This window comes from Astyanax mexicanus, chromosome 15 (genome assembly GCF_023375975.1).
Source record: "Astyanax mexicanus isolate ESR-SI-001 chromosome 15, AstMex3_surface, whole genome shotgun sequence".
Classification (NCBI taxonomy): domain Eukaryota; kingdom Metazoa; phylum Chordata; class Actinopteri; order Characiformes; family Acestrorhamphidae; genus Astyanax; species Astyanax mexicanus.
This window is the reverse complement of record NC_064422.1, coordinates 11,030,046-11,169,922: the sequence shown is the minus strand read 5'-3', so window position 1 is coordinate 11,169,922 and position 139,877 is coordinate 11,030,046. Positions and strand designations below refer to the sequence as shown.

Genomic DNA, 139,877 nt, shown 5'->3' with positions numbered 1-139,877 from the left:
GACAACATTTCTCCCAAATTCCAAATAAAAATATTATAGTCATTTAGAGCATTTATTTGCAGAAAATGACAAACAACTGAAATAACAAAATAGATGCAGAGCTTTCAGACCTCAAATAATGCAAAAAAAAAACAAGTTCATAACATTGCTGTCCTATGAAAAACACTTAACTCCATTTTTGATTTTTAGTTAACTACATAGAGTACATAGTTTGAACAGATTGTAACAAATGATGAACGAACCAATAGAAACTCTTCAAAATTACCTGAAATAAACTCTTTTTACATTGACTTCCATTGAAAGTTTACAAGGTTTTTTCTCTCTTCTGTAAAATTGCTGTTTTGGAGATAAGTGTTTTTCATTGGACAGGGACGATATTCATAAAGTTTTAAGAATTCAAAAATCAATATTTGGTATTTGGAATGACCATGGTTATTAATCACAGCTGCAGCTACAGCTCAGCCAATCAGCACTCCCTCCTGGCCAGCCTCTAAACCCATACATCACCCAGTACCCCTCCAGTCAGCAAAAATCAGGGGGGTTAGTTACAATTTAAACGAGTATACAATATCTGTAAAATCTCTTAAAAAGTTTTTCTAGAGTTTATATGGTCCACTTGTTACTGCTTTTTTTTCAACAAAGGGTTTCTTACAAGACAAAGAAACAAAGAAGTCTTTTTTACTACTAAAAAAAAAACAACATTTTTTGTTAGGAGAGTTACTAACCAAGCATGACGATAAGCGTTTCTGTCTCATTGTGTCAGAATTGAGTATTTCCTCATAAAGAAACATGTTCAGACCCTGTTTTATTTGGACATACCCAACAGCTCCAGAATGAGTCAGACCTAAACTACTTTCCTTCCTTCTTTCTTTAACGTCTCTTTAGTTTGGACCTCAAATTTAGGAAGCGTGTACCCTCAGAAACCGGTGCTGAGAACTGTTAAGAAATATTTGACGCTTATTATTAAAGCCTAAACGATCCAACAGGCCCGCTTTTTTTTTTCTACTGTCCATTTCCTATATGTTCCATTGGTGGCGATGCTGTAACACACAGCCAATCAAGTCTCTGGAAAAAAACCTTTACATCACCGGCCTGTTTCCCCACATCAAACAGCAGTGCTGTGTTAGTAGCTCTGGGCTTTGCCTCACAGCACCCCTTCATAAAACTACAGAAAACATGGCAGAAATATCATGCCTCATAAGTACAAGCCTGAGGAACATGCAGAACCCAGCCCCCGTCCTTCTCCAGGGAGCAGCAGTAGTTCAACTTCACTTCCCATAAAGCCCAGAACGAGGAAGACCACCCACTTGTGACTCATCACCATGACACTGATTCCTAATGACCCTCACCACTGGGCAGGTAAAAGCCCACATCTGCTGATCACTTCAGGATATAGCAGGAGACCACGATGGTAGAAAGCACATGTATCCAATAAGAGAATCTGCATCTGCATTCTCACTATGGTAGGGGTAGTTAGGGACAGGCAGGGTCGGTAACAGGAAGGTAGCAAAGGCAATCAACATACCAGAGTGATACACGACAAAACAAGTCGTACACGGCAAATCCAGCAGGAAAAAGGACAAGGCAGAATAGAGTTGTTAAAATACACAAAAATATGGAAAACAAACAATACAAAGGGAAAGGAAAGAGAGTAGTCAAAAATACAAAAACAAAGGAAACATGTAGAAGAGCAAACTTGCAAACTAGATTCAATACTGAGCAAAAACCAAGGAAACTGAGGGGTGTATATAATATGCAGAACAGGTACAAGCAATCAGAAGCTGGGGGAGTGGGAACACCGCAACCTCACGTGATTATTAGAGTAAGAGAAAAACTCTGGTGTGGGTGCATGATGGGAATTGGAGTTTTTGTTGTGTGAATCAGAGGTTCTAACAGGGTTAGGTTTAGTTAGTGTTCAGAGTGCAGGCAAACCATATTTTTTAAACATACTCATAAACAATTATAATATAATGGGTTATACATTATGAATATTTATAGCCATGTATATAATGCCTTATGAATGCATTGTAATATGTATGGAATACTGTCGAGTATATGTAATTGAGATGACATTCATAGAAATTGTTACCAAATAATTTCCGATAAGATCCGATTGTAGATATTGGGTGGATTGGATTAGATGTTATTTAGATGTATCTGCACTATAAAAATGAAAAAAGAAAACTCAAGATTTTTAGGAAACTTGCACTAGACTGCACTAGATTTTAGAGTTTTGGTGCCAACTTAAGTTTGAATTCCTCCACCAATAGTTGAGCCAAAAAAAAAAAAAAAAAAAAAAAAAAAAAAAAAATATATATATATATATATATATATATATATATATATATATATATATATATATATATATATATATATATATATTTAGTTCTGAGACTTCATTGTTCTGTTTCTTATGTATAAAAAAAATAAAAATAAAAATACACCTTATTTTTTTAAGCTGTTCTGTCAATGAGGAGTTTTGAGGCATCTGGAATGGACCATCCAAAAGTGAAAACTGATTAGATTGGATAAGTATTCCATATCTTTATTTTAGAAGAAATCAAAATTCTGCACTTTGCACGAAAGGCAAAAATGACCATCCTGACTGTTATCAGCAACATGTCCAAAAGCCAGAGTCTCTCATGAGTCTCCTATGGTACTGGGTTGTTTCAGTAAACCTAATTATAAATCTGATGCAGTATTACTTCAGAATAGTCAATTAAATATTTCTAAATAACTCTTATTTGTTAAATATATTTAAATATTCAAAAACAAGTGAATTGAGAAATATCTTTAATACTGAATGATTGAATCCATTTATTGCAAAGATATACTGTATAAATCACACCTAAAAAGTTCATTTAGGTCACAATTGACCCATGTTCTTAACCAAAGGTTTAATTTTTATTGTAAATACAGTACATTTTCTGATTTTGGATTTTAGAGCAGTGCTTACCAAACCTCAAGAGTACAGTCTAAAATATACTTTTATATATTTATATACTTTTTTTTTATAAAAATAATAAACTTCAGAGAACATTTAGTTGAATTAAGCCTTAACTGGATTATTCTGGGACTCCTTTTTAGAGTGTGGTCCTGGCAATGGCTGATTAAATCCTGCAGGATGTTGGCTTGTAGATACCATGTGCAACTTTAAACTTTCTGTCTTTTCAATTCTCAATTCTCTTCTTATTTCTTTTTTTCCTTTATTAACTCAGAGGTCAGAGCTACAGTATATTGGACATGTAGTGACCGCTCCAAGTCCAGGGAAAAGGGTAGAGTTTCTGATAGGTTCTTGGGTAAACATACTCAACTTAATGATTTAGTGGTTTTGGAGCTATACTCTTTCTTCCTGCTTCAAGGTCTAGTTTAGCACCAAACCAGAAGAATAGCTGACTTGCCAGTCCAGCAGTTTACTCACTGATTTGGTTCTGGTTCTGGGTCTTGTTTTTTTTAAGCCGTTTTTTTTTTAAGATCGTTCTGCGACTGTTTTCCGTCTCGCTCAGGTTCAAGCTGGTTTCACACTGGTTTCCATCTTTCAAGGCCAAATTGAATATCGGACCCTCGATGCCACAGGTGTGACTTCGCTGTGAAACCCCTACCATCCAGAACATTCCAGCGAGACCGCAGCTGCACAAACATGTCACGGCCAGCCTTCAGCTGAAATCCTGAAGATTTCGGGCTGTGGTAACACCTCAATGACACCACTTTGAGAAATCAACAAGCAAAGGTGTAGGTGTGGCTGTGTTTTCAGACCAGCAGGTCAAGCTTGGTTCCAAGACAGCATGGCTCAAAAACGCCTGCGAACCAGATCTTGGTCTTGCGTGCCAACCGGAAACGGTCTACTGATTGAGACGCAAGAAAGTCAAGGTACGCAAGAAAGCATGCTGTTATTCCTCCTGTTCCCAAGGGACTCTAATCAATGGGTGTCTACTCAAGAAGAAATATGAGGATTCAAATGTGCTGAATTCAGGGTTTCTGCAATTAGCCCAGCGTGAACAGCAGAACGGTCAGCAGAAGGAACACAAGGCTGAGCCTGCCACTCAGAAGGAAATGACCCTTCGAGTTTTGAGAGCCAGACAGTGATTCATGAGAAAGGTAATTACTTCAAGGCAACATCCAACTCAATAAAACAACAGGCCTTTGCCAGTAGTGGTTCCAGTAGTTTCCCCATAGAGTGAGAAACAGTTGAGACATACAGCAGAGGCATATGTACACAGTCTACAGGCAGGCGCTGTACCGTTCCCTCGTTCTCTCGTTCTCTCATTTGCTAATTGCCGTGATTGGCCAATACCAATATTTGCAAAGAACTAAACAAAGCAAGAGAGTGGAAACAGCACAATCTCAGTGCGAAGCCTCGAAGCGTTGAAGTCAAAGCATCCTCCGCCAAGCCTTGCAGCAGTTCCACGGCGCTGCAGTTTTGGGCCAAAGCGTCAATTTGTCTCCTTCCTGCATCCGTTAGCTCTCTGACAACATGACGGGAAATCAGCGCAAGGCAGGGGAAGAACCGTGAGCCGCCAACTGGAGGCAACTGCGCAAGGATGACAAGAACACAGCGCTGCATGTTCTCAGCTGTGCACCGCCACCAAATTGACTTTGTCACCCAGTCTTTTTCAGGTGCTCGCCACATTTGTCACTTTCCACGAGTGTTTTTTTTTTTTCTTTTTTTTTGTACCTGCGTTTGTGTGTTTGTGAATGCGTCTGCGCAAGTGTTCTCATACGGCAGCAGAGGAAGATTAATGGCCGCCACTAAATAACAGAGTTAGGGAGGAATGTGCCGCCTCATTGTCTTGCTTTTAAATGTTTTAATTGGGTTCCCCTTGTGGTTTGAGAGACAAGCGCGCCCAAACAGCACTTAAGCAATTTAAATTCCACCCGCCATTAATGTGACTTTCATATAAACTCTGCAATTAAGTGCATGCCAGGCCCTGGATTTCTCCTCACATCTTCCTCCTGACTCCTGACAGAGAGAAAGAGAGAAAAAGAGAGAGAGCAGTTTAAAAGCAGCAGAACCGATAAGGAAAAATAAGCAGAGAGTCCAGGTTTAAAAAGAGGCGTCTGCTCTGTAACTGTGTTTATGGCACGCCGTGGAGTTATTGATATGTCATTAGTGGACATATTTCTCTCTGATGGCTGACAGGCTGCAGTAACCTGTTGTCGCACTAATGAAAAATGACAATCGTTGGTGTCACCTCTGATTAATTGCAGCGTGCAATTACTGTCTGTAGAGTGGGAGAAAAAGAGCCTGGTGAAAAAGAGTCGCAGTCATGTTAGCAGATGGCACACGCTGCCCTCAGATGAATGTGCGGATTGAAGTACATTATGGAGTACATCACTGTCTGCAGAAGTTTGCAGAAATCTTTTTATTTTGTCAGGGTAGAGTTGCATTTCTGTATTAGATTTCAATTAAAATCAAGTCAAATATAGATTGATTTGAGCTTTTTGCTCAATTTTCACACTTCTGCCTTCAGGCCCAAGGTATAGAAGTGTAAAATACAAGACCACCAGGTGAAAGAACAGGTTCTTCCCCACTGCCATCAACCTCCTCAAGTATTAATCTACAAAGCAGAAAAAACCCTGAAAAACACTTAATTTATGGTGTTTTCAAACTTTGAACACTTAAAAATTGACAAATTTATTTTTCTTTTAATTGTGTATTTTCTTCAGAACAGATTTGGGATATATCTGGATTTTTGACATTGACAGAATTGTCAGGTTTTACATATAAAATACAGGCTTCACACTGTACTTGTTGCGCTTAGATAAACATACAATGTCACTGAAATAAACTATGCATAAAACTACTAAACTATGTATAAAACATTGTGAATACTCAGTATTTAGTTTTAAGTATTTAGCAGTGAACCCATAAGATAAGATGTAAAATGTATAACTTGTATAACTTGAGATATGGAATGTCCTATTCATCAGCACCCACTATCAGGTGTCACTCTAACTGCAGTGTCTTGTTTTCTGCACATCTGATCAGAAACCTGGAACAGCAGCACTATAATGAGTCCTGTAAACACCCTCATCAGACCCAGACCCTCTCTATGCCCGGGTGCCTTTAACAGGAGCCCTTCAGAGATTACTTCACAGCCTTCAGGGATACTACAGTCTAACGGAGGTGTGTGTGTGTGTGTGTTTTGGGATGGGGGGGTCTGATTTACAGCTGGACTTTAATTGGGTTGTAAAATCAAATCCAGAGTTGTTTCAGGAATGCCAAGTCGTGATTCCTGCTGCACTGTTTACAGGAGGAACCCGACAGTCAAGGACACAGAGAAAGAGAGTGTGTATGTGTGCATCTGTATGTGTGCACGTTTGTGTGTGTGTGTGTGTGTGTTAAGTAGAGAGAGGGAGAGTGAAGGCAGATATGGGTTTTAGTGTGATTAAAGAAGTGTGTGATGTGACTTGTAAGGCATAAGCTGCTGTGAGTAGCCCTGTCTGGATCAGAAGGCGAAAAAAGTAATGTGTGTGTGTGTGTGTGTGTGTGTGTGTGTGTTTGTGTGTATCTGTCTGTCTCTCTCTCTCTCTGTCTGTCCATCTATCTATAAATCATACGGTATGTAAGACCAACAGCATGAATGATAAAAACACACTTAATGCCCTATTTTAGTGATCTATAGTGTACTGGTCAAATACGTGCAAAGGGCACGTACTAATTATCTTAATTAATCATGGGTGTGGTTAATTTTGGGCGTAACTTGAAATAAACCAATCAGTGTGGCAGTTGTCATTCCCTTTAAGAAGCAGGTGAGCTCTGACTTTGGCACGTTCGTATCTTAACGGCACTACGCTTTTGCATGTCTCAGCAGAGGATACTGAGCTGCTCGTTCACACTGTGAAGATACACCAGCAGCTCATTTAAGGGAACAGCAATGATATTTTATCCTTTATTCTGTTTATAGTTGAGTTAAAAGCTGGATTTGCATTCATAATTGTGTGTTACACAAGGCGATCCTGCATGGCTAAGATAGGATGGGACGGCTGACTGTTGACTGTTGTCAGGGTTTTAATCAGTCAGTGGCACACCTGTATTTCCCACCATCAAGATAGAAACACGCCAGAAATTTACCTGAATCCACCTCACTTCCAGACCACCATGCCTATCAGTTTAGATTTATTCCTAAACTCTGACGCTAGTTTAATGGCTCAGGTGCAACGCATAAAAATAGATTGTTGGAGGGGAGTAAGATAGCAACGAGGATCACAATGTGACTTATGTGTGGTGAATGACAGGGGTCGGCAATAGGTGGCCCACAGGCAAGATGTGGTCCACAAGCATGAAACATCTGGCCCATGAGGTTGTTTGAACTATAATGAAGAATTAAAAAAAGTAAGACTTCTCTGGAGAGCTTTTGTTTACAAACCTTCCCTGTCTCTCTCTCTCTGTCGCGCTTGGCGTGACTTTAGTTTTCGATCGTTCTCGTTTTTCTGCCCATTCTTGGGCTCCCTATCTCCTTATAAGGGCACGTTTCCCGGCTGTGTCCCAATTCACTAGCCAAGGCAGCGCCACCCTGATGACATGGGTTCGATCCCGCATGGGGAACAGTGTGTTAATTTTTTTTATTTTTTCTTGGGTTTACCTGCTTTGAATTCAATTGTTCTGCAATTGGGTTCAACAACCCTCTGGGCTGGAGAGCTAATAGCACTCCATCCCATTACACTACATTTTATAAACCAGAATTTTTTTTAATGGTCCGCCATGTAATGACTTGGAAAATTTCTTGACCGCTGCCAAACTTAATTGCCGACCCCTGTGTATGACATGGCCAGGGGATGTTCACATCATTTTGGACTCCTAAATGTGAGTAAATTAGGTGAGAAAACATGTTTATTGTGTTTTGATAAATTGGCATCATAACGTGTCTATTTTATTGACAGCTGAATTGCATATGTCATCTCGAAAATGCAAAAATTAACCCAAAAATCTCTTTTTTGAGCATGGCTACAGAACACAGTATAGTTTCTGCTCTGAAGGCAGATCTTAAAGTGGTATACACTGTGACCCAGCCGATCTGTGGAACAAACCAAACAGTACAACTCAACAAGATCAACTGGAACAATTACCTTTAGATAAAAACCCATTTAAAAAAGAAACAATCTTATCGAAAAAAAAAAAAAAACTCACAGAGTGGAGTCGCAGGCCTAAGTACCTCTGAAGGCATTTGAGTGTGTAATATTCCCGCTGAACTCCTGAACTCTCATTATCCACCTCTATAAAGCCCTGTTCCCTCTCTCTGATAGTTTAAATCTGTGCAGGAGATATTACAGCATTATCTCACTCATTATTCTGCACTGTTAAGCTAAGCTTGATTATTGGAGAGGGTTTATCTAATTGGATGCAGGGGTCTGAAGAGGAGCTCCATCAGTAGAGTCATATACATTTACTGTAAATCTGTTAAAAACTGCACTGACCTAAAATGAACTGAACTGCACAGTAATTCTCAGCTCAGGTCTCTCTCTCTCTGTCTTTTAGTCTCTCTATCTCTCATACTCTCTCTCTCTCATGATTGGCAAGAATATCACTGTATCTTAATTTCTTCATTTAAAAAGAGGAGAAGAAGATTAAGGCCCATCAAATAAAGATGAAGGTGAGTCATAAAGTTATGAATACTACATTTTAAAGAGGTAATTTTACTAAAGATCTGATTTATTCCAGTATATTTATATACTTCCCTCAAACCCTCTTATACATTGTCACTATACAAAAGTATAGCAAGGAATGAGTCTAATCTTACAAATGGAGCAAATGGAGACAACATTATACTCAAACACAAATGTAGCCCAGGACTAGGTCTTTCTAAGAAACCTCTTATGTATATGTTAAATACACATAAATACAATTCATATGTATATATCTCTGTTAATAAGCAGGTTGGAGGAACACAACTAGTGCATTTCAAAAAAATTGAATATCACTGAAAAGTTACTTTATTTCAGTAATTAAGTTCAAAATGTGAAAAATATTATATGTGTATTACACAGAGTGATCTATTTTAAGCCTTTATTTCTTTTATTGTTGATAATTATGGCTTACAGCCAATGAAAACCCAAAAATCAGTGTCTCAGGAAATTTGAATATTATATAACACCAGTCTAGGCAGTGTGCCAAGTCCTGCTGGAAAATGAAATCTGCATCTCCATAAAAGTTGTCAGTAGCAGAGGAAGCATGAAGTGCTCCTCCACCAGTCTTACACACTGCTTTTGGATAACTTGAACATTCATAAATCACTAGTAGTAAGATTTTTAAACCTGACAAATGTTTATCAATTGTAGTTAATGTTGCCAATGCATTTATTATTATTTACAAATAGGTTAGCAACTTTTTTTGTTCCTTAAAATGTGAACAATTATTGGTATTAATCATTAGTTAATGCTATATTATTTAAAGTTATTATAAAGTGTTACCAAACTTCAGTTTAATTTAATTAAGTCACTAGAAATGTTTTTGTTGGTGAGGTTTTTTTTTTTTACAGTATATAATTGTTTGCATATTAAGTATAATTAAGTATAATATCTGCTGTAAATGATTAAGTAACTGCCAGGAAACTATAATAACTAAGAATTAGCTAATATGTATGGGTCTACCACAGGCATTTAGAGTTTTACAGGGTTAAGCATCCAGAAAACACTGAGAAATGTTCCTGTTCGGCAGGATTGGAGGTGCAGTGGTAAAATGCAGACTTTAACAGTAATTAAAGTGTGGAGCGTTTAGTTGGAGAAGCTGTAACATCAGCTTCATTCCCCATTAGCCGGAATGTTAAGCGAGCTGAATGATCCTAAGCCCATCAGTGCGCCCATATTACACCATTAGAGCAAAGCGCCATAACCACCGTGACCATTCCCATTACCAAACGCCCTCAGACTCCTACACCTACAGCAAGGGGGCGGGGCAAGCGGGATGTTGAACAAGGTCATTAGCATATGTAGTACAGGTAAACTTCCCCCTGCAGTTCCAGGCTTCAGCGGTCCGAGCCGCTCCGTTATCTCAGACACTACAAAGAGAGGCTTCTTTTAAGAATGAATGATGGAAAAGAGGATAGAAGTAGAGGAGAAGAGCGCAGAGAGAGGAGAGATAGAGAGAAAAAAAAAAGACGAGTGCCACTGTTTCTAATTAGCCATGCAAATCCTGGAGCTGACGGATTGAGTTTTGAAATGAAATTGCTGCTTTGGATCTTCAGCGTGTGTGTTAATCTCCGGGAACGTCGCTGCTTGAAGGCGGTTTGTCGTTTTCAACAGAGGGTTCAAGAGCTTTTCTCATTGCTGTCTCTGCCCCTCTGACAGAGCCCCGGCTCAGCACTTATCCCCTTCCAGACGGACCCCGCCCTCCCCCCCGCTAAACCCCCGACACACTCAAACTGTTTAAATGTTATTTTTTTTTATCTTCTCCAATAGCAGCTACACATTCTACACATGCTCATTTTCTCCTTAAGTTATGGTGCTTTTAAACGGCTAGAATAGATGAATTAATCTGGTTTCACTTTATTTAGATGGTCCACTATAGATGCCTCATAGGCTACGTTCCCATTATTACATTATCTCAAATCTGATTTTTTTTTGCTCAATGCGGTTCAGATCTGATTTTTTCATGGCTGTGTAAACGTGCCAAATCTGTTTTTTTTTTTTTTTTTTTTAATTAGGTTTGAGTCACTTTTCACTTTAGAGGAAAGAGAACATATAACACAAATTTTTGCCTCACTTCATTGGCTACCAGTCCAATACAGAGTACAGTATGTATCATCAGATCTTAAAGAAAACATACTTTGCATGAGTTTAAGCTCTAGCAGCTCTCGTCAGCAGAGCTTCAGCCAGTATTTTCTTATTTGAACCATGTGGTATGTCATAAAAATCTGTGTAGGTTTGTAGCCTCCAAGGAAGACTGCGCTATGGACGAGGAATCATCATTAAGGAGAAACAAAGAGGGTGAAATTCTGATATCAACACCTAGAACATCCCATAAAACACAGGACACTCTAGACCAGATCAGTCCCAGTCCCAGTCAAGGTAGAATTCAGCTGCAACTCCCTTTACAATACTGTAAATGCATGAGTTCTCAGAGAAACCTGAGAAATCAAGTACTACTACATACATTAAGCGACTCTACTGACTGATAAATAATTAGCTAGAGGTATATGTACATGAAGTGACTCCTCAACTGACTAATAAGTACTTGGCTAAAAATTGAGCAGGTATGGGAGCATTCAGGACAATTGTACAAGCAAGACATTTTAAACTTTACTAATGATTAAAAATAGTACATCCGTTCTCGAAAAGAAAAAGCTATTTTATTTTCACATATCATTATCATCAAAACTAAACTGAAATGGGAAACAGGCTTCCATGACTGATGTAAAGACATACAAAAACCAACAATGGACACTGAATCAAAGGAGCTTCAATACAAACAGAGGGAACAGGAAACAGGAAACACCTGGGGACAGGTAACGAGGGGGCTGAGTTACACTGAAGATGGAGACATGGGAGGAGACACTGGACCATGGGAAGTAAACACTGGACCATGTGCTGGGGAGCAGGGACAGAAGAGACACAGAACAGGACCAGAATGTGACAAAAAGATCACAATATTACACTGTACACTTTTATAATTAAGTTTATTTAAGTACTATCTACAAGTTAGTCTAGTTACTTAAGGGTTTTACATACAATTATATGCTCTACCTGGTGTTTCTTTGTAATTGTAATTGTAATTGTCGTTAAATACATTTGTACATTTTAGTCTAAATGCAAAAGTTAAATTGACAAAGTTTTTTAAATTTTTCTTTTTGTGAGAAGCAAAACTGAAAACTGCAAGTAAAGAGTCTCTTACAGGAACTTTTTTCTCACGGAATGCAGCAGGCAGCAGAGATTTTACCGCATGTCCAGGGGTTAAAATTATTTTAAATCTATTTTTTTTTGCTCAATTTGGCATGATTTTCAACATGTTCTTAAGTCCTGTACAAAATTGCAAAGCATTTGTTATTTTATTTCTATCGTCATATACAAGCAAACTTTGTCCAACGATCTTCATTTTATAGAATATCATGTGGTGATAATACTTTGGGACTTTTTATATATATATATAAAAATCTTTTTTTGGGTGCAGTAAGTAAGACTTAGTAACAAGCTTGAATATTTGGTTAAAAGATAGAGCTCTTGTTTTTTTGTTTACTTTATTGGGGCAAAACAATAAAGCATTTTCAAGTTCAGTGTCAGTGTCAGATTCAGGGTGACTTTATTTATTTATTCATCCCCACCCCTCATCCCAGCAGCCAGTATCCATATCAGTATACCAAGGAATCAGCTCTGCTACTCACCATCACCATCATCTCCTCAACTGTGTCGCATTCAGCTTTCACATTATAGTAAGAAAAATCTGCTGGCCCTGAACACGAGCATGCTGTTACACTCTTGTAAAAGAGCCCCAGCTGTAACAGGAGCCGCCTGCATCCAAAAAGCGGCCCAGATCAAAAGCTTACCAGAGCAGGTACTAATTTCCAGTGTCAGGGATTAGCTGTTTTGGAGCCGGGGGCTCAGTGTAATATGCAATATGTGCACTGATCAAAGTTAGTGCTCTAATATCTGACTGGTGCTCTCAGAGCAGATGGACGCTGGGCACGCTCAGCCGTTCTCTCGTTCTCTGGAACGGCTCTACCGCTGCCAACTGGGTTATGAAGCTGCGGCTTGATAAGTACACAGACGCAGGACATCATGTTGGCTGGTTCTCTGTACTCTGACTTTTACTTCAAAAGCAGCAGAGCAGGGTTGGTTCTCTAATCAGTGAGGCTAAAGGAGCGAGAACTGCGAGATCTGAGCTCTGCTTAAACCTCACAAGCCATCAATAAAATCAATAAAGTTAGAAGAGCATTAATTCAGGTTCCAGAGCAGGTTTTGATGAGCAGGTGAGATTTCCAAAAGTTGTTTTATAAAGATTTTACACATAAATGGAAGATAAAAGTTACCAGAAACAATTAATAATTCAATATTTAGACTGATTTATACTGAACAAAATAAATAGAAATGTACAAATTTACAGGCAATAATTAAAAAAGGAGAGAAATACTAAAAAAAGAAAAATTAAATAAAAGAAAACCTATAGTTAACAAGTTTGCATTGATGAGTGATTTTTACTGTCAAACCTCAGGTCTTACTGAGTGCTTATCTTACTTTGTCTGTTACTTTGATTAATAATTAATCCAATAATATTATAATGTGGTGTAAATGAACATAAAATAACATTGGATAATTAAACTGACTTTCTTTATTATATTTAATTAGATGTATTAATGCTGACAGATGGAAAAAAAACATGTAGGGTAAGTTTTATGTCGTATCTCTATTTTAATGGTTTAAATCAAGTATTTACTAATAATACTAATTATTAACCATTAATAAACTCCCTTATAATAATAAACTCCTGCAGCTACCTGACAATCATGCATGTTAAAAGGGTGAGTGGAAGGCTTGGATGAAAAGCGGTGAGAAATAATTGACCAAAACCAAAAAACTGCATGTGAAGAGAAACTTTTGCTCAATTCTGACACTGGATCCTGACAGCGTGGGCTCGACAGGATTCGAAAGGCTGGACTGCTGTGTGATGAAGAGAATAACACAACCTCCATGAAGCCAAAGCGCAATATAGGCTAGGCTACCAGTAGCGACACCTCCATGGCTAAATTTGGACACTGTATCATTTAACTAACACTAGAGCTTTAATAAGCAGCAGGTTAGAAATGTAGATAACTGATGGTAATCACAGCAGCTCTGTAACAGATCATGAACAGAAAATGCTTCTTTCCCTCTAAGCTTATTAAACTGGCAGCCCATGTAATTAGTCTACTTTTTCCTTTTAACATTACGACTTTGCTCTCGTAATATTACGACTTTACTTTTGTGACTTTTCAATGTAGAGTGTGCTGAAGTTCATGTGTGACTCCACTGTGTCTCAGAGATACTCGCTGACAGTGACGGGAGCCGGCTGGAGCCGAGGCGAGGAGAAAAGCTTTTTAAAGAGAAGAGTATGTTTAGAGAGAGCTGACATCTCTAGAGTTTCCCCGTATCACAGCGCTCAGAGACGAGCCGGCTGGACAATCCAGGTTTTCTGCTTATAGGAGCATTGAGGAAGATGGACCTGACAGCTTTGTAATGGAGCTTTTGGATGAGGAATAATGTACCTTTCTACACAACTGCAGAACTGTACCCTATTCTTACAAACAGAACACAATCCTCCACAGAGCGCCTCCAGTGTTGTGTTCAGAAAAATTGGGGCTCATCCAAAACTTATGGGTCATTCCACCGAATGGATGCCATTTCTGTCCCCAGAAAAAAAAAACATAATAATAATAATAATAATAATAATAATAATAATAATAATAATAATAAACTTTATTTATATAGCATCTTTCATACATAAACATGCATAAAATTACAATAAAATGAGATAAATCAGCAAAATGTCAGAGTGATATAAAATAAAAAAAAACAATTAAAAAGTAACAATTTCATAAAATAGTAGGAAACAAGACATTTATATTAAAATAAAATATAGAACAAAAAAATGTATAAATGGCACACAAAATAACTTATAATAATTAAAATAATAACTTAAAATAAATTTTATTATTAATCATATTTTAATTTTAAAATAAATACAAACTACTTAGAATACTGAAAAAATAGCATTTGCTACCTGTCCCCACTCTCTAACTATAAACTTTACCTTCAAATACAATTATTAAAATCATTCAGAGATTTATTTTACTTTTTATTGATTATATATTTTTTGCAATAAGTTAAAAATACACGTTTTAGTTGTGTTCCTGGGTTTCACTCAGTCCTGTTACCGTAACACATTACTAAATCTAAAAACAACTTGAACATTCTACAACAGGAAGTCACATCTACAAAAGGAAGTGACATCAGCTGGTTCATGAGGTAGAAGATCATGGGCAGAACAAAATTCCCAAAGTTCCCTCATTAGTTTTTCTGAATATTTGATCTTATTGTAATGATGACTAAGACACCTAAATTAATTCTTACATCTTATTTGTTATTTTTAAAATACACATTTTTGGGAAAATCAGTAGAATTTGCTCAGTGTCCTCATGCTATTACAGTAGCACAGCCGCCATTTAGCTATTTTTCACTTTTTTTTTGCTCATTCTATGCTAAAAACTCATTCCTGCTATTTTAATTCCTGTTACCCAAAACATAAAAAGTAAACAGGAATGAGTGCCAGTAACAGGAGTGAGTTCCAGTAACAGGAATAAGTGCCAGTAACAGGAGTGAGTTCTAGTAACAGGAGTGAGTTCCAGTAACAGGAATAAGTGCCAGTAACAGGAGTGAGTTCTAGTAACAGGAATGAGTTACAGTAACAGGAGTGATTTTTTATTTTTATGTCCTAAATATCATTTGTTTGAACATGCAGTCAACCATTTCTTCAAAATAAAGACTTTTTTGAGAGAAAATCTAATTAATTTGTGCACACGCTTTTAAACATGTTTTTTAAATGTCACATAAGTTGTGTAACTATCTTTGGATAGTTTGGAAACCTTGTAAAAAATAGTGAAGTAAAGCTGCCTGAGTTTGACCTGAATAGTTTTGAATAGTTAAAAATATGTGTTATTAGATTTGAAAGATAGAAATATATATTAAAAAATATATGTTTAATTTCTAAGAGTTACACAAAGCCAATGGCACCTATTCATTTGCTGGAATGGTACTTATACAGCATGTCAGTCTTCTTCAGAAACACCTTAAAAATGACAGAACAAACCTACAACGGTTGAGGCCGCACAATATATGTCCATCTGCAGAAGACATTGGTACAGTATCTGTAGCCATTATATAAAAAAATACCAAATAAACACCCAATAGAAATAAAACAGCAAACACGCAATTTTTCTCATGCATTTGTTCAATCATGTTAAAATCTTTATGTAGTGTAGGTTGAAACATTCACAGATGTCAAGAACTCAGTCTGATGGACCATCGATCAGCATCCCAGTCTACACATCTGCTGAAAATCAGCTCCTATACCGCTTTCTGTAACCTATTCCACTCTGTGTGTACACAGAATTCTTATATAAATAATAGTAAGAGGTCACTGAGAGCACATCTGATAACAGATAGACCCTCCTCTTCAGTCTCCAGCCTCCCCACACAGCTTAATGACTGCGGTAAAGCCTTTAAACCACATGTGTCTTTAATGTGAGTTTGGGTCATAATGCATTTCCAACAGGGGAAAAGTGCATTCCCAGCACCGGTTGTGGTTGAGCTGCTATTGTTTTTGCCCTGGGTTTATTTGCCCTTTCTCATTACTCTCTACGTGCTGTAAAACTCAGGCTCCAAAATGATTCCTGTACTTTTATTACAGTAAACAGTTTATATGTAACTCATCAGCTAAAATATTTACTGATTTATGTGGCCTTTTATCTAATTTACAAAGTTTTTTTCTGTATATTGAATACTGAAACAGCTACAAAAAGCTTTATTAAATTCTTAAATTAAATAGAACACCAAAATCAAAAAAGACAAACCAAAAAACAAAGACAAAATTCTGCTCAAACTTTTGGACACATCCCAATCAATGTTTATTTATTTATTTATTTATTCCTACATATAAGGAATCATCTAATAAAATGATCACTGAATCACCATTAACACCACCAGAAATCCTATGACTGTTTTAAAGGAGTTTTTTTTATTAGTTTATCTTTTTTCTTATTATTTTAATTTTTAATTTTTATTTTATTTGGTTTAATTTATTTATTATTACTTTTTTTTAATCAAATGTTTTATATTTTAATTCCTATGTTCTTCCTAAGTTCATTATTATTAATTTGATAATTTATTATCATTCTTATTATTTTCCATTACTTTTACTATTACTAAGAAAATCCAGCCAAGGTGTGGAAAGCTGATCATCTAAGCAAAAGGTGCTACTTTGAAGAATCTAAAATATAAAACATTTTGTTTACTTAATAATTTCATATGTTTTCTTTATAGTTTGGATGAATTTAGTATTAATCTACAATGTGGAACACTTTTTTTTAAATAAGGAAAAAACACTGAATTTAAGGTGTGCAAACCTTTGACCTTTATTGTAGTATTTCTTACATTTACTTTGCCTTATTATTTAATTGCAAACAGTGTGAAACTAAGATGTTTTATGTCATTTCATTTATTAATATACTTAATATAATCCATTTCATGTCTGCAACTCATTCCAAAATTTCCAAATTGTAGCAGGGACCATTTAGGGCTAGTAATGAAAAAAAAATACAAAATAATGATTTCAAACTAGTGATTGTAATTATGAATTGGTACAGCTTCTGAGAGGGATCATCACACAGTGTAAATGTGTAGTGTGGTCAGACAAATCAGACAAATATTACATATATAAATCATTTTTGGAAGAAAGGGACCATCAAGACTGTTATCAGGGTTCTATCAGGTTCAGGGTCTATCATAGAAACATTATGACATTATAAAGGCGTGACCATGTTGTTGCGCCATTTGAGACATGTTTGCAAAAATAATAAAACACGTCTTTGCTATGTTTCCAAACATGTGGTGCCAAAACATTTTTAAGTGTTGTGAGAACAAATAGAAACATTATAAACTGATAAAACTTTTTTTTGGAAAGTGTTTGAAGATTTTAAATCCAGGAATAGCTGACGACAATTCAAGAAAATGAAGTATGAAATGATTTATCTTCATACTGTCTGCAGTTAAATACATTTAATTGAAAATGGATCGATTTCATATTAATAGAATAAATCTCAGTTTGACTCTGAGATACTATTTTGAATCCTGAATACAAAAAAGCATTATTAAATGCTTCAACCATATACCTTCCCATCAGACCTTCACTCCAGGCCTTTGTCTTCGTGGCGTAGATACGACTAGCAATTCAAAAGATTTACTAACAGCATCCAAATGATTATTACCACTGTGCAGGCGAGCACACCAAGCCATTGATATCTCAGTTTACAATGCAATCATTCAGCCCACATGACCTCCAGTGCTCTCTGATACTTGTAATATCTGGCGCCAACAATTCCGGCTTGTGTTAATTGTCGTAACTCTTTCCACCGCTGTTTATCCAGGCTTGGGTGTCCGTCTGCAACGTGAGCGCCGCCCAAATAAAGCATGAATGAGCCGTTCCCACCTTGCGTCCACCTAAATCCCGTAAAAGCCCAACACTTAATAGAACCAGGCCTTAAACCTGCACCAGTCCCTTCGGCCAGGCGGCTTTGTTATCATCACCTTCTTTATGGGCAAGTCAGGCGTGTTCCTCACCCAGTCGGAGCTCCAGTATAACACCTCCTCTGTTCCAGTTCCAGTTCGCCCTCCCAGTTCGGCCAGGCATTATGACCGGCTGTATCCTTCCAGACTAGACCCTAAAATAACCAACAAGCCAGTGACAGCTGGGGACGGCCAGGGCTGGGTAATATGGTGGAATAGAATATGGATGAAGAAAAACCACACATATGGATATATGGTGTACATTATATTCATTATTCAGTAAAAAAAAGTTTATCTGTAATAACTGTGTAATTACATGTCAATAACCATGTAATAACAGTGTAACTACTGGTAAAGTACACATTTTACAGTTGAATTAAAGAAGTACAGGTTATTTAATTAGACATCTGACATATCATTTAGAATAGGATGTCCATCTTCTCATAAACACAGATATTCTGCCCTATTAAATACAAGTCTGTAGTAAATCTGCAAGAATGTGTCCTTCAACAGTAGTTACAATGTGATTAAATGCATTGATAATGTGTAACTACTCCATTATGACAGACACCTATTATAAAATGAGACCAAACCATACATTGATGTATCATAAAAGCTGAAAAAACATACTTTATGGTTGGTATATACACAGAATTAAATATCCTAAAGCAAAACAAAATTATGCCCCTATCTGAGGATAATCAATTCAATAAAAAAAAGATGAGAAAACAAATTCATTGATCATCTATCAGGGACTCCAGCGAATTACTGGTGATCTATCTATCTATCTATCTATCTATCTATCTATCTATCCATCCATCCATCCATCCATCCATCCATCCATCCATCCATCCATCCATGCAGACACTCCACAGCACTCTTCTATCATCCTCTAACCACCACAGCCCACCACCAGAACAACAGGAACCACTTTAAACCCAGAAGATCCAACTCATCATGTTCACGTCTAACAACCCGAGCCCAGGAGTCTCGCCGACCTGTAAATCCATTTAAACCTCCATTTAAACTGCAGGCTTACTGCACACCATCTGAGTACATCTCCTCCTGTAATGGTACTTTACTGAGTAGACGTACAGTAAATCTCAGTAATTCTACTTGGTCTTTTACTTGGGTTTATTTCTAATACACTATTCTAATCCATTTATCTTAGTTAAATATCTGCTTTGCTGTTGTACTATTTCCTTGTTATTTAGTCATTGTAGAATAACAGGCACAATGGGTCATTATTAGATATATTGATTGTGAATTCTGTGAGTGGCTGTTGCTAATGTAAGGTAATGGGTTGGGTTTGGAAGCCAATAAGGACTGCAGACCATTAGCTTAGCTAAGAAGAAGCAGATGCTAAGGTGGATGCTAACCAATTGGTAAGAGACTACATTGTTATATCTGTAGCTCACATTGTCCATATCCATCCATCCATCCATCCATCCATCCATGCATCCATCCATCCAAACAAAAATCCTCACAGACAGTAAATGCACTTACATGCACTTCATAAACAGATTATAAACAGATTATTACTGATTCGTGTATTCATATAAACAGCATCCATAGATATATAAGATCAGAATAAGTCAATAAATCTGATAATCAGAGCTGTATTTGAGCTCAGCAACAATATTATTCAGTGCATGTAAACTGAATTATAGCCATAACCAAAAAATGTAAAATTGAAAACGAGAGGATTATTACTAATATCAAGAGTTTTACAATCATGTTTGTAAGTCGCTAGCTTTTGCTGACATGAGCGAGTGGAATGACCTTAATGGGCGGGGTTTATTTCCTGCAGCCAATGACTGATTTATTCCCGATTAAAGTTTTAAGAGTTCACAAATCAATATTAGGTGAAATAAGGTTTTCATGCAACTTGACATGTTTTCCTTCACCAGTCTTACGCACTCCTTTTGGATAACTTTATTGCTTTACTCCTGGTGCAAAAATTCAAGCAGTTCAGTTTGGTTTGATGGCTTGTGATCATCCATCTTCTTCTTGATTATATTGCAGAGGTTTTTAATTTGGTAAAATCAAAGAAACTAATTTTAAGTGATCTCTTATTTTTTCCAAATTAAACAAGCATCAGGACAAAAAAATGATTATGATCTGATAAATGTAATACATTTATTGAATATATCCACACTTAATGACTAAACCTCAGACCTCACTTCCCCAACTCATGTCCACAAAATACTATGATAACCTATTTTGTAACAATAAATCAAACTAAAATAGAGGAACTAAACTGAGGAACTGAGGTGTGGACCCACATACAGGCTGATGCAGTTTAGCACTATGAGGTTGAACACTAATCACATCTTCTTAAATGCCAGACTGTCTCCAAATTTGCAGCATTAGGACTGTAGACTAGCAGCTTAGCATCTGGCTAAACAACGCTGCCTCACATTTGTGGCGTATGTAAAAAATGCAGAGGAAACACAGCCGGTTAATACTGCTGAAACCTGGCTGATAGCTGGGCTGTTAGCCGTGATGTTAGCTGGGCTGTTAGCGGATTCAGGTAGAGCTCTGGTTCTAGACACACTAAAGAAGCTACAGAGCTGTTGGACACTGTGTTAAGTTCTCTGGAATGGAAGTCAATGTTTTTGCAGCCCAACTGGAGCCCTCATGGACTCGCCAGGCGGCCTCCACCGGGCAGGGGGTCCGTGACCCCGTCACAGCAACAATTACACTGACTGACACAGCGGCTCAAGCTCAGTCTGAAGAGCAATCCCCTCAAATCTGCTCGGCACCACCGTTTGACTGAGTTGTCAAAACAGCGAGGCGAGAGGATGGCCGTATTTGGCGATTCTGTGGGTAAAACACAGAAAAAGATACTGACGGAGGATAAGAATGCCCAGTGTGGCGTCCACTTATTTTAAACAGCCTTTATTTTAAATGTCCTTGAGTCTCGTCTGGTGTAAGATTTACCATGTGTTAGCATTTGTTTTAATGGCCGACTGTTAATGCTTTGTAAATGCATACTTTAACTGACATTCGTGGAAATATTTATTATTTAGGTTTTATTATAATTCAGTTAACCCCTTAACAGGCCAGGATTTTTGTCAATTGTCTGCCTGATATTACACCACTAAATCTTAAGGATTTCTATTCAAGCATTACTTTAAAAGCTTTCATATTTGATAAGGAACATTACTGAAAAAGTAATTGTTATTGTTATAGAAAATCTGCTAATATCGAAATATAATGAATGAAATAATATTTATCTCTTTCCTGAACTTGATTTTAAAATCAATATTTTCCTGAATACAAATCAAACAGTTCATGTCATTGAAATATTGAAAAATACCTAAAACCTTTGCAGGCCATGCGGTTTTAGGTATTGTTTCAATATTTCTATTGGTCCATTCATTAAGAAATTTTGGCACAGTGCAAGGGACAATTTGTCTGTTCAAATTATGTAGGAAACTTAAAATCGACAAAAAGGGAGATAAACATGATATTGACTATATTGTCAACCAGCTTTCTGAGTCCACCTTTACCTTCAAACTTTTTATACTTATTTAAGAGATATTTTCAGAAATACTTAAAGCTATTTAAGGATGGTGAGAATGAACTGAGGAATGCCCTACTCTACTACTCCTAATCTTTCATAGTTACAGACAGTTTGTTTTAGCATTTTTCATGTGTTTTCATAATTTATACAAGGGTTGGAAAATGGAACTGAAACACCTGGTTTTAGACCACAACAATTTATTGTGGTGACGGACAGTTCTGGTGGAAACAGGTTTTCAGATACAATCCGGGTTAGCACCCGAACATCCCTTTCAGACAGCTTCCTCTTACAGCATCCACAGTTAATCCTTTTGGATGTGGTTGGTCCTTCTTGGTGGTATGCTGACATTACCCTGGATACCGTGGCTCTTGATGCATCACAAAGACTTGCTGTCTTGTTCACAGATGCTCCTGCAAGACGTGCACCAACAATTTGTCCTCTTTTGAACTCTGGTATGTCACACATAATGTTGTGTGCATTGCAATATTTAGAGCAGAACTGTGCTCTTACTCTGCTAATTGAACCTTCACACTCTGCTCTCACTGGTGCAATGTGCAATTAATGAAGATTGGCCACCAGGCTGCTCCAATTTAGCCATGAAATCTCCCACACTAAAATGACAGGTGTTTCAGTTTCATTGTCCAACCGCTGTAGATCACCATTTCTTTAAAATGAAAAAAATATAACTTATTTCTTTATTACTCCAACCTTACATCCATAAGCATCTCTCTCTGCACTAAATATCTCCTGCTTTTAAAAGAAAAGAGGCTGCTTCTGAAGTGGACGGGGTGGACTGGTGATAACCCGTGGCAGAGACAGACGCTTCTTCACTTTTATAAGCAGTCTCATGAGCCACTACAGATAATAGTGTTTACTCCAGCTAGTGGCCGGTATTAATCAGCCCCAGCTAACAGGTCACCTCCCGCTCCCTTGGGGCCCGGAGCCAAGAGGCCCTACGTAAACCTCGTCCAAACACCAGGCGACGTGCCGCCCAAAAAGCTCCCAGGTGTTCCAGCTACCCATGACCTCACCCCTCCCGGCACAATGAGAACTGTGGAAGGTGCTGGAGAGGAAAGGCAGCACGGGAAGAAAGAAACAGCTGTGGAAGAACTGCAACATGAGCAAAACGACACTGAGATTTTTCATAAAGTTTAACAGAAAAGAGAAAATTTTTATTTGTAGTCCATTTAAATTCAAGTTTATTTATCACAGTTTAAAGAAATGCACATGACTGGGATAGCAAGGTTTTCAATTAAGCAATAATGCACCCGAGGTTCGTGCTTTAACTTGTAATATTGGCACAGCAGTGTATTATTAAGCAATAGAACACGAGAGGGAGTGTGTTATCGCGAAATAACATCACGACTGTGATTTGGTCGCAGGCACGAGCCGAAGGCGAGTGCCGTAGATCATCACAGCCGTGATGTTATTCGCGATAACACACAACCTCGAGTGTTATATTGCTTTTATACAACAGTTTCTTTTTTTACTAAATGAATAAAGAAAATAAATCAAAGAACTTTAAGAAATTCAGTTTGAATATGCTTTAATATGGACTGAGCCTTCCGCCAAAAAGTAGTTCCACCCCAACTTGACTACATACAGTGTATGGTTCAGGCAGACTAACACCACGAAAGTTAGCTTGAAAGCAAAATTGGGAACAGTGAAGATGGTAACTCCTCTCCTGCTCCGTGGAGTCGTCTTCAGGTGAAAGACGCGAATTTTAGCATTTCTGCTTGTTTTCCTGGGTGGTGTTGGTTTTAGCTAGCTGGCTGGACTGTGGTTAGGTTAGCGTAGCTTGCTTTAGCTCAATTAACTTGGCTTAGCCTAGCCTGGCTGGTTAGCGTTCAGGCTCTAAGACGGCATTAACCGAGCGATTTTCGTTCCCTTTTTTCCACGAAAGACGAGCCTGCGCTGCGGGCGAGCGTGCCGCGGCTGAGCGCTAGTCTGTAGCTAACGCTGCTGTGGGTGTCCTGTGTATATACGCCATTACTCGGCAACGCGTCGGCGGAGAGATACAAGTTTAGTGTGAGAAGGCCGTGATGTTATCACAAAATATCATCACGGCTAGAACACTTCTCAACCAATCAGATTGTGAGGTCGGAACTAACTGTTGTATAATTCTGATTATATCACAGTTCCAGTATCACAGTTTATTGAAAGATTTTAAAGAGTTAAAAAGGAGGACAAAATAGGATCTGTTTGGTTATAAACACTCCACAAGTTAAAACAGTTCCATTGCTGCTCTGTTTGTAGCTGCGCTGTTTGGCTTGTAAGCGCTGCATCGCTGCTAGGTTACCTATATGTGGCGGAGTAATACAGTAATACACGGAGAGCTTCGGTTACAGTGCATTACCGGCTGATAATGGCACTCATACAAACACCTCTCAGCAGAGTCAGAACTAACTGTCATATAATTGATGATAGTATTTTTTAAGCTTAAACAGGATTATTTTGAGAAAATTTGAATAGAATATATTTGAGAAATATTTATTTTTTGCATTTGTTTCAACTGTAGGGACAGTGCTTTCTTGGGAATGAAGTGAAAGTTGTGTTAAACTTCAAGGGGTTTAAAACTTGGAACTTTGAGTTTTCTAAGATGCTTAGCAATGTCAATTCTCTGATTTTGGCACTGACTGGCCAGTTTACCTTAAATGTATCTGCTGCATAAGTCTATATTGCTGCTTTGTATTACTGATTGACAGTGATGGACATTAGAGGGTTAATAACTGTTATTTGAATCAGTAGATCCCGAGTAGGATGGGTTCCTCGGACTGAGTCTTGGTTCCTTCCAAGGTTTCTTCCTCTTAAAGGGAGTTTTTCCTTGCCACTGTGTCACCATAAAATTGGCATCTCTGTGGTGCTGCTCATAAGAGGCGTGGACCTGTTTTTTCCTGTAAAGCGGCTTTGTGACAACCTTTCTTGCAAAAAGCGCTATATAAATAAAATTGAATTGAAATTGAATTGAATTGAATTGAATAGATAGCTAGATTTAGCTTAATTAGACTTTTGTTTAAGCATATTATTTTTTGTTAATGTTTTTTTATATATATATAAAATTGGCTATTTTCTTGTGTTGTTTTTGTCTAAAGACATTAAATATTAATTTTGTTTCATTTTTTTCAATATCTGTGTTATTTTTTTTTTTAAGCTTGGTTTTATTAAGGAGGACAGTTGATGAAGAATATCCTCCCATCCGCAGCTTCACAGCAAATTCCTGGCCTATGTTTTGTTGCCAGTACAGTCCTGCTCTTAATTCCAGCATTTAGGAATCCAGAATGAACTCAGACTCTTTTTATACACATAGAATAATTTACCCCAAACACTTCCAGAGATATCAGTTTTCTGCATCACTCAGTTCACACTTTAGACAGACTGAAAAACATGAGTCGAATGTACAATTTGTATGTCACATTTGTATAAATTCAAAAATATATATTGTAACTTAAAAAAAAAGGTCACACACTCTAATATTTAGTTGAACCACCTTCATCTTTGATTGCTGCACACATTCACTGTGCCATTGTTTCAATAAGCTTCTGAACATCACAAAATTTATTTCAATCCAGTGTTGCTTTAATTCATTTTTCACCAAGATCTTGCGGCAGCATTGATGATGATAGAGTCTGACCACTGCACAAAGCCTTCTCCAGCAAAAAAAAGGTACAAAACTGATCATTTTGTTTTGATTATTAACTATACCACAGTTAGTTCCGACCCTGCAATGTGATTGGCTGAGAGGCGTTTTATGAGTTACATTATCAGTCGGTAATGCACTGTAACTGAAGCTCTCCACCACATACAGGTAACCTAGCAACGATGCAGCGCTTACAAACCAAACAGCACAGCAGCTGCAAACAGAGCAGCAATGGAACTATTTTAACTGGAGGAGTGTTTATAACCAAACAGATCCTACTTTCTCCTCCTCTTTAACTCTTTAAAATCTTTCAATAAACAGTGATAATGGAACTGTGGTAAAATCGCTATACCACAATAAAGGTTTGTGCTATAACATGCAATATTGGCACTTCGACCGCAGCACAGCATTGCCAATATTACACGCTATAGCACTCCCTCTTGTGTATTATTGGTTAATTAAAACAAGCACAATTAACAATGTATGTGCAACTGCGTCTTTTATAACATATACTATATCAATTATAAAAGTGTATTACATATTTTTGTTGCTTTTAATGTCACTGAATCTCTTTGCTTGTGTCTTTTGGAATTTTTGGAATAAAACTTTGGTGGACTTGACTTTTAGTTCCCATCATTCAAAGTCAAATTTAGAAAGTGCAGAAATGAAAAGCCTTTGGAAAAGAAAACCCAGCTTCAGCTTTTTTTTTCTTCATACCCAAAAGGCGACAGTTTGACGAGCACGAGGCCTTGAAGCCTTAAAGCTAAACACACAAGACTTTAGCAGCTTCCATATGTTGACATTTGCATGTGTTTTTGTTACATAATTGAAAGGTAACAGACCGTTAAAATGCCTGAATGTCCACAAACTTTTGGCAGCACTGGACGGAAAGAGGGGGGAAAAATGCAGCAGCTGCATCCAGTCTAGACCTGAAACAACATATGAGAACATGCGAGGGGACGGCGGGCCGAGTGTGTGACTGACACCAGGGAGTGTACCGAGCTTCACATGAGTTTTTTTTATTTAACTGGAAAAATCCCTAAAAAGATTTTAGACACAGATTTTAGTGCTAAAACTCTTCTCGCTGATGTTACTTTACCAGTTTAAACTTTCAATTTCTAACCAACTCAACTCTCTCCACTGATTTTATTTATTTTACTTTTAAGTTTTTTTACTTTAAATTTAAATTATTTTTTTAATATGTTAATTACGTTTATTTTATTTTTTTACTTTTGTTTTGCTAATGCAAGGGTTGATTAGGAACAGTACTTACTTACTGTAATTACGAGATAAAGTATCTAATAATTATTAATTAACACAAGACATTATTTATCATTACAACATTTTCAAACAAATTTCTCAATATAGTAATGTTTAATGGTTAATGTTTGGTGAGACATTAGTATTTGAAATGTTTATTACTTTTTTAATCCTCTATTGCATGATTTACACATCTGGCAACACTTTATAATAACTTTCATTAATATACCATTAATTAATCATTAATAACTTATTTTTCACATAAAAAAGTAAATACTAATAAACGCATTGGCAACATGAACTGCAATTGATAAATATATGCCATTTGCAAGTTTAAAATTCGTATTTACTAGCGATTTATTAAAGTTCAAATTCTGATGAGCTAATGATTTGCTAACATTTTTAATATGAATATCCATGCTGAAAAATAAGTATCATATGTGAGCATTTGTTCATATTCAAATTTGTGTTACCACATATTTGTTGAGAGAAATATATATATATATATTTTAGCCCACTTTCTCTATCAAGAAATAAGAACCACTGCTTGTCATGATTGTCTTGTTATGTAACTGCGTAATGTTATATTATAATGTTATTATATTGTTATTATATGTTATTAAATTATAAAACACTGCTTTAGTAAGACACGGAAAACAAAAGGGAACCCAGCTTCACATGAGTTTTTTTTATGTGTGTGTATTTGTGTGTATAAGTGTGTGTGTGTGTGTTGGATTATGTATGCAGTGGGGGGTGGGTGGGGGGGTCGTGGGTTTGCATGGCGAGAAAACACAATGTCTCTAAGTAATGTCTCTAATATAGTAATGTTTAATAATTTTAGTTGAGACATTAGTATTTAAAAATGTTTATTAATGCTTTAACCCTCTATAGCATGGTTTATACATTTGTTGAGAGAAAAATATATATATATATATATTTTAGCATACTTTCTCTATCAAGAAATAAGAACCACTGCTTGTCATGATTGCCTTGTTAGTTGAGACAGTAGTATGTAAAAATGTTTATTACTGTTTTAACCCTCTATAGCATGATTTACATACAGTATTTGTTGAGAGAAAAAATATATATATTTTATTCTACCTATTCAAGAAATAAGAACCACTGCTTGTCATGATTGCCTTGTTATGTAACTGCATAATGTTATTATAATGTTATTATATTGTTATTATACGTTATTCAATTATAAAATACTGCTTTAGTAAGAAACCCAGCTTCACATGAGTTTTTTTTATGTGTATGTATTTGTGTGTGTGTGCTAGATTACGTATGCAGTGGTGGGTGGGGGGGTTTGCATGCAGAGGAAAAAAACAATGTGATTTTGCCGAGACTCAGAGCTCAGTATCCGTACTTTCCGAGCTCGGCTCCGCCCGGCCCGAACAACCGGCTGTTTGTGTGGCAGCCTAAACTGTCGGCCCAAAGCTTATTAAAATGTCATTGACCCCTAAACTGCATATTTATGCCCCGCTCGCCGAAGCCCCGGCACATACAGGCTCATTGTCGGCGGGCCGGGCTGAGTCAGACAGACTGTGGCAGCCGGAGATAAGCACAGCGGCTCGGCGTGCGCTCGGACCCGGTTTGATTGATGCAGCACCATTATTATTACGCCCGTGCGCGGTAATACATTCAGAGGAGGTCGTCATAAAAAGACCCGGGTCTAAATTAGTTGTGTCAAACCGCGGCGGCCGCCGTGTCACCGGTATCACTCCATCAAAATGAGGTGGCAGTAACATGCCTGTATGTGTGTGTGTGGGGGGGGGTTGTGTGTGTATGCGTGTGGTATGTCGTTGGGTTGAGATACAGGGAGGGGGGAGGGGGCCAAAGCATTTTAGCATAGTGTATGTTTCTGTGTGTGTGTGTTTGTGTGTGTGTCTGTGTGTGTTTGCTTTTCAAGCTTTTAAAAAAAAAAAACTACACACAATATAAATTATTTTAAAAAATACGTCCACATACAGTATTTACATTCTACTCTTCTACTAAATGATAATTTAAGCAATAATAAATTCGAGGTTCATTCTATAACATGTAATATTGGCATAGTCCCAATATGACACATTATAGCACGAAACTCGAGTGTATTTTTGCAATTATACCACAGATCCATTATCACTTTTTATTAAAAGATTTTAAAGAGTTAAAGAGGAGAGACAACCGAAGATCTGTTTGGTTATAAAAACTCTGCCAGTTAAAATATTTCCATTGCTGCTCTGTTTGTAGCTGCGCTGTTTGTCTTGTAAGCGCTGCATCGTTGCTAGGTTACCTGCATGTGGGGCAGTAATACATGGAGAGATTAGGTTACAGTGCATTACCGGCTGATAACGGCACTCACAGAACACCTCCAGCCAATCACATTGCAGGGTCGGAACTAACTGTGGTTTAATGTATATCAAGCTGCAACAGATGTGCACATGCACACAGATTCACACCTTTTCCAATACTTGCAAAGAAATATTGCCAATAGAATCGGAATACTCTTGTCCTATAATGTTATATTTAACTAAAATTGTTCATCTGAACAACCAATTATATATAAAGGAAAATCTAAAAAAATGATCAGGTGCCCAACCTTTTTACACCACTGTAATATTGACTAAAATAGCTAACATTAAGTAGAGAAGCTAAAGTCCTAATCAGTGGAAAGACATGTTTGACTGTATCTGTCTAGCTACTGCAGGGAAAAAAGTAAGAGACTTCTTCAGTTTCTGAATCAGTTTCTTTGATTTTGCTATTTATAGGTTTATGTTTAAGTAAAATGTACATTGTTGTTTTATTTTATAAACTACGAACAACATTACTCCAAATTCCAAATAAAAATATTGTCATTTAGAGCCTTTATTTACAGAAAATGAGAAATGTCTGAAATATTTAAAAAGATGCAGAGCTTTCAGACCTCAAATAATGCAAAGAAAACAAGTTCATATTCATAAAATTCAGAAATCAATATTTGGTGGAATAACCCTGGTTTTTAATTACAGTTTTCATGCATTTCTTGGCATTATGTTCTCCTCCGCCAGTCTTACACACTGATTTTGGATAACTTTATGCTACTCACGGCTTGGTTTGATGGCTTGTGATCATCCATCTTCCTCTTGATTATATTCCAGAGGTGTTCAACTTGGTTAAATTAAAGAAACTCATCATTTTTTAAATGGGCTCTTATTTTTTCCGGAGTTGTATATCTGACTGGACATTTTTTGGATAAAATATTTAATCCTTCAGTTTTAAAACCAAACTTCAAAAATTCCATACTTGCAAAGCATGATGTTATTGTTAAATAAAAATGAAATATTTTGTATTTTTCCTCTGAGAAATGATTAAAGCTTCTCTAAGGAGAGGACAGAAAACCTCAGAAGGCTGGAAACAATCTGTTTTTGATAAAAAGCTCTGGAATTTTCCTTTAAAGTTTAACTTGGAACAGCCATTCCTTAGTCATTCCTTAAATGCAAAAGCAGCAATTTGTCACCGCACTATGATTATCCAGTGAAGCTAACAAGGTATCTTTCACGCTTCAGCTCATATTAACAAGTCATGGACGGCAGGAATTTAATTATACTGTTGGGGTCTCCCAAAACCCCAGTAACGGTGTAAATGAGCGCTCTGCTTATGTCCCAGTTAATGGCATTAGACTAGACGCTGACGTTAACTAATAGTGTTCATTACATATTTTCCGTGTGGCCAGGCCAGATCCTCTTCTGAGGTAGATATCAGCAGGGGGGAGGACTCATGCTTAAGGATGAAAAATGCTGGTGTGTCTGCTCACAAATGAAAGATAATAACTCTTTATCTCCTCGCTGATGTTAAAGACAAACCCTTCTGGCTTTTGCCAACACTTTATTGTCTAATCCTGAAGAATTGGATGTGATCTTATCAGATTTAGTTAAAAAAATCAGTTTAAAGGCAAAAATCATACACAAGCAAAAGCTGAACTGTGCACAGGTAACAACTGTTTCTTACTTTTAATTATATATTAGCTCTAGAAAAACAAAAATGAAGAGAGCACTTCAGTTTCTGAATCAGTTTCTCTGATTTTTCTATTTATAGGTTTATGTTCGAGTAAAATGAACATTGTTGTTTTATTCTATAAACTACAGACAACATTTCTCCCAAATTCCAAATAAAAATATTCTCATTTAGAGCATTTATTTATTTGCAGAAACATACGCAGAGGTTTCAGACCTCAAATTTTGCAGAAATCAATATTGGGTGGAATAGCCCTGGTTTTTAGTCACAGTTTTCATGCATCTTGGCATCATGTTCTCCTCCACCAGTCTTACACACTGCTTATGGATAACTTTATGCTGCTCACTCCTGGTGCAAAAATTCAAGCAGTTCAGCTTGGTTTGGTTTGATGGTTTGTGATCATCCATCTTGATTATATTACAGAGGTTTTCAATTTGGTAAAATCAAAGAAACTCATCATTTTAAGTGGTCTCTTATTTTTTCCAGAGCTGTATTTGATGGCAGAAAGGGTAAACACAAGCTTTTTATTTTTTTTGTCTTAACAAATTTAATTTCATTTATTAATATATATCCAATCATGCATTTCACATCTGCAGGACATTCCAAAATGCAATGTATGCCTTAAAAAAGAGACAAAATAATGATGTGAATTCAATGTTTTGTTAGTGCCATGATTTTTTTAAAGATTTATTTTTAATTTTCTCAGATTGTTTCTCCCCAATTTAACTAAGCCAATTGTCCCAGCCATTCAGCTGCTACTCAGCTCTATATCCCCCATCACATCACTAGTGATGCCACAAAGCCTGAAGGGTGAAGACTAGCACACGCCTTCTCTGAAGTCAGACTCCGCCTCTGTTTGAACTGCTGCTGATGCAGCATTACTGAGTATCATCACAGCGTTAACGCTCAGAGAAAAGCGCAGCGACTCGGTTCTGATACATCAGCTCACAGACGCAGCCTTGTGCTGATCCACATCACCCTAGGAGTGATGAAGGAGAAAGAAAGAGCACCATCTACTGTACCCGCCCAGAGAGAGCAAGGACAATTGTGCTCTCTCATGGCTCCGGCAGCTGATGACAAGCTGCATGAACAGGATTCAAAGAAAGAAAGAAAGAAAGATAGAAAAAAAAATAGAAAGAAGGGAAGGAAGGAAGAGATAAGCAAGTGAGAGAGAACAAGATCACACAGAGAAAGAATGTCAATCATGTTACTCTGGAATATGGTAGCAGTTTTTGGCTCGTGTGTCTCGGTTTCTGTGAGGAAAACACATCGGCTGTGGCTTCGATTCTGCAGCTGAGGAATGCTGTTAGTATGGAGGATGGTGGGATGATGGTTTGATGATGGTGGGATGACTATGGAGTTATATGGAGATGTTGTGCTTGTTTTGGTGTGTTTGTCACACAGTTCTGACCACAATGGACATCACACAGTTCCTAAAACTCATCCACATGACATTAGTTATATATTAAGCATGAGCAATTCTGAGAAATCTTGATAATTTTACAATAGAATTGAGCTGAAAGATGGGCTTAAACTGAAGAGTTTAATACTACAGCTTTGAGTTCGAAGAATTTTCTAGCAACAATTCAACAAATTAAAACAGTTTACTTTTCTAACTTCTGCTATCAGAGCCAGTCTTGATGGACAGTGACTCCAGAGAAGATCATAAGGTGGGTGGTGGAACTGTGGTATCGTTGTGGTATCGTCCTCCTCTAAATGCGAGATGAGGATCAGCAGGAAATTGCTGCCCACATCTCGGCATATTGTTTTATAATGAAGAGCCTCCGTCCATTCCACCACCGCCCTCCTCCTGTCTCCACCACCATCCTCCTCCTCTCCTCCACCACCATACCCCTGTCTCCACCACACACTAACAGAAAGGTCAGGGGGTGAAGACGACCCACATTTGTTTACACTGGAGAGCAATCCATCTAATGACAGTGTCATCCCTTCAACACAGAGAGAGAAAGAGAGAGAGAAAGAGAGAGAGGGAGAGAGAGAGATATATAGAGAGAGACAGAAGAAGGGAAACAGAGAGATAGAGAGAGAGAGAGAGAAGGATTGACATCAGTAAAGAGGATGGTAAAATGAATAAGGTGTGACTAGAAATGAGCAAATTAACGAAAGACAGTGAAGATTTTTCTGTTCAGTTTGCTGTACGAATGTTCAGATAAAAATATAGAAAAGAAAGTATGTCAAAGAAAGAACATTTTTAAATAGGAGGTTAAAAAAGAAAGAAAGAAAGAAAGAAAGAAAGAAAGAAAGAACCAATAAAGAGAGAGTACAAGATCACAAAGACAAGGCGGAGAAAAGAGCAAAAGAACAGATAAAGAGATGTTTAGTATTTAAGGTTAAATAATAATTCTAATCCCCAGAATTAAATGAACCAATAGAGCAGTAGAACAGCACCATCATTAATAAAACACTGAGGTCATTCCTCACTTCAAACATTACTCTCTTTCTTTCTCTCTCTCACTCTCTCTCTCTTTTTCCCCTCTCTTTCTTTCTCTTTCTCTCTCTCTCTCTCTCTTACTCTCTCTCTCTTATTCTCTCTCTCTCTCTCTCTCTCTCTCTCTCTCTCTCTCTCTCTCTCTCTCTCTCTCTCTCTCTCTCTCTCTCTCAGTTTGTTGTCCTGGTTTTAATAAGCTGGATTTGAATGGTCTTCTATGATGCTCTTCAGTCTCTGTTACATGCACTTTTCTACAGACTCCACCCATCTCATTTAAATACTGCTCCTAAACCTCCTCAGACTCCTCCCACCTTTCCACCTCACACTGGTTTGGTTGCGACTTGCTGCCTCTTAGAGGATGGAATGTGCTGCTCTCTCTCTCTCTCTCTCTCTCTCTCTCTCTCTCTCTCTCTCTCTCCCTCTCTCTTTCTCTCTCTCTCTCTCTCTCTGTCTGTCTCTCTTTTTCTCCATATTTGTGCCTCACAGACTCAAACACACACATAAATCCAAGTATCTGATGTTACATTCACACAGCAGGTAAATGTGACCCGAATCCAATCTTTTATGTAATATCAGACACAGATAAGTTGATACGTTGTTGTGTAAACAGCAAAAAAAAAAACACTGAATCTGAGATTTTTATTTCCAAATTTGGGCCACTTATGTATGTGGTGTTAAAATCTGAAATACATTTAATTTGCAGCAAAGTGACTCTTTGTGTTTCTAATGTAATGGCCAGACAAGGCCACAGGATGCATCTGCAGCATCAAAGGAAAATAAAAAAAGCTTAAAAACTAAGTTAATATTAAGTGTTTTGTTCAGCTAACTGCAGCCTGAACTTCTAGCAAGAATGAAACCGAAACTTCAAGTGAAGCATTGCTGTTTAGCACATTTTCATCAGTTACACTGTTTAAACTGTTCAGGTGAATGTCGGATATGGGTCACATAAAAAAATGGTGGGAACAGCCTGACATAAACGTTGCATTTGGGGAGAAAATCTGATTTGAGTCACTTTCTCCTGCTGTGTAAATGCAGCCTAGTTTTCATCTACGTTGCCACTGTTTCCTCCAGTCCGCAAGTTTCTGGATCAGTATATCAGCTGGTCTGGTTGCGCTAAATGTGGGTATTTGTAAAGTATGAGTAGAGTGTAAACAGGCCTCGGGCTATTCAGCACAACTAATCTCAATCTAAACATTTAAGCAGCAGCTCGGATCCCCGTCCTAATTTAATTAAGAGAGTGATTTATTTGCATTTCCGCAGAGACGAATAAAAGCTCTTCCTCTTCTGCACCGGATGATGATACTGAAAACACTGAAGTCATCATCTGAGCTACAGCTGTGTATATACTGCAACAGTAAATATACACACACACACACACACACACACACACATACTGAAGAAAACCCTGTCTGTGTGTGTGTGTGTGTATATATGAGTCATCTGGTCTTTTGCTGGCAGGACATAAAAGTTTGTATTCATGCATTTATGTCATATAATAAAAATAATATTACACCATACATTAAAAAAAAAAAAAAAAAATAATATATATATATATATATATATATATATATATATATATATATATATATATATATATATAAATGTATACAGTCCCAGTCAAACGTTTAAGGATTCTAAGGCTGGTAACTCTAATGAACTTATCCAGTGCAACAGAGGAAACTCTTGCTCTTCCTTTCCTGGGGCGCTCCTGATGAGAGCCAGTTTCATCATAATGTTTTTGATGCTCTTAGAAACCGCACAATATAGCTATTCACTGTATATCTGTAACTGTACATCTTTACTACTTTACAACTCAAAGACATTAAGAGGCAAGAAATTCAAGTGAATAATTATTTAAAATATATATTTTTATATATTTTAGATTCTTTAAAATAGCACCTCTTGCTTAGATGACAGTTTTATACATCTTGGCTGGATTTTCTCTGCCAGCTTTATGAGGTAGAGTCACCTGGAACTCAAGCTTTTAGTTAACAGCTGTGCTGAACTCGTCAATAAATAATTACTAAAGGTAGAGTTACAGGTATACAGTGTATAGCTCCATTTAAGTTATGTTTTAATCCATATTATGAGAAGCAAGAACTACTAAACTAAGCAAAGAAACATTTCAGGAACTTTGAAAATATCCTCAAGTGCAGTCGAAAAGACCATCAAAAACAATAGAATGATGAAACTGGTACTCATCAGTGGTGCCCCAGGAAAGGAAGAGCAAGAGTTTTCTCTGTTGTACAGAATAAGTTCATCAGAGTTACCAGCCTCTTGCCATGTAATAAAATTTCTACCAGTCAGCACCAAGGCTGGAGCAGCAATAGCATTAGCATTAGCCGCAAACCACGCTAAGTGCTAGCTCTTTCACCGTTCAGAGGTGTGAATTAGAAGGCGTGGCCAAACTTTTGACAGGTACTGTATATGTACAATTCTTGTCATGTTATGGATCTTTATAACAATAGCTTTAAAATGGCATATACATTTTTTTTTTACTTCAGGTTCAGTCTTCAATAAGCTACTCATGTAAATTCACAACATTTTCCTTCGTCTCATTGACACTATTGCATTATGTATGTACAAAAATCCATATACTAATCTATATACAGTAATATTGCTGTCAAGCAAAAACTATGGGAACACTTTAAAATAAGACTACCTTTATAAAGGTTTTATGAATGATCATAAATTAGTTAATTAATGGTTATTAATTAGCCTGCAAATACTTTAAAACCCATTAAAAACAGGTAAAAAAAAATATATATATATATATATATATATATATATATATATATATATATATATATATATATATATATATATATAACAACACATGAAAAGAAGTGGCCACGTTTATTTATACTGTCAAACTTCAGATCTTTCTTAAAATATTTAAATTAAATGAATAAGTTAATTTATATGACTTAGCAAACAATGAATCACTGTTGGCTTTTCAATTCATGTGTTGTAACTGCTTATCAATGGTTTTTAAAGCATTTACAACCTAATCAATAATAATTAATAAACTCATTTATAAACCGTGTATAAACCGTTTATAAGGGTAGTCTTATTTTAAAGTGGTACCAAAACTCATATCTCCAAAACTTCAGCTTTACAGGATTTTGGAAGAAAAAAAAACTCTACCTCATCTGCCCTCAGGCTCTCTGTTCTGTACGTGGACATGTCGGTATTGCCTGGCTTTGCTGTTTTGGGGACGCTCTGGCAGTAAAGATGTCTCCTCCATGCTGAGATGTCCCTGAGTCGTGCATAAACCTGTCTGAAGACATCGCGCAGGGACACGGCTACAACAGTTTACATCCCAAACGCTGTGTTTGTCCTTGTGGTCATGTACTGCACTGCTTGCAGAGGCTTTGTGGTGGTTTTTGGTTCAACCGTTGATAAAAAAATGATGTGCTGTGTTCGATATTTACTTTTCGCCAACTTCTCGGAACAAACTGAAATATGCACGAACTGGAACAAACGAAAATAAACTAAGCTGTGTTTAAATTACATGAATAATAAACTTTTCCATGTTTGTGACGCTTTTAAAATAAACCAAAATACCAGAATTCCAGGCCTGTGCCATCTACAGCCATAGTTAAGTCATTTGGATAATTGGAGAAGATGAAAGTGTGTCTACAGTGCGTCTGCATGCCATCGCCGTCTCCTCGTTCCTGCTCCAGCACCGTGGTCCATGCTGTGTAATTACCCTCTGCTGTTCTTCTTTCCTTCTCACACACAAGACAAGGAACAACAACCGTGTAAGGAACGAGGGCATATGCACAGATTAAAAGAAAAATAAAATCCCATCATTCAGCAGCAACACTGACCTTAGCTCTCCTTAGCAGCGCATAGTCTGACTATAGCCTGTTTTTGCAAGCTGGGACCTAATTTACAGTACCTTTAATTTTCCCAAAAATCAAGAGCACACGTTATAATCCGGTGCTCCTTATGTGCATCCTCATGAACTCTACCTGTCAGCTATTAAGGAGCAGTAAAGTCACTCCACTGAAGTACAGAGTTATAAGGGTGAGTTTTCAGTGAAGTTTCTCCAGCACCAAGGCTGGAGCAGCATTAGCATTACCCGCTAACTGCAGCGCTAGCCCTTTCACCATCCAGATGTGAGTATATTGAACTGTAGTCTGTGTGTTTTCTGTGTTAAAACAAGCACCATGGGTTACAGGAACACAATCTAGTGCAATAGAGTGGCATTTTCTAGTGCAAAGGCTAGCAATGCTCAGCTTTGAAGGAATGGTAAGAATAGAAGCATATCAAAGCCATTTATTTTAATATTTTGTCCTCTCAGCACTTTGCACTCAGAAACACTACTGCTTTCAATTTAACAGAAATGCTTAAAGGACTGGTTCTTTAAGACAGATGATGTGACCAGATGTTAACATGGCATACTGTATAAATGCAAAAATTTAGTAAAACTAGCTTTCTTGGCTGGTTGAAACCTTTTTTCATATGTCAATGCTTGCAAAATGTTGTTTAAATCCAATGAACCAGTACATTTTAGGTACAGTATGTCAATAAACCTGACAGCACTGGATAAAGGTTACAATTAGCCTGCGATACTTACATTGAAACCTCCCCAAGAGCAACTCAACCAAAGTAAAAAAAAAGAACAACTTAAGGATCCATGACTCAAAAGGAAAACTTATCTCAGTGCTTAAAGAAAAATCAGTGCATGGAACAATTGTAGGTGCAATGTGAACATGACATTACTTTATAAATGCATAAATAAAAAAAATGAACTAGCTTGGTGGTTGAAACCTTTTATTTTCTATCCTTCACAGTAAACAAAAAAAAAAAAAAAAGTATACAAACAGTACAGACAGTTGTGTTGGGACATTCATTTACTGTTTTTTTTTTTTTTTTAATCGAGTGTATTAAGGAAGAAGTCATCCTGCTTTTGTTGGATTAAATGTCTCTACTGTCCTTAGAAGACTTATCTTACACTTTGGAGGATTATTGTGACAACAAGAGCATTTGGTTGGGAGATCAGTTTGTTGGTTGTTGACCATCTCATCTCATCCCCAACGTCCCAAATCCCAAACTCCTCAACTAAGGTATTATTACATGGAGCGCCAACCATCATTCTAGAGAACAACGTTCCACCGCTCCATAGCTTAATGCTGGGAGCTTTGTAACCCCCTTTAGAGAATCTATAGAATCCTATTCTATTGGCAATGCTTTTCTACAATAGCTAATGCACTCTGTCTGCACTGATTACGCAAGCTTTAGAGCTATTTTCAGAATAATGCAGGCTCTGTAGACTAATTATAACCTTCATCCAGTGCCACTACACTTGTCTAGTACTCCAGAAAAGTATACTCCAAAAGCTTTCTAGGATTAGCGTGGAAGGACTGACTGCACTTTCCAAAAATTTCCCAAAATGCCACACTTCTCGCACCCCCACAGAACCACCGGCTGCATTCCTTCATCATGAAGTCAATGATCAGGATGACAATGTAAAATCATTTGACCCCCGGGGGCAGTGCAGGGGGCCGGACGGCCATGCCTCCTCCTTTCTCTCTAGGAGGCCGAGCGGACCCGAGCTGTGATTTGTTAAATGCCGACCGGCCCTCGCTTTGTGTCCCCAACATTGGAGACATCTGGCATAAGCAGTTAGCCCGCGATTGAAGTCTCTGCAGCCTTTCTGAAACGCTGCACTGAAGCACCGCAGAGCTTTTCTCATGCTAATGGCACGAACTACAGGAGCAGATGTGAAACATTTGGTTCTGTTCTTGTTCACTTGTAAAGAAATAATGTGGCTCTGTTACTTTATTTCACTCGGTGCTGTTCCTCTGCTTATTAAACAAGAGGAGAGAAAGAATACAGAAAGAAAGAACTCGTCTTTGGTGGCCTCGGAGAACTGGAGCGAAGGATTCTGCGACGGAAAAATGTCACTCAAATACAATGAAACAGTACTTTTTAGGTAAAGTACATCAGTAAACCTGATAGCACTGGCTAAAAGTTACAATTAGCCTACAAAATATACAACAAAACCTCCCCAAAAGCAACCAAACCAAAGTGAAATGCATGACTCAAAAGGAAACCTTACCTCAAAAAAAAAAAAAAAAAAAACTGTGTGGAATAATTGTAAGTGCAAAGTACTCTTTTGTATATTTAGCATTACACTGCAAAAAAATCAACTGGAAAAAAGTAGACAAATATATAAAAACTGAGTCATATATGTTTATACTAAGCAAAAACAATCTGTTATTTCTTGAACTGAATTGAGTACATATCACTGATTTTATATCTTATATTTGGACACAAGAATCAGAATAACTTGACCAGTGATTTTTGTTGCTTACTTGAGTTAAAAAGTTTTAAAATATGGTGAAATTCATAAATGAGTTCCTAAAATAAGCAAAAATATTTTTTCTCAGAGAAAAAAAAAAGGTTAACAGTCTTGAAATTAGATTATTTTACCTTTTTGCAGTGTTCTAAGTATATTTTATTCATGGTTCACACCAGCAATTACAGTGAAACTTCTCTCAAAACTGAAGCCACCACAGGTCTAGCTCCCCTGCTGGTTGGTTGCAGTATGATGTGTAGCTTCACCCATCTCTTGCCCACACAGATTATCCTCCTCTTAACTGTCTTTCCATCTTTTTTCCATTTCTAACAGTTAGTTTTACCTTTTAGTTTGTTTACAATTTCCTAGAAAAAGATAAGTGGTAAACCTAATAAAATCTTTTCATACTGACCTCCAGTGTCTTTTTCTGTAAATTTGGCATTTTTTTTTTTGTTGGCCTGCCATTGATAAATATAATGGCTGACCATGGATACTAGAACCAGCATAAACGCATAAAAAATTAGAATTTGTGTTTTAAGGTGATGTGATCGATCAGGATGTGTTTCATTTAATGTATTTTTTTATTTATTTAATTATTTGGTTGTTTTTACCTTACACTGGTAGAATGGGCAGTCTGAGTTTTACATTTAATGGTGTAAACTGCCACCTGCAGATTGCCTACAAGCATCCTCCACTCACAGCCTAATATTCCCCCAGTCAGAGGATTACATAAATCAGATGATTTCTTCTCCCTTCATGCTGTAATTCAGGTGTGGAATTAATCTCATTAGACCAATATCTTTATATCACCCAAACTCACAACATCATCAGATTTCATGCCACCAATCCGTTCAAGATTATACATTTAAACGTGTTACACAATCACTCAGAAATTATACATCCTTTCACATAAAATAGGCCAATCCCAACAGCTGATCTTCCAAAATAGATTCAGAGCATTTGCAAAATGAATGCATCTGCACTGCAAAAAGTTTGTATGAAAAAAGAAAACTAGAAATAATACGTAACATTGAGACATATGTGGTTATTTTAAGCAAACAATGCTGCCAATGGGGTATGCAAATTTGGAGTCACTTTATAGTACTTTCCAAGTGTCTCTATTATCTGTGTAGTTACACATTAACAATCCACGTAATAACAAAATAACTAAAGATAAAGTACACACTGTTACAGAAATATTACAGGTGTACAGGTTAAGTAATTTTACGTGTCATACTTTGTGTGTGTGTGTGTGTGTGTGTGTGTGTATATATATATATATGATTTCTGTCATAGAAAGTGTACAAATAATACACACTTGTCTTGGTGGAACATCTTCCCTCTCTTCACTTAGGTGATCTTTGATCTTTTTTGTTTCTGGATTTCTGCTGAATCTGCTTCTTCTTCCACTTTCACCAAACAGAGGTTTGCCTGTCAGTGATTGGCTCGCTTTCCGGGCCAATCACGCTGCTGATTGGAGCTCCAGAAGCGCACGGATGACTTCACGGGGGAGTTTAGGTGAGGGCTGTGCACGCGGGGCAGATAAAACTTTCCTGCGACTTGACAGATGAGCTCGTGCGGATGGATGGATTATGGATTTTTTATTTTGTTTGTTGCAGGTGTAATAAAAAAAAGTGATAACAACAACAGCACCACGTGCATCAGCTGATTAAGGACCTTGCTGATAATGCGCGTGCATCTCACTGTTTTTTGATCGTGAACTCGCGCGCTCTTGGTTGGAAACTATTTTTTTTGTGTGTGTGTGTGTGTGTGTGTGTATGTGTTTTAGCGCGCGCGCGGGTGCGTGCGCGCGTGTGTAGCATGGCCGCGGCTCGCGCTGCAGCGTCATGGTCCCGGAGCGCGCGCCCGGCCGGGTGGCGGTGAGGAAGCAGCTCGCGCTCATGCTGCTCTCGGCGCTCGCGACCCTGTGCGTGCTGCAGAGCCTCGCGGTGACCTCCGCGCGCGCGCCCGCTCCCGCCGAGGCACCGGCGGCACCTGCGGCAGCGGCGGCGGCAGCGTTGGCGGGTGGAGGCGCGCGGTGGAGCGCGCGCAGGACGCTGCTGAGGCCGGAGGATGACGGGACGAAACGACTGCCCCAGGCTCTCATCATCGGCGTGAAGAAGGGAGGCACGCGCGCGCTGCTCGAGTTCCTGCGCGTGCATCCCGACGTGCGCGCGGTGGGAGCGGAGCCGCACTTTTTCGACCGGAACTACCAGAACGGTCTGCAGTGGTACAGGTACATAATATTATTTATTAATTATAAATTTTCATATATATGAAGTTGAACAGTCGAATACATAGTCATACACACTGTCATCATTATATTACTAATATTAATTATTATAACAGTATAATAATAATTTCTAACAATATTAGACCGATCTGCAGTGGTACAGGTATATTACCTGTTCAACTTGTTACAAGGTAGGCTTATATACTTAATAAACATACTAATATTACATTTTGTTAATTTCAATTAATATTATATTTTATTTCTAATAGTATTGGACCAGTCTGTGGTGTATAGTATATATAATTTTAGAATATAGTATATTATGGGCATACTATTACCATAAGTTGATTATTAATATTAATTATGACTTATACCATTATTACAACAACTGAAGTTGAACAGGTAGCCCCTCACACTGATACTATTAATATAATATCAGTACTAATTATTATTTCTAACAATATTAGAACTGTATATCAGTTGCATAAGTGCATATTCATTAATAATAGCTGTTCTAATAGCATTTGAACACTATCATTAATTGTTGTAATTAATTAATATACCTAATGGCATTAATACTTATTACTTTACTAATTTATGTTAATATTAACTGATACTTTTAACCCAATTAGAACTGGGCTAAAGTTATACAGGGAGCATACACACTATTATTAATATTAATATTTTTGATTGCATTATAACTGGTTTTGCAGGGGTACACATTCTTCTTATTCTCCGTATTGCTTTTTCTTTTTCTTAATATTACTTCACATTCTTTATTTTGTAGTTTTACAGTGTTACTAATATTATTATTGTATTATTTATTTATTAACATGTGTATTTATAAGTGTAAATATTTAGCTATGTGTTTATTACAAATATTACTTCTTTCTGTTATGCATCTGTAACTAAATCTTCACAAAGAACAGAGTGAAGTGTTTAGACTGTAAGTAAAAGTGTGTGTGTGTGTGTGTGTGTGTGTGTGTGTGTGTGTGTGTGTGTGTGTGTCCTGTGAATTGAGACAGGTCTCCAGTGCCTCTTACTGGTGCAGTAGGTTCACTTGCAATCAGGGGTGTAGCAACAAATTCAGGGCCCGCTACACTCTCAAAGTCAGTGGGCCTCTATCCATGCCAGTACACAAGGAACGTGAGCGAAAAAATAAAAATCTGGATTTTCATGGGCCCCTCTCCCTACTCGGGCCCTGGGTAGTCAGGTCCACTTTTCCCCCCACTACCATGCCCATGCTTACAATGCAGTCGTATGAGTTTCACTTTAATACTTGTATTTTTGTTAATATTAAAAGTATAATAACCGCGCACACTGACTCTCCAGATCTGACTGACTGAGTAACTGTAGATGTACTATTTATTAAACAACAAATCACAGCAGCTAAGAAACATACAGGCCTGATATCTGTAATCAATTACATAACTGAATACATAATCCATTACTGCCTGATTTGTTTATATTTCTTTGATTCGTCTTGTTATGAAACTTTGAAAACTTTGAAAACTTCAAAAAAGTTTACCATAGAAGTGATTTTGAATGTTACCATGTTTAGAACTTGAATAAGTTGTCGTGTAGTTTGTTGTAAGGTCTAAAACAACATAATGCAACAGTAATAATAATCAGAATTAATGTGACATATATTGACAGCTTACAGCATATATAATAACCTATATAAACCCTTACACAAGCCAGTAATTGTATTAATGCAGTATTTAACAGTAATGTCTCCCAAAAAAAAGTGTGCATTGAGGTACAAGGTGGTGCATCATATTGAAATAAATATATACTGGTATATTGAACTTGATAAAACACAGTGGATCAACACCAGCAGATGACAGACATGTCTCTCCAAACCATCACTGATTGGTGGAAACTTCACACTAGACCTCAGCAGTTTGGACTGTGTGTCTCTCCACTCTTCCTTCAGACTCTGCTCCCTTGATTTCCTTTAAATGAAATGTAAAATTTACTGATGATCAGTGGTGGTTTAATGGAGAGACATGTCTGTCATCTGCTGGTGTTGATCCACTGTGTTTTATTATCAAGACTAAAGTCAGTGCAGTTTGGTTTTCCCACAAAATCTTACAGCACTTTTATGGAGATGCAGATTTTATTTTCCAGCAGGACTTGGCACACTGCCCACACTGCCAAAAGTACCAGCTGGTCTTATATAATATTTTAATTTTCTGAGACACTGATTTTTGGGTTTTCATTGGCTGTAAGCCATAATCATCAACAATTAAAGAAATAAACATGTATATGGAGGATCAGTTTAGTGCTTTCTTGCTGCCATATAAGTGTTGAATCAATGCACTCGTAGTCTTATAGGTTTGTGTGTGTGTGTGTGTGTGTGTGTGGTTTAAATGGCCTCCTTCATCGTGCTGCTGGCTTTAATGGGTCACAGCCCACATCACAGGCTTTTATTAAGAGGGATTAGGGCTGTAATGAAAGGTTACCTGTCAGCCAGTCGAGGTGTAATTTACCTTCAGATTAAGAACCATCTACACCTGCTCTCAAAAACCCTGGAAGAAACCCAAACGTATGAAGAAACTCTAAAATAGCTTAAAAAATGTTAAAAAATCTTCTAGAAACTGAAATACTCAGAAAAAGCTGTAAAAACTCTAAAATAGTCTGAAGAAACTCAAAATTGTCAGTAGAAATTCATGTCAGATATTTTAAAGAAACTCTAAATGTTTGATAAACCTTTAAAAAAAGCATAAAAAAACTCAAAAATAGCCTAGTTTAGAGTGAATATCCCTAAAAAGAACAGTAAAACAGTTTGAGGAAACTCTAAAATATGTAGAATGTTTTCTCAAGCCCGAATAAACTCTTAAACGATAATTTAAGATCTAAAATATTTTTTAAAAACTTTTAAAAACTTAAAATAGCTTCTAAAATTATTTTATACATTTTTAAATAGTCTGAATAAACTATAATGCTATTTATAACAGCCTGAAAATGTAATGAAACTCCAAAACAACTAAAACAAAGTTTCTAAAGTAGATAAAATAAAAATAAGACAGCTTAAAGAAACTATAAAACAATCTGATTAAACTGTAAAATAGTCGGAAGAAACTTTAAAGCAAACCAAAGAAACTGTAAAAATGTCTGATTAAAATGAAAGAAATGTGAAAAGTCTAAAGAAAAACAGCTTAAAAAATTTAAAACAGCTTGAGGAAATTCTAAATTAATCTGAAGAAACTTTAAAATAGTAAGAAGAAAGTTTAAAGCAACCTAAAAAAAAAGTTAAATTGTCTGATTTAATTGAGAAATTTAAATAGTCTAAAGAAAAAAAAATGAAACAGCTGAAAGTAACTCTAAAATAGTTTAAAAAACTAACCTAAAACAGGGAAAACACTAAAACAGCCTGAAGAAACTCCCAGAACAAACTCGAAAACAATAAGATAATCTCTATTATATAATCTGACAGACTCACAAAGCTTTAAAACAGCCTAAGGAAAAATTCAAACATATGCTGTAGAATCTAAAGGTTTTTCATTGTCAAAATAAATCAAAATATTCTTAAAGTTCCTTAGGAAACGATCTGTGTTTAAAACTCTTCACACTTCAAACACACCGACATCATCTGCTGGTCCTGAAGTCCCCCGGCTCTTCACTCCTCCCTCTGAATCTTCTCTGTCTCTTTTCTCCATCGCTCTCCCACACCCCTCTATTTACCTATTCATCCATTGTGCTGTTTACTAGCCTTCAGAGCTCCATCAATCCTCCTGCGCTGTTGCTATGATCGTATGGAGCGCGGCGTGGCTTTCTGAAGGCCTCTCAGACGCTTTACTCTTAATGAGGCGTCTTCTTAAGATGAGGGGACCCTCCAGCTGACAACAGCAGAAATAAATACCATCAACCCCCCGATACAATCAACCACCCTATACAATAAACCACTTTATACCATCAACCACTTTATACAATCAGACAAAGCTCAAAAAACTGACTTAAACGCAAATGCTAATACTTTCAATACTTTTATGTTGTGCTTTTAACAAGCTAACGTGTTTTGGTCCATGTTTATAAGATAAAAAAAAGAATACATCAAGGGCTGTAAATTGTTATTTATGAGATTTAATCAATTTATTCCATGTACAACAAAGAAAGGTTATGAAAGGCAGCAAGAGCAGCAGCCTGTATACTCTCTATTTCCTCATACTTTTATATGTAATTAACTATTAATTAATGATTATGTTCTATTGGAATGCAGATATTACTAATCCTCAGGCTCTGCAAATGAGTGAATTACGGCAGAAAGCTGGGGCCAAAGTTTGACAAAATTATAAATTTGAGTAAGAAAAAACATGTTTCCAAGTTTCCACTAGATATTACATTACAACTTTGTATGTTTTTTTTTTTATTATTATTATTTGTGGACGATATATTGTCCAAGAAATTATTGCGACAAACAATATAATTGTCATTTTAAGACCATTCAAATACCATAATGATATAAAGATAAAAAAAAAACATATATATATATATATATATATATATATATATATATATATATATATATATATATATATGTTTATTTTTGTTCACCTTCTGTTGTTGTCCACACTGTGTGTATGGAGTCACAGTTATTGGAGCACTGATTGGTCATTTAGCATGACAGGCTAAAATACTGTTCACTATTATATACGTGAAAAAACATACGAATAAACAAAATAGATGATATCACTATTATCAAATATTAATAATAATATTGAGGTTGTGTCCATTCATTGTACTATAAATTGTTAATGTGATTATATTTTAGAATTAGATGTTAGCCTGTATTTTTGTGTGCACTGCTAACTGCACAGATTGCTGCATATATAGACAGCTTTGAAAAAAAAAGAGAGCACTTAAAAATTATGGGGTTCTTTGATTTCACCAAATTGAAAACCTCTGGAATATAATCAAGAGGAAGATGGATGATCACAAGCCATCAAACCAAGCTGAACTGCTTGAATTTTTGCACCAGGAGTAAAGCAGCATAAAGTTATCCAAAAGCAGTGTGTAAGACTGGTGGAGGAGAACATGATGCCAAGATGCATGAAAACTGTGATTAAAAACCAGGGTTATTCCACCAAATATTGATTTCTGAACTCTTTATGGTTATATTAGAATTACTGCTAACTGTTTAAGCTAGCTGCATTACTACATACACTGTGAATAAAGGGTTTAGGGTTTAGCCGTTAGCTTCTAGCGTAGAGCGCTGCATATACATGTATATACAGGGAGGATGAATAAACGGACTAAACTCCAGCTCAGAGTGTGTGTCAGCTGTTCGAGAGAGAGCAAACAGCCCTGCCAGATCTTTCTCTTTTTTCCCCAGTGAAACAGATCCCGCGCCTCCGCGCCAGACATGACGATTTGATGGATACATACAAATGGCCGAAAAATAAAGAAAACAAACATAAGAATAGTTTCGCTTCATACATTCTCTGGCCCGGCCTCCTCCACCTTCCCCAACCCCCCCCCCCCCCCCCACAACCCCTCCGGCCGAAGCCTCTGAAAATAATAGTCTCTCTCTTTCTCTCCAGAGCTAATGTTATGAATGGGGCCCCTTTTTTTCTCGCACTAATCACTGTGTCCAATTTGCTGGAATTATGGGGCTCTTTTCAGGCCGAGCTGTGAAGGCTTGAACACAGAGACACCCATCTGCAGGGATGACGGCCCTTTGTCCTGGGTAATGGTCGGCGGAGAGTGTGTGAAGGAATTGCACGCTGGACTGGGAGCTGTGTGGGAATTGGAGGTGCTTACACCCAGTTGCTCTTGTTATTGTTGGGGATTACACAGAAAAAAAAAGTCTTAAATTCTCGACTTCACTGTGAAACTGTGGGTGAGGAATCTCAGTCATTCTTCATGGTGATGACCCTCTATTACTGATAGTCCTCTGCAGCTGATCTACAAATGTGCCAATTGGAAAACTATCTGCAGAACTTCAGAACATTATCAGCAGCATTAGAGTTAGGATTAGATTTTTTGCTGTTTCCATGTGGGTCAGCCAGACGTCTTCCTGTAGCAGTTTTTTTCTCCAGTTTCCAAGAGTCTGAGTTTGAAAAAGAAGGAAACAGTACTCACCGCTCTCTGACTTTATCTGTAGTTTCTCTAAAGAAGATCGGTGTTATCCATGTTTCTGTCCAACTTTTTCTAGTTATTATGATAAAAGTGGAGAAAGAGAGAGTGCAGTAACACCCTCTGTTCCAGTACTGCTTACTACAGACATTTGGTGTTTTGGAAAGGGACATTTTTTAAATCAGTTTCTAAAGATCAGTTTTTTTTTTCTATTGCTAATTAGCTGTAGCTGTAACCCATCTTTTTAAAAACAATATAAGATTTTTTAAGATTTTAGTTTATTTGTTTTTTTTTTTAAAGGTCCTGGCAGTTTACTGATAAATCATGTACATTGGATTTCGTAACATTTCTGGTTATTGACTGGACTTGATCAACTTAAATGGCAAAAATAAAGGGGAAAAAATTGAATTGCTGCAAAACGTTAGACTGGTAGTGTATTTCATTTCACAGATAAGAAATATTTAACTTTTTAAATAATCAGGCCCTCATAGCTTTCATGGGAAATAACTGGAGAATACCTCAGTGCAGAGCGGAAGCTGCTGTTTGTCTCTTTAGAACTGACACCAGATCAATGACTCCATCTTCAGTTACACCAAACACTCCTTCATTCTTTACCATTTTCACCCAGACACAGCCCAACTCCTTCCTCCGGCCTTTTGTTATGGTAAACCACTCTCTTTCTTTTTTCTCTCTCTCTCTCTCTCTCTCTCTCTCTCTTTCAATTCAATTCAATTCAATGTAGTATTGCTAAAGCATTATAAAAATGAACAATTATATAAACCTACACAACAGACACAATAAAAACAACATTAAGAAACTGTTAAAACCAAGACAAATCATTGATTGTTATAATAATATCACTTCTGAATAATTAAAAAATAAGTAATCACTTTCTGTGATAAGTAGGGTGGGGGTACCCAAGATAATGAATGGTAGTACTTACTGTATCTAAAAGGAAGATTACATACATGGATACAATTACAATAACCACTAGGGGTGTGACGAGACACTAATACCACGAGACGAGACGAGACACGATATTGGGTTCACGATAACGAGACAAGACGAGATTCAAAAATAAAATTTTAAAGAAAACTTTTTTTTTTTTTTTTCTTTGGACAAAATCATATACCGCAAACTTAACAGACTGGTTTCTCTCACACATTGATTCTATAAGGAATAGAAATAAGAATAAAAAAAAAAACTTTTCTAGGTCTTATATAGTGCAAACAATACGTGCAAACCACAACCAGTCATATTAAGACTAGGGTTTGTGTTTTTCTCCTAAATCTCTTGTAATTTAACTATGCATAACCATAACCAGTTATATTAAGACTATGCTTGAAGTGCAAACAGAGACAGAACATGTTTTTAAATACAGTACAGAGTTAAGGGATTAGTACAGCTGCCTATGAAACAGTCACGTGTAGGATTTACTTACAGTATTTATATATGGTTTGTGTCTTGTTGGTCACTCTGTTACCGTTTATTGTTTCCACTGGAGCCAAAATGCAGCCAGACATACAACTAAAAAGTAGCAGAAGCATCTTCTATATCAGGGGTATTTAATTATATTAAATAATTAAGTGCTATATCCTGTAAGGTTGTTTGAACTGAATGATGTAAAAATATAGAAGAAGAAGAAGAAATGCCTCTCTGGACAGATTTTGTTTACATTTATCCCCTGTCTCTCTGTCGCGCTCGGCGTGACTAGTTTCCGCCCGTTCTCGTTTTTCCACCCGTTCTCGGGCTCCCTCCTTATAAAGGCGTTTTTTCACGGCTGCGGTACCGCGACCCTGACAACACTGGTTCGATCCCGCGTGAGGAGCGGTGTGTTTGTTTATTTATTTTTTTCCTTACCGCGTCTGCACAGGTCTGATTGATTGAACAGAGCGTTTGGTGATCTTACCCCACACGTGATTGGTCTGTGAGTTTACTGCACCGCACAATTAAATCCTTCTCAGTAGTTTATCGGTTTGGGTCCGCATTGGACAACGTTTGGGTCCGGACCGCGGTCCGCCCATTTTCCTCTTCTGCTGAGAGCTGCTCTCACACTCGCTGCTACTGTGTTGCCAGATCCGTCTTAAAAAGTCCACATTAAACTGTTTTTTTTTTTTCTCGCGAGACAGGTTTAAGCTTGACGAGAAATATCGTCACATTTAATCTCGCGAGATCTCGTGGCACGATATCTCGTCACACCCCTAATAACCACCATGGATGGATACCATAGTAGCACCATACACTGTAAAACCCGATAAGCTGACTAAACTCAAAACTTTTATTGTAACCGATTACCTAATAAATTTTAAGTTCATGTAATATAATTTTTAAGTACAGTGAACTTAACAAATACATATACACATATATTTAAAATTTATATTTTCCTGAACTTGTATTTAGTTTTCTTTCTGGTTTCATTCAACTATTTTTTTAAATACTCATAGAAAAGTAGATGAAAGAAAACAGTAAAGAATTAAAAGTACTGAGAGCACAGAGAGAACACAGAGTTACTGCAGCTCAGTAAATGATGCTTGTTCTTACAGCCTACAACACAGAGAACAAGCATTTAATCATAATATGTGATCTACAAGTTTACCTAAGGTAGCCCCGGGGGGGAATCACTACACACTGATGGTGAGTGTTAGTCTGTCAGAAACTGTTGGACACGCCCAGTATGCAAATAGATTGTGACAGAAGCCAATGGAAAAGAAGCATGTTGTTAATGGCAAAACAGACTAAACTCAGTTATTATTATAAGTTTGTTCAACTCAAAGATCTCAGTTTGAATAGTACAGAATATGTGCCCACAAATTCAGTTCAACTAACTCAAAATAGTTGAGTATTGTTTAGAAATATCCAATTTTATGTAAAACAGACTTAATTTATTTGAGTTCAAACAACTTCTGGGTTTACAGTGTAGCAACCACTATGGACAACCTAGCAACACTGTAGCAACCACATAGCAACACTTTACCAACCACCTAGCAGCTACTTAGAAACTACATAGCAACCAACACAGATACCATAGCAACTGCTTAGCAACACCTGAGCAACTGTTTGGCAACACCCAAGCAACCACTTGTCAACACCGTGCACAGACACCATAGCAACCAACTTGCATCCAACATGGACACAATAGCAACACCATACCAACATCTTAGTTGTAGTGTAGCCAAAAGCTTTTGGACTTTAGCTTTTAGTCAAAAGCTTTTGGACTTTAGTTTTTAGTCAAAAGCTTTTGGACTTTAGCTTTTAGCCAAAGGCTTTTGAACTTTAGCTTTTAGCAAAAAGCTTATGGACTTTAGCTTTTAGCCAAACGTTTTTGAACTCTAACTTTTATCCAAAAGCTTTTGGACTTTAGATTTTAGCCAAAAGCTTTTGGACTTTAGCTTTTAGTCAAAAGCTTTTGGACTTTATCTTTTAGTTAAAAGCTTTTGGACTTTAGCTTTTAGTCAAAAGCTTTTGGACTTTAGCTTTTAGTCAAAACCTTTGGATTTTTGCTTTTAGTCAAACGTTTTTGGACTTCAAGCTTTTAGCCAAAGTTTTTAGACACTGGTGTGGGACAAAAGTATTGGCATTTCACCATTTTTAACCAAAACATTTTGAATTTTAGCATTTAGAGGAAAGAAAACAGCATAGCAACAACTCTTTACACTTTTCAGACAGAAAAAGTGTTTTAGCAACAATTTTAACTTTTTAATGTTATTATCGCACTTTTCCAAGCCAACTTGGTTTCACGAATTTTCCCTTTCTAGTTAATAATGATAATTGACAAGAAAAGGAAAATGAGTCTGTGGAGACTTTATAAATGTGTAATAATAAGTAATAAATCAGTAATATCAGTAAATTAGTTATAATTATTTATATTGTGTGGTTTTGTCCACATCGGTTTTCCCTTAGGTTCTGACAGTCTGTAACGTATCGTGTTGCATTAGTGATCAGCTCCTTCTTTTCTCCCAGTATGAACTGGAGCTTCTCAGAGTGTTTCTCAGAGTGTTTCTCAGAGTGTTTCTCAGAGTGTTTCTCTGGTACTGAAAGGTCAGAGAAACGCTGGGATATAATGTGAGGTCCAGGCTGAGACCAGAGTCCATCAGTAACCAGTCTACTCCAGTTTCCTTCAGTCCTTCACCTGCTGAGAGAATTTAAACACTGGACCTGCTGAGTAAAGGGTCAGCCGGGATCAGAGAGCAGGATCGTGACCCGGTCATTAAAACATACATGACCTGCACCTTTAAAAGGTCAGGCCAGATTTCAGTGTGTGTGTGTGTGTGTGTGTGTGTGTGTGTGTGTGACTGTGTGTGTGTGTGTGTGTGTGTGTGTGTGTGTGTGTGTGTGTGTGTGTTCAATAACACCTTGCATAGGTGTGAAAACGTCCTGAATCACCATGGTCAGATCTCTCAGAGAGCTATCTGAGACCTTTAGAAAGAAGGGTGTAGATGCATATGTCTGATTTTTTGTTTGTAATCTTAATTTTAAATCATTATTTGCTATTGATTAGGAATATAATTATATTATTTCTCATTTCTGAACCTGCTAGATCTGTATAACACTCAAAAAAAAAAAAAAAAAATCTAAACTGTTGTAACCAATTACCTAATAAATGTTAAGTTCATATAAGTGAATTAAGCAACAAGATTTTCCTGAATTTATATATTTTATTTACAAAATTATAGTACTCTACACTACTACTACTACTACTACTACTACTACTACTACTACTATTAATAATAATAATAATAATAATAATAATTGCTTTGCATAATAATTCTACTTTGAATGCGATGGTCAGAAGAATAAAAATTGTACATTTGTATTTAGTTTTCTCTTTGATTTCATTCAAGTATTTTTTTATAGAAAAGAACATGAAAAAAAATAAAATGTTATAGAGTAAACAGTTTTGAGAGCCTAGAGGACACGGAGGTACTGCAGCTCAGAAGCTCAGAGAATGATGCTTGTTCTTACAGCCGACAACACAGAGACCAGGAAGTTGAACATCATAATATATGATCTACTGTACAAGAACAACAACAAATTGGAGTTAATAAAGTCAATTATTATACGTTTATTCTACTCAAAGATCTCGGTTTGAATGCCTATAATGTGCTTACAAATGTTTGCCTAACTCAAAATACAGGGTTTGGACAATGAAACTGAAACACCTGTCATTTTAGTGTGGGATTTTAGGTTTCATGGCTAAATTGGAGCAGCCTGGCGGGCAATCTTCATTAATTGCACATTGCACCAGTAAGAGTGTGAATAGTGTGAAGGTTCAATTAGCAGGGTAAGAGCACAGTTCTGCTCTAAATATTGCAATGCACACAACATTATGGGAGACATACCAGAGTTCAAAAGAGGACAAATTGTTGGTGCACGTCTTGCTGGAGCATCTGTGACCAAGACAGCAAGTTTTTGTGATGTATCAAGAGCCACGGTATCCAGGGTAGCGTCAGCATACCACCAAGAAGGACCAACCACAGAACTACATCCAACAGGATTAACTGTGGACGCTGTAAGAGGAAGCTGTCTGAAAGGGATGTTCGGGTGCTAATCCGGATTGTATCCAAAAAACATAAAACCACGGCTGATCAAATCACGGCAGAATTCAATGTGCACCTCAACTCTCCTGTTTCCACCAGAACTGTCCGTCACCACGATCAGTTATTGTGCTCTAAAACCAGGTGTTTCAGTTTCATTGTTCAACCCCTGTAGTTGGTTAATGTTTAGAAACATCCAATTTAATATAAAACAGACTTAATAGGTTTATAATGTAGAAAGTGCTGATGAACTGGGGGAGGAGGGATGGTGTTTTTCTAAATCAGGGTTGGTGTGTTTGTAGAGGCAGCACTGTGTCAGAGAGGAAATTCAGTAATAGAGCTCAGAGTGGAGTTAATGGCACAGGCAAGACTGTTATAATACTCCTGAGAGAAAGAGAGAGAGAGAGAGAGAGACAGAGAGAGAGTGCTCATTTCCTCTCCTCTCAGTAGCTCTGTGGTGAGGATCTCTCTCTCATGTGGATTTGAGGAATGCTTTTCAAAGCTCTGCTCTTCTTCCAGCTCCATTAAAAGCTATTCAACAAAAATATATAATAATATAGAGCAGCCACACCTCTGTACAAATCCAATAAACACATTCTTCTGAGAATATCCTGATCAGGACTGAAGGAGGTCCTGAAATGAATCTGCTGGAGAAATAAATGAGTTGATGAGAAGTTTCATAGCTTTCTCTCTCTTGGCTGGTTATGGTTTGGTAGAGATATCTGTTTAATTTATTTTCTACATTGTAGATTAATATTAAAGACACCCAATCAGTTAAGGGACACGTATGAAACTATGTAGTAAATTATAAAAAAGTCTTCATCCTCCACTTTAATCCCCGGATCTAAACTTGATGAAGTGAGAAGGTGATTTGAGGTGATTTAATTGGGTTGAGCTGAAGCTTCACAGCAAAGTGAAGAAAAAAAAAGCAGCAACTATTGTTCAGCACCTCCAGAAACTCCTTACGTCAAGACGCTGAGAAAACAATTCCAGGTGACTCTCCCTCATGAAGAGACTAAGATTAAAATACCAAGAGTCTGCAGATCTGTCATAAAAAAAAAAAAATTGCTTTGAGTTTGCTGTTATTAAAGCGTTTTTTGATTTTTTTTTTTTGTTTTGTCTAGTTTTGGATTTAAAAATAAGGGAAATTTTCCGCCGCCTGTGAACCGCTTGGTTAGTTAGTTAATTGGATAATTAGTTGGTTGGTTGATTTTGAATACAACAGCTCATCAAGCCAACCCACTAATGCAGCTGATTATGTTGCATCTCCTGCTGGATTTATAATGCGTAGTACAGCTTTAACAATTTAGATTTTTGCTGCTGCAAGATCTCTTTGTAGAATTGTCATATTAGTGTGAAATCCTGTAATATTCAACAAATTTTAAGAGTTCAGAAATCAATATTTGGTGGAATAACCCTGTTTTTTAATCACAGTTTTTTTCATGCATCTTGGCATCATGTTCTCCTCCACCAGTCTTACACACTGCTTTTGGGTAACTTTATGCCGCTTTACTCCTGGTGCATAAGTTTGATGGCTTGTGATCATCCATCCTCCTCCCACTTACAAACTACGATTAAATGATAAGATTTCTTATAATACAGCCTACATGAAAACACTTTTCCCTTCTCTCTCTCTTCTTGCATCCATCTATCCATCCATCTATCTCTCTGATTTGTTGTTCCAGGGTTGTGACCTCTCGTGAGAAATGACACTTGCAGCCGCCTGGGTGGCAGTTCTCGCAAGTTAGGTAGTTTTCAGTTTTCAGTTTAGAGAGGCATATTATTATAATATGATATGGGAAATTCAGGGGAAAATACTTATATGGGAAGAGGACGGGAAAGAGGGGTAAAAAACGTGAGTGACTTTAAAGGTAAGCTCTGCAGAATTAACATATTAAATCACTGAATAATTTTTACTGCTTTTTGAATAATATGTCTTTTGTTTTAAGAGTTTAAATTGATATCATTATTTATCATTATCATCATTTATTCATTTTTTTAATACATTACCGATTTAGAGATTATTTAAAATACCCAATAAAAAAAGTGAATGGTTTTTGGAACCCAAGTGTCTACTTTCATATGAGCCATTAAAGTATTCTAATATGAACAGGGGGACCCTCAAAATAGTAAAAAAAATCCATAATATGGCCACTGTGAAAAAGGGGTTAATGTACTGACCTAAATCACACCCCTACAGCCTGGCCTGGCCTGGTACTGAATATATATGTGTGTGTGTGTTATATGTGGTGCTGTACAGGCTGCAGTAATGGGTTTGGTTTAGCTATGGAAACATGTGCTCACACATTCACACTCAGCTTCTTACTTTAAACACACTTTCCCACTCTTTCAGATATACACACACACACACACACACCTGCCTGTCTGCTGCTTATTACAGTCTGGGAGCTCTCTCTACCTGTGCCAGGATGATGCAGGTCATGCTGTAATGCTGTAATGGCAGCACGACAGCAACCAGCTGGGCTATGAGATCACACCGAACAAAGAGCGCACTATTTGTGGGTGTAGCTATCGGTGTGTGTGTGTGTGTTTATGTCTGCTCTTTATCCTGTTCTTTGATGTGAACAGGGGGCACTGCTGTACGTGCAGTTTTAAAGGCCTCATATCATGCATAACAGATCATTTTAACCTTTTAAAGTAGATACATGTTGCTGTTACTTACTGTTTTACTTTAATGATGTCACATTAATGATTTCTCAGTGCTGCATTTTCTTTCTTAACAATAAGGAATCAGTTTAACTAGTTTATCTCTTTCAATTATTTGACTGTAATGGCAATTTCCTGATGTGCAATGCCAACATAATGTAAATATACCCAACATTTTTGCACCTGGTACCTGTTGATTTTCCACTATCACATCTATTTAACTTTTATTTAACAACCCCCAATAACGTAGCTGATTATGTTGCATCTCCTGCTGGATTCGTAATGCGTAGTACTGCTTTTAACTTTTTGATTTTTGCTGCTTTTGCTTCACTATGTAACTTTGGTGGAGCTGCACAAGATCTCTCTGCAGAATTGTCCCGTTAGTGTAAAATCCTGTAATATTCATAAAGTTGTATTAGTTCAGAAATCAATAGTTGATGGAATAACCTTAGTTTTTGATCAAAGTTTTAATGCATCTTGGCATCATGTTCTCCTCCACCAGTCTTACACACTGCTTTTGGATAACTTTATGCTGCTTTACTCCTGGTGCAAAAACTCAAGCAGTTCATTTTGGTGGTTTGATGGCTTGTGATCATCCATCTTCCTCTTGATTAAAAAACTCATTTGTAAGTGTTTTTTATTGTATGTTGGATCAGTGTCCTGTTACATAACCCAACTGCACGTCAGACTCTGCTGTTCTATTGAAGATTTCTCTGAAATTCACAGCATTTTACGGCTCCAAAAGTGGTCCAAACAACGGATAACATGAGTAATGGCTGCAGTGTGCGTTTTGGCAAATTAGATTTCAGAGCTCACCACACTGTGAGCATGTGAGCATGTGTGTGAGAGCATGTCAGGTGTTTATGTACTGTGTGTGAGTGTGTGTGTGTGTGGCTAAGGGTCAGTGGCGAGGTCAGAGTGTGTGTGTAGTGAGTGTTTTTGGGTTAAGGGGGTCAGTAATGCGATCCAAGCAGATCAATGGACTAAGGCTGTTGTACCGGCAGGAGAATTAATGTCAGAGTGTAACGATGAAGCAGAACACTAAAGGTCACTCACCTCTTGTTGGAGGAATACTCATGCACACACACACACACACACACACATACACACACATACAACTTTTCATTCAATGTTTTTCTTTATTTCATTTTTGTTGTACATACAAATAGTGAAGTGATCCAGACTCTGAAGGAGAACATTAAGTGAATATACTCAACATTTTTGCACCTGGTATCTATTTTCCATTATCACAGCTCATAAAGCCAACCCAATAATGTAGCTGATTATTTTTATTATTTATCTCCTGCTGGATTCTTAATGCATAGTACTTCTTTAACATTTAAATTTTGATGTAACTTTGGTGGAGCTGCATGAGATCTCTCTGCAAAATTGTCATATTCGTGTAAAATCCTGTAATATTCATAAAGTTTTAAGAGTTCAGAAATCAATATTTGGTGGAATAAACTAAATAAACTAAAACATTTTTCATGCATCTTGGCATGATCTCCTCCACCAGTCTTGCACACTGCTTTTGGATAACTTTATGCTGCTTCACTCCTGGTGCAAAAATTCAAGCAGTTCAGTTTGGTGGTTTGATGGCTTGTGATCATTTAATCTTCCTCTTGATTATATTCCAGAGGTTTTCAATTTAGTAAAATCAAAGAAACTGGTCGTTTTAAGTGATCTCTTATTTTTCTCCAGAGCTGTATATGTACAGTATATATATAAAAAAAAAAACTCCTGAAAAACTATTTGTCATTGGAGAGCCGCTACACAGCTCTGTCTGTCAGCAGCTGCCTGAAAGGCATTCTGAAAATCTGCCCCCAGTGAGGCTCTGAGGAGAGAGAGCAGGTGCAGGCAACTCCCACGACACTTCACACACACACACACACACACACACACACACAGATTCCTTCACCTGCCGTGGCCCTGAGGGCGGCCCAGCAGGGCTCTAATTGATAACTTTTGCCCACATGGCAGAGACCCACCGAGATCAGAGAGAGAGTGGGGGTTCTGTGGGGTTGATGAAGAGAGTAATACATGTGTGTTGGACAGAAAGGCTAATTGATGGTTGTCGGGTCACTGAGAGCAGCCCTTTTAGGGACGCAGTGTGCGTGTGTGTGTGCATGGGGAAGCGAGTGGTACGGCCGATTGTGTACTGAGGTGTGTGTTACACTGGGCTCAGGTTACCCTGTTTGTTGACTCTGTGTTGTTTTGTGTGTGTGTGTGTGTGTGTCTCATCTTTACTTCAGAGAAAACTGTTGCTCCAGCATCTTACTACAGCCTGACATCACTGTGGACCATTAAAACCATCCTTAAACTGAAGTTTAATCACCTGTTCACACCTGTTCAACCCTTTCAGACACACACAGGAAACTTCCTTCAAATTGCCAGATTTTCAGATATGAACAAATTGCAACCCATTCAACTAATTCAGATTTGGTTGTGATTTCTTACGCTAATTTCTAAAGTGTTGTGCTATATCACTTGTGTTTTTTTAATTAGTAAATGGTAGCAGGCTGGGTGCCATACATATACAGTACCAGTCAAGTTTAGACATGCCTTAAACTAAGTAAGTGTTTTTGTAGAGTTGCAACAATTTTAAAAGATACAAAAATACTTTTAGAAACATTTTAAACGTACCCTCAAGTGCAGTCAGCGCAAAGACCATCAAAAATGCTACAATGATGAAACTGGCACTCATCAGGGCCGCCCCAGGAAAGAAAGTGCAAGACTTTTCTCTGTTGTACAGGATCAATTTATCAGAGTTACCAGCCTCAGAAACTGCAAGGTAACAGCTCCCCAGATAAGAGCATCTAAATAGGTAGGTAGATGGGTAGGTGGATAATTAGGTGGATAGGTTGATAGGTAGGTCGGTGGATAAGTAGGTGGGTAGGTGGATAGGTAGGTGAGTGTGTGGATGGGTAGGTAGCTTGTTTATATGTGTGTGTAATGAGCGGGGGTGTCCGCACACTGCATGGTTATGATAGGATCGGGCGCCAGATCACGCCAGAAATTGACCTGAACACACCTCACTTCCAGACTACCACACCAAACCATCAGTGTAGATTTATTCCTAAAGCCAGATGCTATTTTAACAGCGCGGGTGCAAAGCATGAAAATAGACTGTTGACGGGCTGTAAGATAGCAACAAGCATCACAACGCGCCTTACAATACGGCCCCATGCTTTATAGTGTTATTGTAAGTAATTTTAATTATTGATAGTATCGTTTGATAAGATTGATTTAACAAGCTGTAAGAAATTAGAAATTTACCTCTCATAAACACAGACTCAGCTTAAACAGCGGTGTTGAAGCTCAGGATCAGAGACGTGGTGGTGTATTTCACGGTTATGGTGATTTGCTGTACGAGCACACCGAGCATGTCTGTGAATATCAATTTTATTTGCTCCCTCTGGGCACGGAGGAAACAGAGCTCTCAAACACAGTAAAGCAGAATAACCTGAGGCTCTTCTCACTGAGTCTGGTTAGGAGTGTCAAACCTGAAGCCGTCACAGTAATATACTGATATTTTCTGCTCTCTCTCTCTCTGTCTCTTTTTCACACTCGCTCTCTCGCTCACAGTCCTGTCAGGCACATGTTACAGTGTCTGCCTTTCATATGCATATTCAAATGGCAAATAGAGAAGCTTGTAGACAAGCTGAGGTTAAGTGTCTGTTGTGTGTGTGTGAGTGTGTAGTATTATATGTATTTAATTAATACACAAAAATGGTATGATAGGATTGCCAGTACATTTACATTTTTATTAATATATATATGTACAGGGGTTGGACAATGAAACTGAAACTCTTTATAAATAATTTATTGTGGTGACGGACAGTTCTGGTGGAAACAGGAGAGTTAAAGTGCACATTAAATTCTTTTTTGTTTTTTTTGTTTTTTTGGATACAATCCGGGTTAGCACCCGAACATCCCTTTCAGACAGCTTCCTCTTACAGCGTCCACAGTTAATCCTGTTGGATGTGGTTGGTCCTTCTTGGTGGTGTGCTGACATTACCCTGGATACCGTGGCTCTTGATGCATCACAAAGACTTGCTGTCTTGGTCACAGATGCTCCAGCAAGACGTGGTCCCAACCAAAATATTTTTCTTTGTACATATATTTTTTATTCAACTATAATGAATGTCAAATTAAAAATTGTATCTATTTTGTTTATTATATTTTACTATTTGGTTCCTTATCATTTCTAATGTCTTTTTTAACTCTCTTTTATACTGTAAATGCTCTGCAGTATTTTAAACGAGGATCACCCTCAATGTATTCCAAGTGAAAATAAAGGTTGATTGATTGTTTGGTTGATTTATTGATTGATTGATTAATCAATTAAGATGGATGCTGGTGGTGGGATGGTCTGATGTTGCTGATCGTGTTTCTTCCGCACTGACTTTCAAAATAACATTATTTTTCCTACAGTAAAACCCTCTTTTACAGCACAATGATGATGTCACAAGGTCATTCCACAATTACAACACACCAATAAAGAGTTTCTAACCGTGCAGACCTCAGAGATGCTGCTCTCCTCCACTGTTCTCACGTCTCTGTCCAGCTCTGATCCTCCTGCTTGTGTAATTATGGGTCAGGACCGGCTACATTAGTAATTATAAATGTTCAGATCAGGATTAATTGAGTTAGCGGGTGTCCTGCTCTGACTCCCCGGCTGCTTTATTAATCACTTGCTGCTCTGGTCTGGTCTGGCGCTGCGCTACAACCTAAATCCACTGTGCTGCTTTTTAAGCACAGAAGCTACGCTGCTACCCAACTTTTACATCAACACTAAAGTGAATGGCATGTGACACGCTGATAGGTTTATTACAATTTACATCCAAAAACACACCACTGATTAAGACTAATTATAATAATTAGTACATGCCTTTTGTCTGTTATAAGCAGTGCAAGGTGTACAGGTGTTGGACAATGAATCTGAAACACCTGGTTTTAGACTACAGTAATTTATTGTGGTGACGGACAGTTCTGGTGGAATTCTGCGTGATTTGATCAGCCGTGGTTTTATGTTTTTTGGATACAATCCGGGTTAGCACCCGAACATCCCTTTCAGACAGCTTCCTCTTACAGCGTCCACAGTTAATCCTGTTGGATGTGGTTGGTGCTTCTTGATGGTATGCTGACATTACCCTGGATACCGTGGCTCTTGATGCATCACAAAGACTTGCTGTCTTGGTCACAGATGGTCCAGCAACACACTTTTCACGCTCTTACTGGTGCAATGTGCAATTAATGAAGATTGGCCACCAGGCTGCTCCAGGTTGATGGCTCACCTGTAAATCTCTACAGGGATGAATAAGAAAACATTTTTGAAACGTGAACAGCATGGCACATTAAAAGGACTTCTTAAACTCTTCATTCTTCAGACCATACAAGTTCAAATCACATCACGCCATGTCTATAATATAATTTATAACCTATAATTAAACTGTGCTTAACTGCGGCTGTTCTCATCGAGCACCAAATCGGTGCTGAAACTCAGATCCTCCACAATCGTCTCATTAACGCAAGCCAAGGACGGAAAAGAGCGAAACACTCGGGATAAAAACGCTTCCTCTTTTTAACGGTTTTTAACCCTCCGCCCGGGTTCTGGGTGGAGAGCGCCTCCCTCTCCCTGCGCTGTGATAAACCTGCGGCCTTTGCTGTGGGAAAGTCAGATTCGTCGAGTTTTTGGAAAGCCTCCATTCCGCCGTCCCCGCTCCATCGAGAGCCGTAACGCGCATGTGCTCCGGCCACGCATCATTTACCCACAACCCCCCTCTCTCCCCGGCCCAGCCACCGCCACCGCTGCCTCCGTTTGGCTCGGCCGAGCGACGGTGTTGTGGCTCTCTTGGAGGCAGAAGCTGGAGTTTGATCTATGGCAGTTGTTGAGATTCTTGCTGTATTTGAGGCAAATTGTTTCTCTTGGTTGCTGGTTTGGCTTCTGGTTTGGAAACGGCAGAGTTCACTTCATGTTTTCGCACTTCTTTATTCATTTTTCCTTTCTCTCCAACACAGTTGGAGTCTGTCAGACATAAAAACACTCAGGCCATGTCTGAAACTATGACATATTCAGCGCATAGTGCACAAAAAATAAGAGAGTTTTTAAAAATGATGAGTTTCTTTGATTTTACCAAATTGAAAAACCTCTGGAATATAATCAAGAGGAAAAAACAAGCTAAACTGCTTGAATTGGGTGCACCAGGAGTAAAGCAGCATAAAGTTATCCAAAAGCAGTGTGTAAGACTGGTGGAGGAGAACATGATGCCAGGATGCATGAAAAAAACTGTGATTAAAAACCAGGGTTATTCCATTCAAATCTTGATTTCTGAACTCTTAAAACTTGATTTATGAATATGAACTTGTTTTCTTTGCATTATTATTTGAGGTCTGAAAGCTCTGCATCTTTTTTGTTATTTCAGCCATTTCTCAATTCTCAAACATATTCCTATGTTTTCCTATAGGAAAATCAGAGAAACTGATTCAGAAACTGAAGTGGTCTGTTTTATTTTTGTCCAGAGCTGTATGACTGGCATTAGACATGATGATGATAATAGATAATAGATGTCCTTTTCTAGTGGGATTACTTATCTACAAATTATGCAACTTTTAAAGTACCTAAATGCATTCATTAGAGTAAATGTCCACAAACGTTTGTATACATAGTGTAGCTCATTAAAATCAAATATTTATTAAAAAATGTCAATGAGTATATGTCTAGCTCTAGTCAAGCCTTTGATTTATAGAATAGCAGAAGCTGTCTGAGGTTTGGGATGATCTCCAGAGGTTTGAAATGAACTGGACGTCATTACTACTGCATTACTGCTAATAACAATTACAATAATAATGCTTTCAGAGTATCAAAGTATGAAGGTGTGGCTCATTGATGACCCCATCATTCTAAAGTGCAGACTGTTGAACTGCTCCCAGAGGCAGAGGTGTGTGTATGGATGTGTGTGTGTGGTTTTAAAGTATCTGGAGAAAAAAAAAAGAGGGTAAATGATGGGTGTGTCTAATGACATTCCCATTAGAACTGGACACAATGAGATCTGGTGATCTGGAACGTTTCTTTCCTCCCTCATACATCCATCGCCATTTAATGAATTCTGGGGGCAGCGACAGTGACTGCTTATGAAAAAAAAAGCTTTATGTCATTTGTAAGAGATATATTTCTGAGAAAGTCAAAGCAGAAATCCTAGAATTGGACACTAAGCTTGGGTATGGTGTTGGGCTGTGGAACAGTGGAACTGTGTTCTTAGGAGTGATGGAATGATGGAGTTCCATCCAATACTTTTGGGATGTGTTGAAGTGGGGTTTCTAAATCCATAGCTAACAGGGTTCGTTTGATCATGGAAAACCTGGCAAAGTCATGGAATTTGAAAAGAAAAAGCAATTTCCAGGCCTGGATAAGTTTTAGAAACATAAAAACACCCAGAAAGTTTTGGAAAAGTCGTCAAAATTTGGTCTACAAATCTTTCCATTTCAGTTTATTGATGGAGAAAATCTATTTTGAGCTACAAATACATCAGCTCAGAGTTAATTCAGTAATTTAGCTCTACACAGTGGATCTCCCAGGATCTTAAGATTTTGTGTCAACATTTTTATCAGATTCATTTTAGACTTACTATAACCAATTTCTATTTCCATTCCATGTCCTTGGTCATGAAAATTTCCCTTGAAGGCATGGAAAAGTCATACAAAATGAAAATCATGGAAATGTATTGGTTAAAACGTGTATAAACCTTGAGCTAATCACCCAACATCAGTATTTGTTAGCTCTGTCATTACTTCAGATGCTGAAGAGGCTCAATCCAATCAAATCCTCACAACAGTATGTCAACATCTAGGGTAAAGTCTTCCCAAGTAGAGTAGAGGCAGTTACTGCAGCAAAAGGGTGGGGTGGGGTGATGGGGGTCAATCCTTATTAATACCCTGGAGTTCTGAAGAAACACTGGATGGGCTGGATCTCTCCCCATCTATCTCATCAATATTTGATTTCCCAATTATCCCAGCTGCATAATTCACTACTACCATGATCACTTCCATTTAGAGTTCTGATCCTCCACTGTTCACAACCCCTCCGCTTCTTTGTTCACAAGAGCTCTACAGCCAAACCACATGCCCATACACACAACCCTATAGACAAAGATCAAAACCACAGATTTAAAAGAAAGATAAAGGTTAAAAAGGAACAATAAATGATCAAATATTAGATATTTTGACTGATATGCGTAATATTTATTGAGTATTGGAACACTTTATCATTCTAGACATCTCAGCATGGTTCCTTATTGTGTTCGCTGATAATCCCACACATTTTTAATAAAGGGTAGATCCGGTCTAGTAATTAAGCTGGTCATGGCATGTAATTTGAGGACAGTTCTGTTGATGTGCAGTGCAGCCATCTTGGAAATCTGTATTTTTTTACCCACAGACCTGGACTTGGACATTCCCCTGCCCCATTAAAAAAAAAAAATATATATATATATATATATATATATATATATATATATATATATATATATATATATATATATATATATATATATATATATATATATTAAAACCTGTACAGCGGGGGGCAAGACTTTCATCGTTTTTTACTTTTACTAGACATGGATATACTTTAAAGTAGTCAGAGGTGAAATGAGTTTTGATGGGAGCCATGATGCTCCTGAATGCATCCCATCAAGGAGGGGAAAAAACACTGCCGGCCCACACTAAAAACTGATTGGCTGACTCACAGACTCTTTGCATTGAACAGGCCAATCAGAACCTCTCTGTTTTGCATGCCCTTTTTCCCTTTCATTCACACATGTGATCAGGGAAAAAGTCTGAGTCTATGTGCATATTGGGTATTTTATTCTATATTTTATTTTAATACAAATGTCTAATTTCCTACTATTGTATGAATTTTTTTAACTTTTTAATTGTTTTATTTGTTGTATATTACTTTTACATTTTGCTGACTTATTTAATTTTATTGTGAAGCACTTTGAGCTGCATTTTGTGTATATATATATTTATATATATATATATATATATATATATATATATATATATATATATATATATATATATATATATATATATATATATATAAAGTTTATTATTAATATTATTATTATAGAACCAGGGAGCTCCCGCAACTTCCGGGAGACTTGGGAAGTCTGTTACTTAAAACTTGTAAAATGTGGTATCTGAGTTTAAAAGGGGCACAGCATTAGTCCCCATAATGTAAAATCTAAAAACATGCCCAACGTCCCATGCACACATGCACCTCATATCTCAAATTGGGAAAAAAAAAATACTTTTATCAAGTTGTGAGTTTTGCAGCTGTTTAAATGTGCTGTATAAAACTCCCTCTCTCCCAGACTCTCCCACCGTGCGCTCAGTCTTGTCTGAAGCATCTCTGCAGTTATATTTAGCTCAGAGCGCTAACATCGCGCCCATCGCTGCTCCGTATTCCAGCACAGGAAGCTGATAATCCTCCCTTTGTTCTGAAAGATGGGCCTGTGGGAGAATACTGCACACTGTCACAGCGATTTATACTCCCCGCACAAATCTCCCCGTCCCATCACTTCCTGTTTCACTACAGTGTTTACCGGACGCCGGGCAGGCGGGCCGACTGCGCAGAACTATATTTCCCCCGTATATTCTCCCTCGCTTATCGCCTTAATTGATGTCCACCAAGGGAGCCTGTGAGACCATCATAATGTCATTACACAAACAATTTAGAGAAGTTTTATTGGTGTAAACAGGAGCTCCAGCCCACGTCGCTGCTCCGCGCTCCGGCAGCAATAAAGCTTTTTGTATATTTATATAGTCACATATAGTAACTGTTAGTGATGGGACGATACACTTTTTTCAGCTCCGATCCGATACCGATATAAAACTGATATAAGATTGCCGATACCGATACAAATACCGATACTTTTAGTTTATTAATAGTACTATGATTAAGGGTAAATAATGAGGCTGAAACAGACCACACAGCCCTTTTAAGAGTATCCACAGGTGCATTTAATGTAAATGCATTCAAAAGTCATTTATTTGACACACTTCATATGCAATTACACAATAGTTTCCTTTCAAATAAAATGTTTGAATTTTTATTAAATATAAAAAAAGTAAAATATTAAATACGTTAAATATTAAATTCAGGGCATTTTTTGCAATGGTTGTGCAGGAGACTTTTATTTTGACAGGTAGCGTAGAGGATTAGCTGCAATAGCTAATGGCTAACTGGCGATGCTAACTGTATTTCCGAGCTAAATTAATCACTGTTTTTTAATAACAGATTGATTTCTTAGTGCTGGTTAGGGTTGGTAGGATCTGTGGTTTGATATTAGATGTGGATTATGGCTGTAGTTCACTTAAGATAGTTATTTATTACATTCACAATGCCGGAATGATTTTGCTAGCTAGGCTAACAGACTGCAGATCTTAATGGAGATGGCTAACGGCTAAGTGGCAATGCTAACTGTATTTCCGAACTAAATTAATGACTGTTTTTTAATAACAGATGGGTGTGTTTGTGCTGGTTAGTGTTTGTAGATGCTGTGGTTTTATAGGATATGTGGATTATGAATATAGTTTACTCCAGTCTGTAGTTCATACCTTCACAACACCGGAATGCAGCTGCTGTCAGTTCAGTGCTAGCTAGGCTAACAGACTGCTGGTGTTAATCTGTTTACCTCTCAGACGCTGACTTTACGTGTACCGTTCTGCTGTACAGCGTTTCCAAAGTGAAAACTCTCCAGATAATGGACTTTTTTTGTAGATAAACAGCTAAAGTTACTCAGTCAGCCGCAGACTGAAGCTGCTGGGGGTTCAGGGGAGGGGTGGGCGATATGGCTCTAAAATAATATCACAATATTTCTGGGTATTTTTGCGATAACGATATACTTGGCGATATAGGAAAACAGAAAAATAATTAATTAACTTCAGGAATATAGTATAATATTATAACAGAATAATCATAATGTGGCAAAATAAATAATATAGCATAAAATAATTTAATGCAGCAAAAAATATTGCAGAATATTTAGTGCATGCATATAAACTGCAAACTAAACCAATTATACAATAAATACACTTAAAGCTTCACAGTAAATAATAGACTACTTTTAAAACAGAACATCTCTATTATCACGATATGGATTTTTAATATCATGATATTTCTGTGTCACAATATATTGTATACGATATAATATTGCCCACCCCTAGTTCAGGGTAAACTGTTAAACTGGAATCCTGATCAGGGATGCGTTTTGTGTTAACGTTATGGCGGGTTTATTGTTCAGCTCAAGCTTTGGACTGGAATATGGATCGGTAAGTGGATCGGCAGCGCCCGCCCGATATCCGATTCGTCGGATTACGTCAATATCGGCCCCGATACCGATATTGTATCGGATCGGTCCCATCTCTAGTAACTGTATAGAATTATATTGGTGGAAATAGTTTTGTATATTTATATAAAAAAATATGTGTGCATATTTTGTATGTAGATATTTATTTATTTAATTAATTTATTTTATTTCTCTAGATAAAAATTCTTTGGTTGTGGCCTTGTGGCTCGATATCTAGTGCTTATTTGAACAAACACTCAAAAGTTTGGCTTTTAATTTTATATACAATGCAATAAAAGCAGCTTGTTCAGTTATAAAAAAGGCTTTCGATTATAAACTAGAAATGTGTTTTTTTTTGTGGCTAATTTAATACTTCCCATATTTTTGTGTTTTTAAGTTTTTAAAAAGGATACATACTATGAAACATACTATAATATACTGTAACAACCTTATTTATTTAAGGAGGTTTTGTCAAGCTGTTCCTCTAGAGATATAATAATTCCTTAAATGTACTGTATTTTTTTATTCATTTATTTTATTATTTTTGTTTATTTGATCTGCTGGCATATTGCGTTTGTATTGTTGATTTATTTAAACCATATTTGAAAAAAAAATAGATATAAACTATTTTACATTGTTTATTTTAAGTGACTATAAAAGAAACAGTAACAATAACAAAAAGAAAAGAACTTGGTATTGGAAAAATATTGGAAATATTCTGTCTTATATATATATATATATATATATTCTAGTTTCTTCAAAATAGCCACCCTTTGCTCTGATTACTGCTTTGCACACTCTTGGCATCATTCTCTCAATGAGCTTTAAGAGGTGGCCACCTGAAATGAAAAGTTTTCCAAAAGTCGTGAAGGAAGGAAGGAGTTCCCAGAGGTGTTTATTAGCACTTGTTGCTCCTTTGTCTTCTTCACTCTGTGCTCCAGCTCACCCCAAACCTGGATCTGGATTGGGTTCAGGTCCGGTGACTGTGGAGGTTCAGCTCATTTTTTGTTAAGTACATAAAACTCCACATGTGTTCATTCATAGTTTTGATGCTTCAGTGAGAATCTACAACGTAAATATCAGTCATGAAAATAAAGAAAACGCATTGAATGAGAGAAGGTGTGTCCAAACTTTTGGCCTGTACTGTATTTGTGAAACAAAGCACCGCAGCTCCGCCCATTTGTCCTTGTGTGGTCCAGCAGGATTCGCCCGGAGGTCATTAATAACCTGCACTATCACACGGAGAGGAAAAGGAGGGGAGGAGAGGAATTCGATTATTCTTCTCTTCATCCGTCTCTCTCGTCTGCATTTGTCTCAAGTAGAGAAATATGTTGTTGTCCTGGAGAGTCGGGGGAGGGTGGGGGGGCTCTGCTCTCTCCTCCAAAATATCCTCCAACACGCAACATGTGCTGCAGCCTCGTCCGAGAGGAGGCAATATGGGAAAAGGCCACGCGACGCTGTTAATAATGAGAGATTTGAGCTTTATTGGAGGAAATAAATGAAAACCGGGTCGGCGGAGGTCAGGCTTATTCCTCCTCAGCTGATCCAGCAGTGGAAACATTTGTTTTGGGGAGGTGGGCGGGAATTGCGATTCAATTATTTCACAATTATCTTTGGAATTTGGGAGAATCTAATTTGCTAATCCGATTTTGATTGCACAGTTCTGCTGTAGACGACGGCGTGCTCTGAACAGAGAGCGGGGAAAGATGATACAGATGGCTCAGAGGTGTGATTATTGGATAGATGGATGTTTTTGAACCTGAAATTCAGCACAGTCCAGTGTTACAGTGTACGTTTCAGACAGTTAATGAAAAAAATATCAACAAATATCACACTTATATGATATTTGCAGGTCAGGATGAATCCAGAGACTTGCTCTGTTTCTTAACCCTTTTACAAGTAAACTGTAATGCCAAATGTAGTATCGTATCATAGGCAAATCATAGGAAACCGGTGTGTAAAAGTGTATAAAAGCTGCAGCTAGAGGCATGCTGGGACTGCTTTTACAAACATTAGTGAAAGAATGGGTCTCAGGCTCTCAGGAGCTCAGTGAACTCCAGCACTGTGGTACCATGATAGGACGGATGCAGCACCTGTGCAACAACAAGTCCAGTCGTTAAAATTTCACTGCTCACTACTAAATATTCCACAGCCAACTGTCAGTTATATTATAACACAGTGGAAGGGATTGGGAACGACAGCGACTCTGTGTTTGGCGGAGGGGGGATTATGGTTTGAGGATGAAATAAACTCTTAACACTGTATTATTCCAATTGATTCTGGGCAATTTCATGCTCCCAACTTGGCGAGAACAATTTGCGGATGGGCCCTTTTATTAACAGACAACATTACTTTGAATTTGACCATGTTTCGATCAAAATTTAATCAATCTCTTCTATTGTGAGGAAGTTTTCTGTATTCATTTTACCGAGAGGGAAATATATAAGCACTCAATGTTTTACATTAATGCAAGTTGTCATTAAGTATTAGTATTGGCCTCTTTTATTGTTTGTATTTCCCTCTGTATTGTGCCTTTGAATTGCCTCAGTTACTCGAGTTGCCAGGTCTACAGTTTTGTTTGATAGTTGTGGGTGAAAATTCAAAGGATGAGGTGTGTTGTTTGGGCTACTTTTATATTTAAAAAGCTTTGATTGCTAACTGTTCAAGATGAAAATGTTCTGTGTTGTGAACGTCTATGGCAACCTCAGATATTGGGGTAGTTTAAGCTTCTGATGGCTGGGTTTTTAGACTTTGGGCAGAATTATTTTAATTTTTTTAAGCTGGCAACCCTGGCTGCAGCTCATGGTAACTCGCTGCTGTCTGCTTTCTCTGTATCAGTCCAGAGACAGCAGAAGCTTCCACAATATGTGGGATTTAAATGCCGGGAATATGTTTAAATGTATAATGAGCTGATGCACGGGGAGTATGGGTGTGTATGAGTATGTCTTGTCCCTTATCTGGTGTTTACATCATTGGTCACAGAGTGCAAAAGTATTTGATCCCGTTACCCCAATAAAATTCTGTATCAACAAATTTTTATAATCAACGTTGGCAATTATGTTGACTAATCGTTGCAGCTGTGGTAGTGTAGACCCTTGGGTAATGAGTCCCCCATAGACCCCTATAGTCCCTTATAATACTAGTGCAGTAGGTGGTCAAGACTGTGACTAAAACAACTCTAGAACATCTCTAGAACATCTCTAGAAGAATCCACATCCATATTCAACAAGGAAGGACTCTCTCATAGCTTCTAAGGAATGTGGCAAAAATCATGGGACAGCATACTAGTAGGCACGTCAGTGTATATTATCATTAAATACAATTTCTCGCCATCTATTTTGCTTCACTGAACTGAACAGTATGAACATGTATCCACCTGTATTGATTTTCCCACAATACACAGACCCATAATAACACACTTTGTGGTTCCTGGGGGTTCTTCAGCCACGGGACACTGACTGTAAGGAGAGAAGGCGTGAGGGAATGGGTGGGAGGATGGAGGAGGGGGGTGGGGGGTCTTGTGCACTGAGCCATGAGACACCCATTACATATGTTCATAAGAGCATCTTACACTTCTCATTTTCCCCACAGCAATCACCATCTACTGTACGTGCTAATGCACATAAACGTCTGAATCAGGCTCTGAATATATTATCAGTTAAAAAAAAACACAAATATGATGCTCTTAATCTGCGTTTCATCATTTTATGCATTCCCCCTCTATTTTTTTTATTTTCTTTTTGTTCGCAAATGTGTTTTTCTTCTTTCCGGAGTGATGCGGCACCACCGCCCCGTCTCCATTACGTTCCTTTACACTCTATTTATTTTTCTAATCACACATTTTATGCCTCCATATTTATTCCGAGGCCGTGTTTGGTATGTACGGCGCATTTGTCATTCAAGGCTTTGTGGACTCGCTCACTCCCTCACTTACTCTCAAAATATTCCCCCCATTATCTTCCCTCAATGTTAATGCGTTCTGCGCAACGATTATATCAATATGAAAAATTGAAAAGTGACTGGCTGATTGATTATGGGACTTATCATCAGATGGGGGTCTACCCCCACACGAGCCACACAATCACCACACACATACACACTCCACTGCTCTTTCTCTTACACATGCACACAGTTTATATTTGTATTTCTCTCTTTCTGGGCTGTTTCTTTTTTATTTCATACATTTATTTCTATTTTTTATTTTTAAATTTCTCCCAATTTACGAGGGCAAATACCCAACCCACTCATTACTCATTAGAACTCCCTTTATCACTAGTAATTCCCCAACAAAAGAAGAGTGAAGACTAGCAAATGTGAAGTAGAGTAGAATCTCAGCAGCGCTAACGCTCGGAGGAAAGCGCAGTGACTAGGTTCTGATACATCAGCTCACAGGTGCAGCCTTGTGCTGATCCACATCACCCTAGGAGTGATGAGGGGAAAGAAAGAACACCATCTACTGTTCCCACCCAAAAAGAGCATGAGAGCCAATTTTGCTCTCTCGGGGCTCCAGCAGCTGATAGCAAGCTGCATGACCGGGATTCAAACCAGCGATCTCCCGATCACAGTGGCAGCAATTCTGGGCTGTTCCTAAGGAGAACATGCTGTATGTTATGTTAATGTACACTGTACAGACAAAAGTCTATAAAAATACATAAAAAGTCCATATTATTCTTTTTTTTTATTGAAGCTTATTATAAAGAGTTTATCATGCGTTTATTAGAGTAACTGTCTCCGCTGTCTAGAAAATACTTTTTTAACCAGAATTTGAAGCATTACAATCATCATCCCACCCCCATCATTCATAACTCTATTTTGTTCCAGGACTGATTTAATTCACCCAAAATCAGTGTGTAAGACTGGTGAAGGGGAACATGCCAAGATGCATGAAAACTGTGATTAAACATTTTAAAAGCTTATTCCACCAGATACTGATTTCTGAACTCTCTAAAACATTAGTACTGTTTTATCTAAATGACTATGAACTTGTTTTCTTTGCATTTTTTGCCTTATTTTGACCATTTCTCGTTTTCTGCCAATAAATGCGGCAAATTAATATTTTTTTTACTAATTTGGGATAACTTTTCTTCTTCAAAGTTTATGAAATAAAACTACATTTTACTCAAAAATATACCTATGAATAGTAAAATCAGAGATACTGATCATTTTAATGGGGTCTATTATTTTTATTTTATTTTTTTATTGATTTATATCTAAACAAAATATACACACACACCTATGCATGTACACATACGCACACACAATCACACACACACACACACACACACACATATATATATATATATATATATATATATATATATATATATATATATATAGTATTGTGAGTATTTTCTGTTACAGAACACAGAACCACATGTTCATTTATAACTATGTAGAACAATGGGGACATCTGTATGTATGTGTGTGTGTGAGTGTGTGTGTGTGAGTGAGTGAGAGAGTGTGTGTTTTAAACATTAATCAAACAGCCATTACTACCAAGAACATTCGTTATTTCACAGATATTATTCAGACGAACAGCCAGAGGGTCCCTCAGATATGACGCAACACACACACACACACACACATACACTGAGACACTGCAACGGCACCATGATGCCATACATAAGCACACTATATCAGCTGGTAATGGAGACTGCAGCCCCATCCCTCACACTGATAACTGCACACATGCAGCTCTGAGCTCAGCTTATGTTTAAAAGCTTCTCAGGCTGCCGTTTTCAGAGCAGCGCTGCTTAACTTCTCCTCTGCCAGAGCTGCAGCGTCCAGCCTGCGCTTTGTTTCCTCCATAAAGCTTCTGGCACTTTCTGAAGGGTTTTCTTGGCTCAGAGAAGCACAGCCACTATCCTGTCTAAAAGACAACCCGCTTCTCAATCAGAATCAAGCGCACTTTTCTATAGGCTCTTTGTTGGGGAATTACAGTGATATCCTTCAAGAATTTTCTACACAATAGAGCAGCCAGATTTATATAATTTCCCTGTTTCCTCTGTTAAATCAGTTATTAATTCATAGTTATTGCGTTGGAGTTTTGACACTGATGTAGCACTTATTTAACAAGTAATGGAAGCTTATAGAGCAGTACTTACTAGGGCTGTGCATTGTTACAAATATATATATATATATATATATATATATATATATATATATATATATATATATATATATATATATATATATATATAGAATAGGTTGCAATACTGCAATACGTTTATTTTTTTTAAACGTATATAGTATATAATAGCATAAAAACACCATATAGTCATGTTTACATAATTTAGTCAAATGTGTCATGTTGTATCAGGTGTGATACAACATCAGCAACAAATATGACTTCCAGTCTTAAGATATCTTTTCCAGTTTATCTTGCAGACAAAACAGGGTTTTTAAAACACAATTGATCAATAAAAATAAAGCAAAATTAATCAATGTATAAGGAAAAAATGGTGAAACTGGCACTCATCAGGATTTCCCCAGAAAAGGAAGAACAAAAGTATTCTCTGTTGTACAGGATAAGTTCATCAGAGTTACCAGCCTCAGAAACCACAAGTTAACAAACAGATCTCCAGATTAGAGCACCTAAAAGCTTCTTCACAGAGTATTTTGGTTTGTTTAACACTTCTAAGTTACTACATGATTCCTTATGTGTTCCTTTATAGTCTGATAGATCACTTTACTATTCATTTACTATGTAGGTTAAAACGTTTTAACTGTTTAAACACAACACTAAATACGCCACTATCTGACACCAATCTTTACATGTAAGTTTATGATTAATGGCCCTATTTTAGTGATCTATAGTGCACCAGTCAATTGGAAACACACAGCTAGATTAAGGGCGTGTTGGTGTGTCTTTAGTATCGTGAGGCTGCAAACCATATGCCTTGGTAACACTGCTCAAAACACACAAATGACATGTACTAATTCTTGCCTTAATTTATGGATGTGGTTAATTTTGGGCGTAACGTGAAACAAACCAATCAGCGTACCAGTTGTCATTCCCTTTAAGAGCCAGGTGAGCTCTGATTCTTTATTCTGTTCATTGCTGAGTTAAATGGACTCTCACGATTGACTTGTCAGGGTTTTAATCAGTCAGTGGAGCTCCTGTGTTTTCTGCCGCCAAAATATATAGAAACACACCAGAAATTGACCTGAACACACCTCACTTCGAGACCACCACACCCATTAGTGTAGATTTATTTTCAAACTCTAACACTATTTTATCAGTGCAACGGTTATATAGAAAATAGACAGTATTGCAAATAAGAATATTGTGATACAATACGATATTAATATATATATATTCCTACACTTCTAGCAACTCCAGCATTAAAACTAAAGAAGTAATAATTGTACATCAAACCTGTCTCAGCTGATTTAATTATGGGTTAAGAAGGAAAACTGGTTCTTCTACAGTGTTTCATCAGCTACTCAGTCACACTCCATATCACTCTCTTCACTCTCCGTGGGTGGATCACTCCGGCGCTCCAGTCTGAGAAAGTGTTGAGTCTGGGCTTGGGCCAGTTCACCACCACCACGCCGCCGCTGCTGCTTCCACCATTTATATTCCTTCAGACAACTGTGACAAACCATGCAGCCTTTCCTCATCACCTCGTCCATCTCTCTTTTCATCATGCTTTCACCTTCACCCCGCGGCCTCTCTCTCTCTCTTTTTCTCTGCCTGTCTCTCTCTCTCTTTCTCTCTCTCTCTCTCTCTGCCTGTCTCTCTTTCTTTCTCTCTCTCTCTCTCTTAGCGATAGTTCTGTAAAAGAAACACCAACAAAGGGAAAAGGAATGAATCAACAGGTAGATAATGGTGGGAAAATATTATATCTAAAATTAATGAATCAAAAAAACATACGAAAATGAGAAAGAGGGAGATAAAGAAAGTGAGAAAGAAAGGAAAAAGTAGAGAGAGATGAGAAAGAACGACAACAACTGAGAAGGAAAGTGAGAGAATGAGGAAGAAAGTGAAGAAAAAGAGAAAGAGTTTTTAAAAAGAAAAAGAGAGTTAAGAAATGAGAAACAAGGAGACATGAAAGAAAGAGAGCAGGGGAGACGTGAAGCGGTTTCTCAAAAATTGGGCTTAATATTACAAAATTGACATGAGATTTGAGTCTCTTGAGTCAATATTTTAACATTTTAAAATATATTAAATAAGACATGATTAAGTTATTAGTTAAAGTGAGTAGAACTTTAGTATCACAAATAAGTAGGTTAGTATTTTTAAATAAATACAATTATATTTTCAAAAATTACTTTTCAGTACGTTAACTTACAACAGCAGGTTTAAAATGTTTTATTTTATGATTATTATGTTAATTAAGTATTTTGAGAACATAAACACTGTTAAAATATGTCACAATTGAAACTTATAATCATGCCTGGCGCTGATACTGCCCTTGTCTCCCCTACACTACAGCTCTATCTGCGATTCACTACCACAAAACTACACTACCCAGAAAACACCACTCAAAGAAGACTCTGGCGATCATGTGACACCTTCAGGAAGTCATTCTCCTGAGTACTAACACCTGTTTGGTTCGGTATAAAAGTCGGCTCTGGACTCGTTGCAGAGTATTGTTTAATTTCAACTTTTATACCTGACCAAACAGATGTTAGTACTCAGGAGAATGACTTCCTGAAGGCGTCACATGATCGCCAGAGTCTTCTCTGAGTGGTGTGTTCTGGGAAGTGTAGTTATGTGGTAGTGAATTGCAGATAGAGCTGAGTGTAGGGGAGGCAAGGGAGCTGCACCAGTCCGGACAATAATATCATAAAAATTGGTCAAAAAATATTACATTTCTGACTTGACATAGTAGTGCTGTGCAATATGATGATAAATATCGTACGGACGATAGAAAAGTGTCTATCGTGCTACTTACTTCTATCGTCCCTATCATTTCTACAATAATTTCATAAATTATTCATGCAAATATATAAAATAGGCTATAGTGAAATGTATTGGCGTTTATATAAATGATAATAAAGTAATCTTCGCAAAAAAAGCTTCATAATGTGGTTTTGCTACGTGACACTGCTTTACGTTAATTGACGGACACTTTAAAAAAATGTTAATTGAGTTTATTGTGATAACTCAATTTAAATACCTGTATAACTGTGAAAAAATTAGCTACTGCATCTACCTCATCTGTTTTCTTTTGATATATTCATATATATATATATATATATATATATATATATTGCTGCACTAAAAGTTAGTAATTCTCATTTGTGAAAGTTGGGTTTAATGTCACTTTGAAATAAAGTTGGAAAAAAGTAAGTAATGATATTATTTTGTCATATTTTTCGAAGAATAACTGAAAACATACTCAAATGTGGTATATCATGATTTATATCTTTGTCGTGATATAAAAAATTCCATATCGTGATATATGATTTTTCCCATATCGCCCAGCACTATGACATAGTGTTATTCTCTTAAATGAGTTAATGACTGCTTTTGTGAAATTACTGCTGCTGCTTCTGGAGAGGAAATGAAGCAGGTGATTTTTCCTTCTCTACCTGTTGGAAATGAGCTTCCATGCTAAATCCTGGTGTGTGTGTTTGTGTGTGTGTGTGTGTGTGTGTGTGTGTGTGTGTGTGTTATGACATCACAGTGTCCTTGACGGCTCTGCGGTGCTGCTGCTGTGTGACAGGGTGTGTGTTGTTCCTCTCTTGGGCCATTTACTTAATGGCAGATGCAAAGCAGGTCTGTGAATGGAAAAAAGCTCCTTCAGCCGTATCATTAACCCCTAGCTCCCCTGCGAGGCCCCGCCCACAATACCCCCAAATCCTTTTATTATTCCCTCAGTCCGACAGCGGCTCACGCTTCCTGCTAAATATTTAACCATGCTGCGTCTCAGAGAGAGGTGCGTGTGTGCGTGTGTGTGTGTGTGTGTGTGTGTGTGTGTGTGTGGGGAGAGAGTGAATGCTTCAAGATAATCTGTGTCCAAATGCGTCATAATATGAAAAGAGAAAGAGAGCGAGAAAGAGAGATACAGAATAAATGAGAGATGAGTTGAGAGAAAAAAATGAAGAAGGAAGACAGAGAAAGAAAAGAGATAAAATAGTGAGTGACAAGAGGAAAATGATATACAAAATAAAAGATATGAAAGGAGTGAAAGAACGAAAGAAGGCAATCAGAAAAGAGAGAAGAAGAATGAAACAAAATAAAGAAAAACTGTAAGAAAAGAATAAGTGTTAAGGAAAGAAGAAAAAACATACAGAAAAAAGAGTAAAATATAGAAAAGGATATAGAGAAGAACAGAGAACAAGAAATGAAAAGAGAAAGCAATGAAAAAAAGAAAGGGTGAAGGAAAAAAAGAAATAGGGGGAAAACAATAGAAGAGAGAAAGAATGTAAGAGAAGGAAAGAGAGAGACAAGGATTTGAAAGTAGAAAGAGAAATGGAAGAGAAAGAAATAAAAAAAGACTTACAGAAAGAATCTCTTTCACTTTCTCTTTCTCTATTTTGCTTTTCTCCTATCCTTTTCTTAGTATATACCTATTTTCTTTTTTTACTCTCTCTATTTTTGTATCTACTGTTTTACTCATTTATAGCTCTCCCCCTCCCTCCTGCATTCCTTTAATCTCTCCTTTCTTCTCTAAATTGTTCTCTTTCTTTCTCCATTTCTTTCTCTTTTCAAATTTTTATCTCTCTTTCTTTCCTTCTTTTACTCTATTACTCCATTATCTGTTCTATATCCTTTACTTTATTTATTTTCTTTTCTTTCTTTTACTCTTTACTCTGTCTTTCCTTCTATCCTAAACAATAATTATTTTCTTTTACTCATTCTTTTTGTTCTCTCTCTCTCTCTCTCTCTCTCTCTCTCTCTCTCTCTGTCTCTCTCTCTCTGTCTTTCTCTCTCTCTCTCTCTCTCTGTCTCTCTCTCTCTCTCTCTCTCTCTCTCTGTCTTTTTGTCTCTCTCTCTCTCTCTCTCTCTCTCTCTGTCTTTCTCTCTCTCTCTCTCTCTCTCTCTCTCTCATGCACCTGGGCAGGCAGTGGTTTAGATGCTGCACATTTTCATACCACTGTAACAGAGTATGGATTTCCTTTCCTGTGTGTGTGTTTGTGTGTGTGTGTGTGTGTGTGTGTGTGTGTATGTATACACCTCATTAGGCTGTCAGTTGATATTTATACAGTGTATTAAAATGCAGCTCCAGAGGAATGAATGAATCACTCTATCTCACTCTATCATTCTAAAAGTGTAGAATTAAACCTACTATTTTAGCAGTCTGTAATTATCATTCAGTTATTAATCTAGAGATTATAACCACTATTATATATATATATATATATATATATATATATATATATATATATATATATATATATATATATATATTCAGTATCTACTCTGAAGGTACAGCACTAAGTAAAAAAACATTTTTTACATATCTACTAAAATAATATAGAAAGTCAGTTTTGTCATTAATTATGTTATTATAGTTAAATAAATAAAGTTAACAAAAATGTTAATTATGACTGATGGGGAAAAAAACAATGTAAGATAAGAATCTAGTAGTAAGATCTGAGGTTTAACAGTATAAATGAATGTGGACTCTATTTATTTAAGTTGCAATTGCTTATTAATTGTTTATAACCTAATTAATAACGTTAATAAACTCTTTTGTAAACTATTTATAAACCCTTTATAAAGGAGCCTTATTTTAAAGTGGTATCATCTGACAAAAAGAAGCATATTGAAATAAATGAAATTGCATTTCGGCTGCATTTGTATACATTTGTGTGTTTAATTGTGTGTGTGTGTGTGTGTGTGTGTGTGTGTGTGTTTATGCTTGTTTACAGCCCTTTATCCATTGTAAATGTCTGTACCCTGGGGTGCTACATTATTGAATGTGTGTGTAGGGCAGCAGTGTAAAGGTCTCTGTGTCATCTTTAATCGATCATTACACACACACACACACACACACACACACACACAGTGTGTGATCTGAGGAGAGTGTGTGAACAGTGTGTGTAGGTGTAGGGGTTTTGTGTAGGTGAATGGTAGCTGTAGGTGCATCTTTCTGTGGATAGCTAGCAGATGTATATGGCTTTCCACATGTCTGAATTTTTGCACAAGGAGTAAAGCAGCATAAAGTTATCCAAAAGCAGTGTGTAAGACTGATGGAGGAGAACATGATGCCAAGATGAAAAAGATGAAACTGAGATTAAAATCCACCAGGATTATTCCACCAAATATTGATTTCTGAACTCTTAAAACTTTATGAATATGAATGTGTTTTCTTTGCATTATGTGAGGTCTGAAAGCTCTGCATCTTTTTTGTTATTTCAGCCATTTCTCATTTTCTGCAAAATAAAGTTTCTCTAAATGAAAATATTTGTATTTGGAATTTGGGAGAAATGTTGTCTGTAGTTTGAAGAATAAAACAACAATGTTCATTGTACTCAAACATAAACCTATACCTATAAGGCATAAAGTTATCCAAAAGTAGTGTGTAAGACTGGTGGAGGAGAACTGTGATTAAAGACCAGGTTTTTTCCATTAAATATTGATTTCAGAACTGCATCCGTAGTTTATAGAATAAAACAACAATGTTCATTTTACTCAAACATAAACCTATAAATAGCAAAATCAGATAAACTGTATTTATTTTTTATTTAATTTTATTTAATGTGTAACAATAGCATGTTTTAACCTCCTTCAATTGAACCAGGCCATGATTTAGTTGATATAGACTGAGATTTTCTCTTTTGGTTGGACCAAATTTTGGTCCTTGGGTCCGCTCATACCTTTCACATCTGCTGGTTTGGTTTGGAAAAAAATGAGATGGCATGAAAGCACCCTCAGAAAGAATGATTTTGGAGACAGAAAGATAAAGATTGGCTCATTTATGATGGATTCACATGGAACTCACCACCGCAGACATCAGGTATTGATTTCAGTTCACTGCTGGCAGTTTCGTCCAGCTATTAGAGAAAGAAACACAGAACTGGTCTAAAAGTTGGACAGAAGGTTTCCTGTCATGGACCACACAGAATTAGCTTAAACATCCAAAATACAACCAATTCAGGGTTTCAAAAAGCAGCTCCAATGAGTCCAAGGTTGAAGACACTTCACATGATTGCTGCTGGACCATTTCTTTTCTTCCTCTTTCAGTTTTTGGAGCCACTTTGTTGCTGTTGTGGTTGGAGACGACTAATCTGCTCTGAGGCTTCAGCCCTAATATTTATACATCACAGACTTCCTCAGCTTTTTTACCCAACAGTAATACGTTTTAGTGCCCAACACACTCACATACATCCACATACACACACACACATCCACTCGCAATCAGTGTCAGCACGCCAGACACTGAGGCAAAAAAAACAGAAGATAGAAAGAGAAAACTTCAGGAGTGACGGCTTTTAAATGCAGCTTTATAAGCAGATGATTCAGCACAGAATAAAACGTTTAAGTGGAAATGGGCACAGCAATCCTTAACCATCACCTCCCTGCTTCAGAAACTCAAAACACACTCTCAGAGCAATGCTTTTGAGCTTTAAAAAAGTAGAAGCGTTTAAGTGATTTTACATTAAACTTTCTAAGTTTCTTCGTTTCTTTGATTTTACCACATTGAAAACCTCTGGAATATAATCAAGAGGAAGATGGATGATCACAAGCCATCAAACCACCAAACTGAACTGCTTGAATTTTTGCACCAGAAGTAAAGCAGCATAAAGTTATCCAAAAGCAGTGTGTTAGACTGGTGGAGGCGAACATGCCAAGATTTGAGTCACAGATTTGATTTAGTTATTGCAAGGAAAAAGCATGTACTAATTCTCGTAATTAATCATGGGTGTGTTTTGTGCGTAACGTGAAATAAACCAATCAGTGTGCCAGTAGTCATTATCTTTAAGAGTCAGGTCCGCAATGACTTTGCATATTGGTATCTTAACAGCGCAGCGCTTTTGTGTGTCTCAGCAGAATATACTGAGCTGCTTGTTCACACTGTGAAGATACACCAGCAGCTCTTTTAAAGGAACAGCAATGATATTTTATTCTATATTCTGTTTGTTGTTGTTGTAAAAGCTTTTGCAGCGCAACATGCACGGCGCTCCTGCATGGCTAGATTAGGATTGTATGGCTGATTGCTGACTGTTGGCTGTTGTCAGGGTTTTAATCAGTCAGTGGCGCAACTGTATTATTTTCCGTCACCAAGATACTGTAGAAACATGCCAGAAATGTACCTGAACACACCTCACTTCCAGACTACCACACCCATCAGTGTAGATTTATTCTACACTGTGTGTGGGCACAAAGTGTGAAAACAGACTGTTAATGGGGTGTAAGATAGCAATGAGCATCTCAACAAACCTTGTGCATGCTGTACGGTAGGGCTTCAAGTCTTTTTCACTTTTTTCACTTCAATTTCTTTTATGTCTTTGTCTACAGAAGAAATAAAGGGATTGGCCTTGCTCTTCCAATAAGATTAGAAGGGACTGTGTATACACTGTAAACCCAGAAGTTGTTTAAACTCAAATGATTTAAGTCTGAGTTACATAAAATTGGAGATTTTTAAACAATACTCAACTATTTTGAGTTAGTTGAACATTTGTGGGCACATATACTGTACTATTCAAACTGAGATCTTTGAGTTGAACCAACTTATAATAATAACTGAGTTTAGTCTGTTTTGCCATTAACAGCTTCTTTTCCATTGGCTTCTGTCACAATCTATTTGCATACTGGGTGTGTCCAACAGTTTCTGACTAACACTCACCATCAGTGTGTAGTGATTCCCCCTGGGCTACTGTAGAAATACATAAAGTTCCCCTTTAGTTGTAATAACTTGATGTGTTAATTTATGCTAACCCAAGTTTTTATTCCCCATTACTTAAAAAACTGAGCAAACCGGCTGCATTAAAAAAGTTAAGTAATCTCAATTTATCTGGTCTTACAGTATGACAAAAATAAAAAAGTTAAATCAACATCCACTTTAGTTGTAATAACTTGATGTTCTAAGTTATGCTAACTTAAGTTTTCATTACTCATTACTTAACTTTTTTAAGGCAACCGGTTTCCTCATTTTTTTTTAGGTAAATTCAACTTATCCGGGCTTACAGTGTACTCTTTCATTACTAACCATACTGAGGTCTTCAGTCTTCTAAATCACCAGTCTTCTGGTCTTCTGTCTTGGTCATGCCTAATGTCCAATAATATGTGAACTGCAAATTTCAAATATGACAGCAGCTTAAGGGTTAAAGCTGCTCCCTGCTCCCATGCACACAATGGGCACATATTCCCCAATCAGTATCCACCACGACGCTGCGCCTCAAAAATAGCTGCCGTCAGAGGAGTCCACGCGTTTTAATTGAGGGCAGGATAGAAGTGGAGGCCTAAGCTGACGTTTGAGAAATACAATACCTTAAAAATGAGTTTGGTATTAAGTTCTGAGTTTAGGTGTCTTATGTCTCTCGCAAAGCTCTTGAGACCCTCCAGACTGACTTGGCAGAAATGGGAGTGCGGGAAAAAAATGGAGGTAGAGCGAGGCTGAGAGATAGTGAGCGCACGCGCGAGAGAGAGAGAGAGAGAGAAAGAGAGAGAATAAAATGCTGTCTGTGTAAAGCTAATCCTGTCGTCGTGCTTAATGCCACAGTCTAGGAGATCCTTTCTCAAACTTCCAACTTGCAGCAGCTCAGAAACAAGTGGGTCAGAGTGATATTAAAAAGTAATGCGGGTGCCATGTTCGCGCACTCTCGCGCTTCTTACACTTCTTACACTTCTGACAATTTCCCGCAAAACCCCAGACACTGCTAAAAAACACAAACATGTTCACACACACACAGATACTGTACATTGAACCCACCAAACCGCAGCTCTTTCTACTGGTACGAGTAAAACTGGGATTCAGACACACCCAGAAAAGACATCTACAGAAATCTACAGAAAAACACACACTCGGCTGCCTCTGATTTAAGCGGCAGCGTTTTGTTGCGTTTGTTTTTGCTGCCTCTGGGGGTTACGGCTGTGAGACACAATAAATCCCCCACTGCTTTGAGATGCTCCATGTTGTTTCAAAGCCCCCTCACCACACGGCTGTCCCGCGAGACCCTCAGTAGTTCAGTTGTTGTTTTCTTTAGAGATAGTGGTGCATTAGAGCCCCTCTCTCTACAGCTGTCGAAAGAGAAGACACGTCCAGCTTTCCTCTGGGAAGTGTGTGGCATGCTCTATCCCTCTGTCTCTCAGTCAGTCAGAGCCTAAAAGCTGCAAAAAGTCTTCAGAGAGACTGTCTTCAGTATAAAGAGAGCCCTCTCAAGTTTTTGTAGACAGAGACAGATTTCATGTACTTTCTTAAAAAAATAAATAAAGGTGTTGAGTGTTGAGAGTGTTGGTCTAGAAGAACCACTTTTTTTATTTTGATTTTATAAAGACAATACTATAGAAATGAAATATGTATATATAAAAAGCCTAGTCTCCACCTGGATGTAAGTAAGTAAATGATGTGGGGTTGGTTGATGCTGCAGTTGGTCTGCAGGTCTAGGTTCAGCAACAGTATGTGCTGAAAGAATGAGGTCAGCTGACTACCTGAATATACTGAATATAGACCAGGTTATTCCATCAATGGATTTATTTTTGGAATTGTGAAAGGGTGATTCAGGGAGCATGAGATCATCATTTTCACACATGGACTGAGAGAGAGATCACCACAGAGCTGCTGCAGTTTTTAAACACTGTGTTTAATCACTCACTGTCCTACACTTTATTACACACTGCTATCTACCTATAGCTTCTCAAAGGACCGTAGCAACAAGGCAAGCAAACCAAACAAGTGCCTAGGGCCTCAAGCTTGCCTGGCCCCCCAGACAATGACTGGTTATACATTTAATGCAACACCAAACTATGTGAGTGCCCCAATAAATGTTGTTATGGCCAATGCAGGAGAGTACAACAAGTGTGGGGGCCACTCCCTCTAGTTGCTGACGGTAGCTTGGGGCCCTCAAATGCCTTGAAACAGCCCTGGCTGCTCCACGTGGTAGATAAAGTAAAGTCAGAAGAGTAGAGACAGAAGCTCTGAATTTGTTGCTGTTATGATTTTGATTTTGTGTTGATCATCTTCTATTTCTTTATCAGTGGTCAGTGGTCCAGCAGTGACACTGAGGTGTTTAAAAACTCCAGCAGCACTGCTGTATCTGATATACTCACTGTACCAGCACAACACATCATATTAACATATTACCTCATACACCACCACCACGCTAATCACTGCTAATCACTGCTAATCATTGCTAATCACTGCAGTGCTGAGAATAACCACCCACCACCCAAATAATAGTAATAATAGCTGCTCTGTGGTGGTTTTCTATCCTTTGGGGTTCTGAGTGTTGAAGAACAGGGTGAAAATAAGGACGATAATAATAAAGTATACACAGAAATATATACAGGACTACAATCTATAATAATATGACTTGAAAGAAGAAAACGAATAATGGAAAAAAAGGAGGTGGTCATAATGTTATGCTTGAGCACTGTATTAATATTTTGGGCAATCTGAATGGGACATCCCAAGAAATTTTTTGCTTTTACTTTTTTGTCTTTCCTGGCTTCCCTCTGCCCCCCACACACAGTCAGACTGAGTGAATAATTCAGACGGCAGGCCGCCACAGAGACGCAGCTTTATTTTTCCCTTCCTTACGCAATAAACTGGGGACTAGAGAGCGGCACTGGGAAAAGAGCTGCCAGCCTTAAAGCGCTGCTGAGTAATTTATAAGAACACACAGCTAAGCTAACTCAATATTTTTTTACTAAATCAAATGGGGGTGGTTGATATGGAAAGAGGAAAAGAATGACAAAAAGGCAGATCAACATCCAGTGGCAAAAAAACAGCGCCAGCCTGGTACTTCTGTTTATATTACAGTCATGAAATATTATTCTAATACGTCCAACAAATGTTAAGCCTTCACAGACTTTATAGGGCAAATTGTGGTGAAGAGTTTCCTTCCAGTCTTTATTAGTTTGACTGAGAGTCCATAGTTCCAGAGTACAGACAGAGAATAAATTCTCAGTAAGTGTTTTGGCGTAGATAATGGACCAGATGTATTAAACCCGGTGGTATCTGAGCATTACCAGCCAAAATTGTACAATGCAGTATTTACCTTTCATGTTTTAAGTGCAAAAAAAAAAAACGCTTTTTAGTAAGAATTTGGTTAAAACAAAGAGAATTGTCAAAAAAATAAAAACATTATATGAAGATAAAATACACTTTTACTGTTTCAAAGCTTCACTTAAAAATCACTTAAACATTCAACTAAAAATCCTAAATATGATCAGGGGATTGCTGGTTCACATCCCGCTCATGCAGCTTGCCATCAGCTGCCAGAGCCCTGAGAGAGCCCAATTGGACTTGCTCTCTGGTTGGCTTTTGCCTAATCACTCCTAGGGTGATGTGGATCAGCACAAGGCTACGTCTGTGAGCTGATGTATCAGAACCGAGTCGCTGCGCTTTCCTCCGAGCGCTAGCACTGTGATGCAGCAGAGTCTTAAAAAAAAAGAGGCGGAGTCTGACTTCACATCTATCAGAGGAGGCGTGTGCTAGTCTTCACCCTCCTTGTGTTGTGGCATCACTAGTGATGGGGAGTATACAGATCAATAGGAACTAAATGGGTGGGACTATTGACCAGTTATATTGGGAGAATAGAAGAATGAGAAAATTAGAAAAAATATAGATAAATAAATAAAGTAGGATTTTTTTTTCCCCCCTCAAATGTGATTGTCCCAGTTATTTACAAAGTAGAAATTACTTCTGATTGGCTGCTTTCTACACGACCCATGCCTCACTAAGCCCTCACTCCATTCACTATGTTTAAATTGGATTTTTATACCTTTATAATGGAAGAAATGGGTAAAAGGTGAAAGAAGAAAAAAAAGAGAAATCATGCATACAGTTAAGCCTTTCACACCAGCCTGGTCAATTAAAAAATACACTATATATAGTGTATGTGAATAAGTCTGAACATCCAGATTGGAATACATGCGACTTTTATGTCTAATTATTAATGATATAATTATTAATGATAATTTATACTGTATCAGCTAGCGGTTTGTCCCATATAGCTTGTTTTTACAAACTACAGTCTGATATACTCACCTCTGAATGGCGAAAGAGCCAGCGCTGCGGTTAGCGGTTAGCGGCTAATGCTAATACTGCTCCAGCCTTAGTGCTGGAGAAACTTCAGCAGAGTGGCTTTTTACTGCTCCTTAGTACCTGACTGGTAGAATTTATACATAATTTGCATCAGATTATAAGGCGTACTGTTGATTATTGGGGAAATTAAAGTATTATTAGATTAGATTTACATTGTATTGAGATTAAGAATGCATCAGGCATCATATTGCTGTGTTATTTAGCGGTGTGTTAGCATTGATTAGCGCTTACAGCTTCAGTCGGCTTTCAGCCAGGTGAGCAGCCGCAGAGCGACGGCTTCTGACAGGGTTATAAACAACACACAGGAGGTCAAACCATGCTTTTCCATACACACAGCACACACACACATACACAAAGCGACACACACGACCGTGCACGGTACCAGTCTACTAAATCACAGCTGCTGTGACCTCCGCTGGAGTTCAGTGACCTGGAAAATGGCCATCGTAGAGTGTGGTCTACGGAGGGAGCGAGCGGCTGGGCAGGATCAGACCTCAACATAAATATTGAGCCAATTACTGGATTGTTATCTGCTGGGGATGCCAGTGCGGCGCAGTGGGGGATATTTATGCCTGTTTTAGCGTTGTAGGGAAATAGATCAGGTCTTGCGTGATCTTGGGGCCTTCTCTCCTTTGCAGATTACTGTCTGTATGATGTGTGGTGCTCTCCACCCTGCCATTAACATCATACAGTACTTATTGCACATTAGTAAGCTATAGATTTACATGTCAGTAATCGTGAAGAAAAAGAAAGAGCACTAGAAAAACATGGGGCGTTAGCTAGCATTTAAGGTTTAACGCACCGTGGAACAGTTGGAGTAGATTTGCATGAACAGCATCAGTTTAAAAAAAGTTCTGAAACACTTTATATTCATTGGTTTGGAATATGGAATTTATTTAGTAAAGAAAAAAGTAAAAAAAAAATGTTAAACAGACTAGAATATTCTAGTAGACGACAGCTTTACACATTTCTGCATTTTTCGTCAAATTACTTGACGAAAGAAAAAGATTAATTACTTGAATTTCTTGTCTCTTAATGTTAAAGTTTGAGAGCATCAGTTAAAGTAAAGTAGTGAAGAGGTAGAGTTACAGGTATACAGTGAATAGCTCTATTTGAGTAATGTTCTAATCCAGATTATGAGAAGCAAGAACTACTCAACTAAATAAATAAATAAAATTACTTTAAGAAAAGAAGGTCAGTCAATGCAAAAAGTAGAATTTTTAAAAACTTTGCTTTCTTAAATATCCTCAAGTGCAGTCACTGCAAAGACCATCAAAAACATTATGATGGAACTGGCACTCATCAGGACGGCCCCAGGGAAAAAAGCAAGAGTTTTCTCTGTTGAAAAGGATAAGTTCCTCAGAGTTATACTTACTTTTCTAATCAATGACTTTATTACTGCAGTTCTTCACCTGTCAGACTAACTCTAGTTTTAATTCTCTGCTGATCTAATCTGTTCTCTGTTAATCTGAGCTAAATGCTAAAGCTGCTGTTTCCATGTGGGTCAGCCAGACGTCTTCCTGTAGCAGTTTTTTTCTCCGGTTTTCAAGAGTCTTTATTTGAAGGTGTAAGAAAACAGTACTCACCGCTCTCTGGCTTCATCTGTAATTTCTCTACAGAAAAGAAAAGAACTTCTACTTTTAATAGTTACAGAGTTCTTTGTGTTTCTGTGTCTTTTTCTACTTATTATTATGATGAAAGTGTGAATGTGCTGTGTGTAAGTGTGTAAATGCTGCAGTCTGTTTCAGCACTGATTTACTACAGACAAAGGCTCTAAAAATGTAAAAAAAAAAAATGTATCGATTTCTAAAGCTCAATTTATTTCCATTGCTACTTGCCAGCTATAAACTGTTAATCGATTTGGAATTGTTTGCTAAATGGCCCTGGCAGTTTAATGCACAGTTTTGTACACGGGATTTTGCACCATTTCCAGTTATTAACTGGACCTAAAAAGCAAAGGGAGAAAAATTTAGTGTTCTAAAATGTTTACCTGTAGTGTATGTTTAGTCATCAGTTTACCTGTCAGTTACCTGTACAGATGTACAGATCTTGAAGATTTCTATTTAAGCATTACATAATTTCGTGTTTGATAATAAATGTTTAATTGTTATTGTAATATAAATTATTTTGAAAAATTAGTAAGTAAATCTACAATTAAAAACAATATAGTGGATAAAATCATAAAATTGCCACTTTCCTTAACTTCCTCTTTAAATAATGAGTTCATGTCCACTTCGTTATGTTTGTCTAGTTTTTATGTCTATTTTAAAACGCAGAATGCACTGAAAAAAATGATTCATAAAATTGACTTTAAAAAAGTTTTGCAACTTTCTGCATTTGCATTTTTAAGTACATTTAATTTCAGATACATTTAATTTACTCTAAATTTAGAGTAAATAAGTGAACTGAACTTAAGTCAATCCTTTCTTTTAGTAAATTTAAAAAAACTTTGCATTTTGTACACTGGATTTTGCACCATTTCCAATGTATTAACTGGCTTTAAAAAGATTTAATGGCAAAATTAAATGGTGAAAAATGGGGTATTGTAAAACTTTTGACCTGTGATGTATGATTAGTCATCACTTCACCTGTCAGTGGTACAGATGTTATGGCTGATGAGTCTATGTCAGTAACATCTTCCATCTGCTTTTAAGAGAGCTATATGTTAAGAGTAATGTGATAAACTGGACCATGATCTGACTATGTAACATAGACAATTCTTCAATTGTTGGCTTTAGGCACCATCCAAGGACCATTGGTCCTGGACTTTTCTGGAGTTTTAGAGTCTGCTTTTGTCCGGCTTTAGTGTAGCAGGTCACCAGCTTACACAGGTGTTCAGTTTAATGCAGGTATGTTCTAAAAGCTCCTCTCAGTGAAGACCTGAGGCCTAGAAGCTGCTATATTTCTCAATAGCTTAGTGTCAGACCCCCTTTCTGGCCTTTATAGCTGCTGCCTGCCCCGACACAGGAGAGTGCACGGGGAGTCGTGGTCCAGCGGTGTAAAGAAGACATGAAAGCTTCGGCGGGAACGGCAGTAAATCTCCTGCGCTTGGAAGCCAAAGTCCTTCATCTGTTACATCACCTCCACCGCCAATAAAGCTCGGCTAAAGAGAGCGGCGGAGTCGGTTGCCAGGGGTACTGCTGGAAAACAATCTTTCATCAGTGTTCTCGGTTTTACTGCGCTCTTCGGAGTCATAACCCTGTATCCCTTCTGAGTCCGTCCATTAGCAGCCCTCTCTTTTTCTTTTTCTATTTTTTTTTTACTTTTACTATATTCCTCTTCCTCACTCCTCCTCTTACTCACTCACTCACTCACTCTCTCGCTCGCTCGCCTCAATCCTAGGCTTGTCACTGTAGGATTTTCATGCTCTGAAGAGTTTATTTAACTTTCAAATCCTTCACAGCCTCGAATATCATTCCCCTGCTTTCGCTCCCCCTCTCTTTTTTTTCTCTCTCTCAAAAAATAGGTTAATACTGCAGTCTATTACAAAAACATTCCCAGAATACAGGGGCAGAGGAATCTCATGGCTGTGGTAAACACAGTTATATATTTTCTTTAAATTGGATATAATTTAAGCTATATGTAAGTATAACATATTAAATGCAGATCCGTATTCAAAGCTACAGTATACACAGAAGACTCATGCCTTCATTTACTCTTGGTATTACTGTAGAAGACATTGTAGAAATCATTATTGAAGATGATACACTAAATACACTGCTTAAGAACTTTGCTGTCTGCATGCCTGGTCCTTTACTTATATCCACAGTATTTTCCGTCAATACAACGATTGAGCTAAAAGGTTGGGATGCTGAGTAAAATATACAGAAATGTGAATGAAAAACAGAATGCATTGACTTCCAAATCTTATAGACAACTGACATTCTATTGCCAAAAGATCATAGAAAACATACCACAAATAAGACATTTTATCATTTCATGAACAAATATTATCTCATTTAGAACTTGAAAAAGTTGGGACAGGGCAACAAAAGACTGGAAAAGGAACTGTTACTATTAAGAATCTGGCAGTTAGCAGTTTGCAGCATACACAACTAGGTATAATAAAAAGAACATTTACCGCAGGTCCTTCCTTCCACACGCCATTAGACTGTACAACACACGATGTTCTCAGTAGACACTAGTTTACTATTGTAGTACTTCATGCAAAACGTATACTGTGATCTCTTTATCACCATTTGTGCAATATGTTTAACCTTTTCATCTACTATTTATTTGCTATTTATTCACTGTTACTCTTTGTGCAATAATATTGGTCATACGCTACCATAATCATATCTACTCTGACCTTATCTCAGCTGCGCTAGATATATATATATATAGTATAGTATTTTTATATATTTTATGTAATCTTTTGTATACCGTATATAGTTTTATTATTATTTGTTTATATATTTTCCTGACCGGTTCCTTTGTCCTTTTTTCTGTGCTGCTGTAACATTGCAAATTTCCCCATTGTGGGATTAATAAAGTATTATTTTATTATATCTTATTTAAGACAAATCAGTGGCCTAAAAAAGACAACGACATTTCTGGATGATGGTCACCAGATCACCAGTATCTAACACTGACATTGACCCACAAGGATTTTTTACAGATATGCTGCAAATTTTGATCATTTTATGCACCGTAGATGGTGGGATATCTAAAGTATTCATTATTTTATGCTGAAGAACATTTTTAGGCAGTTTTTTGCAGATAGATGAATCTTTTCCCATCTTGGCTTCTGGGAGTTTCAACTCAAAACATCATTTCAAAATGACTTTTTGGTGAAATGGCATGGTAAAAAAAAATGACTAGGCAGCCAAAATAAACCAAACCAAAAGTACTATAGCAAGAAAACCCAGAGGAAACTGCGAATCTGCATAGTTTTTTTGAATAACCATTCCATTTAGGGCTTCCACAGTCTGAAGTTAAGTAGCTAGCTGTATACGTTGTGTTTTATTTGTAAAGAAATTGAAGTACAAAACTGTGGAGGGACCTTTCAGAAGAATAAAGGTTGTCTAAAGGTTCCTAAAAGCTCCTTAAAAGGTTCCTCCACAGTTTTAAATTAAAGAACCTACAGAAGTTCCTCAGGGATCGTGTAATTCTAACAGAGTGGCACGGTTGCAACGTTGTTCAGATCCCTTCATGCCATGAGCTTCCTGACAACAACACAATAGCAACGGTGCATTGACCTGCAACAAGCAAGATGCTGCTTATTAAATATGAAAGGCTACTTTTGAAGCAGCTCATGTCTATTTCATAAAGGAGATAATGTGGCGTGTTTTTGGCTTGGCGGTTAGCCGTCCCCGCTGGCCCGGTGACCTGCAGAATACATCGCTAGCTACATCAGCACTTCTTCCACAGGAAGTTAGGTCCACCTGGACAACAGTTCTTCTGCCCATCAATAATTTGTCATGACCTCGACGTGGTCGTTGAGCACAGATGGTGCATGGGAGAAGTTTCTTCTACCAGCAAACTTCTGACATTTACACAACGTTTTCTGCCTCTACGTCAAAAAGTTCGCTTCTGGAGTCTGTTTAGAAACAGAACCAAGTGGTTTGCTGTTGAAATGTATAATCAAGTTTAGTTTCCTAATCAAAAGTTGGTATTTTTAGCTTGATTTTAAAACACAGTCCTCTTTCTTGAGGCGGGGATGCTTCGTCAGAATCTGAATCACCACCGGTGTTTACTCGCTGTACATCCTGTGGAATCTTAGACAACAAATCTGTGATTCCCGTCCTCTGTAGAGCTGCTGAGCTCAACCTGAAACCAAGCCAGTGGCCTCTGGGGTGATGGGCCAGAGGTAATGTGAGAAGAAGGGAAGCTTGTTCCTCTCTCTCTCTTTTTCTCTCTCTCTTTCTCTCTCTCTCTGTACACATCGTACAAAGCCACAGTGAGCCTCAGCTCCTTCTCCGAGCTCCATTGTTGGAACATGATAAACTGCTGTAGCTGTCATCCCTCGCAAGCCTTCTGCTCCTGGGTCGAGCAAACCTGACTAGCAGCAGGAGGTTTGGATCTCGATTAGATGGTAGAGGCACCAGTTACATCACTGCAACCAACAAGTAGAGCACTAAAATAAAAAACCGTGTAGCCAAGGCACAGGATATGTTATGCCATTATATAGGACCGCTGGACAGTGCTTCCCGACCACAGTATTGGGATATCACTTTTACCTACAGTAAACACTAATTTTACTTTAAGAAGCTTCCCAAAATTTTGGTTTTCTATCTAGTACTTTTTTATCATGCCTTACTGTTTTTTACTCTATTATTCAATTGCATGTTTAAAAGATCATTGTGAAAGACTCATTCATAGTCTTTTGGCTAAAGAATGGGATTGGGACCATAAGTTTGCTGGTTTAATGCTGTTATTGTAGTGTTGTAGTACTCGAGTCTGGTCTTTGTCTCAAGAACATAAACAAGCGGTCTCTGTCTTGTCTCAGGCTCAACCTTATTTGAAGTCAGTCTTTGTTTTGGTCATGGAAATTCCCGGTCTTAGCCTTGACTCAGACTTGACTACTGAAAGTCTTGGTCTTGACTCAGACTCGACTACTGAAAGTCTTGACTTAACATGCCCCAGTGTTGACTAGGATTCAACTACTTAAAATATTGGTCTTCACTCAGACTCAACATGCTCCTGTCTTAGCCTTGAATCAGACTCAACTACTTAAAGTCTTGGTCTTGATTAGACTCAAAATACCCCAGTCTTACCCTTGATTTGGACTCAACTACTTAAAAGTCTTGGTCTTGACTCGGACTGAACATGAACCTGTCTTAGCCTTGACTCAGACTCAGCGGCTTGCAGTCTTGGTCTTGATTTATACTCAACTACTAAAAGTCTTGATCTTCACTTAGACTCAATGTACTACAGTCTTGGTTATGACTTGGGCTGATTTTCTAAAAGTCTTGATCTTGACTCAGACTCGACATATCCTTATCTTAACCTTGACTCGGGCTCAGCTACTAAAAATCTTGTCTTGACTCAGACTTGAAATGCCCATGTCTAAGGCTTGACCTGGACTCAACTACTAAATTTTTTGGCCTTGACTCAGACTCAACTACTTACAGTTTTGGTTTTGACTCAGACTCAACATACCTCAGGTCTAGTCTTGACTCAGACTTGACATGTCCCAGTCTTAGCATTGACTCAGACTCAACAAGTCCCAGTCTCGGTTTTGTCTCAAATTCAGCTCTAGTGGTTCTGAATTTTAGTATTATCTTTAATAGCCTGAAAACTGAGCATGCTACAGAGACAAGGGACGTCGGTTGGGGACAAAAAGTGGGTACATTTTAGTTTAAAAGTAATAATAAAATAAGAAGTAGTGGGTTGAAGTGCTCATTGCTCCCTGAGTGCTATGGTGGCTTTTCTAGAGATACGTTGTGAGGATCAGTTGACTAGTAAGTGTGTGAGGGTTTGTTCCCTACAATGGATACTTGAATGCAGAGGGAGGCTAATAAAATCTTAATTAATTCTTATCCTAATAAAAGCATCTCCAAAATTTATAAATATCCAGAAAACTATCTAAGATCAAATCTGGAAACCACTGATAGCATAGAATTAAAATTACCCTGGAATGAAAATGATTTGAAATCAGTAGAATGAAAATGATTTTCAGTAGAAACCCACCTGAGAGTGAAATGTAGCCTGACACGTAGCATATGCCACGTCCTGAACTGGCCTTGTGAACACCACAAACGAGACAACATGTCAGATCCTGATGCCTTTTAGCTGTGTTTTATTTAGCATTTCAACAAGAACTGTTTGTCATGTGTCACATTACTGCATCCCTCTAAAAGCCAGACTGTTTAAAACATTGTGGGACATCATCTCCCACTCACACACCTCCTTCACCCACTCTTTCGCTCGCACTCGTTTAGCAGCTTGTGTGTTCACCCAAGCGTAACTGTCTCCCATTCCAGCTGTGCTGCAGATGAATGCTAGCCATCGCTAGCGCTAGCCTCAAAGTCTCTACACACACAGATACACACTTAGCTGAGGAGGAAGTGTGTGTGTTGGTCTGTACCCAGTCCAGCGGTCACACTAGCTGAAAGAAAAGAGCAGATGAAAGTGAAGCTCTGCAGTTAGACCCCAAGGCCTTGACGACGCCTTTGACCCCAAACCGCTAATGCTGTTACGGCCTGTAAACTGCTCCTGCCACAGGGGGCCAGGGAGGCCATTCTGCCGGGTCCTAAGCCCCCTGCTTAGTGTAAACGGATGAATAATTGAGGGCTGGATCCTGTACTTTGGTTTTAAACTGGAAATTCCAGCAGTGCCCTAAATGGTGGAGGAGAAGCTGGTTATAAATCATTAACATAGTGCTTTTTACCCACTTTGGTTCAGGTCACTGTCCTGGAGGCTAGCTGAGAGAGAGAAATAGAGAGAGAGAGGAAGGACTGAGAGAGTGGAAGAGACTGATGTGAGTGTGAAAATGAGTGGATAGAGTAGTAGAGAGAGAGAGAGAGAGAGATTTAAAGAAGGGAGGCTGACTGTCATGGTCTAATAGATTAGCCTCTTTTCTCTATTTCTTTAAGAACCTCCCAGGTCAAAGCTGAAAGTTGTGGAAAGCCGTAAGCCAAATATTATGCCTTCTTCTTCTGGCCAGTGGGAGGATCTGCTTTTGATGGATCCTCCATTGAGTGGACAGTTCTCATGACTCTAAGGAGATAACATGATAGTACCTACTTAATGATCATGTCAATTTTTGGACACTTTAATTACTAAGCTACACTGTTGCTTTCTAAAGCAGCACCATGTGTATGTGTTTATCCAGTGCTGTGGTAAAAAAAAAAGTGTCAGTCCGTATAATTTTGTTATTAAACTGAAAGCAGAAGCATTTCTGAGAGGAAAAGGAAAAAAATAGTGTGTTTAATGGCACCAATGTGTGTCACTCGTCTTTACGTACTTAAATACAGCCTCTAAAAGAGGATCCGGCTCAGTTTTACTGAACGCAAGCGGCTGGTGGAGCACTGGAGACTTCAGAAGAGGAAACTCAGAGCTCAGTAGCTCATTCACCCACAGTAAAACCAAAGAAGTTTTTGAAATGATTCTTCCGCATGCTTGGTGCATTTACCCATTCTCACCAAAGAGGGGCCTATAACACCCAAATTTCAAAACTTACAAACATCAGCTTTATGTAATCTTGCCTTACATGTACAGTACCAGTCCAAAGATTGGATCCACCTTCTTCTTCTGTGTTTTTATTTTAGATATTTTTTCTACGTTGTAAATAAATAGTAAAGAAAAATGTATAATGTCCATTGCAATGAACGCAGGGTCTGTAGTTCTTGCCATAAAAACATAATTACATAATAGAGCTATTCACTGTATACCTGTAACTCTACCTCTTCACTACTTTACAACTGATGCTCTCAAACACATTATTAAGAGACAAGAAATTCAAGTAAATAACTCTTTATGAGTTCAGCACAGCTGTTAACTGAAAGCCTGAATTCCAGCTGACTCTACCTCATAAAACTGACTGAGGAAATAAGGAAATGCAGTGATGTGCAAAGCTGTAATGATAATAATGATGATAAGGGTCATCTTAGTGTATGATATACTGTATCTAAGTAACTTGGTCCATGAGCAACCTGGTGCTGAACTAACCTTGCTATCAATCTATTTTTTTTTATTCATTAGCAATGTTAACCGTTTCTGACTTTCTCTCTTCCTCTCCTTCTCTCTTCCAGAGACCTGATGCCCAAAACACTAGAAGGTCAGATCACCATGGAGAAAACTCCTAGTTACTTTGTGACCCGCGAGGCTCCAGCCCGGATCTACGCCATGTCCCGGGAAACCAAGCTCATCGTGGTGGTGAGGGACCCGGTCACTCGGGCCATCTCTGACTACACCCAGACTCTCTCCAAGAGGCCGGACATTCCCTCTTTCGAGAGCCTGACCTTCAAAAACAGGACTACGGGTCTGATCGACACCTCATGGAGCGCCATCCAGATCGGCATCTACGCCAAGCACCTGGACAACTGGCTCCAGTACTTCCCCATGAGCCAGATCCTGTTCGTCAGCGGAGAGCGGCTGATCAGCGACCCGGCCGGAGAGCTGGGCCGGGTGCAGGACTTCCTGGGGCTCAAGAGGATCATCACGGACAAACACTTCTACTTCAACCAGACCAAGGGCTTCCCCTGCCTCAAGAAGGCTGAGGGCAGCAGTAAGCCCCACTGCCTGGGCAAAACCAAAGGGCGGACCCACCCCAACATAGACCCTGAGGTTGTGCAGAGACTCAGAGACTTCTACAGACCCTTCAACATGAAGTTCTACCAGATGACTGGGAGAGTGTTTGGCTGGGACGATTGATGATTGACCGAGGAATCAGCTTAAGGAAAAAACGACAAAAACGTACACTGTGAGATATGCTTGAGGACAATGAAAATGTCTCCGTAAAATGAATGCACTTATACATGCATTTTTAGTGTTTTAAGTGCGTCACTTATCTCACCAGCAACAGAGACATGTTCTGTGCTTCATCCTGACGAAGACATGCCACTTCACTATCCACTTCAGTGTATGCTAACAACAATTCCTGGAGTTCTGGACATTTTCAACCAACGCCTAGAGTCCTGGAGGGGCCAAAAACTGCAGATTTTCCGTTTTCCTGGCCATTTATCAGCTATTTTACCTATGAATACCCCAGTAATTAGACTTGCGTTTAGGGAATTTGGCAGATGAGCCTTATTTTAAAGTGGAATCTTATCCCATGTCTTCTTGCAAATTAGTATTTTTTATGTTTCCCTTCACAAGGCTTTATATGATATTTGATTAAATTGGATAAACCAGTCCAGAATGACTTGGCGTCCATTTCGTTAGAACATGCCAGGAAAGTTCGTACTATAGCAGGAACAGCACTAAACACACTGCAGTGTGTGTGTGGCCCTCCAGGACCCGAGCCGGACATCTTTTCTCGAATGTGCTGAAATAAAAGAGTCATCCATGGGAATTACTAGAATTACTGAGAGCTTGGACCTATCCGCACGCTGTGAGTCAGAGTTATAGAGTATTTTTATGGAACTATGCATCAAATCTCAGTGGGTTGTGAACTGTGAAACCTCCACTGCGAAGCTGGCGACATGACGGAGCTCAGCTCAGTTTCGCCATATTTAAAAAAGAAAAAAAAGGAACTACGCTGCTTGGAAAAGTTTGCAATTTTTTTTTAAAGAAACGATAAAAAGATAAAAAGAAGTATTTTTTGAAAAGTTATTTATTTAAGAATATGGAATGATGTACACAGATCTAGCGTAGCTATTTTAAATAACCCTCACTGAGATTTCTCCTCAACTTCTGTATGGTGTACATTTACTTTACGGTGCCTGATGGGGTTGGATTTTGTATTTTATAACATTATAACTGTCTTCTACTAAACATCTATTTTATTTGGTTTATGATTTTGGTATCAGTGTGCCTCCCTGTGTTACAGATTTATTTTTTTTCCCATTTTCCCCAAAATTTTCTGGCCAATTGTCCCACCTATTCAGCTGCTATTCAATCACTAGTGATGCCCCAACACAAGGAGGATGAAGACTAGCACACACTAGCATCACGCTAGTACTAACGCTTGAAGGAAAGCGCAGCGACTCGATTCTGATACATCAGCTCACAGACGCAGCCTTGTGCTGATCCACATCACCCTAGGAGTGATGAGGGGAAAAGAAAGAGCGCCATCTACTGTACTGTACCCACCCAGAGAGAACAATTCCAACTGTGCTCTCTCAGGGCTTCTGCAGCTGATGGCAAGCTGCATGACTGGGATTCAAAACAGCGCCCCCTGCATTTAAGTTTGAACAAAAATCGCTTTTTCTTACCCCTAGGCCTGTCATGATAATTACATTTTCGTCCAGTGTCTGAACATGACCTTTCACTCATCACATTAATCCCATTAACGTGCCTGAGCTGGTATAAACTTTTAAATTTTATTTGAATATTACATATTTGATTTTAGTCTAATCATGTCTAAATATTTGGAATAATTTTAAGTTTAAGTTCATATGGTGTGATGTATCATTTGAAATGACAATAATGTCATATATCACAAAACATTCTGGGAGAATTTATAATATATGGATAATTAGTAGTGGAGAAATACCAACTTACCCACCTCTCTGTTCAAATGTTTAAACTGTTTCTGATACAGGTTACAAATACATTTGTTTCATAGAAAGTGAAAAATTATAAGACCATAATGGAACCTCAATGACAGCAGCTTTGTATGTGTACGTACAGGGGTTGGACAATAAAACTGAAATACCTGCACATTGAATTCTGCGTGATTTGATCAGCCGTGGTTTTATGTTTTTTGGATACAATAGGGGTTAGCACCCGAACATCCCTTTCAGACAGCTTCCTCTTACAGCGTCCACAGTTAATCCTGTTGGATGTGGTTGGTCCTTCTTGGTGGTATGCTGACATTACCCTGGATACCGTGGCTCTTGATGCATCACAAAGACTTGCTGTCTTGGTCACAGATGCTCCAGCAAGACGTGCACCAACAATTTGTCCTCTTGTGAACTCTGGTATGTCTCCCATAATGTTGTGTGCATTGCAATATTTTGAGTAAAACTGTGCTCTTACCCTGCTAATTGAACCTTCACACTCTTACTGCTCTTATTAATGAAGATTGGACACCAGGCTGCTCCAATTTAGCCATGAAACCTCCCACACTAAAAAGACAGATGTTTCAGTTATATTGTCTAACCCCTGTATGTGTGTGTGTGTGTGTGTGTGTGTCTGCGTCATGCAGCATTTTCAATAGCAGTTTCCAGAGAGCAATAAAGCAATGCAACTGTTTTTCTTTGCAGTCTAATCGATTCTACGATGCTGCTTTTGCATCTGATTTAAACCCTGATGGATTTTTATAAAGCACACTTTTAATAAAATCAAAATATGCATATGAACATCAAGAACCTCTCTATTTGTTCTTTCACTGATCTGCTGTTAGAAGCTCCTACATTTATGGAATAAACAATCTTTATTAAAATCAATTATATGAGGATTTGAATTCAGATTTATTTAGTTTATTAGAGTTTGGGAATGTCATTTTTGAAAGGTTAGTAGCTGATGTATTTCACTTCAGTGGGCTAAATGGGTATTGATTGTATTCTGCTGTGTTCATACTGAGGGTTCGTTCTCAGGGTTGGGCTGCTGTTAGAGTCTGTTTAGTGTTTGTTAGTGTTTGTGCAGTAGGGTTTCCTAGCTGCTCAGTATCATATTGAGAAATTTGTAACATATAGTTCATTCAATATACACTACACTCATCTGACAATATATAGAACATTTTTGAACATCTGTACTTTTAAGCTTTACTTGAACAACACTGAGAAATGGAAGTAATATAATTAAACACATCAAATTGGAGAAATGTCATTTTAAATTATATGTAAAAATGTAAATTTCTTGGGAGGACAATAGTTAGCTCCCTCCCTCATTTATTTCTACAGAAAAATGCACAAAATTAAAAGGTAAATGTGAGTCAGTATGGAAAAAGCAAATAAAATAAAAGTGCAGTGTTTTGTTTATTGAAGACAGTATGATCCCAAGATATTTAATGCAATTTCAGAAAAGGTTCCTTTACTTAATATGGAAAACATTTTGGAAATTCCACCATCTACAGTGAAAAATACTATTAAAATATTCTAAGACATAGATGGTTAGTACTGGATGCTGGTGATCTTCGGGCCCTCAGGCAGCACTGCATTAAAACAGGCTGTAATGATTCTGAAATGGAAATCACTGCATGAGCTCAGAATTTGTTAACTTTTTGAAATCATAAATGTCTGTGAGCACAGTTTACTGTAGGCTAGAAGACCACGTCAAGACGAAGCCATATTTAAACACCATCCACAAGCGCCACTGTCTTCTCTGTGCCTAAGCTCCAAAAACGTATATTTTAATTTAGCAAAATCTGGGTCCTGATGAGAGCCAGCTTCATCATAACATTTTGATGGTCTTTGCAACTGCATTGATAACACTTGACATTCTAGTCATTTATCTGGAAGCAATTTAAGCAATGCTTTATTTAGTTGAGTAGTTCTTGCTTCTCATAATCTGGATTATTATAGAACATTACTTAAATATTCACTATTCACTGTATACCTGTAACTCTACCTCTTCACTACTTTACTTTAACTGATGCTCTCAAACTTTAACATTAAGAGACAAGAAATTAATTCAAGTAATTAACTCTTGATGAGTTCAGCACAGCTGTTAACTGAAAGCCTGAATTGCTGGTGAGAAATTTAAGCAAGAGAAGCTACTTTGAAGAATCAGACATATAAAACATATTCTGTCTATTGTTTAAGACATTTTTTTTGTTTATTAATCAGTTCCATATCTTATTTTTTTTCATAGCTTGGATGACTTTAGCATTAATCTGCAATGCTACAATAGTACTGTAGAATAAGGTTGCCTGTAAAAAGATTGGATCTTTTTTAAAAACTGCCTCATTTGTGCTGTTTCTTTGTGTTTTATACTGTTCAGAGAGACAGAACCTCTAAAACTACAGCTTTTAAACAGTCCTGCGCTCTTCAGTTCTTTAGCACTGCTGCTGCTGCTGCTGTTAGTAACCCATAAACACTGAGTGTATTATGACTGCAGGCTGTGAGTGCTGACGGGGAAGCATAGAGCATCACATTAGACTGCAGCCCATCCCTCCGCATTAATCCTCCACTCCAAAGGCCTGGACACAGTCCTATCTCCCCCTCTCCACCTTCCCTCACTGTCTCTGCTTATCTCCCCCTCTCCCCGCTGCCAGACAGCCAGCGAGGCCTCCGGAGGACTCCATACAACACTTCTGCCTGGAGAGCTCATTATTCCAACCCTGAGTGTGTGTCCCTGTCGAGGGTTCGGGTTGTAGGTAGTGAAAAGGACAATTTGGCTGAGTTTAGGCTTTGCTGCTCTTTTTTTTTTTTTTTAGCTTGGATGCTAAGAAAGGGCAGGCTGTAGTTGGGGATGTTGGGGGTTTTGGGGTGTTGGGAGGGAGGTGGGGTTTTTTGGATAGTCCAAAAAGTGCTGGCAACCTCGGTCTCTGCTCGAGGGAAGTCACATTTGTTGTTTGTTTTAAAAGACAGCTTTTAGAAAAATCTAATTTTAAGAGCTTTACCCAATACGTAGTCCATCAGCCAACATGTTTTATCATTGGTGCATCCAGATCAGTTTAAAGTTGGGCAGTTTCAAGTTTGTCTTGTGAAAAAAAGCAAAACCAGAGAAGCAATAAATCAAAACTTCAGAGCCGAATCACAAACCAAAAAACAAAAACCATGAGCCAGAAGCAGTGTTCAACAAACCAGGAAATCAGAAATACAAACAAAAGAAACATAGTCAAAATAGGGCAAAAACGGGTCATACAGGAAAAAATACAGACAAAAAGAGAACGCTGAGTATATCGCTGATTAACAGGGAAAACACTTTGCAACAAACATAAGAAACAGACAGGATTTTATATACATAGATAAGTTACAAACACCTGAACACAATCTAAAAGTTTGGTGATTGGCTGAACACTGAACACGTGGTGTGTTGTCAGGTGTATGCTGGGGATTGTAGTTCCAGACAGTTTGGAACTACAGAGTCTGTAGCAGGAATGACACATATTTATTGTCTTTTTGCTTTTTTATCATGCTTACATTTTTCAGATGAACAAAAAACAATTTTGAAATCAGACAAAAATAACATAAGTAAATACAAAAAGCTGTTTTTAAATAATAATTTGTTCCACTCTTCTTTACAGAATTGGGTTAATTCAGACATATTCAGACAAAACCTTTCCTTAATAGATGAAATCCTCATTTAAAAAACTGATTTTTGTTTTTAGATCAAATAAATCTGTGAGGGAAAAATACATTTTCACAGCACTGTATTGCTGTATTGATTATTCAAAATCAAGGGCATTAACAAAGAGTTTGTCCTACTTTTGTGAGAGTATCTGGGTCAACCAACTCAAACTTCTACTACATTCTACTACATTTTAAGGATTTGATTGATTGCTTTTAGAGTCAAGATCATTAGTGAGATCTCTGTATTGGATGGTCGAATCTCTACCTCATCCCTGAGCAGAGACAGCGTTTGTGCATAGCTGTGGTATATAGCGTTATCTGGCTAATATATCAGATTAATCTGCACCTTATCAGCAGGATGGAGACAGGATCACGTTCTCACCACAAGTCTCTAGCAGGTCTCGGTCTGGTTGTTTTGTTTCAAACTCAAGTGTGAATATTGTTTTCACACCTGCTCAATCAAACCACACTAAGAGTACAAACCAATCAGGGACCAAACAGTGCTGGTGTAAAAACGCCCTAATAAGCAAAATCCTCTCTCTCTTTTTTTTTTCTCTCTTTTACTCATGCACTCATTCTCCACCCCTCCGTCTCTCTCTCTCGCTCCTCTGGAGGAACATCTGTTTGTTTTAGCTCTGACTGAAGCTGGCTATGTCGTGCTGAGCGAGTCAGACACACACACTGAGTGTGTTTAAGTGCTAACAGCAGACAGCTCAGTGTGTGTAAACCCGACCGAGGGTAAAATGAAATTCCTGAAGTCTGGGTCTCTCAGAAACCCACCGGCCGCTGAGATCTTCATTAAAGCTCGGCCTCATCACCTGCCTGCTACTAACAGCAGCAGAGCTTTTACAAATCTGAGCCAGAGATACACAGTGAGAAAAATAAGTACAGATTTCTACTTAAAAGAGTATAAAGCTTGTCGCTGGGGCTCTACCTTATATTGAGGTACAAAAACTTACCTTTCAGTGAAAGTCCTTTTTTGAACCCATGTTTTTAGTGCCAGTGAAAATTATAAAGAGTATAAACATTATCATCAACTGAATGCGTGTGTGTCAAGAACTTGATGATCCAAAATTGTCTGGCTTTCAAATAAAAAATGTGTAATTATAATAAATGTTGTTTATTAGTACAGTGATACAGAATACTGAATGTACCTTTTGGCTGCAGGTTAAATGGTACAAATCTGTACTTATAGCTGTTAGGAATGACTTTGTCCCTGTAAAGACTAATATTTTACCTTTGAGGGGACAATTATGAAGAGTATACCTTTAAGTACAAAAAAAGTACTCATATTGTACCTCTGTTTTTTAGTGTATACAATACACAGATCAGATTTAATTACATTTAACTGATAAAGATTTTGACAAACACAAGTGTTTTCTTATTTAGGAGTTAGGACTCAATTTCAGATTATGACAAAAATATTATAACGATTCATTTGGAATGAGTAAAGTTAAGTTTTCTCTCTCACTCATTTTTGTTGTTTTTGCATGGCCACTTATTTTATTTCCATGTCACGAGCAAGCAGAATACAATAAATGGCCGGTACTTTGCTTTGAGCCCGTTTCAGCTCATCTTTCCGATGGAAAAGAACCAATGTTTGGATATTACCCCAGAACAGGTAGAAGGGAAAGTTAAGGTCTGTGTGCATCTAAACTTTCTAGATTTAGTTATTTCTTCCAGATTGTATTTTTGTGATTGGACACAAATATTTATACAGTGTTTTAACATTACAGCAAACTCTGTAATTAGATAAGAAAATAAAATCAGCTAAACAGTAACAGCTGTTCTACTGCCTGCTGCTCCATCTGCAGATCAACAACAAGCAGGAATTAATGAAGCAAATATGTTGATAAAGACGAAAAAAGAGATGTTCCAGAATGAACGCAGTTACAACACACACACACACACACACACACACTATAGATCCTCTCAGAAAAAAAACACTCCTGTCAATAAGTTTTGATGTAGAATAGAGGAAGAGTGACTTAGTAAGAAAGGGTGAGAGAGTAAGAGGGACACTAAGAGAGAAAAGAGAGAATGTGAAAGAAAAAGAGAATAAGAGAGAGAGTGAAAAAAGAATGAGAGAGAGAAAGTGAGAGTGAGAGCATGAAAGAGAGAGAGTGAGAGCGAGAGACAGAGAGAGAAAGCGAGAGAGAAAGAAAAAGGAAGAGAAAGAAAAAGAGTGAGAGCATGCAAAAGAGAAAAAGAGTGAGAATGAGAGAGAGAGTGAGAATGAGAGAGAGAGTGAGAGAAAGACAGAGAAGTGAACGAGAGAGAAAGTAAGAGAAAGAGTGAGAGCGCGCAAGAGAAAAAAGAGTGAAAGCAAGAAAGAGAGTAAGAGAGAACGAGACAGAGAGAGAAGGAAAGAAAGACAGACAAAATGTAAGAAAGTGTGAGAGAAAGTGTACGAGAGAGAGAGCATGCAAGAGAGAAAGCGTGAGAGAGAGAGAGAGAGAGACAGAAAGAATGAAAGAGTGAGAGCGAAAAAGAGAAACAGAGAGAATGAAAGAGTAAGAGAGAGAGAGAAAGAGTGAGAGAGAGAGAGAGAGAATGAAAAAGAGAGAGTGAGAGCATGCAAGACAGAGTGAAAGATTGAGAGAGATAAGGTCCTTGTGAATGTATTCACCTGTACACAATTGGCCACATTCAAATCCTGCATGAGCCCAGATAACCCCTCCTACAATCACAGCCTTTCTCTGACTACACACACACACACACACACACACACACACACAAAGACAAGCAGACTGTACTGTAGCCTCAGGCAGATTGAGCACACCCGAAAAAAAGAGAGCGAGTGTAATGGAGCAAAAACACACGGCCTGTAACAGAAGGACTAAATATTCCACATCCTGCACATCACTAAAACAGATCTGCAGGAGACAGGGCCGCTGCTAAGGTTTTGGAGGCCCTAAGCATAACTGGTCAGGGAGCCCCCCCCCCCCAAAAAAAAAAAAAAAAAAAAAAACACACACACACACACACAAACACAAAAGGTTTACGCAAAATTTTACTATTTATTAAAATTACACATGTAACTGTGAATATTTACAACGTTATAAGTAAGGCCAATAACAGTGAAGAACAGCACAAGAGTACTATTTATAATGTATAAATAATAAATGAAACGATGCATGTCTATTTTAAGCAGTGGACACGTCATTTACACAAGCCAGCCTTAAAGGTTATGAAATTATCGTTTATATTCGTGGTGTATTTATATCAGCCTGTCAAAATCTATAGAGCTGTCTGATCCTGCTGTCATACAGACCATTTGGATAGTGCACTGACGGCATTAGTCAATAGGTAGGCTACTCTGTTTATTAATTTTTTATTAAAGTCACTAAAAATCTTCAAACTACACTACTACTATTTGCAAACGTGCCACGTGCCTTGCAATACCCAGATTAGTTTCTAGTTAAGCGTTTAAAGCTACCAAATCAGCAAAGCCAACGTAACTATTTAAACCTTCATCATCGAAGTTACTCACCAGAAAGGGATGCATGGGCCTCATCTTTCTGCTTCTTTTTCTTCTTCTCAGCTCCAGACTCAAACCGTCGCTTCATAGTTGAATTACCATTTAGTAGCAACTTCGCGCGGTGAACTTGTCTCCTGCCAAACTCAAGTAGCGTTGCTACTTTAGTTAGGACTAAGGTTGCCAGATAAGTTACGATTTTTCATCCTATTTGTTTATTTTATTTTAAGTTTTTAACACAAATATTGCACTGGACAAGTTTTTGTATAGAATGGCCACATACACTTTAAAAATGGTTAAACATGCGCAAGATTTAGCGCCTCCATGCATTTTTTGATTATTTATTGGACTGGAAAATGTCACATCTGGCAACAACCAACAGAGCAAACCGAGCCGTGCCATTTCAGGCAATAGGGGTGGGGGCATTATATTATGCACAAAAATAATAACGTGCCGCTTTTAAGTAGTAGAGTAGGTGCCCCATGCAATGTTTAAAGACAAAAAAGATGAGCGTATCATAAATAATTCACATTGGGTTTTAAATTTAATAATGTCATAATTTCAACACATTTCATTCTCAGTCAATTTGGCTCCCTGCAACTGCAAAATGGTTGAGGCCTAACGCTGGCTGCGTTGTCTGCGTATGCAGAGCGGCGGCCCTGGCAGGAGAAGAGCTGTGGGTGCTGGACTGGACCACCTACCTGCAGTGTGGAGAATACTGCAATTAGAAAAGGTGACAATGACTCATCCTGTCATTTTCAACATCCCAAACTTTAGCACCATTGTTTGCAGGAACATTGTTACAGTATTAACCTGAAAAATTTAATCAGTGAGCATCCTCACTGCTTAAATATTTTAAACCAATTTTTTTTGGGTTCACACTGTCTGAAATTAAATAAAAGTCAAATCAAATACCAGACAAACCAAGTCTCCCTGAAGCTGTGGGAGTCTCCCGCATTTCGGTAGCGGCTCCCTGATGCCCACGAGTCACATATAATCTCCCGGAATTCAGAACGAGCGCCCCAAACGCGCACACAGGCAACAGACCTTTTTTCCCTAATCGCGTGTGGGAAGGAGAGAGAGAAAACAGAGAGGCTTCTGATTGGCCTGTTCTCTGCAAAGAGTCTGTGAGACAGCCAATCAGTTTTTAGTGTGGGCGGGCAGTGTTTTTCCCCCCTCCCGGACGGGATTTGTTCAGTGAGTGAGAGAAAGCAGATCATGGCGGAGGCAATCATAATAATTATTTTAACATGATATGAAATGTTTCTGATGTTGTGCAATTTTTTGTGATATTGTAACTGTCAATTTTTGTCAAATAAAGGCTTTTTTCAAAAAAAAAAAAAGATAAAACTCATTTCACCTCTGAAAAAGTCAAATTAATGAATATAAAAGTAAAGTTTTGTTATCCTTTGGTGTGTATGCAAGTTTTTTTCAGGGGGTAACTTCCCTGAAATCAACTTTTGCAACTTGGGATGTCTGAAATACACACACAGAGCTTGAGTACCGTATTTTTCGGACTATAGGGTGCTTATAATATGGTGCGTCATGTTGAAACTAACTACATGGGACGAACTGCTAGCTAATATCGCTTACTGGAACACTCAGGACACTGTCGGGGAGTTAGCCGCTAATGCTAATGATCCAGCCTTAGTGCTGGAAAAATTCAGGAATCTTGGTTTACTTAGTTTAGATTTACTTAACTTAGTTAACTACCCTTGTCACCCCTTAGTTAACATTCTTGTCACTGAATCACTGAATCAAATCAATCAAAATGTTTCAAAATTTAGTAAGAAGCTTCTCTGGAGAGTAGAGACAGTGAGAATGACTCCAACAAAAGCAGAATAAACCTTTTAATACACTTGATGGTGTATTAATTGTGTACATATTTTAAATTACTATACTGACTGTGGAGTGAATGGTACATTTTTAAAACTTCAGCAGTCCGTCCGTGGGGCCCTGAACTTGGGAAAAGTGCTAAAAATTAATTTTCTGAGATTTAAGATTTAAATCAGGGAATAGACCTGGATCAAATGCTGACTTTGATGCCATAGAGTGATGGTGGTCTCTTCACCAGTCTGCCTGACACCGTTTTTAATCGAACCAATCTCTGTTACTTTATCAAACTCACACACACACACTGAGTTAATCTTCGTGGTGGGCTTGAGCGAGGATCAGCCCTTTATTTTCTGTGGATCTCGGAAAAATCCTCATAATCCCAGTAATAGTCTGAGCAAACACGGCTCTAATGCTGAGCCCGGAGTCTGAATTACTGCAACAAAACAGCACGAGACCACGGCTTTCCTGAAAAACCTCTCAGCTCACTTCATCTGCGGACTGAATGCGAACAGCAGACCTGCAGCATATGGGTTTTTCCAACATGGCTGCGCCAAAAGCTAAAAGCCTTGGGCAGAGTTAGCGAGGCTGTGGTGCTAGCGCTCGCTGATAGCTGTCATGAAGTGGAGGTTTTATGGCTGTAATGGGGTTCGGTGGCGTTTATGAATGGTTTGCAGGTTTGCTCGCTGACTGGAATAGAGGGGGTTGCATTTCTTTGAAGTGCAGCTCCGGAGGAAAACACGCTAAACAGCGCAATTAGCAGAGGCTACAAGCAGACCCCTCCCCAGGCCTTCCTGAAGCAAAGGAACAGCTCCTCTTCAAAAGAGCCCTAACCGATCGTGACACTTGATGAAAGCTGCATTCATATTATGCTCAGATTTTCCCCGCGTGGACGAAAAGCAGCGTGACAGCGGTCTAAACATGCAGGCCCAAAAAAAGCCTGGGGCTGGTGTGATATCTCCCCAGGGTCAGGAAGCTAGCCCTAGACTGCTGGAGGTCTTGTCACGTCTCGAAACTCCAGCAAGTCACTCAGACACGCTGGCATCCTTGGTTTGTGTCAAGCGTTCTGTCTCCAGTGCCTCGCTACTCGTTTTTGACCAGTGTTGAAAATGTTGTCTGTCACTCATCCTAAATGCCACACTGAGGTTATATAAGCCAGTGTCAAGAAATGCGACACAATGCTAAACACAGTCTTGATTAGAGCTCGAAAATGTCCTTACTAGTTGAGTTTTAAGGAAAGTATTTCAGGTTTGTTTTTTGGAAAAAAGACCAGCTCAAGACCAGGGTTCGCTGGTAGCTGGTTTTAAAATGGTCTAAGTTTGTCATTTATACAAAAAAAAAGCCTTTTTCTGGTAAGATGGCTGTTTAAACTGGCTCACCATTTAAGTAGTTTGATGGTTTAGTTGGCCTATCATCATAATCAACCTGATAAGCTGGTTGAGTAGTTTGGACAAGCTGGTCATGCTAGTAATCCATCTATATTTATCGTGCTAGTTTATAAACACTTACTGTATTTTTTGCACTATAAGAAACAACCGATTATAAGGCGCACTATCAATGAACGTCTATTTTCTGGTCTATTTTCTTACATAAGGTGCACTGGATTATAAGGCGCATTTTAAATCACACTATAAGGAACTTTTAATTCATCAGGTATCACCGCTGGGTGGTTTATATGGGTGACTAAAGCACTTTTGTTTATTTGCAGTAAGCTTAGATTCAAGATTTTCTCCAGCACTAAGGCTGGAGCATTAGCATTAGTGGCTAACCACTAGCACTTAGCGCAGTTAGCAGTTAAGCAGCTAATGCTAATGCTAGTCCAGCTCCGGTGCTAAAGAGAACTAAACTAAATCTCCTGCATCACGCTGTACTTCAATGGAGAGACTTTACTGATCCTTAATACAATGGTGCAACAAACAACCTTCCACTACCAGATCAGGAGAATCTCTCACTATCTTTAATAAACTCCTGAAGACAGAGCTCTTCAAAGAGCACTTACTCTCCTAACACCTCTAACTAACTACCTTCCACTACCAGATCAGGAGAATCTCTCACTATCTTTAATAAACTCCTGAAGACTGAGCTCTTCAAAGAGCTCTTACTGTCCTAACACCTCTAACTAACTACCTTCTACTACCAGATCAGGAGAATCTCTCACTATCTTTAATAAACTCCTGAAGACTGAGCTCTTCAAAGAGCACTTACTCTCCTAACACCTCTAACTAACTACCTTCCACTACCAGATCAGGAGAATCTCTCACTATATTTAATAAACTCCTGAAGACAGAGCTCTTCAAAGAGCACTTACTCTCTTAACACCTCTAACTAACTACCTTCTACTACCAGATCAGGAGAATCTCACACTATCTTTAATAAACTCCTGAAGACTGAGCTCTTCAAAGAGCACTTACTCTCCTAACACCTCTAACTAACTTCCTTCTACTACCAGATCAGGAGAATCTCTCACTATCTTTAATAAACTCCTGAAGACTGAGCTCTTCAAAGAGCACTTACTCTCCTAACACCTCTAACTAACTACCTTCCACTACCAGATCAGGAGAATCTCTCACTATCTTTAATAAACTCCTGAAGACAGAGCTCTTCAAAGAGCACTTACTCTCCTAACACCTCTAACTAACTTCCTTCTACTACCAGATCAGGAGAATCTCTCACTATCTTTAATAAACTCCTGAAGACAGAGCTCTTCAAAGAGCACTTACTCTCCTAACACCTCTAACTAACTACCTTCTACTACCTCTAACACACTAACTACTTCTAACCTCATTTCCTTCTTCCCCTCCTTCACTTCTCTATCCCTTTATTTCCCTTCGACCTCCTTTAAGTCCTATCCAAAACATGTTTTAACTTCTATGTAGCCAGGTGGTGAATTGAGAATACACCTTTAAAATGTGTGTCTGTAACTTTAAGAAACACAATCAGAAGTGTTGTCACCCTGAGAGAGGAAAGGGAGGAGCTAAGAGCATGGTAGAGAAGGAGGCTCAAGCTGCAGTGAATGGTGGTGCTCTATTTTAGGATCCATTCAGAGCCATCCTAATGAAATAAAAGGTAAAAATCAGGAAATACTGAACAATATAAGGTTTAGTTGGCCTATAACAGTAGTAGATGCCTATATTGCCTTTCAAAACATGTATTTTGGATGAATCATAACCAGATGCGGGCAGATGGCATTGTTTCTGTGGGGTAGTGTGCTCCTCGTGTTCAAGCCTTGTATTTTTCTGGGTTACAGAAGCTGTTTGTCCAAGTTCTCTTGAAGAAATGCTCAAGTCTTGTTGAGTAAAGCTGAGTAAATCGAGGTGAGCTTAAAAACAAATATAAAAAGAGCTCTGTTAATGGTATTAAGGTGGTATTAATGTTATTTATCTATTTTCTGTAATTAGTGCCACTACCAAATACCACTACCACTACCACTACCAAATACCAAATTCTGTGTTCTAAGTTGGGGTTTTACAGTGTAGTCATTTTTATTTTTATTGTTTTGAGTACTATTTCATTTTAATCAGAATCAAATACCCGAAAATAAAAGTTCTTTTGTCATTTGGTGTGCGTCCTTTCCCCGGTGACATCTATTACTTTTGTACTTGACTATTGTAAGTCGCTTTGGACAAAAGCATCTGCCAAATGCAATGTAATGTAATGTTATGTAATACTAACTGGTACAATTCCTATTCACAAGCACCGTTGCAATTTCAACGATGCATGAAAAGAGACTTATGCTGGGGTGCAAGATAGCAATAAGCATTGCACCATGCCTTGTGCAGGGAGGAAGATAGGGCCCTGAATGTTTATAGCATGTAAAAAAAAATATAAAAAATAGTGATAAATCTCAAACGCTATTGGTAAATTACACTCCTTCTTCAGATGGATGTCGATTTTAACACTTCATCAAAACTACAGGCACAAACTTGGCAACGGTGCAAACAGATAAACGGCATGTCTTTGTGATTAGTGCTGTATGGAAACAGGAGCTGCTGTCTGCTTGTGTACGCCGTCCCGAAACAAACAGCTTTAAATAAGTAATAAACAATTTTGTCTACTTGCCGGACGAGCTGTGTTTGCTTTATGAATTAATGAGGAGCACACCATTTACCTAGAGCTCATTATAGAGAGCAGGGTTCACAGACATGCACACACACACATACATACACACACAATGGGACAAGCTGCAATGATTGTTGTTAAAATAAAAACTCAAAATCTCAATCAAAGATTTACAGCTGAGACTCAAAGTAGCCTCACCCCATATAAACCTACTTAAAGCTTGAGAAGAAGTCTGAAAAACACAGAATGAGAAATTAACCAAACTTTTTATTTACTTCATCACACACACACACACACACACACACACCCCGAGCGCACACACACACACATATACACACTTCAGCACACCCAGTTCGCTCAGTCAGGCAAAGGCGAGGGAGGGATGAGGTTGATTAATAATTAAGCATGTTAGAGTGGCAAAGTGCTGCGCAGAGGGAGACCCAGCAAACAGGCCCAGGCTAAAGTCAGCACCTCCAACACAAATTATTCATCAGCTCAAGACGACTGACTGAACCCACCCACCCGAACAACCCACCCACCCACACACCGCTGCTCCAGAACCGAACCAACACGGCCCAGAGACTGCAGCACCACCAACAGCTACACTGATGCGGAGATGTTTGAAATAACTTTTTTCAGGCTAATTAAATTTATCCATTGAAGCTATGAAGTATAAAACTACTCTAATACATGGCCTAGTCACCACCAATCTAATATTTGGTTGGATCGTCTTTATCTTTGATTGCTGCACGCATTCACTGTGGCATTGTTTCTATAAGCTTAATAAGCTTCTGCAATGTCACAAGATTTATTTCTATCCAGTGTTTGAATCCAATTTTTCACCAAGATCTTGCAGCAGCATTGATGATGGTAGAGTCTGACCACTGCTCAAAACAGCTCTTCTCCATCCAGCTCATCCCAAAGATTCTCAATGAGGTTAAGATCTGGACTCTGTGGTGAACTCTCTCTCGGTCCATGTGTGGAAATGATGATCTCATGCTCCCTGAACCCTGAACTCTTCCACAATTCCAGCATCATAAATCCTGGTATTGTTATCTTGGAATATGTCCGTGTTCATCAGGGAAGAAAAATGGATCCATTGATGGAATAACCTGATCTATATTCAGCATATGCAGGTAGTCAGCTGTTCTCATTCTATCTACAGGGCTTGGAAAATGAAACTGAAACACCTGTCATCATTTTAGTGTGGGAGGTTTCATGGCTAAATTGGAGCAGCCTGGTGGCCAATCTTCCTTAATTGCACATTATTGCACCAGTAAGAGCGTGATGAGTGTGAAGGTTCAATTAGCAGGGTAAGAGCACACTTTTGCTCAAAATATTGCAATGCACACAACATTATGGGAGAAATACCAGAGTTCAAAAGAGGACAAATTGTTGAGGACAAGTCTTTGTGATGCATCAAGAGCCACGGTATCCAGGGTAATGTCAGCATACCACCAAGAAGGACCAACCACATCCAACAGGATTAACTGTGGACGCTGTAAGAGGAAGCTGTCTGAAAGGGATGTTCGGGTGCTAACCCGGATTGTATCCAAAAAACATAAAACCACGGCTGATCAAATCACGCAGAATTCAATGTTCACCTCAACTCTCCTGTTTCCACCAGAACTGTCCGTCACCACAATAAATATTGTGCTCTAAAATCAGGTGTTTCAGTTTTATTGTCCAACCCCTGTATCTTTCTATCTATCTATCTATCTATCTATCTATCTATCTATCTATCTATCTATCTATCTATCTATCTATCTATCTATCTATCTATCTATCTATCTATCTATCTATCTATCTATCTATCTATCTATCTATCTATCTGTTTGTGTAAATCCCTGTAATATTAATCTCCTGCTTCACTACAAAAGCTTCTTTCACTTTTTTTGTACTGACAGTTCTATCTCTCCATATCTCTCAACTTGCCCAGAAATGCATGTGTAAAACATGTCCTTTAGAAGTGGAACAATAAGAAAGAACATGAGCTTACGTGCGTGGAATGGCTATGGTTCAAACCATAGCTGCATATTATAATGCATTATGCCAAAATATACCAAATCTGTCTTATAAACTCATATTACAAGGCATTATAAGCCCTTTCTTTATAAACCCTTATACTTGTGGTTTATAATGTGTTATGAATGTCGCTAAAAGTACTTATGAGCTAAGATACAGGCTGATATGAATGTATTTATAATGAATTATGAATACAGGGTTCATAGGAAGTGTTAGCGAATATTCTCTTATCTTAACCATTCTGCTGTAGCTCTGGCTGTACGTATAGGGTCATTGTCTTGCTGGAAGGTCTCAAATCTTTTGCAGACTTCAACACATTTTATTTCAGGATTGTCCTGTATTTATCTCCATCCATCTTCTCATCAACTCTGACCAGCTTCTAAAGAAGAAGAAAACAGAAACAGAAACACAATCGTGGTATAATTTAAAATTTTCCAACTTTTCAGCTTGTTTTAATGACCTGTGAGTGACGAATAATGGTATAAAATGTATAATAAGCCTTTAATGGTACCTAAACTCTCTCAAAGGTGAAGGTGATTTTAGCATGAGCACTGTGTCTGTTTCTCCGCCATCATTATCTCATCATTTCCGGGAGATATTCTTCCCCTTTGATACTGTGTTATGACTCCTGTGTTTCTCTCCGTCTCTCCGCTATGACAAATGCTTTCCCGCGGGAGTCATCGGCAGCGTCGGCTTTGAGCTGTAGCTTCAATAAAGCCCAGTTTGAGGCTCATAAATATGGCAGGTATGGCATTTAGTTATTTTTCCACAGGAGAGGGTTTCTGCGGGGCCTGGGCACGTGTGATGAATGCGTTTGGAACAGGGCCGCAGTGTAAACATGTTGTATTATGACTGAGCTGTCTGAGGTGTCCACTGCCTGCTACTATATTTCACACACCTCCGTCATGTTTGGTTAAAACACAACGCCTCATGGTTTACTCATTTCACGTATTATTCATTTTTCAGACAGGTACATGAAGTATTTATATGTAAAATTCAGACCAAATTACAGTAGTCCTTCACAGGTAACACAGAAAGTGTAATATGTAACAGTGCTATAAGTAATGGGAATATATGTAACAGTGCTATAAGTAATGTGGATATATGTAACAGTGCTATAAGTAATGGGAATATATGTAACAGTGCTATAAGTAATGTTGATATATGTAACAGTGCTATAAGTAATGTGGATATATGTAACAGTGCTATAAGTAATGTGGATATATGTAACAGTGCTATAAGTAATGTGGATATATGTAACAGTGCTGTAAGTAATGTGGATATATGTAACAGTGCTATAAGTAATGTGGATATATGTAACAGTGCTATAAGTAATGTGGATATATGTAACAGTGCTATAAGTAATGTGGATATATGTAACAGTGCTATAAGTAATGTGGATATATGTAACAGTGCTATAAGTAATGTGGATATATGTAACAGTGCTATAAGTAATGTGGATATATGTAACAGTGCTTTAAGTAATGTGGATATATGTAACAGTGCTATAAGTAATGTGGATATATGTAACAGTGCTATAAGTAATGTGGATATATGTAACAGTACTATAAGTAATGTTGATATATGTAACAGTGCTATAAGTAATGTGGATATATGTAACAGTGCTATAAGTAATGTGGATATATGTAACAGTGCTTTAAGTAATGTGGATATATGTAACAGTGCTATAAGTAATGTGGATATATGTAACAGTGCTATAAGTAATGTGGATATATGTAACAGTACTATAAGTAATGTTGATATATGTAACAGTGCTATAAGTAATGTGGATATATGTAACAGTGCTATAAGTAAGGGGAATATATGTAACAGTGCTATAAGTGATGGGAATATATGTAACAGTGCTATAAGTAATGGGAATATATGTAACAGTGCTATAAGTAATGTGGATATATGTAACAGTGCTATAAGTAATGTTGATATATGTAACAGTGCTATAAGTAATGTGGATATATGTAACAGTGCTATAAGTAAGGGGAATATATGTAACAGTGCTATATGTAATGTGGATATATGTAACAGTGCTATAAGTAATAGGAATATATGTAACAGTGCTATAAGTAATGTGGATATATGTAACATTGCTATAAGTAATGTGGATATATGTAACAGTGCTATAAGTAATGTGGATATATGTAACAGTGCTATAAGTAATGTGGATATATGTAACAGTGCTATAAGTAATGTGGATATATGTAACAGTGCTATAAGTAATGTGGATATATGTAACAGTGCTATAAGTAATGTGGATATATGTAACAGTGCTATAAGTAATGGGAATATATGTAACAGTGCTATAAGTAATGTGGATATATGTAACAGTGCTATAAGTAATGTTGATATATGTAACAGTGCTATAAGTAATGTGGATATATGTAACAGTGCTATAAGTAATGGGAATATATGTAACAGTGCTATAAGTAATGTGGATATATGTAACAGTGCTATAAGTAATGTGGATATATGTAACAGTGCTATAAGTAATGTTGATATATGTAACAGTGCTATAAGTAATGTGGATATATGTAACAGTGCTATAAGTAATGTGGATATATGTAACAGTGCTATAAGTAATGGGAATATATGTAACAGTGCTATAAGTAATGTTGATATATGTAACAGTGTTATAAGTGATGTGGATATATGTAACAGTGCTATAAGTAATGTGGATATATGTAACAGTGCTATAAGTAATGGGAATATATGTAACAGTGCTATAAGTAATGTTGATATATGTAACAGTGCTATAAGTAATGTGGATATATGTAACTGTGCTATAAGTAATGTGGATATATGTAACAGTGCTATAAGTAATGGGAATATATGTAGCAGTGCTATAAGTAATGTTGATATATGTAACAGTGCTATAAGTAATGTTGATATATGTAACAGTGCTATAAGTAATGTGGATATATGTAACAGTGCTATAAGTAATGTGGATATATGTAACAGTGCTATAAGTAATGTGGATATATGTAACAGTGCTATAAGTAATGGGAATATATGTAACAGTGCTATAAGTAATGTGGATATATGTAACAGTGCTATAAGTAATGTGGATATATGTAACAGTGCTATAAGTAATGGGAATATATGTAGCAGTGCTATAAGTAATGTTGATATATGTAACAGTGCTATAAGTAATGTTGATATATGTAACAGTGCTATAAGTAATGTGGATATATGTAACAGTGCTATAAGTAATGTGGATATATGTAACAGTGCTATAAGTAATGTGGATATATGTAACAGTGCTATAAGTAATGGGAATATATGTAACAGTGCTATAAGTAATGTGGATATATGTAACAGTGCTATAAGTAATGTGGATATATGTAACAGTGCTGTAAGTAATGTGGATATATGTAACAGTGCTATAAGTAATGTGGATATATGTAACAGTGCTATAAGTAATGTGGCTATATGTAACAGTGCTATAAGTAATGGGAATATATGTAACAGTGCTATAAGTAATGTGGATATATGTAACAGTGCTATAAGAAATGGGAATATATGTAACAGTGCTAAAAGTAATGTGGATATATGTAACAGTGCTATAAGTAATAGGGATATATGTAAGAGTGCTGTAAGTAACAGTACTGTAAGTATCAGTGCTATAAGTAACAGTCTTATATTTAACAGTGCTATTTATAAAGTGCTATATATAAAGTGCTATATATGTGAAGTGCTATATGTAACATTTTTATAGGCAACAGTGCTGCAGTTAACAGTGTTATAAATATGTAATATATGTATCAGTGCTATACATAACATTATTATTTGTAACAGTGCTATTGGCAACTGGGATAAATGTAACAGTGCTATATGAAGCAGTGCTATTTGTAACAGTGTTGAATGCAACATTGATATATGTTACAGTGCTATATGTTACATGTAACAGCGCTATATAAACTTGTTATATGTATCAGTGCTATTCGTAACAGTATTATATGTAACAGTGCTATATTTAACAGTGCTGTATGTAGCAGTGCTATCTCCAACAGTGTTATATGTAACATTGATATATGTTACAGTGCTTTATGTTACATGTAACAGCGCTATATAAACTTGTTATATATGTATCAGTGCTATTCATAACAGTATTATATGTAACAGTGCTATATTTAACAGTGCTGTATGTAGCAGTGCTATCTCCAACAGTGTTAAATGTAACATTGATATATGTTACAGTGCTATATGTTACGTGTAACAATGCTATATATACTTGTTATATATGTCTCAGTGCTATTTATAACAGTATTATATGTAACAGTGCTATATGTAACTGGGATAAATGTAACAGTGCTATATTTAACAGTGTTATATGTAACATGAATATATATTACAGTGCTATATGTTACATGTAACAGCGCTATATAAACTTGTTATATATATATCAGTGCTATTCATAACAGTATTATATGTAACAGTGCTATATTTAACAGTGCTGTATGTAGCAGTGCTATCTCCAACAGTGTTATATGTAACATTGATATATGTTACAGTGCTATATGTTACTTGTAACAATGCTATATATACTTGTTATATATGTATCAGTGCTATTTATAACAGTATTATATGTAACAGTGCTATATGTAACTGGGATAAATGTAACAGTGCTATATTTAACAGTGTTATATGTAACATGAATATATGTTACAGTGCTATATGTTACATGTAACAGTGTTTCTACTGAGTTTGAAAGGTTATGGTCTATAGGAGACTATCCTAATCAGCAGATATACAGAGGTTTAACTGCACATCTTTCTTTAAATTAAATATTTTTGGAATGTAATCAATCAAAGTAAAACAAATCCAAAGTAAACAAACTTCAGAATATCATTTTCTGATCATTTTAGAGACTTTTTTTTTTTGCAAAATTAAATATATATAAATAACATATAACATTTACTGCAAGCTTTAAATATCCATGAGATATTTCAGGTTTTAATTCAGTAAATGAACATATGTAAGTCATATCAAATTAAGATATGCAGAAAAGTATTATCAGTAGAAAGGTAATTTGAGCAGCTTTGCTCAGGTATTTGCATACTACACTGTGTGTGTGTGTGTGGGTTCAGGTAACAGATCCCAGGTGGTGAGCTGGAGCACCCTCAGGTCATCCTCTGGAGTTTGGTATTTTGTCGCCGTAGCTTCACTCAGGCTTTGTCTCGTCCCCGTCACCCGATCCCGTCTCTAAAGAGACTCGGACACAAAGAGACGCTTTTAATTAGCGGCGAGCGGCGGATTCGCTCCAGAGCTGAAGGTAAAAGGTGTGTGCTGCCGCAGCGGCTTTGTAGCGATTGTCCTCCGCTTCACTTCTTATCTATTGATAGTAGTGTGTGTGTGTGTGTGTGTGTGTGTAAATGCGGATTACGATCACGTGTATCGAATTCCACAGGTCTACTGTATCTCCCACCGACCCTGTGCTCAGAAAGCATCATATTCATTACACACCCACTGACCAAACACAGTATCCAGAGAACCACTACAGCCTATCAGCTACTGCTCTTTACTTTAAAGGAAATTCCAATAGAAGAGCAAAAGATAACAGTTGGCACACTTTTTAAAAATATATACTAAAATGCTCTTGTGAAGATGCATAAATAAGGTTCAGTTTGTCTGTTTTGGAAAATGAAGTGTAATGGGATGGAGGGCTGTAGACTAGTAGCTCTCCAGGCCAGAGGGTTGTTGAACCCAATAACAGAACAGTTGATCTCAAAGCAGGTAAACCCAAGAAGAAGGGGGAAAAAAATAAAGAAATAAACACACCGCTCCTCACACGGGATCAAACCCGTGTCATCAGGGTCACGGTCTAATACATTGCTGAGGTCTGCCCCGGCTAGTGAATTGGGGCACAACCGGTAAAAAACGCCCTTATAAGGAGATAGGGAGCCCAAGAATGGGTGGAAAAATGAAACAGGCGGAAACTAACATTACGCCGAGCGCAACAGAGAGAGAGAGACAGGGGAGGCATGTAAACAAAAACTCACCAGAGAAGCATCTTATTATTTATTTTTTTCATTGTCGTTCATATTATAGTTCAAACAACCTCACAAGCCAGATGATTGATGCTTGCCCACATAATGCCAACCCCTGCTTTAAGGGAAGTCAACATAAAAAACTGGATGCATGTGATAATAAAATGTGTTATAGGTATCATACACCTCTGGGAAAAATGAAGAGAGCACTTCAGTTTCTGAATCAGTTTCTCTGATTTTGCTATTTATAGGTTTATGTTTGAGTAAAATGAATATTGTTGTTTTATTCTATAAACTACAGACAACATTTCTCCCAAATTCCAAATAGAATTATTGTCATTTAAAGCATTTATTTGCAGAAAATGATGCAGAGCTTTCAGACCTCAAATAATGCAAAGATCATAAACAAGATCATATTCATAAAGTTTTAAATAAAGTTCAGAAATCAATATTTGGTGGAATAACCCTGATTTTTTAATCACAGTTTTCGTGCATCTTGGCATCATGTTCTCCTCCACCAGTCTTACACACTGCTTTTGGATAACTTTATGCTGCTTTACTCCTGGTGCAAAAATTCAAGCAGTTCAGTTTGGTTTGATGGCTTGTGATTATCCATCTTCCTCTTGATTATATTCCAGAGGTTTTTATAGTCTCTTACTTTTTTCCAGAGCTGTATATGTAAGCACTTTTGATATATAGGGACACATACCCCATTTAAAGCTACAGTCAGATCAGGTCTCTGAAAGCTGCTTTACGAAGATCAATCCATCCTGAAGGTCAGCGCGGGGCTCAGTCTGACCTCCTGCCGCTGTGCTGTCTGTGTTTTCTTAAACACTCTATCTGCTGCTTGTCAGAGAAGCAGCCTTTCATAATGAGCGACACGCTGAGGCGTCTTTCAGCAGCGGAAGTCTCACTCGCCCACCGGCTTTCTGTCTCTCTCTCCGCTCACAGCATGAGCGTCCAGCCGCTCGCGTGTTCTCCAACCACAGTCCAGCACCTGGAGAAACCATGACAAATGAGTCTCGGCGGGAGACGCCCGCAGCAGCCAGCGCTGACAAAGTCTAAATCCATCACCCATCCAGGTTCAGGGGTGAGGTCAGCATACCCCCCATCACACCCACACAGTAGTCCTGGGTGACTTCCTCTTAGTGCCGGGCCTCCAAGAACTGCTCTGGTCTGTGTCTCATTTAGGAGACGGCAGTGTTTGAAGGTCATATATGGCAGAAGTTTGGACACACCTTCTCTTTTTCAATGCGTTTTCTTTATTTTCATGACTGATATTTACATTGTAGATTCTCACAGAAGCATCAAAACTATGAATGAACACATGTGGAGTTTTATGTACCTAACAAAAAAAGATGAAATAACTAAAAACAAGTTTTATATACTAGTTTCTTCAAAATAGCCACCCTTTGCTCTGATTACTGCTTTGCACATTCTTGGCATAATTCTTGGCATCAACAGTCTTGAAGGAAGGAAGGAGTTCCCAGAGGTGTTTATTAGCACTTGTTGCTCCTTTGCCTTCTTCACTCTGTGCTCCAGCTCACCCAAAACCATCTGGATTGGGTTCAGGTCCGGTGACTGTGGAGGTCTGCTCCATAAAACTCCACATGTATGCACAGTTTATGCTGCTTTTGTTGGAGTAACTGTCTTTACTTTGCAGGAAAGACTCTCTGCTAGATTGCCGAGCATTGGTGTGAGCATTTGATTGCATTGAGAAACAAGAACACAAGTAAGGTTGGGATGTTGTGTCATAATAAAATTGCACAAGTTTTTCTCCTAATTGGAGCCAGTGTTTAATTTCTTGGTAAATGTTGTTTTCGCACTAAAAGGAGCACTATCAAAAAAACGTCTATTTTCTGGTCTATTTTCATAAATAAGGCGCACTGGATTGTAAGACGTATTTTTAGAGACACTAATTCAGCAGGTCTTGCCATTGGTTGGTGGTGGGGGTGGGAGTGTTGCTGACTAAAAACAAAAAGTAATAAAGAAAAGACTTTGTTTTAACGTCAAACGTGTGCTGGATGTTAATCTACACAGATTATTCTCCTGAAAACGGTTCATTTGGGTGATTAAAGTGCTTCTGTTTATTTACAGTAAGCTTAAATTCCCAAATTTCTCCAGACCAGAGGTGGGAGCATTAGCTTTAGTGGCTATCTGCTATCGGGTAATGCTAATGCTGCTCCAGTACTGCTAGCCAGAGTTAGGAGCAGGCTACTCACCTCTAAACGGTGAAATAGCGGTGATACATGACTGGTAGACTTCATAAATAAGCTGCATCAGAGTATAAGGGACACTGACGATTTTTCATAACATTAAGTGGAACTCTCTTTTCCCTACAAAGACTAGACAAAGCTATGCTTATGTATTTGCACATATATATCTTCACAGAAGGGGTTTCCACAAATATTTGGATATAGATTGTATCTCAAGAGACTGGTGCAATCATTCCCTGACAGGATTAATGCTGTTATTAAGACAAGTGATAAAAGTGATGAATAGCCTCATATAGTGTTTGAGAAGAGCAGTCAACCACAGTTCTTTAATCATGACGTACCTCATACAGTTAGTTTAGAGTTTACAGCACTTGATTTGCTATCCGATGGGACCTACACTTTCAGGACTTCCTGAAACTCTGGGTAAAACCATGAAAACAGCAAGTCTCTTTCCTTTGGCCCCTCAGGGAACCCGTGGCGAGACTGAATGCCAAAGAAGAGATCAATAAGAGTAATTACAGTGATGGAGGACTCAAACCAAGTCACTCACCAAGCCGCTTTTGTGTATTTTAAATGTGACAAATGAACAAATATGGCTAATTTATCACCATAAGTCACACAATTTGTTTAAAGATGGAAAGAAAAATATGTCACAGAAATATGACTGAGGAGCCCAGAGCATAACCTGCCCTCAGGAAAGGTTTGTTAAGAGTCATTTGAAGACTGTTTGAATTCCTTTTGCCACTAAGTCCACTAAAGTCACTTCAATCATGGCTGAAGCTTTCCATTGGCAGGCCAGGTTATGTGGCCTGAATTAAAAGAGTTTTATACCCTGGATTTAAACTCCAGCTCTCCAGCACACCATGGAAATTGAGTTTCAAGCCAAGAGAAAAAAAAATAAAAATGAAGCTCTCCCGACTCTTCCAGACTCTAAAATCCCTGACCGGACTGCATCGACACACACAGGCCTCCCTTTGAGGCCGGGCCTGCAGGATTGGCTCTTCATGAGAATTATGGAAGCGCTGATCCTATTACGTGCCCCTTGAAGAATGTGTTTGGACGGCTCAGGAGCTTTTAACCTTTCGCTAGTCCTGCCTCTGAATCACCAGCACCGCCCAGCCACCTTCTGAACCAACCTCCTTTCATGCAACCGGATGACCCCCAGAATCCTGGAAAGCATCTTCAGGAGATCAGGAGCAAAGTCTATGGAATTAATAAATGAATTGTTTGGTTCAGAAGCATGGAACCCATGTGGGGATGTAATGTATGAAAGTGAAACAGCAGTTATGTACATAGTTTTAAAAATCTATATGTTTATAAGTGGTCATCAGGACCACTAACGACTAAGGCGAGGCCCGTTTCAACAGGGCAAGCAAACCAATCAATTGCCCCCATACAACAACAGCACCCCTTTAAATGCCCCTTTAAATTCTGTGATGGTCAATGCAGGAAGGTACAACAACATGGTTGATGATCAGAATCCTGGTAGTATTACCGCCCGGTTGCCTTTGCTTGAATAGTCAGTAAATATTTCACAAAAAATCAGTTTACATGTTCGTTAGTAGGCAAATCTTTGTTCAATTCACATTTATATTAATTACTCAAAATGACTAGCCATTGTTTATTATCATTGGCCCATCACAAGTTTTCAATATTGCAGTTCTCAGCCAGCATGAAGTCACACTTTGCGGTAAAGACAACTTGCTCTTATAGCCTACAACACTGCAGCCAGGCAGTGTTCAATCAACCATTATATAACATAGAACTGAACACCCAAGGGAAAGTAGAGCTGATAGCAGTGGCAATTGTTCTAAGACAGCAAGGGAAGCTCAGCTTCCCCTAAAATGTAAAAAAAAAAGTGATTAAATATATACTATTGTGTGTACATGTCACTGATTAAATATGCGTTACATGGCGCTGAACTTAGTTCAGAATCAGCTTCTTATCACTGGTAACGCCGCAGCTTTCCTCTCACTCATTCCCGCAGCTTCACAGTGCTGCTTTAAACAGTGCAGACTCTGAGCGTCCACAGACTTCAATAGCGGAGCAAAGCGCGCGGCGAAACGAGACGTGTCATTGGATAAATGCTGGGCTTTGTCCCGCCCATCGGACGCTCAGCGTCTCTGGGGGTCTATGGGGCAGTGGACTGGCCTCGGCCGGCCCGGACGCTCAGCTTCCACATGATGATTGGATGATCTGTCTGAGGCGGAGTCCCTTTTTGATTGAAAGCGAAATGAGCGAATCAGCGATCTTTTAGTGTAAAACACGGACACACTTCACACTACCCTAGCGCCAGTGAAAGCTGCACATAATATCAGACAGTTTTAATGTTGTGGACCAGATTTTGGAGAAGCCATTTGATAGTCTTCCTTACAAAGAAAAACTTAGGGTTAAACAGAAGGACAGATCAACTGCTCAGATTAATTTGGTTCAAAAGGGGGGGGGGGGGGGGGGGGGAGTAATAGGTATTTTCAGCTGTCCTGTATGATAAAGTGAGCTGGCTGACTGGAAGTGCTGTAACAAATAAAATGTACTGATGGCCATTCCTCTTGATGAAACTATCTCAGGACATAAATGAACAGTATTGTGTTATCACTAAAAAATAATTTAAATTAATAAAGGGATTACTCAAGGAAATTAAAACTGTCCAAAAAGGACCTAAATTTACCTGCATTTTTACTTTTACAATTTTAAAGATTTTGCGTAATGTTTTTGTTTACTGATCATTTTATGTTTATTCATGTCATAGCGTCTTTTTTATCTAATTGTTCAATGTAAAGAATGGGTACCTTTTTGTTGTGTAGTGAAAACATCTCAGGGAGAGTAGTATTTATGTATAAATAAAACTACATATGTTAAGATGTAGGCCGAAATTGAGCTTCCCCTCCTTGAAAGACCAGCATCTGCCACTGGCTGATAGGTAAGACTATACAACACTGTTAGTGGAACACTCAGGGTTTCTTAGTCTAGTGATATCGGATGGTATTTATGTACTGCTAGTGCTTAGTGGTTAGCGTCTAATGCTAATGCTGCTGCACCCAGCCTTAGTGCTCCTGGAGAAACTTCATTCAAAACTTGAACCCATGGCAAAATATTGAAAATCTAAGCGTACAGTAAGTCAACAGTAGAGAAATTTGTGTAGATTAACATACAGCTTTTGTTTGACTTTAAAATAATTTTGTTTTTAAAGAATTACAGCAGAATTTTTCTGCTCCTAAAATACCAACTTCAACAACTGTGGGCTTCAAGTGGTCCAGAGGACTAAGGCTCTGCCACTATGATCAGAAGTGTTTGCTGGTTTAAATCCTGTTCATGCAGCTTGCCGTTGGCTACCAGAGTCCTGAGAGAGCACAACTGGCCTTGCTCTCTCTGGGTGGGTACAGTACAGTAGATGGCGCTATTTCTTTCCCCTCATCATTCCTAGGGTGATGTGGATCAGCACAAGGCTGCGTCTGTGAGCTGATGTATCAGAACCGAGTCGCTGCGCTTTCCTCCGAGCGTTAGCACGTAGCAAGTTGGTGCTTACCTATAAAGATATAATGACTCACACTTTAATTCCCCTCTATCCCAACTGTATAATCACCATCTACAAGCCAAAGAAGCTTAAAGAGTTAAGAATGGAGTATGGAGTGGGTGGAGCAAAAAGCAGGCAAGTGCAACAATAGCTTTATTTAATAGGTATTGTAATTTGTAATTACTGACTAGTTTATTGCAGTTTTATTGCAGAATAACAAGCATGCAAACAATAAGATTAGCATATTGTTACTTTATTCACTTTAAAGCACAGATCAACAGTAAAAAAGAAGGGCAGAACTCTCTGTCCATCTGTTAGAGAGCTTAAACCAGCATGTGGGCACAGATGTGCTACATGAGGATCTGCGCTACATAAAAGCCTGCGATTGCTTTCAGCGCACAAACTCACTTTCACTTGCAAATAGGCTTGTATGCAAATCAGACACAAGTGAGATGGCTGTTAGGAAGGTGGTGAATGTGTTACAACCAGGAATTGATGCTCTTAGAGGTCAGTGTTGACCACTGATGACCATGATGATACCAAAATTAACCCTTTCACAGGTAAAATCTGGTTATCTGCAAGAAGTGAGTACAATTTCCAAAGAAGTTGGGACATTCTGTAAAACATATATAAAAAAAGCAGAATATGATGATTTGTGAATCCTTTTTAACCCTAGAACGTCGGGTGATTTTAATCCACACAACTTTTTTTTCATGTGATTTTCATTGTGTTGCTGCTGTCTGAGTTGCATGGGTGTATATATTTATGGCATCATTAATGTCCTTATTGTTATGGTTTATTCCCTCCTCCCATCTATGTTTTTTTTTAAGAGGAATGCGTTTCATCCACCGTTAGTGATAGAGAGTAAGATATTTATATTTTATTGGTGTAATTTATATTATGTTATTCATATTCGAGTTATTCATTATTTGACACCTTATGTTTATAATTCCTCAACACCTTCACAATGCTAAGGCATTTAAACCCATTCTTTCATGGTTTTTCAATGTCAGATGCAGCCGTCTCTTCTATCATTTCCATTTCTGAGCCATGTAGCTGCAATGAGGCAACCTGTTCAAAGCCATTAACAGATGGGAATCATTCTAAACCTGCTGGAAAACAAACACACCTCATTTAAGTCTTACTTTTTTGTCATCTGTTCCTCAAATGCTCCAGGAAATCTTCCTCCCCCTGGGCTTCCTCTGCTGCTCGAGTACTGACAGGCATATGTTCTCAAGGACAAGCCTTTCCGCTACTCGCTGACATCACTTTAACACTTGTGTCATATCACGCAGGGCTGGGGAAGGGGCTAGTGTTGAGAGGGACGGCGTGGGGGTCCACAGAAATCATTTACAGTGAGCTTCAGAGAGACCACCACTCTCAGCCTGACGACTGACTGTGAGATTCAGCCTTGAAACGTCATTATAGGGCTGGCTTCTGGGAAACTAAACCACCTGAAAAGAAAGCATGATGGATGCAGAGTGAATCAAGAAGTCATCACCCATCCAGTGTAATGCAGTGTAATCCAGTGGAACAGTGTAATGAAAGGGTTAATATGAATATGAAATCCTTTAGTAAAGGAGAAGAGCTTTCTAGAGTTCGTTCAGATACGATCTGTATAATAGAATGTCTTCTACAGTGTTTTATCTTATTGTTTGAGCACTAATAGTTGTTACAGGTGATTTTCAGTATCTAAAGAGGTTTACATCAGGCCTTCAGAACCGCATCTCATCAGCAGCCTGCCAGAGGCCCCGGCCCTGCCATTAACCCCATTGATTCCAGCGGATTTGTTTCACTAATCCCTCCTCTCGGGGGATGTTCCACTCGCTGCAGACATGAAATCTACACCCGTACCTTTGAAGGGAAAGGCAACACAACTGCACTTAACTGCTAGCAGTCTAAAATATGTCAATGCGTGCCACAGGCTTTGATCAGGAGAAGTAAAGGCCCTTCAGAAACGGCTGGACGGCCTTCAGAGTCGACGGTAAGAACACCAGAGACTCAAATATTTGGGTTTCTTTCATGTGCTTTAGAGTAATGCTCTTTAGAGAAATCTCTCAGATACTAATGTGAAAAGCTGACACGATCTGCGGCGCTGCCACACAAGATGCTGAAGAGTACTGTGAGGTTACAGTACTTACAGCAGAGCGGACACTCAATATATACAGCTCTGTAAAAAAATGAAGAGACCACTGTATGCTATTTATAGGTATATATTTGAGTAAAATGAACATTGCTGTTTTATTGTATAAACTACAGACAACATTCCTCCCAAATTCCAAATAAAAATATTATTTATTTATTTATTATTATAGTCATTTAGAGCATTTATTTGCAGAAAATGAGAAATGTCTGAAACAACAAAAAAGACACAGAGCTTTCAGACCTCAAATAATGCAACGGTAACAAGAAGTTCATATTCATAAAGTAGCTTTAAGAGTTCAGAAATCAATATTTGTTGGAATAACCCTGGTTTGTTTTTAATCACAGTTTTTTAATGCATCTTGGCATCATGTTCTCCTCCACCAGTCTTACACACTGCTTTTGGATAACTTTATGTCTTTACACAGAGGCAATCAGACACAGGTGCAGGGAATCCCTAATTAGCCACAGGTACAGATAATCAGAATCCAGGTGACAATGAGCATTGAAACTGTACATCTTAGTAGTTGTTTTAGGAGTACATATATAATGTAGCTAGAATCCTCTATTGCATTGAGTGCACTTATTTTCAGGTGTAAATTGTGAACAAAATCTGAACAAAAAAACAACACAGTGTTACTGATGTGAAGCACCAATGGTCAATAGTCATTTTAACCATTTCAACCTGCTAAACAGGAGTGAGTGAGTTTAAAGCCAGATTCATGAGTTTTTATTTATTAATGTATTTATTTAAAAAAAAAGTTTAAATATTCTTATCCTGTAAAAAAATAGTTTATATAGATTTTCTTATTCATTATTATATTTTTTTTTGTGAACTTTACTAATCTGACTCTTCAGTCTGCTTTTTTGTTACAATTTTAAAAAGCCTTCCTCATGCAGCCTGGATCTGACGGTGGCCTGCACCACCTTGGGAGCAGCTGTAGAAACATTTTGACAGCTTCTTTTTATTTCGCTCTGATTCGAGGATTTATTAGCAGCTTCGCATCAGAAGTTCAGCAAGCAAAGGCAAAGGCATCCTCTGAAGCAGAAATATTTGGAATAAACTGAATCAGGCACCACGTTTAGCTGCTGCATTCTTAAGCTACTGGCCTGAACCCTAAAAAGAGAGCACGGTCAGTAATACCCTGAATCTGCAACGCTGTCTGAGCGGGATTTATAGAGTTAATGCTGAGCTGGACTGGATTGGGTCAGCTAGAATGCAATGAATACCATACTAGAGGACTGCTGATGGAGAGAGTGTAGGAGGATGGAGGTGTTCGGGAGAATGGATGGGCTATTATATCAGAATATTCTGCCTTTTGGCTATTCGATATAATTGTAAGATTTTGAAATACACAGAAATTATGCTTTTCTTAGTTCCTGTCATGCATGCTCTCAATGGGCAATTCCATATGCAAAAGACACTCGAGGCCCTATTTAACATCTTGTGCAAGGTGTGTCACGATGCTCATTGCTATCTTACACCCTGCCAACAGTCTATTTTCATGCCTTTCACCTGCATCGTTTAAATAGCAACAGTGCATGTGAATATAATAACACAAATTGAGGTGTGTTGAGGTAAATTTCTGCTGTATTGCTGTTGTATCTTGGCAACATAAAAAAAACAGGGGCTCCACTGACTGAACACAACCTAGACAGAAGTTACAGTAAGACGTTCATTGCTATCTTGACAGGTGCATCCCCACACAACAGTGCACAAACCCATAGTGCATGCATGTCTGTTGGCAGCTATGCAAATTTGTACTGTACATTAACAATATACATACAATCAACGAGCGTGAAATAGCAGGTGAGTGTTGGGACATGTACAGGTAGCTGCGCCCCTGAAATAGCAATCCGCCAAAGAGTCAGAGCACACCTGGCTCTTAAAGGGAACGGCAAGTGACATTCTGATTGGTTTATTTCACGTTACACCCAAAACAAACCCATTATTATTATTATTAACCCTTTCAAGACCTTGCGTCCATGACAATTTATTTTTTGCACAAAACACTAATGGAGACCTGTTTTTAACCAGAATAGACAAGCCATTAAACAAGCCAAAAAAGAGTTTATAAGCCAATGAAACAGTAGCTTAGCCCCACCCACTAGAGCCAAAGATACAAATGAAAACTTTTTTCATGTTTATTTTAGTATTTTAGAGATGGCCTGGGAACAAAAAGATCAAAATCTAATCTAAAATAAAAATGTTAAGCACAGGCTTTCAATCTAATAAACATAAAAAAACTGTTACTTATTTTAGTTAATTGGATTAAATGTTATTATATAGATTTTTATATTATACTATTAAAGTCTTCCTTTGTGAAGAAAACAGCATTATTATTATTTTTTTTTTCCCCCAACACTGGCACATAATTCAGGTCTGAAAGGGTTAAGAGATCTAGTACATACCTTTTGTGCATTTCAAGCAGCACAAGGTGTACTTTTCCCGCCGTTATGATAGCAAAGACACGCTGACACGCCCTAAATCAAGCTGCATGCTTCATGGTTGATGGGTCACGACAGAGCTCAAGATGCTCATGAGGATTAAGAAAAGGTCACTCTCTTTTGTCTCTCTCTCTCTCTCTCTCTCTCTCTCTCTCTCTCTCTCTGGCAGTGCAGGAAGCAGCTGTATCAGTGCTGATGCTCTGCTCTTTTCTCCAAGGCTCTGCTCCTCTCCAGCCACTTCCAGAACAAAGCAGCGACTCAGAAACAGGCCAAGAGCTGCAGACTCGTGTCTGAGTGTGATAACAGTGAACAGAGATCACAAAACACTCAAACAAATGAACGAGAGACAGCGAGAGAGAGAGAGAGAGAGAGAGAGAGAGAGAGAGAGAGAGAGAGAAAAAAGAGAGAGAGAATGCAATAATAACTGGCTTGTAGTGACCAGAACTACAAGAATGAGAGAGCAAGTGAAAGAAAAAGTAAACTGAAATTGATGAAGAAACAGTAGAAACACAGTAGAAATAGTGTACTGTGCAGTAGTGAAGTTCACACTTACTGTATTTGAAAGATGAGTGTGTAATATAAACTCACAATTAGTTTGAACTCAAACAATTCAAAACTTAATTAAGTCTGTTTTATATAAAATTAAACATTTCCAAACATTACTGAACTATTTTGAGTTATGTGAACATTTGTGAGCACATTTATTCTATAAAGTACAGACAACATTTCTCCCAAATTCCACATAAAAATATTGTAATTTAGAGCATTTATTTGCAGAAAATGAGAAATGACTGAAATAAAAAAAAAGACGCAGAGCTTTCAGACCTCAAATAATAAAAAGAAAACAAGTTCATATTCATAAAGTTTTAAGAGTTCAGAAATCAATATTTGGTGGAATAAACCTGGTTTTTAATCACTTTTTTTTTCATGCATCTCGGCATCATGTTCTCCTCCACCAGTCTTACACACTGCTTTTAGATAACTTTATGCTGCTTTACTTTTGGTGCAAAAATTCAAGCAGTTCAGTTTGGTTTGATGGTTTGTGATCATCCATCTTCCTCTTGATTATATTCCAGAGGATTTCAATTTGGTAAAATCAAAGAAACTTATCATTTTTAAGTGCTCTCTTATATTTTTTTTACTTATTAGGTGCATGGAAGTCATTGCATGATTATAACTATTTTCGAACTCTAAACCTAGTCTATAAACGATAAGTTTGAGTCAGGGTTAGAGTGGGGTGTAGGGTTACATTCAGTCCCATTTAATAGACATGTAGTTGAACGTGTTGAGCATTAGCTGTTAGTTACTTGAGCAAGTGATGCCTTTAAATTTAACAGTGTTATTAGTTAATAACAGAGTTATTAGTGATAAAAAGCTGGATTTAAGCAGATAAATAATAAAATCCTATTGGTAAAGTGTTTTTTTTTTCTAGTTAAAGCAGGTCAATAACAGGATGCAGAAGAAAATTCTATGTTAGAAAAACTTCACTAACTAATGATAGAGGCAGCAGATGGAGCAACATCAGGAGAGATGAATCTGACAGAGAGAGAAAAAGAAATCAGTAAGAGACTCCTGTTCCTGCGCTCGCTCAGACTCCTCCCACTGCAGTAGAGAAACAGCAGAGCGATGGCTTTAATTAATCACCCTCCAAACTGCTTCCATCTGTGGAGAGTTACTCTGTTTGCTGATTCATTCCGGATCCTGTTTATAGACACTCGTACAAATAATCCAGACTCTGCCAGTGGATAATGAGGGCAGGTCTGAAGAAAGTGTACTGAGACATCGTCCCACGCAGGTGAGACACTTCAGAAAAACAGCTCACAGCAGCTAAAACTGAACGCTATTGGCTGGAAGCTGAACACTGATGCAAACATGTTGATATGGCAAAGTGAGATATAGTGCAGTCTTTAGTGTAAATCGTCTTCAAAAACCCGTATAATCAAGCTGCCGGCGCTCAGAGGGAGCAAAATTGGCCCTGCTCCCTCCGGGTGGGTAGATGGCGCTCTCTCCACACATCACTCCAAGGGTGATGTCCGTAGCACAGGGCGTCTGTGAGCTGATGTATCAGAACCGAGCCGCTGTGATTTCCTCCAAGCGCGCTGGCTGCTCGGTAATGCTGCATCAGCAGCAGCTGGAAAAGAAGCGGTGGCTGACTTCACATGTATCAGAGGAAGCATGTGCTAGTTTTCACCCTCCTGGTGTGTTGGGGCATTACTAGTGATAGGGGGAGTCCTAGTAAGTAGGTTGGGTAATTGGCCGTGTAAATTAGGGGAGAAAATGGGAAAAATAATAGAAATAATGTATAATAAAATAATAATGTATAATAAAAAACAGCACCCAGAAGGAAGTGTTGGATTGCAACAATCAGACATTGTGCTTTTCATTGATTTCTATGCATATTGATATATCAAAGTCATCTACAATATCCCAGAAAAATCAACACGTCCTGAACGATCTGTTTTTGGGATCAGGATTGGTCTGTCTGTGTGCTCAGCAAATTAAAAAAATGGTAAAAAAAAACCATCTTTAAAGTCAGTGCAGTTTTGTTTTTCTACAAAATCTTACAGCACTTCATGCTTCCCTCTGCTGAAAACAACTTTTATGGACATGCAGATTTCATTTTCCAGCAGGAGTTGGCACACACTGCCACACTGACAAAAGTACCAATTGGTCTTATATAATATTCTAAGATTTTGGGGTTTTCATTGTCTGTAAGCCATAATAATCAACAATAAAAGATAAAATTAAACACTTAAAATAGATCACGCTGTGTGTGATCACTCCTGTTTCTAGTGCTTATTGGTTGACTGAAGCTGAACTGCCCTCAGTCCATCTAAAGGAAAACATTTATTCTGCCAAACAACACATTCAGTCTGACCACCGGGGACTGCAGACCAGTTTTAGACCCTGACCAAGAACAGCACTGTGTTACATTACCTGCAGGAGGTCCATGCACTTCAGTACTGGAAAATACAGGGGTTTGACAATGAAACTGAAACACTTGTCATCATTTTAGTGTGGGAGGTTTCATGGCTAAATGGGAGCAGCCTGGTGTCCAATCTTCATTAATTGCACATTGCACCAGTAAGAGTGTAAAGGTTCAATTAGCAGAGTAAGAGCACAGTTCTGCTCTAAATAGTGCAATGCACACAACATTATGGGTGACATAATGGAGCATCTGTGACCAAGACAGCAAGTCTTTGTGATGTATCAAGAGCCACGGTATCCAGGGTAATGTCAGCATACCACCAAGAAGTACCAACCACATCCAACAGGATTAACTGAGGAAGCTGTCTGAAAGGGATGTTCGGGTGCTAACCCGGATTGTATCCAAAAAACATAAAACCACGGCTGATCAAATCACGCAGAATTCTATGTGCACCTCAACTCTCCTGTTTCCACCAGAACTGTCCGTCACCACAATCAATTACTGTGCTCTAAAACCAGGTGTTTCAGTTTCATTGTCCAACCCCTGTACTTTACCTACATATTATTTTACTAAACTACACACAGGAGGATTTACTATTAGGACAGCATTAGCTTCACAAGCTGTCTAAGCTGGCCAGTGAAGAAACGAGAAGCACTATAGATAAATTTACTGCAGCTCCTGTAAACCCTTTTCTGAACTTTTTGGCCTAAATGCAAAGCACGAAGGATGGTGGAAAATTTAAGAATCTGGTCAGAGTTGATGGGAGAATGGATGAAGATTAATACAGGACAATCCTGGAAAAATAAAAAAAGAAAACCTGTTGAACTCTGTAAAAGACTTGAGACTGGGAAGGAGATTCACCTTCCGGCAAGACGATGACCTAAACCTAAACATACAGCCAGAGCTACAGTGGGATGGTTTAGATTTAAAGTATATTTATGTGTTAGAATGAGTAATAAAGACCTAAATCCCTTGCTGTACACAGACTTATTCCTTCCAAACTGACTGAGCTTCATCTGTTTTGTAAAGAAGAATGTGGTCAAAAATAGTCTTTAGATGCACAAAGCTGGTAGAGACAAACCCAAAAAAGACTTACAGCTGTAATTGTAGCAAAAGGTGCCTCTACTGATATTGATATTGATAAAGTGGACACTAAATACTTTTGCATGTTACACCTTTTTTTTAGATTTTTATTTGATTAAAAATTTAAAAAGCATGTATTATTTTTGTTACACTTCAAATTATCATTATTATACCACATATTATTATAAGTATGAATACTTTTCAGGCAAATGGAAACCTGTAAGAGCTTCTGCTTCTGTCCTAACTCTCCGTCTCCATCTCCAGTGTGTGTTTGAGGGTGTAAGTGCTGAGGTGTGGGGCTGGTATGTGGTCAGTTGTTATTGTACGGAGGTGTAAATGCAGTCTCAGAGTGGGCTTTGGTGGGGTTTATTTGGTTTAGTCTGTCGCTCCTCTGTAATTTTAACAGCAGGTGCATTTTCTCTCTCTATAAACTGTCGTGAAGCGATGTTTCCAGTGACGAGTTGGAAATCAGACGGGAAAATAAAAGCCATCTATAAAATATCCGGATAAAGAAACTCCAGCACGCATGCTAAAGGCTTGTAGATCAAATTACTGCAAGCAAACGTTTTAAACAGTGATTTCCTACTTCCTATGACACTGGGTTGGAGCATTAGGCTGGAGCATTATGGGGTATGAAAGCAAAGGGAGTAAATTATGGATTAATGAAAATACTTTGATATTTAAAAATGGTAACTGCAGCAGAAATGAAGGTCAGTCAATCTAAAATAAAAAATATATCAAGAAAGTATCCTCAAACATTATAACTTAGAATTAGTTTATTGTCATTTAATTTTACACCAATAGTGCACAAAGCAATTCAATTTTGTTGCAACGGCCCAGTAACAGTAATATATATATATATATATATATATATATATATATATATATATATATATATATATATATATATATATATATATATATATATATATATATTAGTATATACAGCTATACACTTATACATGTAAACCCATACCCATATATTGCACATATAGAACCAAAATACTAATATTCAGAGGTGGAAAGTAATGAATTACATTTACTCAAGTTACAGTAATTGAGTAGATTTTATGAGTAATTTGTATTTTTTAAAGTAGTTTATAAAATAGGTAATTTTACTTTTACTCAAGTACATTTTGACACAAGTAATTTACTTCGCTACATTGGAAAACTCCCAATTACTGAGTAAAAAATAAAATGGGGAAAAAAAATGTCTGAATTACAAAAAAATTGGGACGGACTTTTCTCAAAGTACATTTTAAAGTGAGTATTTTTTACTTTTACTCAAGTAGATTTTTAAATGGGTACTTTTACTTTTACTTGAGTAGAATTTTGCAAAATAAAGGTACTTTTACCTAATTAAATTTTTTTCTGTACTTTTTCCACCTCTGCTAATATTGCACAAGTGTTATTATTTTCTAGTGTTTAACAGTCTTATGATGAAACTGGCACTCATCAAGCAAATGCAAGCAAATGTTTCAGTGATTTCCTGACACTGGGTTGGAGCATTAGGCTGGAGCATTATGGGGTATGAAAGCAGAGGGAGTAAATTATGGATTAATGAAAATACTTGGAGCTTTATAAAAGATAACTGCAGCAGAAAGAGGGAGAAACAGGCTGAGAGAAATTAAAAACTGAGAGACTGAAGACATTTCACAGCGCATTTCTCAGACTCATAAGACCTGAGAGTCAAAACAGACGAAACAATGAATTACAGAGACCATAACATCCTCCTATAAACAACCAATCAATTCCCCACAAAATCCGAAAGGCCGTTCGCCTGCATCTACAGTCGCCTGTTTTAAAGCTGAATTACTGCTTTCTAGTAAAAAATCACTGCAGTATCCTGCCAGCAGAGAGGCTGAGACTTTTAGCCCCATTAGTCTGAACTGAATCCAGCAGGCTGTGTTATAATAACACACAAAAACTCAATTGATTTCAATAACAGGAACTTTTCATATACAGCTTCTCATATACAGTGTTTACCACTGTGAGACGCTCTTTAAAATTATGTTCAGTTAAACTCTGAATACTGTAGGTTCTCTTAGAGGAGCGGTAAATACTGTGTCTGGTGTTACATAGTTATAAAATCACTCCTGCTGATTCTACTTTTTTTTAATCGATATGTTTATTTTATTAATCAATGAAGGGCTGTTACATACATCTATTGATACTTCATACAATAATTGTTTAACAAGGTTAATTAGAAGAAAAGTAAAAAAGGAATGAACAAAAATGAATTGGTAAACTTTATTACTGAAATAACAAAAAAAAAGATGCAGATCTTTCAGACCTCAAATAATTCAGAAAGAAAACAAGTTCATATTCATTTATTAAAATTTTAAGAGTTCAAAAATCAATATTTGGTGTAATAACACTGGTTTTTAATCGCAGTTTTTTATGCATCTTGGCATCATGTTCTCCTCCACCAGTCTTACACACTGCTTTTGGATAACTTTATGCTGCTTTACTCCTGGTGCAAAAATTCAAGCAGTTCAGTTTGGTGGTTTGATGGCTTGTGATCATCCATCTTCCTCTTGATTATATTCCAGTTTTCAATTTGGTAAAATCAAAGAAACACATCATTTTTAAATGCTCTCTTATTTTTTTAATGCATTATTTAAAGTCTGAAAGCTTTGTATCTTTTTTGTTATTTCAGCCATTTCTCATTTTTTGCATTCTTTATTTGAAATCTGGGAGAAATGTTGTTTGTAGTTTATAGAATAAAACAACAATGTTCATTTTACTCAAACACAAACCTATAAATAGCAAAATCAGAGAAACTGATTCAGAAACTGAAGTGCTCTCTTCATTTTTTCCAGAGCTGTATATATATATATATATATATATATATATATATATATAAAAGCAGAGGAGGATCAACATGCTTTTGGAAAGCCTTCTTAGTGGAGAGCAGCCATAAAAAGCCGTTTATTTAATAATAATAATTTTTTTATCGAACATATCCTGTGTAACAGAGGGCCTTCTTGCTCTTCCTTATGATGATAAACACAGATGTTTATAATAATGACACTTGTTTGGTATAATAATGAAAAAATGTGTAAAAATCTGTGGTTCATGTTTTTGACTGCTGGTGTATTTACAGTAAAAGACTTTTTTAACACTGGTTCATTTTTTTGGGGGGGGGGGAACAAGTGTAAATTTGGCTTTATTAAAATGACGTACTTCTCAAAATCATTTATTAATCACAAAAATCATTCGTTATCAGGAAACACACCCCTGATTTTAAAGTAAAATAAGAAAAGCAACCCCAAAAATGTGGGAATTGCCACTCATCAGACTTTTTTTTCAGAGGATTTTGTATGAGGGCGTAACAAGCATAGTAGTTACATAAGATCTTTGACGACATTGATGTTGAAGCTGTGTTCATTACTTTCATTACTGTGTTTCTCTGCTGAGAAAACTCTTAATGGTGCCAAAGGGTGGTTGCTCTGGGCAGTGGTTCACCAGGGTTTATGACTAAACACATCTTGGAAACTGTGGAAATATGCAGGTTGTAGCCAGTCTGGCCCGGTTGGGAGTTAGTGTGTGGACAGTTTTGCATCTTGCTGAAATGAAATCTCAATTCCTCACCTCTTGGCAGCGGATTTCAGTGTATTTATGAGACAGGAGGGAAGTATAGAAGTATAATGAAAGAGAGACACACAGATAGAGAGGGGGTGGGGTGGTTTTGGGTTGTTGGAAAGCGAGCAGAGCTGGATTTGGATGCGTAGACGCATGAGGGAAGCAGTATTTCATTTCTCTTGTTTTGTGGTGATGGTGGCAGGGCGAGTACGCATCTGGAGTAGAGCACTTTCAACAGTATCTCTTCCAGCATGATCACCCACAAACCCTGTAGAACACACACTGTAGAAAAGCAGATTCCAGACGACAGACTGTATCATATCTTTTACAATATGAGAGAAAAATTGGAGACAAATTCAAAGAACAGCATAATAGCACACAAGACGCACGGCCAAGATTTTGATAAAGAGGTTTTTAAGGATTTTTTGACGTGACTTATTTTCCTTACAACATTCTCCACTGGCTTTTGCAACATACAGAAATACTGAACAAGAAAACCACTAAAAACACTGTCCAATTAGAACTGTAGTTATATGATGCTGGCATGAAAGGAAGACAAATTACCAGAAATATCGGTAACACTTTCTATGAATGTCCTCTCTATTAGACTCTATAACCACATTCATAACATATCATCATGCATTCATAAGGCATTATAAACATGGCTATAATAATGGCTATATAATAACATGGCTATATAATATTATTATAACCCGTTATAGCCATGTTTGTTAAGCATTATGACTTGTGATCATAATACATTATAAGCTGCGCTTATGATATATATGTTAAAATAGTGTATATCTATTATTAATAATCTAGTCCTACAATGAAAGTCTGTCCCTTTACTTAGAGCGCACAAAGACCTGTTATAATACCTTATAATTGACTATAACTAATATTATATTCAAGACAAGCATATTCATAATTCATAAGTGGTTTAAAATATATTTAAAGTATTATTGAGGGTGTGTTTATAAGTTGGAAGTTTTTTTAGTCATGATAAAGTCTGCAAGATGGGACTGAGTTTCTTGGTATTAACATATAACATAGTTATATATATATATATATATATATATATATATATATATATATATATATATATATATATATATATATATATATATATATATATATATTTTAGTTAAGTATATAAAACTCAACATGTGTTCATTCATAGTTTTGATGCTTCAGTGAGAATCTACAATGTAAATAGTCATTAAAATAAAGAAAACGCATTGAAAAAGAGAAGGTGTGTCCAAACTTTTGGCCTGTACTGTACATATTCATCATATAAACACTGTACATATACATGCAAACAAACCCTATATCTGCAACACATACCCATATATTGCACATATAGACCCAAAATACTAATATTGCACAAGTGTTATTATTTTCTAGTGTTTAACAGTCTTATGATGAAACTGGCACTCATCAGGACCATCCCAGGAAAGGAAGAGCAAGGTAGGAAGATGCTGTGTGATTCCCACCCTTACTAACTACTAGTATTTAGCAGCCAGTCATTTTTTTTTAATGCTTCATTACTTTATTTAAAAAAAAAAAATCTTATTCTCCTGTCTATCAGAGTTTAACACTGGATAAATGCTGTAGGTCCGGCTGGGTGGGTTGCATTGCTGTGGTCATGCTGAAAGTAAGTACAGGGTGGTGCTGATCTTAAGCTGCTGGGTGTGAATCAGCTCCTGGCCCGGTTCAGGGCGGCCCCGCGGTTGGCACCGGGCCCTGGGCAGAATCTCCGAGCTCCAGCTCATGTGGAAGTGCTTTAGGGCTGAGAGCAGAGGCGGCCAAACCCCGGGTAGATCCTACACCGCGAGCCGGCAGAGCCGAGACACTGTAAATCACTGAACCGGCCGCACCACAGTGATGGATGCGTCATAACGGAGAGGAAGACGCCAGGCAACATCCCACCTGCTGGATGCTCTTCAGTTTCAGCTCGGATGAAAGAGCAGAAACGCTCAGATGGGCTTCAGTGAAGGAGATGAATCTCACATCTGACTTCTTACAGCATCAGTGAGGAGAAAAGGCAGCAGGTGTGACTCTGAGCTGCAAGAACCTGTTCATAAGCTGTTTATGCTTTCAGTAAAAACTGCCAGAACACAAAATACAGAGATTAGATGATGTTCCAAGCTGAAGTTTGGACACACCTTCTCTTATTCAAAGTTCAAGTCATCCAGATTATGAAGTAACACATAAAGAATCATGTACTAACTTAAAACTGTAGAAAAGAGGAAACTCTTTCTTTCTCTTTCTTTCCTGGTGCGGTCCTGATGAGTGCCAGTTTCATCACAACATTTTTTATGGTCTTTGAGGTGA

At 37.8% G+C, this 139,877-nt stretch overlaps 1 protein-coding gene across 1 annotated transcript; it reads left to right on the top strand.

The window, feature by feature from the left end:
* The first annotated feature begins 40,957 nt into the window (after positions 1-40,957).
* si:ch211-216b21.2 (heparan sulfate glucosamine 3-O-sulfotransferase 3A1) lies at positions 40,958-97,248 on the top strand. Its single transcript, XM_022669290.2, has 2 exons — positions 40,958-41,648; positions 96,140-97,248. The coding sequence occupies exons 1-2, from the start codon at positions 41,260-41,262 to the stop codon at positions 96,759-96,761; spliced, it is 1,011 nt and encodes a 336-aa protein (XP_022525011.1). The 5' UTR covers positions 40,958-41,259; the 3' UTR covers positions 96,762-97,248.
* Positions 97,249-139,877: the final 42,629 nt, after the last annotated feature.

What these genes read in the sequence shown, in the direction of transcription:
- si:ch211-216b21.2 (XM_022669290.2), top strand. Translation starts at nt 41,260, where the DNA reads ATGGTCCCGGAGCGCGCGCCCGGCCGGGTGGCGGTGAGGAAGCAGCTC. An exon ending in AACGGTCTGCAGTGGTACAG is followed by an intron (nt 41,649 to 96,139) that starts GTACATAATATT and finishes TCTCTCTTCCAG; the next exon opens with AGACCTGATGCCCAAAACAC.